The sequence below is a fragment of the Hevea brasiliensis genome, chromosome 9 (genome assembly GCF_030052815.1).
Source record: "Hevea brasiliensis isolate MT/VB/25A 57/8 chromosome 9, ASM3005281v1, whole genome shotgun sequence".
NCBI lineage: Eukaryota > Viridiplantae > Streptophyta > Magnoliopsida > Malpighiales > Euphorbiaceae > Hevea > Hevea brasiliensis.
This window is the reverse complement of record NC_079501.1, coordinates 91,859,913-91,999,481: the sequence shown is the minus strand read 5'-3', so window position 1 is coordinate 91,999,481 and position 139,569 is coordinate 91,859,913. Positions and strand designations below refer to the sequence as shown.

The following is a 139,569-nucleotide window of genomic DNA, read 5'->3' as shown; positions in this document are numbered from 1 at the left end:
TTCAATATTATTTCTCTTATTCTCCCTTATTCCTCTTTAAAGTCACATTCTTTTCTCCATCATTTTCTCTTTATTTTCATTTGTTAATAAAAATTATATAAGTTATTTACACAAAAAAGTTAATCAGTTTCCTTAAATTTATAAGTATTAAAGAAAAATTATTTCATAGTAGAGAAAAAAAAATTAATGTTAAAGGAATTGAAAATTTAAACAAATATACAAATTTAGATTAAATCTCTACATAGCAAAAGTTTTATTTATTCAATAATATATTTTTAAAAATATATAAACTAACTAATTAGATTCACTAAAATAAAGATACTAAATATTCAAAATACAGTATCAACTAATTAATTTCCTTAAAATAGAATGAATAAATAATAGTTTGAATAACATGAATGATGAAAAATTTGATATAGGGACTAAATAGTTTAAAGAAATTAAATTTCAGGGACTAAATATTATATTTTTTAAAATACAGGAATTAAGTATTTAATTTTATTAAAATATAGAGATTAAATAATAATTTTTCCATTGTAATATGATTGTTTTTTTTTTTTAGTTATTATAAAGCTATACTTGATGTTATTTTGTTATTTTGGTTTTCAAAGGGAATTGAAATTTGATGTTTTGTACTTCATCTAGGTTTCATTTTTCTTAATCTTGTATTTTATTTGTAATATTGGTTTGTCTCTTTTGAATTTAATTTGGGTATAGAAGAAAAAGAAAATCAATATATCAAATTGAACCAAATTAATTTATCTCATTTTAATTATTTTAATTTTTCTAGTTTGATTGAATTTTCAAAAATATTAAGTTTGATTCATTATTTTCAAACCAAAACCGAATGAGAAAAGTCAGAATGATTGACAAAGTATCTATTTGACATTGCGTTTGGAGGTCCAAAACTATTTTCCTGAATAAAAGTATTATTTTAAATACTATTAAAAAAATAATTTAGAAAAAAATATTTTATTATTTTAGTGTCTTTATAACTAAAATTTATTAAATTTAATTTTAATTTTTTTTTAATACTCTCTAACTAATATATCTAAAATAATAATTTTTTTAATAGCAATTTTAACAATAATACCAAACAGGTTAAAGCATCATGTGATGTGTATTTGTTGTAAGGCTATTAAACTCTAATGGTCAAACACAAGACTGGAGAAGGATGAGAAGCTAAGGGACCATCTACAAATAAAAAATAAAAATAAAAAATAAATAGTTAAGTTTACTTTCATTTGTTGTCAAGGTGAAAAAAAATAAAGAAAATAAAATATAAAAATAAAAAATAAAATTGTGAGATAATTTTTTTAATACATATTTTTATCCTTGAATTTTGTTAAAAAAATCTCATGACATTCTGAATTTTTAAAATAGTTTCTAATACATCTCAATTACTGTAAAAGTGAAATTAAAATATTATTCAAATCTTAATTAATAAATTACCATATTAGTAAACTAAATTTATTCAAAACCTAATTATTATTACTAAAAAAATATTGAAATTCGTTTAATTTTATATATTTTAATTAAAAATCAACATAAAACTTATTTTTATTAATAATTTTTATTTTAAAATTTTAATAATTTTATAAAATATTTTAATTTTATTTTATATGAAATAAAAAATATAAAAATTACAAATATTATTATGAAAAATATATATTTTATATTTATTTACATATTTATATAAATAGGTTTGGATAACAGATACCAAACATGTAAAACTCAAACCCGACTCGAACCTATCACTGGTATTAAATTTCAAATTCAAACTCATCATAAACCTGATTATATATTACTCAAACCCATCCTATTATGATTTAATCGGATTGATATCCGCAAAAATCCGATCTATTACCATCCCTATTTAAAAGGATTATATAAAAACATCCATAGTACATGATAAATTTTTTTATTTATGAATATAAAATTAATGTTGTTTAATTTATCATGTAAAGAATTATTTAGTGCAAAAATGTAAAGGTGCAAATATTTTGCACTTGATATAATGAAAAATTATAATAATTTTTATAGATGACATTTCATAAGGATAATTAAGTGAAACAACAAAAATTATATTTAAAAAGTTATGATATTAGCTATTTTAGTTGTGTAAATAAATCCATTCATAAAAAAAATAATGTTTATTTTAATAGTTTATTAAACATCTCAACATAATTAAAATAATATTTAAAATTTTTATTATTTAATCATTATTATCATTAACTTACTTATCACTAAATTAGTGAAATAAAATTTATTTAGTACAACTATTGTAATGATAAAATAAATAAATATTAAAATTAAAATTATCATTATATTATAATAATTTTTTTTCAACTAAATATAAAAATATAATAACAATTATATTATATTATAATTTTAATTAAATTATATAATTATTACATTATAATCTTAAATCCTAAACTAAAACACCCATGGCACCCCTACCTATAGTGGCCATCATTATAGCATTTTCAGGCTACACATACCATATCTTCCACTAACTTTTGTGGGCTGAAATTTACCTGTCACAAATTGTATGAATAGTAATTTTGTTCAATGAATTGTACCCATTATCAGTGCTTTTGATAAGAATCAAGAAATTGGAAACCATAGACTAATTATTTTCTGTAATCAAATCATTTGGCTTGCCTTTAGAATTGAGATTTATTAGTCCGAATGTGACCTGCTGAGGTGGCATCCACTCAATTTTATGAGTATTTTTATAAAAATCACTCAACTGTAATATTTTTTAATCATAAAATTTTAAAAATTAAATTATTCAAACTTTTATAGTGTTTATGAAAATAATTTTTTTTTTCAGTCATGATAGAGTCTAAATATGTTAAGAAATTTTTAAAAAAGAGAGATAGCACCATATAATTAAATGAAGGATAAGCAGAAATCAACTCAAATTGAACCAATTTAATTCATAAATTCATTTCAATTTTTTTAAAATTTAGCTCAATATTATTTCTCTTATTCTCCCTTATTCCTCTTTAAAGTCACATTCTTTTCTCCATCATTTTCTCTTTATTTTCATTTGTTAATAAAAATTATATAAGTTATTTACACAAAAAAGTTAATCAGTTTCCTTAAATTTATAAGTATTAAAGAAAAATTATTTGACAGTAGAGAACAAAAAAAATAATGTCAAAGGAATTGAAAATTTAAACAAATATATAAATTTAGATTAAGTCTCCACATAGCAAAAGTTTTATTTTTATTCAATAATATATTTTTAAAAATATAAAGACCAACTAATTAGATTCACCAAAATAAAGATACTAAATATTCAAAATACAGGTATCAACTAATTAGTTTCCTTAAAATAGAAGAAATAAATAATAGTTTGAATAGTATGAATGATGAAATTTGATATAAGGACTAAATAGTTTAAAGAAATTAAAATTCAGGGATTAAATATTATATTTTTTAAAATACAGGAATCAAGTAGTTAATTTCATTAAAATATAGAGACTAAATAATAATTTTTTCATTGTAATATGATTTTTTTTTTGTAGTTATTATTTAGATTTGTAATCTGTTGAAGTTGAAAACTATACTTGATGTTATCTTGTGATTTTGGTTTTCAAAGGGAATTGAAATTGATGTTTTGTACTTCATCTAGGTTTCATTTTTCTTAATCTTGTATTTTATTTGTAATATTGGTTTTTCTCTTTTGAATTTAATTTGGGTATAGAAGAAAAAGAAAATCAATAGATCAAATTGAACCAAATTAATTTATCTCATTTTAATTATTTTAATTTTTCTAGTTTGATTGAATTTTCAAAAATATTAAGTTTGATTCATTATTTTCAAACCAAAACCGAATGAGAAAAGTCAGAATGATTGACAAAGTATCTATTTGACATTGCGTTTGGAGGTCCAAAACTGTTTTCCTGAATAAAAGTATTATTTTAAATACTGTTAAAAAAATAATTTGAAAAAAAATATTTCATTATTTTAATGTCTTTTTATGACTAAAACTTGTTCAATTTAATTTTAAATTATTTTTTAATACTATCTAACTAATATATCTAAAATAATAATTTTTTTAATAGCAATTTCAACGATAATGCTAAACAGGCCAAAGTGTCATGTGACCTGTATTTGTTGTAAGGCTATTAAACTCTAATGGTCAAACACAAGACTGGAGAAGGATGAGAAGCTATGGTACCATCTACAAATAAAAAATAAAAATAAAAAATGAATAGTTAAGTTTACTTTCATTTGTTGTCAAGGTGAAAATAAATAAAGAAAATAAAATATAAAAAATAAAATTGTGAGATAATTTTTTTTAATACATATTTTTATCCTTGATTTTTGTTAAAAAAATCTCATGGCATTCTAAATTTTTAAAATAGTTTTTTATACCTCTCAATTTCTATAAAAGTGAAATTAAAATATTCTTCAAATCTTAATTAGTAAATTATCATGTCAGTAAACTAAATTTATTCAAAACCTAATTATTATTACTAAAAAAATATTCGAATTTGTTTAGTTTTATATATTTTAATTAAAAATCAACATAAAACTTATTTTTATTAATAATTTTTATTTTAAAATTTTAATAATTTTATAAAATATTTTAATTTTATTTTATATGAAATAAAAAATATAAAAATTACAAATATTATTATGAAAAATATATATTTTATATTTATTTAAATATTTATATAAATAGTGTAACAACCCATATAAAAAAAAAAAAAACTGCAGAAACTTAAAAACAAAAAAATGCAGCACTCCCCCACCCCATTTCTCTCTCCCCGACTCCACTCTCCCCCTCACTTTCTCCCTCCCTTTTTTTCGTCCGGCCGCCAAAGATCGCGTCTGCGAGGTACCGTCGGCCTCCCCCCGTGTCGAAGCAACCACCAGACGGCGGCAGCACCGAGCAGGAAGCAGCAGAAAGAGAGAGAAGGAGAGAGGAAAGAGAGGAGAGAGGGAGAGCGCGCAGCAGGGGCCCGACTTCGTGGCGTCGCCCCGGCCAACTCCGGCGGCTATTTCCGGTGATTTCAAGTGCCACGGACTCCCAAGATGATGAACTTTCAGATGAGACCAGTGGCACCCCGTTTGGTGGCCGGAGGAAAGAGAACCGGCGATGGAAAGTTGGAAGAAAATCATATGGGTTTCTCGGTTTCCGATCACTTTTCCGGCGATCCGACAGTCGGATAGGAAATCCGAGGCCACCGATGGACTCAGGAGGACGAGATCTTCGAGATAGGACTGGTCCCGCTCTGATCAGACACTGTTTGAAAAATGCGATAATCGGACGGTCCAGATCGCTTGGTGAGATTTTCGAACTTTTTCGGTTTCTAAAATTTAAAAATAATTTTATGATAATTATTAACAAAATTTGGACCTAAATTAGGTGCGATCGGATCGAGGATAGCTCACCGGCGTCGGGACTGCATTTTCAGCCAGATCCGGCTGCCCGACGGCCCGTCTCAGAATGTGGTCAATATTACAGTCAATCCTAGCATTTTCAGACGTTCTGGACGCGTTCCAGGTGTCAGAATTGGCATAGGTAAACCCGAACTCCAAGTTGCTCATTTTCGACGAATATCGATTTAGAATAAAATTCATAAAATATTCGTGGATGATCGAAAAATTATAATTCCTTTTACAATAGTCTTATAATATTATTAAGGGCCGCGGGGCAAAATTTTAGAATTTTTAGAGCTTGTTTGAGTGGATTTTTGAAAAATGTCAATTATAGGGACTAAAACGTAATTTTTAAGATTTTGAGTATTGTCTGATTTGGAGGGCCCAGGAGGGGCCATGTGATATTGATGAGATGTGATTGTGGGAATTGAGAATTTAGAAGTGTTGTTTGAGCCTTTTGCAGGTTGGGTAGGTCCCAGGTATAGGGGAAATTCTGCCGGATTTTCGGCATAAATTAAGCTGTCTGTTGCCTCTTTAGAGTTTTATTCTAACTTAGTACTAATAAATTTATAATTTAATTATTAGGTGATCGAGATCAGCTATTTTTCTGCGTCCAGCAGCCAAATTAGTCATCGGTGTACTGTGAGTAAAATATTAATTTTAATTGTAATTTCACTATTATTATATGTTCAAGCATGCCCATGCATTACTTATATGCATATATTTATGTAGTTAAACCTTAGGCATGATTTATGTTGCATTCATAACTGTGAAAGTGCCATGTATGTTGTTGTGGTAATTTGGAGCAATGTGCGTGCGTTGGCGTGCGTGTGATGTGGTGTAGACTATGGATAGGACGGGTAGACACGGCTTGAGTTCTTCGCTGGGACCCGGTCCTTCGAGGTAGACACGGCTTGAGTTCTTCGCTGGGACCCCGATTTGGTATTTAAGTGGAAGTCCGAGCTGAGTTCTTCACGCACTGAGTTGGATTTAAGAGAGTCAGATAGGGATCGGCTCCATATATTATGATTGATGTTACAGGGTGCGTGAGTGCTCCAAATTGCCTTTTTGATATTATGATGTGAAAATGTTGTTGATGTTGCATTTCACTCTACATGGTGCATTAGTTTTAGACTATAGAGATTATGGTTAAAATTGATATTTTACTCTCTGAGTCGAACGCTCACTCCTGTTCAATTTTTTTCCAGGCCACAGGAGGAGTTATTTTACAGAGCAACCCGTTTTCTTCCTCGCAGGTTTAACGTCGATTATTTAATTGTTTTACTATCTTTTCTAAATTTAAAATCTAGAACTCCGCATGTGTTAGAAATAGTGTGGACCTTGGTAGAGGTTGTGTTAATTTAAATTTTTGAGATTAATAAATGAAGATTTGTATGGTATTTAAATAGTTTGTAAATGAGGTAACAGGGTTGAGCTGGGCTCCCCTGATTTTAGTTTCTGAAAATTTCTGAGCTAAGTTGGCCTGAAATGAAATTATAACAGTTTGATTTAAATTATTTTATATGCATATTGGGCCTAAATTGTGGGCCTGGTTATGGATTTGAGGAATAGTTAGGCTTACTACAGGCCTCGGGGGCTTTAAGCTGGCCCAGGTCCTAGTGCCGGTCCGGCCCATAGGTTGGGTCGTGAGAAATAGGTTTGGGTAACGGATACTCAACATATAAAATTCAAACCCGACTCGAACCTATCACTGTATTAAATTTCAAATTCAAACTCGTCTCAAATCTGATTATATACTACTCAAATCCATCCTATTATGATTTAATCGGATTGATATCCGTAAAAATTCTATCTATTACCATCCCTATTTGAAAGGATTATATAAAAACATCCATAGTACATGATAAATTTTTTTATTTATGAAGATAAAATTAATGTTGTTTAATTTATCATGTAAAGAATTATTTAGTGCAAAAATGTAAAAGTGCAAATATTTTGCACTTGATATAATGAAAAATTATAATAATTTTTATAGATGGCATTTCATAAGGATAATTAAGTGAAATAACAAAAATTATATTTAAAAAGTTATGATATTAGCTATTTTAGTTGTGTAAATAAATCCATTCATAAAAAAAATATAGTGTTTATTTTAATAATTTATTAAACATCTCAACATAATTAAAATAATATTTAAAATTTTTATTATTTAATCATTATTATCATTAACTTACTTATCACTAAATTAGTGAAATAAAATTTATTTAGTACAACTATTGTAATGATAAAATAAATAAAATATTAAAATTAAAATTATCATTATATTATAATAATTATTTTACAACTAAATATAAAAATATAATAATAATTACATTATATTATAATTTTAATTAAATTATATAATTATTACATTATAGTGTTAAATCCTAAACTAAAACACCCATGGCACCCCTACCCATAGTGGCCATCATTATAGCATTCTCAGGCTACCCTTACCATATCTTCCACTAACTTTTGTGGGTTGAAATTTACCTGTCACAAATTGTATGAATAGTAATTTTGTTCAATGAATTGTACCCATTATCAGTGCTTTTGATAAGAATCAAGAAATTGGAAACCATAGACTAATTATTTTCTGTAATCAAATCATTTGGCTGCCTTTAGAATTGAGCTTTATTAGTCCGAATGTGACCTGCTGAGGTGGCATCCGCTCAAATGACAGGTAGGAGCCACGTGGCTGTACGCTGCATAACTTTGAATACCAACCAATAAAGATAGGGTTAGGTCAAAGGCATGGCAATTTCTCAACTTTCTTCCCTTTTTTTTTTGTAAATTTTTTTCTCTTTTAAAATAATGTTGGATTTGTATGCTTTTAAGCTTTCTCGATCTCTTTTGAGCAAAATATTTAAATCACTTTCAATTGGATTAGCTTTTTTTTTTTTCCTTTTATCAAATTTTGGACGAATTTTAATAGGCTGATATTCTAATAATTTTAATGGAAGAGAGAGCAGAATCTCCTCCCTAACTTTATCAGAAAAAATACCAACCAAAAGTAGGTCAAGTTTACCAATAACAAAATTTTCAAACATAAAAAGAGAAAAATTTTGGTGAGAAAAGGCAAGGATGACAATTCATCACCAAGAACAATACTACTAGTAGCTGTATATTTGATGAACTTATTAAGTTCATTGACGTACGTAACAGATCTATTAAATGATTAATAAACCTATAATGGTAAAATATAATTAGAATCCATTAAAAAGTATAAGATTTAATTAATATAAAATATAATCAAATAAAAAAATTAAAATTACATTTTTATTTTAATTTCTCATATTCTTTTTAAATAATAACTCCAGTGAAAAAAAAAAAAAAAAGTAAATGCTGTTGTCAAAGTTTGGTGGCTTCACGCCTTCACCCACCAATAAATTACGAAAAAAAAAAGATTCAATGACATCAGAAAATGGTCCTTTTCCAACTGGTTTCAACTTCCAATTCCCACTTGACCCTCTTCCATGGTAATATTCTATTCAAGTCCTTGTGTCTTAAGAGCTACTACTTCAAATTAGTGGAAAAAGATCCAAAATTAGAATCCAACCTAATGTAAAAGTCTTCCAAACAACAATAAACAATTCAAGGGTCAACAAAAAAACCATGTAAAAATAAAATTGAAAAAAGAAAAAAGATGGATGTTAAAGGGTTAGCTGGAAGCATAAGATTAGTTATGTACAAAGTTGAAACTGAAAAAGTTCAATACGTAACTTCTATTGCTTTCATGGCTCCAACATTAGATTGGATCCAATGGTAACAAATGAAACTTGCTGAATATACAGGCACTTCTTCTATGGCTTTCTCTACCGCATTTGACAAATGGCTCTGTTCCTGAACTCTTAAGTCACACATATGCTAAAAGGACTAAGATTTGTTTTTGTAGTAGAATTTGAGTGAGCTAAAATCTTTTCAAGAATCGGACCTAATCAATCCAAAGTTAACAAAAGATCTTGACTTGAAGAGACCACCAAAGAGAAACCTAGTGGGTGATTCCTGAGATACTGGTTTTAGCTCTTCAGGACTGCCCTTTACCTTAAGTATGGTCTGGCCAATTACCTGCCTGATGGAATCTATGGTTTTTGCATCAACTGGATACCCTGATGCATCACCAACATAAAATGTATTGATAGCTTTGCCATCTCTAGTTGTCACTTCTGCTCTGGCGACAGTAAGGCTGTTTTCTCGAAAGATGCGAGTAACATCAGATAGCAGCCCGATTCTGTCCGTAGTGCATAGTTCTAGCTTCAAACCCTGAATCAGAAAGTAGGGGGAAAAAAAATAATCATCTACATAAAGGACACACTTAAGGAACAGGTAAAGAACAAAAGACATCCCATAAACTTTTGTCTTGAGCATTTGTTTTCTGCTGCTGTTAGTGAGTGTATTATTGATTATGAAAATCTCATCTAATGGAACCCCATATGCACAAGTGAAAAATTCATTTTACCAAAAGAATCCAGGAATGTCATCTACCACACAGACAATCAGATCTAACTAAACACAATCTTATAAATAATTGGACCATAAGTTAGCCGTAGTTCTCAGCAGAAGAGTTTAAGCAAACCATTGTTTTAACATCACTACTTGGTAAAAGATAAAAATCACCTCTTTATTATAATTTCACATTCTAAACCACAAGATATTATCCAAATGACGCTCTAAGCACACAATCACTTGTTCAAAAAAAATATATGATAAGCACTCACTTCAGATACTCTTCTCTCAATAGCTGCTTCAAGACATTGTATCACTCTCTGTCTTTCAGCATCCGATTTCACAGGGGATCCATCTATATGTCTGATATAATATTCCTACAAAAGCATCCACACAATAATTAAGGCAATTAATTTGCACTCACAATCAACCCCTTAACACATTTAACTAAACAGAGGAGATAGATGGCATACCTGATAAGCCTCTGGTCCCTCAGCATCTATATTGGCATGAAAAACTACATACTCCATGTCTGTCAACGTGCAGACAGTATCAAAAAGAAGTTTTGGCCTATCTTTGCTTCTTATGGTTACCACTGAGTAGTCCTTGTCATACCAATTAACCACACTCACATTAGGCCTTTGCTTCTCATTCAAGACCTCATCGTCAGCACGTTCATAATCCCTATCAGCAAACATCATTTGGTGAAGCCTTCTCTCAGTGTGGGTGACCCCAAGAGACACCCCAGTCTTAGCTCTCTTGTATTTGTTACTACCCTTGAGTACATTACAGAGAAGTTCCTTAATCTTGGATACCCTCTTTGGGTCAGTAATTTCAAATCCGGTTTCCTCGTCAGTTACTTGCATCACAGCTGCAGCCCGAGTATTGTGTGTCCAGACCTCTGCATTGACCACATTGCATTTTAGGTGGGTGAGTACAGCACACACTTCAGATAGCAGGCCTGGTCTGTCACTTCCTGTTAGCTCAATTGCAGTGTGGTCCATAGATGGTTTAACCCCAACAGATCTCATAGAAGATACAAAGCATGATTCTGGCCCCAGAGACTGAAATACAAAACCAAGTAAGCAGATCTAGTTGTGTTCCAATGTGGTGAACTGGTGGGTGAAAAAATTAAAGGAAAAAGAAAGGTATAAAGACAGCGTCAATTACACTCACCTTCCGAATATAACCTAGAATTGCTTCATCAGTAATCTGGTTTCCATCTTGATCCTTAACATTAAAAACTGGCAAAGAAAGATAAAACAAAAATCAGTTTTGGACTAAAAAAAGAAAAGCTAAAAGAGAAAAAGGGAAAAGAAAAATCTTACCATCCATCAACCAACCACCATCAGAGGATATGTAAGCTTTAGTTATCATAAGGTTAAGATCAGTAAGGACTTGTACAACTTCAAGTAGTGTTCCATGTCTGTTTGCACTGTCCACCTGCATCACAAAATCAACAAGTACCAAAAAAAGAGGTCAATAAGCATAAAAGAACAAAGGGGAAATTGCCAAAAATTATTGTCAAGAGCACACCCACCAACCCCAGAGAGAGAGAGGGAGAGAGAGAGAGAGAGAGAGAGTACAAAGACATACTCTTACAACAGTTGCATTCTTGCAGGATTCATTATCAATTACAACCCTGAGTAGAGAAAAAACGAATAGAAGTAAATCACAAGAGTGATTTGTTTAAAACATGAGGGAACTTTCGATGGAATTGAAAAGAAAAAGAAATTGCAAACCTGGGAGGATTCAATCTTCTAAAGAGTTTCTCATATTCATCGTCCATATCTTGTGAAAAGCCCATGTTGAGCTCTGTAGAAATAAAAATAAATGAAAAGCTATGAGAATGAAAAGAACCAATCAAAACGTAAAGGAGCTCCCTAGGGAATAACGATGACCAATGAGAAAACAAGATACCCAAATCCAAAAAGAGTACGGAGAAAATTCCAGCAATTATAACTGCATCCTTAATGACTGTTATAAACCATCTCCAAACTACTAGGTGAAGAAATTTTATTGCAAAAAAAAAAAAAAAGGAACACCATACCCACCAAAGACATTGAAAACACAAGCAAAAGCAGGCAGAAAGAGAGGAAAATCAAGCACAGAAACCGGAGCACAGAAGGAAAAGTTTCAATTAAGATCACAAAGACCACATAAAAAAACAAAAAAAACCACATCAATATCCAAAACCCACAAACAAAAACATTCCATCACCAAATTAAAAACCTAAAGAAGCCCGAAAGAAAAGACTGACAAATAATATCTCTGGCACCCAACACCAAAACACAAATCCATAAAAGAAGACAGACCACGAGACTCGAAGAGAACAGAATTTAACACCTACCCATTGCAATTCTTGATGATTTGTTATCTCCTAAGCCCAAGTTTCTTGGTTAACTCAAAATACAGAGTATGCATATAATATATACGCATACAAGAACTGAACTACCAATACATATAACATACACAGAAGAAAAACGAGTATCTCCAGAAATTTCTTAGCACTATCTCTCACAGAAGGAAACAAAAATATTTTATGTAATTATATTCGATTATTTCCCAAAAAAATTTTGAAACAAACCCACCAAAACTAAAACTAAAGATTCACATTTCTATATAGAAACCGAACAACCCCGACACGAAACTCCAAAAACCTGCAACTTCAACGAGAAGGCAAATACCCATATAACCCTCTCTCTCTCTTTCTCTCCCACTTCAGTTTCTCTACAAAATCAGTAATGTAAAGTGGAATCTCTACAAAATCAGTAAATATAAAGAGAATGTTCCTAAAACGAGGAGAGAGAGGAAGAGAGCCAGGGGGCGTTAACTACTTTATGCGCATTTTAGTACGTATGAGGGTACTAGTACTAGAATACGCTGCCGTAGGGTTGTGCAGGAAAATAGCATATCACAATGAACACAATAGGAAATTAGTGTTTTACATCTAATTATTAATTATGATTTTAAAATAATTATAAATCAAATTTTTAATTTAAATTTTAGGTTAATATAGTAAAAATTTAATTTAAACCAAATTCAAATTAAATATATTTATATATACATCAAAGAAACACATGAATAATTTTTTTGTAATTTTAATTTATTTTTACTAAATATTAATTTTAAATTAATATTTATTTTCTAATTAGTTTATTATAATATTTATAAAAAAAATAATAAAAATTAAATTATAAAAATTTAAAAAACATTAAAATAAATATAAATATCCAAATAAAAATTAATCAAATCGAATATAAATAATTTTATAATTTAATTATTAATTTAAATTTAAATACTATCAAAATCAATTTTACTTATTTAATTTGACAAAATATAATGAATTCAACCGAACCAATCCATGACAGCTGTAATAGCCACTACTTAACCACGTGCCTGAAAATGGTAAAATGGTAATTAAACTCCCAACTTAGTAGAGATGGACCATTTACACTTTAATACTCAATTTCTCAATTTTTTTTTTATTTCTATTCAAATTAACTTATAAATTTTAATTTAAACTCAATTTAATTTCTTATTTTTTGTTAAATCAAGAATTTTTTTTAAAAATTAAGAAATTTAATTTTTTTTTATAAATCAAGAAATTAAGATATTTAATTTTAAAAATTTTAATGTTTGAACTAAATTGAATTTTATTAAAAATTCTTAACTAATTTAAATAAAAAATTAAAAATAACTAAATTAAACATCTTCAATATATATTAACATTTTCAATAAGAGTGAAAATAAACGTTTAGCGGTTTACACTTCACTATAGCAAGGTTTTCAAACTCAATTTTCTCATTCAATCCATAAAAGTATAAAATTAAATATTTAAAATTTAATTATAATTAAATTAAATTTTAATTATTATATTATTGAATATAAAATTAATAATATTTTAAAAATAATGATGTATTATTATAATTAATAGTTTATTATATTTATAAATAATTTAAAATAAATTTAATTAAATTTTAAATGAAATGTTAAATAGTAATATTTTATAAGAAATAAATATTTAGAATAGAATTTTCATAATGATAAATTTGTTTATAACAATAAAATATAAGTTTTAATATTAAAATTTTTCATCTATTAAATGATTATACAAAATATATCAAAATTATTTTTAATCATTTAAATTATGTTATACTAATATTAATATAATTAATCAATTAATGAGTTTTAATTCAATGATATTAGAGTCGTATTTAAAATTATAAATTATTGAATTCAAATTCCTATCAAAATTAATTATATTAAAAAATAATATAATTAAATAGTCAAAATTAACAATTTTAAATCCAAATTTTAGATTTCAACATCATATTTATCAAATAAATAAAATCAACTCTCAACCTCATGATTCATCTAAATAAGCACCAAGTAATTTCCTAATTAACAAACACTTTTGAACTAAAAAGGGCTTAATAATATTTTCACCTTAAGAAATTAATTAAATTTAATTTCCTATTTTTTTATTTTTTTTTATATCAACTTGTCTTTAATTAATTTTATTTATTAACATTGAAATTTCACCCAATTCTCATAAAAGTTGTGCTTTAATATCGCCTACCCTCTTAATTTATTCCTATATTAATTGTCTTTTTGTATAGTGACCTACTTGCTGATTTGGATTTTAGGGTGTGCTTAAGCTTATCCTCACTATAGGCTAATGGGGATATCATTAAGTAAGATTATGGTGAATTTTATATTAAGATATTAAATTAAAGGACTTATCAAAAATTAAAAATAAGTTTTTTTTTTAATCAAGATTTCTTTTGACCACTCTTTCCAAAAATTAATATAAAGATTTCTTTTAATTTAATATTTATTAAATTAAAAATATCATTAAGCCTCTCAATTTGCAAGTTTTCTTCAATTTTTTGATGAAATTAATTGAAAAATATATTTTTCAAAAATATAAATCAAATTTGGAAAATGCTATTTGTCCCAACTTTTTTTGACAACTAAATCCCTTACCTAATGTAGTATTATTTTATTTTTATTTTTTGTTAGCCTCATAGTTCAAAAGAGTGTGACTTTTGATGATAATAACACTTTAAATATTTTATCTATCCTCATTAAAAATAAGTCTTAGCTTATTAAATATCAAGGAATATTAGGTATCATGCCAAGAATTGAAGGAGCATTTAATGATAATGAATTGAAGGCATGAGAATTGCTTAAACTTATATAAAATCCCTTTAGTTTTTAGACTTGTATTGCTTGTAAAGTGAAAATAGAAAAAAAAAATTGTCAATTTTGATCAATTTTTCAAATGATCACATATTTTAAATGTTTGCATATATTTTTTGGTCATAAGATATGATATTCTAATGTGTCAAAAAAAAAAAATAGAACATTATTTTGAAAATCAAAACTTTTAGATCAATAGCGAATGTAATAAATTAAATTTGAAATTTAACATGTTGCTTTTAAAAGTAAGGAAAAAAGTATACTTAAATAACCTATGGTTTAGACCTTTTATTAAAAAGGAATTGAATCTTTTTTTTTTAATATTTATTTTATTTTGGTAACTAAGTGTAAAAATTTAAAAGCACAAGCCCTAAATTGTTAAAAAAGAAAATTAACAATAAGCCTTGAATGTTGAAAATGAGAAAATACAAAATACTTAAATGTAATTTCCTCTTTTATTTATAAATAAGTCCTAATACTATGATAAATAAATTCTTAAATATTATAATTATTTTTTAATTTAATTATAATATACAAAGAGAGAGATAATTAAATATAATTCATTTGTCATTGTCTCTCCCTTTCTTTCTCCTTCTCACTCTATCTTTTCACACTTTCTGCCTTTCACTCAATCTGTTTGTTTTTCACTCTCTATAATAATCTAAATTTTAAAAATATAAATTTTGTAAATATTAATATTTTTTTACTAGTTTACAATTTATAATATACTTGTATACACACACACATAAACACTATTTTTAAAAGGTTTACTTAAGTATAGTTTTTTTTCTTAATTTAAGGTAAAGTTATTATTATTATTATTATTATTATTATTATTATTATTATTATTATTATTATTTGAATTAATTAAAGCATTTTTGGACCTAATTGAAGAATGTTAGAACTAAATTGAAAAAAATAATAAAGTTGAGGGATTAAAACTGTAAATAAAAGAAAAATAAATTATCCCACCCCTCTTTCTCTATTTTTGACATTGGTTAAGGATGAGAATCGGCGAAGCTCCCTATTGCTCCGGACGATGACCAGTAATGCCAGGGAGGCAACATCAACGGCGATAAGTGACCTAAATGGCGAGGAAACAACCCTCCAAGCGAAACTAACACAACCATTTTGAATCATGATTTCGATCGCCTCCGTTGTCGGATTGTTGGATTGTAAATGGCGACAGGACCCCTAGACTTCCAGCTACCATTTTTGAGTAGTAGCAGTGGGTGCGGTGGCCAAAATAACAAGAATAAGGAGAGAGAAAAATGAGTTTTTTTTCTCTTTTCAGCCAACCACAATCAATTTGGACAATTAAACTCGGGGATCATGATCTATACTCTGCATTATTTAACACCAACCACACCTCGACCAGAGGTTGGATGGAGAAGATTAAACTAAATCAGCTAATATTTTGTGATTGCAGTGTAGTTTCGACGAACCATCTACAAATCATCACTAGAAACTTATGGGCATCCCAAATGTATACTAGGATCGGCGATAACTCACTAACGCCCAGGATCGAGTTTCCAGACCAATCTGGATGTCTGGCAACTCATCTTGGAACATAGTCAATATTACAATTGATTCCAATATTTTTATACATTTTGGACACATTGTAGGTAGTAACATTGGCAAAGTTAAACTTGAACTCAACTTGTGTAGCTTTTACCTAGTTTTAAGCTAGCTAATTAATTTATAAAATATTATTGACTTAGTGAAATTAAGTAAATGAATTTAATTAATACCATGATGATATAGATGACCTTCAGAAATATTTTTATAATTTTTGGATGATTGAAAATAATTATTTGGAATACAACGAAGTTGGGGATTGAATAATTGGACATAGCTTAGAGTTCTAGTAGGCCTCAGATGGCAGGTGCATATATGTTGTGAGCCTAAAGCCCTGTGTGTTACTATTGTTGTGATTTTGTTGATTTTCTCTTACAAGGGATTAGTCTAGTTACAGAGAAGACTTTGCTGAAATTTCGGCAACACCTAGATTAATTCTTATTTTTGTAGTTTCACTTAATTAGCTATTTTATCGGTTAATTGATAACGGTCAGTGTGTTATATAGATGATCGAGGTCGACCATTTTCTTTCTTTCGGCAGAACTAGCTATAGTCGGATTGTCAACTCTGCGAGTTAGATATTGATTATTAATTTTTGTAATTTCAATATTCTTTATATCTTTAGCATGCATATTTATTTTATAAATATATTTACATAATTAGTTAAATAAATGAAAACATTCCTTTTTGCTGTATAATTAATTCTTACTTTTTAGTTGTTTTTGCTGCTTAAGGATAATTTGGAGATATATATATATATATATATATATATATATATATATATATATATATATATATATATATATATATATGATGCATGTGGATTTGATGGGTAAATGTGGCTCGAGATAAATTGCTGGGACCTGATCTTGTGGATATAGAAAATCAAGGTAAGCACAGCTTAAGTTGACCTCACTAGCCCTCTACATGTGGATTTACGCAAAAGTCCAGCTTGAGTTGAGTTTGTCGGCAAGATTTAGATTAAGAGAGCTATATAAGGAATCAACTTTCATATTTATATATGGATGTGCTATGCTAAGTGCATGTATAGCTCTAAATTATTTTCTCATGTGAATATTGATTGAATTTTATGCTTGTTGAACATGCATTTAAGGTTTGGATTGCATTAATTTTAGGTAATTATAAAAATTGCTTTTATAATTAATATATAAACTCTTTGAGCCGAATACTTATACCTATATAATATATAGATTAACAATGACATTGACAATCTTAAGCATCTTCAGCTTAAGCATGTTTTCCATGAAAGTAATTTCATCGCCGATTTGGCTTGCCGCCCATGCTTCCTCCCATCAAGTTGGTGTGCATAACTTTGAAGTTCCTCCAGATGGTCTCATGGTCTTGGTTATTACATGAACCCTATGGGGTAACATACAGAGGCGGAACAAGAAAATTTTTATTAGAAAGACCATTCATAAGAAATCAACAAAAAAATAAAATTTTTTTGTACTCATTTAATGAGAATCAAGTAATTTTGACACTTTAATTTGAATCACAACAAATAAATTATAAATTATTAAAGCTCAATAGAAAATGCCAATTAATGAAAAAATTAAAAAAAAAATCAATTTTATAACTAATTTTTGTGATAGATTGAAATTGATAGCTATAAGCAATCGATTTTACAACCGATTTGTGATTTCGTTTTTTCTTAGTAAAATATTTAATTTTTAAAATTTAGTAACCAATTTAATAATTAATTGCAAAATCTGTAGCTATTAGTATCCGATTTATAATTGGTTGTTAAATTAGTTGCTAATCGATATTAGAAAAATTTTGAATATATGATTAGCATGTAACTGATTGAAATTGATTGTTATTAATAATTAATTTTGCAACTGATTGCGAATTGATTGTAAAATTTTGCCCTCGAAAATTTTCGCTCAATTTTTTAAAAAAATTAGCAATCGATATCGATCGTTAAAATTAATTGTTAATTTGCAAATATAAATCACCACTCATTTTCTTTTTCTACCACTCATTTTCTTTTTTTCTCTTTCTTCTCTTTTTCTTTCATTTTCTTCCTCTTTTTTTCTTTCTCATTTATTTTATTTATGATATTTTCATTTGTAATTTATTTTATTCATAATATTTTTTTTCTCATTTATTTTATTTTTTATTATCTTTTTTTTTCTCATTTTTCTTCTTCATCAACTTTTCTTTCTTATTTATTTTTTCTTCATCATCTTTTTCTTTCTTAATTTTCTTCTTCATTTTTTTTTCTTATCTAATCTCTTCTTCATCTTCTTTTTTTTCTTATATTTTTTATTTAATTTTTTATTCATATATTTTTACTAGTAAATTATTTATAGTACTAATTTTTAGTAATAATTAATTTTTTGTTATAATATATATATGTTAATTTTTTATTAATTTGTCTTATAAATATATTTTTATATGTAATTTTTTTTGTTATTATTTTGATTAATAATTTTTATTAGTAATTTGTTTTTTATAATATTTTTATATTAATTTTGTAGTACTAAATTTTCATTAATAAATTGTTATTTTAGCAATTTTTAGAATAATTTATTTATGAGAATTTTTATTTGTTATTTGAATTTTTTTTTTAAATTAACAACCGACAATTCGTTACTAAATCGATTGTAAATAGTAATCGACTTACAAAACAGTTATAAAATGGCCAAATTAAAGGCATCGATTTTTTTTATAACTGATTATATATCAATTATTAAATCGGTTACTAATAGCATTCAATAATTTTCAATCAAAATTTTATTTTTTAAATTAAATTATTTTAAAAACTAATTTAATTTTCTGTTACTATTTACAACCAATTTTCTATTTTATCAGTCAGTTAATCGATTAAGCAACCAGTCTCATTGTATCTAACTGAATCAATTGTTAAATCGATTAACAATTAATTTTAATAGATTAACAGCTAATTGCTATTTTTTTTAGTGAAATAAAATGTACTATATGTATATATTAAGATTTTTAAATAATGAGAGGGCCAATAAAAAATTTGTGGCATACTTTATATATTGATTGCCAATTGCTTTGCACACAAATCTCACAGGCTCTTATCGTGACGTGAAAAATTAATTAGATGAGTAATTTATTTTATTAGTATATTAATTAATTTAAATTATTAATTTTTTTATATTTTATAATTTTTAAATCATAAAATAATATAAAAGTTTTTCATTTATTGTGTTATAAAATTTTAATATATTAAACTTTATTTTATTTATTTATTTATTATAATAATTATTTATAAAATATATTAAATTAATGATTATAACTATATATTATTATTATTTTTTTTAAAGATTGTTAATGGTATAATATATATATATATATATATATATATATATATATGTCACGACCCAACCTATGGGCCGGACCGGCACTAAGACCTGGGCCAGCCTAAAGCCCCCGAGGCCCGTAGTAAGCCTAACTGTTCCTTTACCCAACTCTAAGGCCCATTTGGGCCCAATTTCAAGAAAACAAACGGACAGAGTCCGGCCATAAAATGGACTTACCAACGGGGAGTTTTCGACTCACCCGACCTGTAAACACAATATATAGTCAATTGGGGAGCTCAGCTCACCCTCCACGTACTCATCAACATAATAATAAATGGGAGCTCAGCTCCCTCATCCAATCCATCAAACATGCATAGCATATTAAGTTTACAGGTCCCAAAATAATAATTTAGTTTATAGACCCAAATCAAATAAACATTTCTAACACATGCGGAAATTCTAAGATTTAACAAGTTTATACAAACAGTAATAATTGACCTGCGAGGGAGAAAGCAGGTTAACCTCAAAAAATATCCTCCTGTGGCCTGTAAAAATTTTTGAACAGGAGTGAGCGTTCGACTCAGAGAGTAAAATATCAATTTTAACCATAATCTCTATAACTATCTAAAACTAATGCACCATGTAGAGTGAAATGCAACATCAACAATATTTTCACATCATAACATCAAAAAGGTAATTTGGAGCACTCACACACCCTGTAGTATCAATCATAACATATGGGAGCTGATCCCCTATACAGCTCTCTTAAATCCAACCTGGTGCCAGCGAATTACTCAGCTCGGACTTCCACTTAATAACCAAATCGAGGGTCCCAGCGAATTACTCAAGCCGTGACTACCCCTCGAAGGATCGGGTCCCAGCGAATTACTCAAGCCGTGACTACCCCGTCCTATCCATAGTCCACACCACATCACACGCACGCCAACGCACGCACACTGCTCCAAATTACCACAACAACATCCATGGCACATCAACAGTTATGAATGCAATATAAATCGTGCCTAGAGTTTAACTACATAAATATATGCATATAAGTGATGCATGGGCATGCTTGAACATATAATAATATCGAAATTACAATTAAAATTAATATTCTACTCATAGACTTGACGACAATCACTGTGGCGGCTGGGCGGAGGAAGAAGACTGTCCCGACTCACCTGACAAATATATTACGATTATTTAATACAATCTGACTCAATACAAACAAAGAAAAAGACCAATACATCCTAAGTCGTGCCGAAAATCCGGCAGAGTCTCCCCTATACCTAGGACCTACCCAACCTGCAAAATGGCTCAAAACACACTTCTATATTCACAATCCATATATCCACAGTTCAATCATATCACACAGCCCCTCCTGGGCCCATCAAATCAGTCATCAATCACAATATGTAAAATTTCAATTTAGTCCCTATAGTTGACCATTTTTGCAAAAACTACCCAAATAAGCTCTAAAAATTCTAAAACTTTGCCCCGCGGTCCTTAGCAATATTACTAGGCTATTGCAAAAAGAATCATAATTTTCTAAGCTACCACGAATATTTTATGGATTTTTAATCCTATTTAAGCACTAGAAAATTACGAAAAAGCAAGGTTCGGGTTTACCTTTGCCGATTCCGACTTCGTGGACGCACTCGGGACGCTTGACAATGGGGGGGTAGCCAAAACCTCGGTCCAATTCGGAGACTTTTTCGGTGTCTGTCTGGCCGGAAATTCACAGATCCAGTCAACTGTCGAATTTCCGCGAATTGAGGATACCTACACGAAGCCCATAACACGGGGGTTAGTACATAAATTTTTTCAGAATTTTCTAAGCTCATTTAATGCTCGGAAAAACACTGCAAAGTTCCGTGGGACCCACCGAAAAACGGTGTCGAAAAAATTCGAAATTTATGTCGTTGCGAAGCTCTCGACGAGTGGAGCGTGCTGGTAGCCTCGGTTTTCTCGTGGGATTCACGGTTTTCGAGAAATCTAGACCAAAAGTCGAAATGGGCTAAAAACTTTCCGAGCAAAAATTGGACAAACCGCTCGATGGATTTCGGCGTTCTTGGTGTCTATGGAAAGCTCTCGCCGAGTAGATGATTTTTGACACAAGACCCGGTCCAATTGGTGGCCGGATCGGCTGGATTTTGGCCGGAGAAGCCGAAACGCCGCGCGCGCAGGGGAGGGGCGTTCGCGCGCGTTTCCGGCCGTTTGGCGCGGCGGCCGGTCGGCTGGGACAGCTGGGAGGCGGCGCCGGCGAGGTGGGGACGCAAGGGAGGCGGCTGGCCGGCGGCAGGGGAGGGGAGGAGAGAGGAAAGAGAGAGAGAAAAGGGAGAGGAAACGTCGCGCGCGGGGAAGAAAAAGGGAAGAAGGAAAAGGCCGGTTCGATTCGATCGGTCCGATCCGGTCCGGTTCGATTCGGCCGGTTCGATTCAGAATACAAAATTTTGAATTTTTACTCTGCCTCGGAACCGAAAACGAGGTCCAAAAATTTCGAAAAAATTTCAGAAAACTCAGAAAAATACGTAGACTCCAAATATATTTTTAGTTTTGCCACGTGGTCTTTAAATTAATTTTTAAAAATCATCAAAGTTTATATTTTCGGAAAATCGAACCCGATTTTTAAAATCCGAAAAATCTCAAAAAAAAATTCCTAAAATTTAAATAAAATTAAAATACAAAAAATACTCATAAAATTTAAAATTTTGGGGTGTTACAATATATATATATATATATATATATAATTAACATTTATTTAATAACATATCAATTTATTTAATAATATATTGATTAAATTTCAGATCTAACTGAGCGTTAAACCTTTAACACTATTTATTTCATGTAATTTTTAAAATTTAACAGCTTTGATTGTGTCTAATAAATTGGCTTTTGATATATGAATTTTCAAAATTTTAGGTCCAAGTAATATGGAAAATGGATATATATATTTGCAACTATTGCTTAAAAGTAGGACATAAAGAGTTTAATTTATGGGTAATTTTTATAATTTATTTTTAAATTTTATTTTATTTTTTACTTTTATCCTTTAATTTTATTATAGTCGAACCTTGATTATTAGAAAAAGAAGCTTTCACCATTACTGGCTGATCTTTAATATATTTTTTTAATAATATTTAAAATACTAAACATGCATGGCATAAAATTTGAAGAGATGGTATGTGTTTATAGATTTTGAGAATTTTATTAAAATATAAAAATATTTATATATTCATAATATAAATATATATAATTAATTTAATATTATAATTTAATAATAAAAAATTATCCTTATAGAAAATAATTTTAAAAAATAATTTCTATAAAAAATATATTTTGTATTCAGTAAGCTAAAACTCATTATTAAACTTTCTGATAATTTTTGGTCTAACCTTATTGCCATTCTAATCCTAAGCAAAAAAAAAAAAAAAAAAAATCCAGCAAGCAAATATGGAGTTGTGTGGATACCTCAAATGGTAAGAATGACAACTCCATTGGTCATGACTCATGACTGACTAGTACCCACCTGAAATATCAAATCATTGTCATCATTGTGCTGGCACTTGGCAGATTAATTATTAAATATACCACCAAAAATAAATAAGAAAATTTAAAATTTATTATTAAACTAATAATTAATAATCACAAAAATATTTTAAAAAATAATTTTTTAAATTTTATAAATAATTTTTATAATTTATCTTTAAACTCAGTATATATTTTACTTTTATCTTTTAAATTTAATTTATTATTAAAAATTCTTAAATTTTAATTTTATTTCACAAAAAAATCTTTCTAACTTATAATAATAAATTTTGATATTAAAAATTTTTTCTAAATTATAGTGTGACATTTAACTCCCTAGACAAACCTCACATCGGTAAAATACAGGAGAGATGCTGGGTTTATAAGTTGATGGTTCGTAACCCCTAGTGACGCGTTTTAAAATCGTAAGGGCTTCGGCCTAAATAGGACAATATCACTAGTGAGCCGGACCATTACATAACATATATAGGATAAATTTTAATAACTGTCTCTGAACTTATATAGTTATAACACATAATCCTTTAACTTTAAGATGTAATATAAAACCTCCTAAACTTTTAAATTTTACACAGTAAAATCTCTCTGACTTTCAATTATTGATTTTTCAATTAGAAACTAATGTAAATAGCTCCCATATGGCACTTAGTCAATATTTCTCTCTTTTCTCTTATGCAAAGTGTAAAATTATTCTCTTTACGCATTAAAAATTATTCTGTCTACAGAGAGAAAAAGGACTTAATTTACACATAACTTGTGAGAGAAAAGAGAAATACTGACTAAGCTCCATGTTCGAACTGTACAGGTCAGCGTCTAACTGAAAAATTGATAATTGGAGATTTTAGGGATTTTATTGTGTAAAATTTGAAAGTTGATAGAATTTTATATTACATTTTTAAGTTGAGAAACTGTAATATTACAACTAGATAAGTTCAGGGACAATTGTCAAAATTTATCCAACATATATAAATATAGTTCTAACACTTTTCATAAAAGGATAAATCTTTTTTCTTTTCAAAAAGTAGATTATTATGATGATATTGAAATTTTTATGATAAATTCAGATGGTGATTAAAACATGTGGTATTTTTTAAGTGTGAGAAGAAAGGAAGTAAAAAATTAATTTTATTATTTTTTTAATCTAAAAACTTATTATAACAAATTAAAGAAATTTTTATAAAATAAAATTAAAATTTAAAAATTTTTTTACTAATAATTTAAAGTTAAAATTGAGAGTGAAATACGAAATAAAATTCAGGCATTAACCATAAAAATTACCCAAACTTTATATGTCTTTTCTAATTGTTCTGTGTGTCTTGTAAGCCCTATCTTTATTATTTAATAATAAAATTAAAATAATCTGTATTTACTATATGAAAAAAAAATGAAAAAGATTAATTTAAGGACGCCTCCATATCTCCACATGGATAGTATTTTTCTTTTGAATGAAATCCACATGGGTCCTGTTGATCAACGTTTTGGTGCATTTACACGCGCGTTTTCTTTATATTGAAAATATATATATATATATATATATATATATATATATATATATATATATATATATATATTTTATCTACGGTTATAATTTTGCCTCTATAATATTTGTTGGTGATAAATTAAAAATCATCTCAAGATTTCTTTTGAAATAAATTATTTATTTAAAAAAATTTAATAAAATTATCATAAATTTATTTTAAATTTTTATTTTTTTAAATAAAAACTTTTTAAATTAAACAATTAAATTTTTATATTTTAAATATGAGAATTAATAAAAAAATCAATTAAATTAAATTTTTATAAAATTTTACAGGGATAAAAATTTATTTTTAATTAATTATAATTAGCGAGAATTATAGTCATTACTAAAAGGCCTTAGCAATGAATCTGTGGCTAATATATATATATATATATTGCAATTGTGGAGATGCTTGTGGAATCAAACTTTAGCCCAAGCATATTTGTTTTCTTGCCTAGTTAAATATGTCTTCCCATTCTTTCAACACACAAATTATGACCTTGCCATTTGCTTCTTCTCCACTATATTTGTTCTAATATTATCATATTGCAAATTTACTTTTGGAATTGTCTATATACCTCATAATATAAAATATCTCACTCAAATTATAAAATCTTCAATTCAAATATCAATTAAAGTTTAATAATATAAAAAATACATAAGTCCAATCAATAACGGTTTATTGATGGTCGTATCAATTTGAAACATCAATTAAATATAAGGATTTAATTATAAAAATTGATAAATTTTATAGTTTTTCTTAGCTAATTAACTTTAATTCGAGATTTTTTATGTGATTTTTCAACGGATAATATGGTAATTGACGTGGAATTTCTATTGAATATATTAATAGTTAATTGACAATCTGGTCAATTTGAGACATCAATCAAACATAAGAATTTAATTGATAATTACGTAAATTTCAAGATTTAATTGTAAAATTGATAAATTTCAGATTTTTTTTTAGAAATTATTGACATATGTTGATTCAATTTTCTATATGATTGATTTAATTCACTTAATATTTCTATATGATTGACATATATAGAAGATATTGTCTATATATTTTTAAAAAAAAAAATTTATCTAGATCTGATCTATCATGAATGAATTTAAAATACAAATACGTGAATCTCATCTATTTTTACATATGGATCTCATCATATGTATTACATATTAAGTCCATGATAAACTGAATTTAGAAAAAAAATTTCTACTCGTAACATTTCAAAAATGGGTATCACTAATTAAACCAAAACCATAAGCCACGAGTTGCGTACCCCATTGCTTAGAAATGGCAGATGAATTATCGATCCACATATAGATGTTGTTAATGGATGTGAAAATGGTGTAGTCATTACACAGTGGCTTCCACCTGAATGTGCCATTGACATGGAGTGATTTAGGCGTAAGCAATTCGTAATACTAGCTAGCTTAGTGTGTTCCTCGTGGTGCTACATCTATGCGATTGCCACCCATTGTACCATAGTGGCTTTTCTTATTATTTTTATTTGATGGAGGCTATATAAATTATGTAATAATTGATGGGTAAATTTTAATAACCGTCCATGAATTTATATAATTGTAATACCATAATCTCCTCACTTAAAAGTGTAATATAAAACTCTATCAACTTTTAAATTTTACACAGTAAAATTTCTTTAATCTCCAACCACTAATTTTCCAGTTAGACATTAATCTAGACAGTTTTAGCGTGGTGCTTAGTCAGTATTTCTCTTTTCTCTCTCAAGCCATATGTAAATTGAATTATTCTCCTCTTTCTAGAGAAAATAATTTTTTATGTGTAGAAAAAATAATTTTATACTTTACATAAAAGATGAAAGAATTTGCATAAGAGAATAGAGAGAAATGCTGACCAAATGTCCCACTGAATCTGTTTATTTTAGCATTTAACTGGAAAATCAGTAATTAAAAGTTAGAGAGATTTTATTGTGCAAAATTTAAAAGTTTAAGAATTTTTATATTACATTTTAAAGTTGAAGGACTGTAATGTTATAATCATATAAGTTTAAGTACAATTATTAAAATTTATTTAATAATTGATAGACTAAACAATAAAATATAATTTTTTATTATTTAATTCTGATTGAGACTCGAGCTCGAGAGTTTATAATTCTGAAAATGATTTTAATACCGTTGAATTAAAATTTATAAATAATTTTTATCATATTTTTATTAAAAAATGTTAGAAAATTTATAAGAAATTAAATCTTTTGCTACGAATTCAAAGTGCCTAAACATGTATAAAAGTGAGCTCTATCATCCCATTTTCTTCTTAGCTTTGCTCCTTTGTAATGAGTCGAGCAAAATAAAAGATGACATTCTCATTTTCCATACAAACCATGAAAATCACCACAAACAAAATTTTAAAGCAAGATTTTTCAATAAAATTATCAAATTTTAATAATTGACGCATCAAAAATAAGATAATATGCTAATAAAAAATTTAATATTTACATTTAAAAAATCTTATGTGAAATTTCTTTTAGAATCTAATTAAGTGAAAAAAAATTATTTTAAAAAATTTTCAAGTACTTGGAGTTGTTTGGCATTCATTACATTTTTTAATTATTATTGTTAAATTAAAAAGAAAAAGTTAAACACACACATATATATATATATATATATACTAGTTAGAGAATATTAAAAAAAAATTAATTAAATTTGATAAGTTTTAGTCATAATAATACTAAATAATAAAATAGTTTTTTCCAATGACATCTAAGATTCCGTTTGTTTCATGGAAAATATTTTATTAGAAAACATTTTTCACATTTTTTAGCGTTTGGGGACTAAGAAAAATTAGTCAACGGAAAATATTTTCCTAATAAAAAAGAAAACTAAGTCATTTTTAAGAAAAAATGATTTTCTTTTTTCAAAAAATGAAGTTATTTTTCTTTTTTTAAATTTCAAAAATTTTATTAAAATATGAAAACACTTATACATACATGAAATAAATATATATTATTAATTTAACATTGCAATCAAATAATGAAAAATATTTTCATGGATAGAAAATATTTTATATGAAAAAAATATTTTTTATATATATGTATTTTCTATGAAACAAACAGAAATTAATTTTTTTTTTCTGAAAAGCAGTTTAGTCATTCAATTTCAATGCATAAATAAAGTTATTTGATGTGAAAAAGACTTGTAATATATTTAAAATGTGCAAAGTATCAAAAATGCATCAAATTTTTTTTTATAGGAAATTGATTTGTCAATATTATAAATGTTTTTCAATTCTAAGATTTTAAATAAGTTTTGTACTTCAGGTCTAATGATTTTTAAAGTCTCAAAATAAATTTTTAAAAGTCTTTATGAAACTCTAAAGATTGGCCTGCAGAAACAAAATTATACCTCTAATTTTGAAAATTAGATTGTTAATTTTGTCTCTACCAAAATGGGTTTTGCAAACAACCAAAATATTAATTACATATTATAAAATTAAAATATAATAAAATTAATAATGGTGAATTATTATAATTTTTAGTTTAATATTTTTTATAAATAATTAAATTTTAGTTTGTTATATTTTTTAAATTTTATTTTAAAATATTTAATTAGGATTTTAATAATAATATTTTACAATAGAAGAAATATTTAGTAATACAATAGCACCTCAGATTAAATATATAAAATCCAAATTCAATACAAATATTATTATTAGGTATTCTAAATTCCATTATAATTAGATTTTCTCCAAAATAACATTTCTACATGATCACAATCATTAAGAAGTGTAATCTAATTCTAAGCTTAGCTGATATTGTCTTCCCTTTATTTTTCTTAAAATATTATAATTAATTGATTTTGATATATTATATATTAAATCAATTATTTTATTCAATTTTCTTTTATTCTTTCTCTATTTACTTTTATATGTGATTTAATTAAATCACATAAATTATAATAAAATATTTTTTAATTTAATTAAATTATTCCTTATTTTACCTAATTAAGAGAGAAAGGCTATAAGATGATTTTAAGAAATTATATACATAATTATTATATTTGACAGACGCTAAAAAAAAAAAAAAAACTAATATTTCTTAATATTTTCAAAATAATGGTTCTATTTTCAAAAATTTTTTACAGAATTTGCAATTAATCATGATCGGTACCTTAAAATAATAAGTTAGCCATTCATTTAAAAAAAAATAATTTGTAAAATTATAATTTAAAATTTAAAAAAAATAAAATAAAAAAGAAATAAAATTTAAAAAATATATATTAAAATTTAATTAAAAATATATACTACGTATTTAAAATAATAAAAATTATAAAGATTTATTTTAATGGGAATAAAAAATAACTAATGAGTTTTTTTATATAATTATAGAGAAAGGAAGCATGGAATCTTGAAGTAACTGTATAGCCACGTGACAGAAATCATAAATTTGATGCAGCAGCCTTTAGATGTCAGACACTGCCAACTACTTAACTACCTTTCTAACTGTCATCCCAACTATAATATAAAGAATCATTAGCACAAGTTAACCATGGTTAGGTTAGCATTGCCTTTACTAATTAAGCTTTGTTTGTATTGTATGACTCAATCGGGGTTAGTCAATGGTCAAAGAACTTCACTCTACCGATTAAAAATACATCCGCCTATCTAAAATTTAATTATTATTATTTAAAAAATATTTAAAATTATTTAATTTAATATATTTTAATTAAAATTTTGTATAAAAAATTATTTTTATCAATAATTTATATTATTTAATAAAACTTATTTAATTAATTTCGAATTAGAGTTTAATTACTATTATTATAATATATATAATAATAATATTTTGAAGACACAAAAAGGGACATGCGATGTGCGACAGAGCGCCGTGACCAGATTTAGACGTGGAGGCAGCATGGCAGTCATGAACTTTACACGTGTGTATAATAATATTTTCTATCTTTACTTTTCATTGGCCTTTTTTTTCTTTTTTGCAATTTTTAAATAATTTAAATGGCTCTTCAAAGAAACGAAAGGTCATTCTGATTGGTTGTCAGCGTACTATCCACGTCAGAAAAAGATAAAGTCGATAACTGTGGGTGCACTCCGTCCGACCTTCGATTTATTATTATTATTATTATTTGTAAAAAATTTGATTGGAACACGTCACACTTTTGACACAATTATGTGGCTACGTTATGCCGGGTTGCTGGAGTTTTGAATCGAATTGAAAAACTATATTAAACTGATTAAAAGGTATCGGATTAAAATTTTTTAAATATTTTAATTTAATTTTAATTTTTATTAAAAATTAAATTAAAATTATATTATATATTTTTTTATAATTTTTTAAATATATTATATATTTTTAATATAATTATATATATATTTATATATAATTATAAATTAAAAACAACTTGATGTTATATTTTTTTATCTATGTTTTTGTAATAATTTCTGTTATAAAAATATTAAATTATTTTATAAAAATATTAAATTATTTTATAATTCTTAATTATAAATATACTATTATAATATATATATATATATATAAATTTATAATTATATTTATATATTATAATTAACTATTATATAATTAATAAAAAATTAAAATATATATTATATGATATATTTATACTATTATATTATATAATATATTTAATTTTAAATTATATATGTGCTTATAGTGAAAGATTATATAATTTAAAAATAACTAAATGATATATTATATAATACATTATTATTCAAATCTCTTAATTAGAGTATTAGCTATAAATTAGATTATAAATTATGGATATTTGTATTTATTAGCTTTTATTATTTTTCTATTTAAGTTCTGTCCTTTGTGTATAAATTAGAAGCATTGTTAATCAATTGATTAGTGTGAAATATACACAGAAATTTTCAATCCTCTGAATTCAATAATTATGTATTAATAATTCAATTCAAAATTTAAATATTAATTTAAATATGATTTTTTAAGAAAATAAGTACATAAAATTATTTCAAAAATTCAGAATCGAATTAAAACCATACTAAATTGAACTATAATCAAGAACCGTATCGAACTAGAATTGTAGAATCGATAATCATACTGAAATCAAAATAACAAAAAATCGAATCGGAATCATACTAAAATTTTGATTTTGTTTCAGTTCCTAGGCAAACCCTAAACTAAATCAGAACTACACTAAACCCTAAACTAAATTATAACATAAAACCTCTTTATCTTTAATTTAAGTAACATAAATTCTCCTATAACTTTCGGTAATTAATTTTTAATTATTTTTATTGACGCGATACTTATTAGATTAAAAAATTATATTTTCTCTCTATTAATTTTATAGTTACCAGAAAAATGAAATTTTAATTTTTTTCTTTCTATCCACAATTCTGGTAATTTAATTTACACAAATCGACCCTTAAACAACCTAAAACCTATTCAATTGAAGGTATTAGTCCATTAAAAAATATTATTATTTTCTTGAATTTTATAAATAATACCTAACATGAATAATTTAAAAATCAATTAACAAAAGTCATAAGAAATTTTATATTATTTGAATTAAATATAAAAAATTTTATGTTATAAATTAAAATTTTAAAAAAATCTTATTATTATATATCTTTAAATTGGGAGAGGATCAGGATGCGGGGTGTTCTGCCGCTAAAGTTGTGGACAGGGCTTCACTCCTGGTCTAAGGAGCTGGTTCCCTGTCTTGTTTTATTTATTTATTTTTTTAAGACAAAAATTCATTACTAGCTAAACTCAACCCATAAACGCACTCAAAGTTCAAGCTTAGCTAAGTCAAGGATCGCAGATAAAACACGTCCAAACAAGCTGCTACAAGTCGCAACCCATCCAAAGCCGAAGGCTCATAACCCTAACAAAGCATCTGGACTTGGCTCGATTAAATGAAGGACTGGGTCCTTGTTGTTGGCCTTATGTTTGAAGACTTTATTTTTTGCTTGGGTTTGAATATTTGTTTTCAAGTTAAGATTAGGGGTGAGTATTCGGTTCGAATCGAATCGAATTAAATCGAATTAAATTATGAAAATCGAATTATATATTTTAGAAATCGAACCAAATTGATATGGATAAAAAATCGAATCGAACTGAACCGTTCTATTTCTGTTCGGTTCAAATCTATCGGTTTTAATTTTTAATTGATTTTTAATTTAGACTTGATTTTGAAGTTATTTGATTTAATTTTGACTTTAATTTGAACCTAATAACCATTAATCAATAAAATTAAACAATTTATATATATATAATTAAATATAATTCATAATTTTTTCATAAAAATAAATCAATTCAAAAATCGATTCGGTTCGATTTGATTCGATTTGAATATATAAAATTATTATTCAGTTCGGTTCGTTTTAACCATTTTTTCTCTTTAAAATCAAACCGAACCGAAATAATCGAAATTTTTATAATATAAAACCTAACTGAACCGATTGAATTTTAAAAGAGAATTGATTAAACAGAATTGATTCGATTCAATTTGATTTATCAGTTTGAACCGAAATATGCTCAACCTAGTTAAGATTCCCCGTCCCAGAAAAATAGCCATAATTTGCGTTCATTGCAATGACTTCAAGAGCCTTTGAAAAATAAATTAAAATGGTGAAAATTCAAAAAAATTAAAATCAACAATGAAATGAAAACAAGAACATGTATTTCATACATATATTTTTGCAGAAAGATTAATTTTACTATCATCTCTATCTTTAAATATTATGTATTGTATATTTTCTATATTTGTTATATATAATTAGAATTTAATATTTTTATATATAATTTTTATATAATAGGTTGATTATTATTATGATAATATAATAAATTTTTTTATTTTATTAAATATTAAATATATATTATATGTGTACTTATCATTTTTAAATTAAGTTAATGAAAATGAAAATATTTCAATAGAAATAAGATATTATAGTGGTGAAATTTATTATGAAAATTTTATTATCATAATATAATTTTATAATTGTAAGTGTTTTATAAATATGTAAATTTTTGTATTAAATTCTTCAATAATAGAGCACTGAGTTTATCAAAACTTAATTAGTTTTTAGTATTTTATAATTTTTATAAAACATATATAATTAACGTAAAAAATTTAAACTTTTTTCAACATTATTTAAGATTATATATATAATAGTAAATTAAATTCAATTTAGTATAATTTTATATAATGTTGATTCTTTTTTATTTTTAGTTATCTTCAATTCATTATTTTAATTTTGTTTAATAAAATTAATTATATAACCCATATCAATAAATATCAATATTATTAATTTTTATTTGATATATAATATTTTACATAATTTTATATATTCTTATGACATGAAAAAAAAAACTTTAAAAATAAGATTAACAAATATATTAATACTAATAAATTATTTATAACTAATAAATTAATAACTAAAATTTTCTTTTTATATAAAAAATAAAAAATCAATGCTAATAGAATAAAAAACACTAACCTAAGCATATTTTTATTTTTAATAGGAATGATTATTGTAAAAAAACATATAAACAATTCTTCAATTTTCAAAAAATACTTTGTTAAACTATAGTTTCATAAAAATATTTTTAGTAATTTTATTATAATGGTATGATAAATTGTTATTTATAATTTCTATTAGAATATTATTATTAATAATATTTTTATAGTACTTTTTGTTGATAATTAATTTTTTATTATTAATTTATTATTTTATTTAAAATTTATTTTTTATATATTTTTAAATTAAAAGTAGATTAACAAAAATTTTAAAATTCGTTGGTAAATTATAAATGAATTGTAATCTTTAATGCTTTAGATTAAAATTTATTATTTTTTCCGATTTACAAATGGAAATTTCATTGGTAAATCCGTTAGAAAACACCAACACATTTAAAATCCATTGATAAATGAAAAAAAATTAAATATTATTATTAATAAAATTTATTATTATTTTGTGTAGGTCTATTGACTTGAGTTTAGCTGAAAGTGTTTATGCTAAGTTTTTTTAAATATTATTATTAATAAAATTCAATTTGCTTATAAAAATAAAAAAAAAATCAAAGGCCATAAGCATTAAAATACAAGCTAAAACACAAAATTGCTGTGATAATTGACAAAATTATTGGTGTTGGAAATTCATAGCAGATCCAAAATAGAGGTAGGAGGAAAGAGATGTAAATGAATTGAAACACAATGAATTTGCAAACCAAGTTCCACACTTGTAGCCTGTAAGACAATCAACAACGTTATATCATCTGGCAATGGCGACTGACTGTAAGTTCTGCAATTTCAGAAACTACACTAATGTATGTTACAATCAACAAGATGCTCTGAAGTGCAAGATTTGCACCTTCGTTGATAGAAATAAGGATGGGAAATCAAGTTTTGCCAAGTATGGCAGACTAATTTCATATTGGAATGGAATTGCTATTTCATCTGGTAGGCCTGGAATCAACTGCAACTCTTCTCTTTATATGATGGTAAACCGCTAAATGGTTTAAAACTCAATTACAACCATATACTTATCGGGAAAGTTTAATTTAACTCATTTTTAATTTTTTTTTATATAATTTATTCAAAAAATTTTAATTTAACATCAATTTAACCTACAAATTAAGAAAATCAAGAAATTGAGCTTCTTAATTTTTTAGTTTAAATCAAGAAATTATAAAATTTAGTCTCAAAATTAAGAAATTTAGTCTATTAATTTTAAATTTTTGACTAAATTGAACTTAAATTAAAAATTTTGATCTAAATTAAACAAAAAATTAAAAATGAATTAAATTGTAAAACTCATAAGACAGATCATGTTTAATCGGCTCATTATCCACTACCAAATTAATGACTATTCTGAACAGTTAATGATGATTCAATCATTGAGAGATTTTCTTTTGGCAAAGTTCATAGAATGAATATTATTACATTATAATATATGCCTTCACATAATAATAATAATAATAATAATAATAATAATAATAATAATAATAATATATGCCTTCTAATAGGACATTATTGTATAATATAAATTGTTGTATATTACTTCTACAAAATTTTGATTATTTTACAATTAAATTATAAATGCTATAAAAATAAAAATAAAAATTAATGGCAATAATTATTGTTTTGAAAATTTTTTAATGATAATAACAATTATTGCCATACTCTATATGTACTATTAGCAGTAATTGTTCATATTAATTCTATATATTAACTTTATAGATAGTAAAATTAATATTATAGTAAAATTTTTACTGTTAATTTTAATATTTATTATAATATATTTTTTTATGAGAAACATATGAAAAATTTTTACTAGATTTAATTATCAACTCAAGACAAAAAATATATAATCGGATTTACATGTTAAATAGATGGTACCTTTATGTTTGTTGACCAAGTTCTCATACCACGTGGTATTCTCTATTATATTGTCATATGGCTTTCTCCATTTTTAATTAATTATTTATTTAATTATTTTAAATTATAATTAAATTATTAATTTCCCAAATATATATTTAAGTTATAAGTTATTTAATAGTTACTCTCTTAATATTAAAATAAGTCGTTAATATGATAAGGTAAGTTATAATATATTAAAATATATTAATTACAAGTATTTATATATTTATACTTATTTTATATATATATAAGAAGAGAACATGTTATTTGGATATATTTTCTTTTATTTTGTTATGCGGCACTTATTATATAGAAATTATTATATTTTATAATTATAATAATTATTATCTTTTATACTAAGTATTTAGTTCTATTTTTTTTATTTAATTCTCTTTTTAATTTTCTTTTAAATATCTTTATTATTACTATTATTACCATAATTTTAATTATTAACTAATTAAAAATATTAGATATATTTTAATAATTTTATTAATTTCTTATTTAATAATTCTTAAAATTTTAATTATTTCATTTAATTATAAAAATTTAAGAATTATATATATTAAAATTAGTAAAATAATTTAAAATTAGACTATAAAAATAATCATATAGAGTCAAATACTATGCCATCTGTCTTCTTTTTATATATTTAATAAATTTTAATTTACTTTAATATTGTTTTATTTTCATTTATCTTATTTTAATATGCATTGAACAAAGATATATATTCAACTATATATGTTGAATTATATATATAATGAATTATGAAAAAATGAAATAAAATTTTATTTTCATAGTATGGTAAACAAGAAATTTATATTAATATTTGATTTTTATTATTTTTTATATTTTTATTGTATAATTAATAAATAATTAATATTATTACTTTGGTTAATATTTATTTAAAAAAAATTTAAAATTATATATATTAATTATACAATTTCTTTAAATTATAATTAAGTTATTAATTTCCTATCACATTTATACTAAGTAGTAATTTTTATTTAAATTTATTGATGATAATTTTTTTTATATTTCCTAAAAAATTGTAATCTAGAATTATTATATAATTTAATTTTTTAAATACAATTCTTAATTAATTTGTTCTTTAAAATTTAAATAATGAAAAATTATTAATTATTAAATATAATTATCATTCATTATGAGGTTAGGATGGTTTCCTAATTTTTGATATGAAAATATCAGTAGCAATTAAATTAAAATCCACATTTATTTTAAAGGAAAATTAAAATCATGTTTAGTGAAATATTTTTAAAAATATTTATTATAATTATATTTAGTATTTAATAGCTGATAATCTGCCGATTCAAGATGTTTACTTTTAAAATTCAATAAATATTATTATGACTCTCTAATTATTGTCACAACTAAAATTTTAATTTCTTTTAAAATATCTGTTCTAAATTAGAACAAAGTATCAGGGGATATTTGAATGTTTATAAGAAATTTGTGATTGAATTTTATTTTAAATATATCTAATTATTAAAGGTAATATTTATCCATTAATTTTATTTTTTTTAAATTAGTATTGATTTTTTTTTTGTATTTCCTAAATAACTGTAATATATAATTACTAAATATAATTATCACACATTATTATATTTCCTAATTTTTAATTTGAAAATGTCAATGACAATAAATTAATGCCCATATTTACTTTAAAGAAAAATCAATACTTAAAAATTTTATCTCTCCCTTTTATATATTTTATAAATTTTAATTTATTATTATTATTATTATTATTATTATTGCTACCTTAATTTTAATAAATATTTTAACGTTATATATATATATATAGCGAGTAGGATTTCTCAAGATATTGACAGATGGCATTATTTTTTATGGTATTATCACATTGCATTCTCTATAAAGAAATAGGTAAATATTTGTACTTTGTACGTGATTAATAGTAATTTTATTATATAAAATATATTTAAAATTAAATTAAATAACAATTATATATTATAACTATTTAGAGAATAAAAAAAATTAAAGTTGACATTTCTCTTTTTTTTTTTTTTAATTTAAAAATTAATAGATAATTAACTATCCAAATTAAAGAAAATTAACTCTTTTAAATTGTGAAGGTTTTGATTTTCAAGATTTTGAGTTGGTGAATAATTAATTTCAATTTGAAGAAATAAAAAGGAAGCAGTTACAATTTTCAATTAGCAACCGTTACTATTGCCTTATGGTTCAAGAAAGACATTATATATTTATAATTTTAATTAGCTAGTTATAATTGTTATCAATTTTTTAAATTAGTATAAAATTAATAAAATTGAAAGATCAATTAATTAAAATTAAAAATAAATGCAAACATTTAAATTTTTTGTCGTTATAATCATAACATCAAAATTTTCACAACATAATTCTTTAAGAGATTGGCCAAATTTTGATGAAAGTTTGTAATTTTTAATAATTAACCTAAAATTAATAAAATTATTTTTATTTTAAAGAAAATTTATATAAAAAATTATGCATTTTGAAATTTTAATAATTATTTTAGTAAGGAAACATTATATTTGGAAAGTAATTTTTAATTTACTTACAATATTACGTTTATTTAGTAAAATACTCAAAATCACTTTGATGCTGGACTATCAGAATTTGAGAGGTTAAATTAATTGCAAGTAAATTTTGAATTTTATTTAGAAAATTAAATTAAATAATAATTATATATTATGACTATTTATAAAATACTAAAATAATTCTCATCCATAAAATTAAATAATAATTATATATTATAATTATTTAGAAAATACTGAAATAATTATCATCAATAAATTCAATTAAAATTTGCCATTTGGTATAATTGTAATTCAATTAAAATTTACCACTTCACAGTATAAAAAAAAGTCTACCTGCTTTATATATATAAATATATTTTTAAATATTATATTTAATCACAATGACCTTAATTTTTAAAAATCAAATTTTAAAGTAAATAATAATTTAAATCATAAAATTAAGATAGTAGTGTTAATAATAATAATAATTAAAAGATAAATAATAAAAAATTAAATAATATTAACATAAAATTGAGTTATTTATAGAGAGTGATATGTGTCAAACTCTTTAAAAAAAGCGTCACGTGTCAGCATCATTATTTTTGCATAAATGAATTTATAAAAAAAAGCAATATAAATAATTTTTAAAGATTATATTTAATTACAAAGACCTTAATTTTTTAAAATCAAAATTTAAAGAAAATAATAATTTAAATATATCATAAATATTAAGATAGCAATGTAAATAATAATAAGAGAAATAAAAATAATAATAATTAGTATAATTTGCCACATAGAATAATTGTGATTCAATTAAAATTTGCCACTAATCAGTATCAAAAGAAAATCTATTTGCTTTATATATATATTTTTTCAACAACAATAGCTTTAATTTTTCAAAATTAAAATTTAAAGTAAATAATAATTTAAATCATAAAAATTAAGATAGTAGTATAAATAATAATAATAATTAAAAGAGAAATAAAAAAATAATTAACATAAAAAAGAATTATTTTTAGATGGTGACATGTGCCAAACTCTTAAAAAAAAGTGTTATATGGCAGTATTATTGTTTTTAAATAAATTTATAAAAGAAAACAATATAAATAATTTTTAAATATTATATTTAATCACAAAGCCTTAATTTTTAAAAATCAAAATTTGAAGAAAATAATAATTAGAATTTTGTTGAAATTCAATTATTATTTTTAAAATGTAAAATCTTTTAAATGTCTTTTTTTTTTTTTTCAACTCATTCATGATTTATTTTGTATTATATTTTTTTTTTGTACAATTGAATCTAATTGGGATTTGAACTCGAAGCTTAACGGCCCTAGAGACCACTCCAGTACCACTAAAATAAAGGCATTAGTTATATTGTAATTTTTTTTATCTTATATAATCATATTATATAATATTAATAATATAGTTATTTTTGTTTAGATAAATTTATATTTAAATAAAGAGATGTAATTTCATAGGTCTAATTTTTAAATATAAAGTGAAAATATCTAAAATTGACGATTGAGAGTTTAAATCAATAAAATAGAAATATTTAATACAATGATTACAACATAAATTGATGAAATATGTTTCTAACTTTAAAATATATTAACTTAAATATGAATTAATCAGCAGAGCATGTAACATCAATTTTTCTTTGAAAGCATGTAAACATGGCAAAGGTATAAAGTATCATATTAGCTAATGAATCAATATTTTAAGACGTAATGGTTATGCTAATATTTTTTTTACTTTTAAATTACGAAATAAGTATCGGATGTGTTCCGCTAAATTATATGTCATATAAAAACATTAATATTTATTAACAATTCAACATTTTTCATATATAGTTTTCACACCAAATATTCTATAATTTTATTATTATTTTATAATATAGAGTTTTAATTTTCCCTTATGATTTATTTATTTATTTAATTAAAATAAAATTAATAATATAATATTATTTTTATATTTTAAAATAAAATTTTCAGATTAAAATATAAGATCAAGACCCTGTCCACTCACCCTTGATATTCTTTGCCCTTAGATTTGCCCACGTGTGTGTGTCTATATATAGAGAGAGAGAAACTCACCAGCAACTGTAGCCATGCTGGATAATGGAGAAGGATAAAATTGTAATTTTACTGTTCCTAAAGGACAGTAAAAATATTGTATGTTTTGATAATATATAATAATTAATCATATTATATTGCTCACACACATAAATAGATGGAGTCATGCAAATTAGCAATTTATTTGTAAAATATAATTTATTTAGTTTCTTATTTTTATTAGTTAGTTATTCAAATTTTTTAAGTTATGATTAAGTTATAAATTCTATAGTTATATAATTATATATATATGTAAGCTATAAATTATTTAATAATTATTCTTTTAATTGTATAATAATTAATTATTATTATTAGAGAAGCTATAATATATTAACATATATTTGTTCTATATACTTATAATTTTACATAGTACATTTTTTTAGAATATTATTAATGCAACCAAATAAAAAATATTTGAATATATTATATTTATTTAATATATTATGAGAATATAAAAAATTTATAATTTTAAAGTGATGAAAATGATCGTATGATTTAACTAATATTAAATTATTAAATATTTTTAATTAATTTTCTGTTACGTTGATATTTTATTATTTTTAATATGAAATTTTCAATAAAAAATTAGAGAGATAAAAAGTAATAAATTTAAAACATTTACTTTCATATATATATATATATATATATATATAATTATTTACACATTAATTGGGCAAAAGGCTCATTTTGGCACTTGAATTATTATCTAAAAGTCAAATAAATCTCAAAACTTTTTTTTTTTTTAATTTTTTATCTAAAGAAGCCCTTTAACTATTTAAAATGACACATTTAACTCCAAAGTTAACAGAGTTAAACAGAGTCTAATGGAATTAGGGATTGCACCAACAATGCACGGTCAAATACTAGAACTTAATGGTTATTTGCATACTAAGATAGAATAAAATCTTCTCTGAACCATCCAAGCACCCAACTAGTTAATATCTGACTCCATGCCGAGTCGGCTAAGTGGGAAATTGAAAGTTCAAATATATCTCTTCACTATTTTCAAGGTACTGGATCATCATCCTTAGGGAAGGAAGTGAAGTGTTGTGGTAGAAAGTTGGAATGTACAATTAGTAGTCAACTTATCTTTTCACTAATCTGAGATCGATATGCTCATTTATATGTATGGCTAAACTTTACAAGTTTATCTACGTTGCCAAGCTCTTTGAGCAGGTGGAGCGCTACGATGAGATGGTGGATGCCATGAAAAATTTGGCTAAACTTAATGTCGAATTGACAGTTGAAGAGTGCAATTTGCTATCAGTTGGGTACAACAAAAACTTTCAAAGGTTTGTCCTCTTAACTCTAAGACATGTTGAGAGATTACAATTACCTGCTTTAATAGAGAGGATAGCATCATGCTTTAATTCATTAATTGTCTATCAATTGTCGTTGTTATTGAGAGACAAGCAGAAGGTGGAGTCTGCCTTCATGTAAGGATTTTAATAATGGATATATTGACCCCGTGTAGCTAAAAATGAGCATTAATTTTGATAATAACAAAACTCAAATAGAATTTATATAATCCAACTTTAAAGTGATGTGTAGATTCTTTCTCTTATTTATAAAAAACCTTTGAAGTTGCATCTAAGGAGGAAGAATACTCAAAGGCATCTCAAGACAAATCCAAGATGAGAAATAATAAGATTATGTAAGCCAAGACTCAAAGTAAAGATATGAAAGTCATAGAGTTAGAAATTAAGTCTTAAGACTTGTGTAAAAAGAATAGATGAAAGTTTAGTCAAATGGAGCTCAAAATTAAATTTTTTCTTTTAATTATTTTATAAAATATTCTCTCATCATGACCTTGGATATTACTATTGAAGTATATATTTTTCTTAAGGTCTAAATCATTTTGTAAAAGATTACAATTTGAAACAGGCATCTGGTAAATTAGTTTGCTAACCTGTTTGCTAAAATATTAGTTTGCTAATGTGTTTGCTAAAACATTAGTTTACTAACTAGTTTACTACCGTTGCCAAAATTTCATTAGTTTGCTAAATGATCAAAGTTGCTTAACTTTGCACAAAATGATAAAATAACGGCTATTTTGCCTAGAACAGAGTGTATAACATTCAAAAAAGGTTTTAAACAGTTTAAAATGATTTGGGACTATAAATACACATTCTTTACTTTATTTTACACTTGATGAAAGCTTACATTTGAACTCCAAACTTGATTTTTCATTTATTGCTTTCATTCAAGAGCTTTAAAGTCTTTGAGCTACCATTGGCAAATCAACTCATCTCTTCTTTATAGTTTGATTTGTATTGAGTAAGAGTGGGTGCTAAAACATTAAGTTGCATTTAAGAGAGGTTGTACAAGCACCTATTGAAGCTTGAGAGTGTAAGTGCTTGATATAGCACTTGTCAAGGGTTCAAGCTACCTTGGTAAAAGCTTGGTGTTGAAAAGTTGTAAAGGGCTTTTAAAAGAGCAAATAGTGTAGAGAAGACTCAAATAGGGTTCTTTGAGAGAGTGGATATAGGCTAGTTAAGCCTAACCACTATAAAAATTATTGTGTTTGATCTCTCTAACCTTGACCTCCTTACTTTTGTGCAATTTAATTTTTATACATGATATTGAATGTTGATTGAATAGATTGAGTTAACATACTTGAGGATATATTGAGTAAGTTGAGAAATTAGTTGAATATTTCGTGATGCATGTTATGTTAAAAATTACTATAAATATTGATTAAAGCTTGAATTGTAATTTAGGGACACATTATTGAAACATATATTACTTTCATTATATATAAAGGAGCACCCAGTTGAACATAGCCACAATTTTTTATTAGGCTACAAGCAAGGGCCGAAAAATTGTTAAAGTTCAATTCACCCCCCTCTTGGACTATTTTGGGACAACAAATTGCTTAGGGTGTTACAACCTTCGAGTGATCCATAATGGCTGGTTCATCTAGCAATACTGTTGGTATACCCGCACCACTAGCTGAAGGCTACTCAATTACTAGACTACCACTATTCAATGGCACTAATTATTCTTTTTGGAAAGTAAGAATGTGAAATTTCATACAATCTGTAGATATTGATGCATGGAGAATTATTAAAAATGGTCCACATGTTCCTCAAAAGAATGGTCAAGGAACTACAAAGTACCAAAACATAAAGATGAATATGATGACAATGATTGGAAGAAAATTTCTATAAATGCTAAAGCTATTAATATTTTGCATTGCTCACTTGACCTTAATGAATACAATCATGTTTCAGGATGTCAATCTGGTAAGGAAATTTGGGATAAGCTTGAGGTCACTTATGAAGGAACTGATGTCGTCAAAGAGTCCAAAGCAAACCTCCTTATCCGAGATTATGAGCTATTCGAAATGAAACCAGGAGAATCAATTGCGGATATGAGTACAAGGTTTACTGATCTTGTAAATCTTCTCAAAGCACTTGGTAAAAGATTTGAGGAAGCTGAACTTGTGAAGAAAATTCTTAGATCACTTCCAAAATCTTGGAAAGCGAAAACAACAGTTATCCAAGATACCAAGGATTTTAAAACATTCACTTATGATGAACTCATTGGATCTCTCATTGCACATGAGATGGTATATAAGAAAAATGAAGTTGAAAATGAGCAAAAGAAGAAGAAAAACATTGCTCTCAAGTCAAACAGGGATGAAGATAAGAAAAAAGGAGTTGCATTCAAAGTTGACTCAAGTGACAGCTCAAGTGCTTCAAGTGATGATGATGATGAAATGGCTATGCTTGCAAGAAAATTCAAAAGAGCTTTCAAGAAGGGAGGAAGCAAATACAAGAAATTCTTGAAAAAGTATACTCCCAAGGATAAACATTTCAGGGATTCAAGAGAAGAAATTGTATGTTATGAGTGTCACAAACCTGGACATATCAAGCCCAAATGTCCATTACTCAAAAAGAAGAAAGGAAAAGAAGACAGGAGCAAGAAAGCTATGAATGTAGTATGGAGCAATAGTGAAGAATCTTCAAATGATGAATCAAGTGACAAAGAGACTGCTCTTCTTTGTATGATGGCACTTGAAGAGAAAGTTGAGAGTTCACAAAAGGAAGAAGCAAGTGACAATGAGGTAAACTCTTATGAACCTCCTAATGTAGAAGAACTTGAACTTGCATTTGCTAGAGTATATGATGAGTATAGAAATTACAAGAGAAAATGCACTAAAATGAATTTAGAAATTGAATCATTGAGATCACAAAATATTGCCATGTCCAATGTGTATAAAGAAAATGAATTTTACAAAGGACAAATTGCCTTGTTTAAAGAACTAGATTTAGAGTTGAAAATCTCAAAAGAAACTTGTGAAATGCTCATTGAGAAAAATAAAGTTCTTGAAGCTAAAATAGAATCTTTGACAAGTGATTTGGCAAAATTTACAAAAGGAAAAGAAACTCTAGATGTACTTCTTGAAAACCAAAGAATTTCAAATGAAAAATATGGAATTGGTTTTGATGGTTTCATGAACTATGGCAAATACAAGAATTATTTCATTAAAGCATCTACATCCTCTTTGCCCAATATCACATGTTATTATTGCAATAAAAGAGTACATATGATTAGTTCTTGTGCACTTAGGAAGGATCTTTTTAAGGTAAAGAAGGTATGGGTGCCAAAGGGAACCTTACCTAAGGTCACTAACCCCCAAGGACCCAAAGTTGCTTGGGTACCTAAAGCTCAATGATTAAATTTCAGGTTTGTTTCAAAGGGATGAAGGAAAGTGAAAAATGGTATATAGATAGTGGTTGTTCAAAGCACATGACCGGTGAAAAGGACAAGTTATCAAAAATCACAATGGAAGATGGAGGACATGTGAAATTTGGAGATAAAGAGAAAGGAAAAATAATTGAAAATGGCACAATTGGAACTAAACCTTGTATTGAAGATGTGTCGCTTGTTGAATGATTGAAATACAACTTGCTAAGTGTAAGCCAACTTTGTGATAAAGGTTTTGAGGTAAAGTTCACTTCTTCTCTATGTACAATCAATAACTTAGATAATGACACATTGTTCATTGCCAATAGATCTAATAATGTTTAGTTGCTTGACATGAATAATTTTGAATCTAATTATGGTACATGTCTAGTATCTTTTGATAACTCTAGTTATTTGTGGCATAGAAGACTGGGTCATGCAAGCATGCATACACTCTCAAAACTGTCTAAGAAAGAACTTGTTAATGGTCTTCTTAAGATTAATTATGAAAATGAATTTCAATGTAGAGCATGTGCACTAGGAAAGCATACTAGAGCATCTTTTAAATCTAAAAATATTGTGTCTATCACTAGGCCATTAGAATTGCTTCATCTTGATTTATTTGGACCCGTATCTCTTACTAGTCTTGGTGGGAAGGCATATGCGTTAGTTATTGTTGATGACTATTCAAGATATACATGGACATTCTTCCTTGCTCACAAAGATGAAACTTTTGAGAAATTCACCTCTTTTAGTAAAATGGTTCAAAATGAAAAAGGTTTTTGCATCTCATCTATAAGAAATGATCATGGAACTGAATTTGAAAATCATTTATTTGAGAGATATTGTGATAAACATGGAATCAACCATAATTTTTCAGCTCCTAGAACACCACAACAAAATGGGGTTGTAGAAAGGAAAAATAGGACTTTGCAAGAAATGACTAGAACTATGTTGAATGAAAATAATTTGCCAAAGTACTTTTGGGCTGAAGCTATTAATACATCTTGCTATGTGTTGAATAGAATTTGATTAGACCAATTTTGAAAAAGACACCCTATGAGCTGTGGAAAGGAAGAAAACCAAATATCTCATATTTCAAAGCATTTAATTGTAAGTGCTATATTTTAAATAATAAGAAGGATAACTTAAAGAAATTTGATGCTAAATCCGATGAAGGAATCTTTCTTGGGTATTCAACAAAGAGTAAAGCCTATAGAGTGTTCAATAGAAGAACTTTAGTTATTGAGGAAACTATTCATGTTTTGTTTGATGAGACTAACCCTTCTATTAGAAGGAAAAAATGTTTGTGATGATAATAATGAGCAGGTGTTTGGAAAAGAAAATATAATATCAAGTCAAGAAATGGAACAAATTAATGACAAAGATGAAGAAACTCAAGGAGATACCACAATAGATGTCCATAATGTCAATAATGATCAAATCAATGAAGAAATGCCAAATTTGGAAGAATTACAAGTGAATGAGCCCCAACATGAAGATTTATCTAAAGAATGGAGATTCCATAGAAATCATCCCCAAGAAGACATTATTGATGATCCATCTCAGAGTATGATGACTAGAGCACAATTGAGAATATATTTTAGTAATGTTGCTTTTGTTTCACAAATTGAACCTAAATATTTTGAAGAAGCTCAAAATGATGAAAGTTGGATTCTTGCCATGAAAGAAGAACTAAATCAATTTGAGAGAAATAAAGTTTGGAATTTGGTACCTAAACCAAAAGATCATTCAATTATTGGTACTAAATGGGTTTTTAGAAACAAAATGGATGAAAAAAGCAATGTTGTTAGAAACAAAGCTAGACTAGTAGCTCAAGGCTACAACTAAGAGGAAGGGATTGATTTTCATGAAACCTTTGCTCTAGTTGCTAGAATTGAAGCTATTAGAATGTTAAGTGCCTTTGCATGTTACAAGGATTTTATACTTTATCAAATGGATGTCAAGAGTGCATTTCTAAATGGTTATATTGATGAGGAGGTGTATGTTGCACAACCTCCAGGCTTTGAAAATCATGAGCATCCAAATCATGTTTATAAACTTACTAAAGCTTTATATGGTTTAAAACAAGCTCCTAGAGCATGGTATGAAAGACTTAGTAAATTCTTTTTACAAAATGATTTCCAAAGAGGCAAAGTGGACACAACACTTTTTGTTAAGAAGCATCATAATGATTGTGCAAATTTATGTTGATGATATAATTTTTGGTGCTACTAAAGAATCTCTTTGCAAGAAATTTTCTAAGATTATGCAGAATGAATTTGAGATGAGCATGATGGGTGAGCTCACATTCTTTCTTGGACTTCAAATTAAGCAAATGAAAGATGGCATCTTCATAAATCAATCAAAGTACATCAAGGATATGTTAAAGAAATTTAAAATGGAAGATTTGAAGAGCATGGGCACTCTTATGAGTTCAACAATTAAAATGGACAATGATGAAAAAGGTAAAGAAGTATATACAAAGCTTTATAGAGATATGATTGGCTCTCTTTTGTACCTTACTGCATCTAGACTAGACATACACTTTAGTGTTTGCTTGTGTGCAAGATTTCAATCATGTCCAAAAGAATCCCATCTAAGTGCAGTTAAAAGAATCTTCAGATACCTCATTGGCACATACTCAATTGGTTTATGCTATCCAAAATGTGAATCATTTAATCTTGTTGGTTATAGTGATTCCGATTTTGCTGGAAGTAGATTGGATAGAAAAAGTACTTCAGGTACTTGTCAATTTCTTGGTCTTGCACTAGTTTCTTAGCACAGTAAGAAACAAACTTCAGTGGCTTTATCTACAGCTGAGGCAGAATATATAGCTGCTGGTAGTTGTGTTGCTCAAATTTTATGGATGAAACAACAATTGGAAGATTTTAGTTTAAAATATAATATTGTTCCAATTAGGTGTGACAACACAAGTGCCATAAACTTGATCAAAAATCCAGTCCAACATTCAAGAACAAAACATATTGAGATCAGACATCATTTTATTAGAGATCATGTTCAAAATAGGAATATCAAAATAGAATTTGTTGCCTATGAAAATCAACTTGCTTATATTTTTACAAAACCACTTAATGAGGAAACCTTTTGTAAAATTAGAAGGGATATTAGTATGAGTGAACCACTTGCTTGAAATTTAATTCATAGTAATTTAATATATCTACAAATTATCCAATGTGTGAGTAATTTGTTGTGATATAAGTTTGCTGAGAAAACTCTAAAGAACATTAGCTAACTTATTTATGTACTCGAGAAATTAGTTTACTAAGTTGTATGCTAATGTTGCATGACTAAAATTAGTTTGTTGTATCGTGTACTGTTCAAATTTCAAACAAAAAAGTAATTGTGCTTGAAACTCTTTGCGCGTCAAATAATGCACTTACCTATTCACATTTGGTATCACATTCTCAGTACTGTGTCAGACATATAGAAATATATATCTATGCATATAGAGATAGATAGACATATTTGAAATTAAAAAAAAAAAAAAGAAGTTCAGATAAGGTACACTAGAATAGAAAAGCGTGAGACTCAAGAAACTTAAACCTCTACTACACGAAACCATCACCCATTTTTTTTCCTCTCTCCTCTGCATTGGCTTACGGCATTACTCTTCCAAAATTTTTTTAGCAAACCTAAACCATTTTCATCAGAACGCTTATCTCTCTCATTTCTCCTTCATTCATCACTGTACCGAAAGCCATTTTAGATTTCACCATTCTTCATAGTCTCCATTTCCCATCTATGGCTCGCACTAAACGAAAAATCCCTGCTGCTATTGCTGATTCTTAGTCCTTGTCACCATCTGAAGATCTCCCTGTCACTGCATTACGGAAGAAATTGAAGGAAAAGAAGAAAACACTAGAACCTGAATCGACCAGTGCATCCTTCGACCCATCTAAGGTAGCCGAACCTACTGTATCGGCACCAGAAAAGAAAAAGGGGAGAAAAATGAGTGGGATTGATACCCAACGCAAAAAGGGTGCTGCCCAATCTTCGGGTTCTGTTGATAAAGCGCTGCTTGATTGTAAATTCATCAAATGGGATCATTTTGGTCAGGTAAATTTTCAATTCAAAGAACTTTTTGAATTTCAAGAATGGATGACTGTTTGTGAGTGCACAAATGCTTATTACCCTAGAATGGTTCAAGAATTTTATAGAACTTTAAGAATAGTTGATGAAGAAGACAAATTTGAAGTTGCCTTGAATGATAGTGCATATGTTATTTCTGTTGAGTTGATTTCCAAGGCTTTAAAATTGCCTAATGATGGAAATAAAATCTCTACTCATAGAGACGTTGCTAGAGTTTCAGGCTTTAACTTGGCTGAATTTGAAAATGAAGTCTTTCCTGCCAACACTGCCACCAGTGAAAAGTCCACTAGCACAAAAGCTTTTCAACATATTAAAATCATTCACAGTATGGTGAACTACATTTTTTGTCCTAAGTCTGGCAGCTATGGCTACTTAAGTTACTTGGATATGTGCATCATGTGGCATATTGTTAATAGAGTAAAGATGAATTTAGCTTATCTGATTTTCAAGAATATGTGTAAAGCTTATGGGATTGGAAAATTGCCTTATGCACATCTCTTGACTGCTTTGTTTAAAGAATTGAATATAAATGTCTCTAAGGAAAGTTCTAGGACAGATTTGATTGTGCTTAGAGAAATTCACTCTGATGCTGATGGAAGAAAGAAACAGTTTGAAAAAGGTGGTTCTTCCTCAGCTAAAGTTGGTTCAGATTCTCCAAGTGAGTTAATGAGTGAGCTTCAAGGGCTAAAAACTTCTATTAATGAGCAATTTAGTACATCACATCAGTCTATTGAACTTCTGAGAAAATTTGTGGATGTGGTTGATTACAAAGTGAGTCATTTGCTTACTCAAAATGAGGAATTAAAGAAACTGATTGTCGGTCTTCAGCAGGCAAGGGAAACTGGTTTCCCAACTAAAGTTGAGTCTGATATACCTGCAATGTCACACCTTACCCCTCTGTAAGGCATAACATGATCCCGTAGAATACCTAATGAACTACCGAACTTCACCTACCGATAACTCATTAAGTACCATACAAGGGATTTTAAAACAATTTTCTTATTTTTGATAAGTGGTGAGCATTTCTAATAAGTATTTTAAACATGTAATTAAGTTGAAAGCTAGTTGGAAATTTTAGCCCATTTTATTTTTCCGTAAATTTTATAAAAATTTTGACAGAGTTCCCTCTGAATTTTGAGAAAACAGTTCTTCAAATACCTGTAAAAAGCACTTCTAAAAGTTTTTCTCAACCACTACTTCGGTTTCACAATCAAACTCAATTAATTTGATCAATTTCACAATCGTTTCAATCAATTTCTCAAGTTCAAAATTCAATAATCCTCAAGGTACAGTCAATCAATTTCATACATTGATATTTCTTTAAGGATAAACAATTTATATATACATCATACAAAAATTTACATTAAGAAAATCCAAAGTAAAATTTATTACGAATTTTATACAGATTTTGTACAAGCTGCTCAAGACCCATTTTAACATGTCCATATATTTCTGTGCATTACGTATATCAAAATAAATATTTACAATCAGGGTATAAATTATACCCGGTGACTTCAAGCTGATAGCTCTTCACACCTTAGCAGCTCAGTCTGCTGCTCCTCTAGTCTCTGTATCTGCGACAGCAATAGAAGCTATCGCTGAGTACTAGGACTCAGTGGTGCACAACATACTAAAATAATCTTTATGCAAAACTTAAATCACATTTATTCAAAAATTTGGCTGAACATAAGAATTAAGTACAAATTATGCATTATGAGATTTTAAATGCAAACCAAGTTCATTTCAAAGTATCAAAACACATTTCATAAAACCCACAGTTAGATCATGCCATTCGAAACAAATAGAATCTCAATAGCCAGAGGCTAAAGAGAAATCACATCACAAGGCTAGCTAGCTCAAATATATGGATATCCATTCACATCCTCTTCTACTGGCACACCTCAACACTTCTCCAGAGAAGGAATCAAAATTCGAAACTAATTACCTCCACTAGTCGTGCTAGTGAGGTGTTCAAATATATGGTCATGACACTGTGGTTTCAAAACTTATCTTAACAATTTGTTAAACATTGTCATTTCAAATATACACAATAACTTCCAACAATTTAAGTCAAAACATCATAACTAATGTCACAAATAAATTCTCAATAATTCAAAGCAAATGTAAAACACATATTTCATTCACTTTATCAACACATTTTAAAGCATAGTGATGTTGTGCACAAACCTCAAACGAGTCGTCCCTTAGCCTCGACTCGGTTCCTCGGGTTCCTTCCCGATATTCTTTTCAACTGAAATACGCAATTTTACAATGTTTCAGTACTAGAACTTAACATAAATCCAAAATAAATTTAGCTTCACAATTACCTAGCTCTAACGTGCTAAATTCGACGTTATTTAAATTTTGTGTTTTGGATTACTATTCACTGCACTATTCAAGTCAAATAGTTGACTTTCTAAGGCTTAATAGGTATGGGAACTCCAACTTCACCTACATACCACATTTTGGTCATTAAACTTGTTGGTTTTGGTCATTTTCTCAAAGCTTAGGTCTTTTAGGCAAAATTTCCAATTTTTAGTTTTGGGGTCCTAAGTTGTACTGTTTCATTGGTCCTTTTACTGTTGGAATTTGGCAAACCTTCCTTCATAGAAAATGTTCCTTATTGTCTTAAGTATATTCTCATTTTTGAATCACCCCAATTGGAGTTTTGTAGCTCAAGTTATAGCCAAAATACAATTACTGTTCACGTGTACTATTCATGCTGCAATTTAGGTTCTGGCAGATTATTGATCCAACTTCATTCAATAATTTGATCAAGTTAAGTCCATAATTTGGTCTAATTTCCTTCATACGAAATGTTCTACTATGTCTTAGGTTTCCATCGGTTCAAGAATCGTCTAAATCGGAGTTTTCTAGAGAGAGTTATAGCCATTGGAACTTTGCTGTTCAAATGGAAGTCTGCAGTTTTGCAGGTTCAGTAACTCAACTTTGCTCAATAATTTGATTAGGTTAATGGCATAATTTGGGTTGGTGTTCTTCATGAAAGTTTTAGATCTATATCTTATCTAATTACTGGTAAAATTTCAGGTCATTTTGACCTTCCTAGCTCGAGTTATGACCAAATGAACAAATACTGTTCATTTGGTCAGTTTGTGCAGTGGCAGACTGCTCTTAACCAACTTTAGTCACTTGGTTCACTAGGTTTTGGTCAGTTTTTGGGCATGGTTCCTTAATGAAAATTGTGTCATTTTATGTCTATTTTCATCCCCAATTGGTGGCATATCAATTGGACTTGTAAAATTTCTGTTTTGGTCCTTCAAAGTTGGCTTGGTCATGCTGCCAGCAGCATGACCATTTGACCTACGAATTTGACTTTCCTTCTCACAATTTCCACACATCTCTTTTGGTCATTATTGACCATTTTTCATCTCACCATAGACCAAAGTCATCATTTACCAATTTCTGAAATTTTCTCCCAAAACCCTAAGGGTCAAGGACCCTAATTCCTCAATTTCCTCAATTCATGAATTCTAAGTGTGTAAGTCTCACTTACTTACTCAATCAAGCATGAGTACCTCTTTAATTCTAACAATTTCTATCAAACCCTAATTAATTTCATGCTGACAAACTTTCGTAAAGCTTCATACATGAGTGATTTCTTGAGTTTCTATGTAATTTGCTACTTATTCAAGCTCACTTCTATGCATTTTACTCAAATTAAGTTAGAAAGAGGGACTTACTTGTTGAGAAGAATTTGTAATTCCAAATCTTCACTTCTTTTTGATCCTTCTTATTTCAAATCTCTCTATCAAAGCCAAAGAGCAAGACCTTACTTTGGTGAGTATGAAATTTGTGAAGAAATAATAGGGTTTAAGAAGCTTAAATGACCATTAATGGAGGAAATTGAAAAGAAAAAAGAAAGAAAAAGGAATGGGAGTCGGCTGAATTTTTTTAGGGAAGAAGAAATGACTTTTTCTTCTAATTTTTTAAGTATTTTAAGTGAAATTTTATGTATTTGACTTGGTCAAAAAAGTTGGGAAATTAAAATTGATTTTTGACATCACAATGATGTCATCCACATGATGCAATAAACCTTTTTCTTTTCTTTTTCAATTTTCTTAAATTTTTCATTGGTTCTTTAATCTAATCCTTGATTCAAAAATTTTTATTTCTCCGATTTTATTGGACAGTTAGGTCAGGAGTCAGCTCTCGGGGTCAATTGACAAAATTGCCCTCGCCGTTCATCCCGTTTGCAAATAATTTCATATTTCTTTCTGCCTCGACCTAATTATTTGACCGACTTAACAGTTCTTTTTCGTGATTTTCTTTTCCATCGTGTCCATAAGGGTCCTAAGGACCGCAGTCACTTTTTACGGTTCAAATTTGAGTTTAAAATGACTTCAATGCGTTCTAGAAGGTCACTTATCGCTGTGACTCTCGACTCGTTTAACCTCTTATGTTCTGTTTTTCTTATTTATAGTTAACTAATTAAACATTACTAATTATTTGTGTTTATGGCTTCTCAAGTTGTCTTAAGTGTGGCTCTAATCTCCTTAATTGTCCGGACCGACACCGGTCACCGGGACAGTGAAATCTACCAGGCTATGCAAACGGGGGTGTTACAATTCTCCCCCCCTTAAATAAATTTCGTCTCGAAATTTTACCTGGTATCAATCTTTGAACAGCTGTGGGTGCTATCTCCTCATGTCCTCCTCTCGTTCCCAAGTAGCTTCTTGGCCTGAATGATGGTTCCACAGCACTTTTACCAACGGTATCTGCTTGTTCTGTAGCTGCTTCACCTCATAAGCCAGAATCTTTATGGGTTCTTCTTCATATGTGAGGTCTGGATTCACTTCAATTTCCTCTACTGCTAGTACATGAGATGGGTCTGATCGATACCTCCTCAACATAGACACATGGAAGACATTATGTATCTTCTCTAACTCTGGAGGTAGTGCCAAACGATATGCCAAAGGACCTACTCTTTCCAATACCTCATATGGCCCGATAAAACGAGGACTTAGTTTCCCCTTTCTGCCGAATCTCATAATTCTCTTCCAAGGAGAAACCTTGAGGAAAACTTTCTCACCTACTGCGTACTCAATATCTCTTCTCTTCAAATCAATGTAGGACTTCTGACGGTCTGATGCAGCCTTAAGTCGGTCTCTGATCACCCTGATCTTCTCCTCAGTCTGTTAAACAATTTTGGGTCCAATCATCTTTCTTTCACCCACGTCATCCCAACATAACGGGTTCTATATTTTCTGCCATACAAAGCTTCATATGGAGGCATCCCAATGCTTGATTGGTAGCTGTTGTTATAAGCAAACTCAATCAAAGGCAAGTGTATATCCCAACTACCCTCAAACTCAATCACACAAGCCCGTAGCATGTCCTCTAAGATCTGAATTACCCTCTCAGATTGGCCATCTGTCTGTGGGTGGAATGCAGTACTGAAATTCAATCTAGTTCCTAGGGCTCTCTGAAGACTACCCCAGAATCTAGAAGTGAACCTAGGATCTCTGTCTGACACAATAGATACTGGCACTCCATGCAGTCTCACAATCTCATCGATGTACAATCTGGCCAATCTGTCCAAACTGTAGTCCATTCGGACTGGCAGAAAATGAGCAGACTTAGTCAATCTGTCAACAATGACCCATACTGCATCATGACTCTTCTGTGTCCTCGGAAGTCCCATCACAAAATCCATCGTTATTCTCTCCCATTTCCACTCTGGTACTGATAGTGGATGTAATAACCCAGCGGGTACTTGATGCTCTGCCTTTACTTGCTGACAAGTTAGGCATTTAGATACAAACTCTGCCACATCCCTTTTCATACCCATCCACCAGTAATGCTCCTTTAGCCCTCTATACATTTTTGTGCCACCAGGGTGCATGGCAAAAGGAGATTCATGTGCTTCCTTCAAAATAATCTGCCTCAAATCAATATTATTAGGAACACACATTCTGCCCTGGTGTAGCAGTAGACCATCATTTCTTATTGAGAATTCTAGTTTCTTGCCCTGTCGGACTTCTTCCATCAGCTTCTGATATTTCTGATCATTCTGAGCAGCCATTCTAATATGATCAATCAACACTGGCTGTACATGCCATGCAACTGCTGTCTGCCCATCATCATTAATCTCTAAACTGGCATGTAATGATCTCAACTCATGTACCAAGGACAAAGGAGTAACTCGTAGACTTGCCATAGTCTTGCGACTTAAAGCGTCAGCCACAACATTAGCTTTCCCTGGCTGATAGTCTATCAGACAATCATAGTCTTTTATCAACTCTAACCATCTCCTCTGTCTCAAATTCAGCTCTTTCTGAGTACCCAAATACTTCAAACTCTTATGATCTGTATAGATGTAGCACTTCTCCCCATACAAATAATGTCTCCAGATCTTAAGAGCAAACACTATAGCTGCAAGCTCCAAGTCATATGTCGGATAATTCCTCTCATGTGGTTTTAGCTGGCGTGATGCATAGGCAATGACATTTCGATCTTACATCAATACACAGCCTAACCCATTGTGAGAAGCATCACTATATACTGTATATTCTTTACCCAGAGTAGGTAAAGTCAGGACTGGAGCTTCAGTCAAACATCTCTTTAATTCATCAAAACTCTGCTGGCATTTGTCCGTCCACTGAAATTTTACATCTTTTCTAAGCAGCTTGGTCAATGGAGATGCCAACATGGAGAATCCCTTCACAAATCTACGGAAGTATCCAGCTAAACCCAGAAAACTACGAATTTCTGTGACATTTCTGGGTGGCCTCCAATTAAGGACAGCTTCAATCTTACTTGGATCTACCTTAATGCCCTCTTCTGATACTACATGCCCCAAAAAGGATATCTCCTTCAGCCAAAATTCACACTCGATAATTTGGCATATAGCTGTTTCTCTCTCAAAGTCTGCAGTATAATCCGCAGATGTCTATCATGCTCTTCTGCATTCCTCGAATAGACCAATATATCATCTATGAATACCATAACAAACTGGTCGAGGTATGGTCTGAAGATAGTGTTCATCAGATCCATAAAAGCAGCCGGAGCATTAGTTAACCCGAATGGCATAACTAGGAACTCATAATGGCCATAACGGGTTCTGAAGGCAGTTTTAGCAATACTCTGGTCTTGTACTTTCAACTGATAATAACCTGATCTCAAGTCAATTTTGGAGAACACAGCTGCACCCCTCAACTGATCAAACAAGTCATCAATAAGGGGCAATGGATATCTATTCTTTATTGTCTCCTTATTCAACTGCCGATAATCAATACACAAACGGAGAGTGCCATCTTTCTTCTTTACAAACAATACTGGCGCTCCCCAAGGTGACACACTAGGGCAGATAAAGCCCTTGTCAAGCAACTCTTGCAATCAGATTTTCAACTCTTTAATTCTCGCAGTGCCATTCTATATGTCGTTATGGAGATTGGGTCCACATCGTGCATAACATCAATCTCAAATCGCACCTCTCTTTTCTCGAGGTAATCCCGCAATTCATCAGAAATACATCCGAAAATCACATACATAGGGATGTCCCTTAGTGCCGACTCCCACTTGGGTGTCTATCACATGTGCCAAGTATGCTTCACACCCTTTCTCGATCATTCTTCCGCTAGTGCATTAAATGATGTTTGATGGCGTAAATGCCTCTCCCGTATTACCACATCACCGCACAAAGGAGACCAAAAGTGACCGCCTTCGCCTACAATAATCATAGCGTGATGCCCGCTAACCAATCCATGCCTAAGATAATATCATACTCTCTGAAGGGCATTTCAATCAAGTCTGACAGGAAAACATGTCCTTGGATCACCAAAGGACAGTCTCTATAAATTCTATTGACCCGGACCTCTTGTCCTAATGGACTAGTTACTAGCATTTCAAAATCCATTTGCACACATGGAACAGCAAGTGAACTGACTATGCTAGCACTAACATATGAATGGGTTGAACCCGGATCAAACAATACAAATACTTCTTGATCAGAGATAGAGAATGTACCAGCTACCATATCGGAAGTCTCAACCTCTTCTCGCTGTCTCATTGTGTAGACTCGGGTCAAGCACTTCCTCAGCCTTGATTGACCAATCGTGCCTCGATCGTCAAGCAAAGGCTCTCTACCGCCTCTTCCTCTGCCAAATGACTGTGAACCTCTGGGAGTGGGACTCTGAATAGATACCTCGGCAGTAGTAGGAGTTGGACCATATCTCGAAGATGGAGCACTAATGCAGTCTCTTGCTAAATGACCCTTGCCTTCGCAGTTAAAGTAGGCTCCAGTGGCCCAATAACACTCCCCCCCATGAATCTTGCCACAAGTCTCACAGGGGCGGGCAGAATATGAACCCCTGCTCGACTGCTGACCAGACCTAGGGGGTCTCTGTCCAAAAAATCTGCCTCTACCAAATCTTCCACCTCGACCCCTGTTGAGTCCACTAAACTTCTTCTTTTTCCCAGAAGTCCCACCAGAACTAGGCTCTACAGACTTTTCCCCCTTGTCTTTCTCTGATTTCTCAGCTTTTTCTGATTTTTCTTTCAATGGGGTTGCTTCTGATTCTATTCTTTCCAACTTAAGTGCTTGAGACATGAGCTCTGAGAAGTTGCTGTGTCGGAATCCCACAATTTGCATCCTTATGCTGGGCTTCAAACCAGTCTCAAATCTCTTGCATCTTGGCTTGCTGGTAGAGAGGAGACTCCCTGCATAGTGACTTAAGCGGGAGAACTCCCTCTCATACTCTGCCACTATTTTGTTGCCTTGTTTTAAACTCAAAAATTCTTGCAATTTCTGATCAACATATGCGTCTGGGATGTATTTCTGTCTGAACTCTCTGATGAAGTCATCCTGTGTTAGCACCGTGGTTCACTAAGCCGTGGGGATGGTCTTCCACCAATCATATGCATCCCCTTGCAGAGAGACACGTAATACTCAAACTTTAGCTCATCCGGCGGCAGTTTCTTAAACACTGGCCCATTCTTTCAAGCCATTGCTCGCCTCTAAAGGGTCCATCAGACTTTAAATTCTGACCCCATACTTCAGTAATTTGTCATATTGTCTGGCTAGAGGAAGTGGTTGTGCCACAGGTGTTTGGGGTGGAGCTTGAGCAGGCATACCCCCAGCCATTTGTTAAAATATGGCAGCCATCCGCTGCGAATCGTGTGGAATCGCGCATTTGTGGGGTCTGGTGTCACGACCCATTAACATTCGGTAAAGCTGGGGCTTCCTCTTGTGCCTCAGCTTCAACAGACTGCTCAACTGAGCGATCCCCTTCTTCCATTTCAGTCTGAAGTTAGGGTATCTCCTGAACAAATAACAGATGGAGATTTCCCTCCATTAGTTCATATTTATGATGTAATGCACTGTATGTAACAAATATGGACATTAAGCAGTTGTACTTAACAAAGAAAAGATACAAATTCACAATTTAAAACATACTTCAAAAATTTGCTCTGATACCACTAAAACATGTCATGCCTTACCCCTCTGTAAGGCATAACATGATCCCGTAGAATACCTAATGAACTACCGAACTTCACCTACCGATAACTCATTAAGTACCCTACAAGGGATTTTAAAACAATTTTCTTATTTTTGATAAGTGGTGAGCATTTCTAATAAGTATTTTAAACATGTAATTAAGTTGAAAGCTAGTTGGAAATTTTAGCCCATTTTATTTTTTCGCAAATTTTATAAAAATTTTGACAAAGTTCCCTCTGAATTTTGAAAAAACAGTTCTTTAAATACCTGTAAAAAGCACTTCTAAAAGTTTTTCTCAACCACTACTTCGGTTTCACTATCAAACTCAATTAATTTGATCAATTCCACAATCGTTTCAATCAATTTCTCAAGTTCAAAATTCAATAATCCTCAAGGTACAGTCAATCAATTTCATACATTGATATTTCTTTAAGGATAAACAATTTATATATACATCATACAAAAATTTACATTAAGAAAATCCAAAGTAAAATTTATTACGAATTTTATATAGATTTTGTACAAGCTGCTCAAGACCCATTTTAACATGTCCATACATTTCTGTGCATTACATATATCAAAATAAATATTTACAATCGGGGTATAAATTATACCCGGTGACTTCAAGCTGATAGCTCTTCACACCTCAAGAAATTTCATCACGCTTCCTCTAGTCTCTCAGATTTATGATAAAGAATAGAAGCTATCGCTGAGAACTAGGACTCAGTGGTGCACAACATACTAAAATAATCTTTATGCAAAACTTAAATCACATTTATTCAAAAATTTGGCTGAACATAAGAATTAAGTACAAATTATGCATTATGAGATTTTAAATGTAAACCAAGTTCATTTCAAAGTATCAAAACACATTTCATAAAACCCACAGTTAGATCATGCCATTCGAAACAAATAGAATCTCAATAGCCAGAGGCTAAAGAGAAATCACATCACAAGGCTAGCTAGCTCAAATATATGGATATCCATTCACATCCTCTTCTACTGGCACACCTCAACACTTCTCCAGAGAAGGAATCAAAATTCGAAACTAATTACCTCCACTAGTCGTGCTAGTGAGGTGTTCAAATATATGGTCATGACACTGTGGTTTCAAAACTTATCTTAACAATTTGTTAAACATTGTCATTTCAAATATACACAATAACTTCCAATAATTTAAGTCAAAACATCATAACTAATGTCACAAATAAATTCTCAATAATTCAAAGCAAATGTAAAACACATATTTCATTCACTTTATCAACACATTTTAAAGCATAGTGATGTTGTGCACAAACCTCAAACGAGTCGTCCCTTAGCCTCGACTCGGTTCCTCGGGTTCCTTCCCGATATTCTTTTCAACTGAAACACGCAATTTTACAATGTTTCAGTACTAGAACTTAACATAAATCCAAAATAAATTTAGCTTCACAATTACCTAGCTCTAACGTGCTAAATTCGACGTTCTTTAAATTTTGTGTTTTGGGTTACTATTCACTGCACTATTCAAGTCAAATAGTTGACTTTCTAAGGCTTAATAGGTATGGGAACTACAACTTCACCCACACACCACATTTTGGTCATTAAACTTGTTGGTTTTGGTCATTTTCTCAAAGCTTAGGTCTTTTAGGCAAAATTGCCAATTTTCAGTTTTAGGGTCCTAAGTTGCACTGTTTCATTGGTCCTTTTACTGTTGGAATTTGGCAAACCTTCCTTTATAGAAAATGTTCCTTATTGTCTTAAGTATATTCTTATTTTTGAATCACCCCAATTGGAGTTTTGAAGCTCAAGTTATAGCCAAAATACAATTACCATCGCTCACGCAATCGCTCATGCTGCAATTTAGGTTCTGGCAGATTTTTGATCCAACTTCATTCAATAATTTGATCAAGTTAAGTCCATAATTTGGTCTAATTTCCTTCATACAAAATGTTCTACTATGTCTTAGGTTTCCATCGGTTCAAGAATCGCCTAAATAAGAGTTTTCTAGAGAGAGTTATAGCCATTGGAACTTTGCTGTTCAAATAGAAATCTGCAGGTTCAGTAACTCAATTTTGCTCAATAATTTGATTAGGTTAATGGCATAATTTGGGTTGGTGTTCTTCATGAAAGTTTTAGATCTATATCTTATCTAATTACTAGTAAAATTTCAGGTCATTTTGACCTTCCTAGCTCGAGTTATGACCAAATGAACAAATACTGTTCATTTGGTCAGTTTGTGCAGTGGCAGACTGCTCTTAACCAACTTTGGTCACTTGGTTCACTAGGTTTTGGTCAGTTTTTGGGCATGGTTCCTCAATGAAAATTGTGTCATTTTATGTCTATTTTCATCCTCAATTGGTGGCATATCAATTGGACTTGTAAAATTTCCGTTTTGGTCCTTCAAAGTTGGCTTGGTCATGCTGCCAACAGCATGACCATTTGACCTACGAATTTGACTTTCCTTCTCACAATTTCCACACATCTCTTTTGGTCATTATTGACCATTTTTCATCTCACCATAGACCAAAGTCATCATTTACCAATTTCTTAAATTTTCTCCCAAAACCCTAAGGGTCAAGAACCCTAATTCCTCAATTTCCTCAATTCATGAATTCTAAGTGTGTAAGTCTCACTTACTTACTCAATCAAGCATGAGTACCTCTTTAATTCTAACAATTTCTATCAAACCCTAATTAATTTCATGCTGACAAACTTTCATAAAGCTTCATACATGAGTGATTTCTTGAGTTTCTATGTAATTTGCTACTTATTCAAGCTCACTTCTATGCATTTTACTCAAATTAAGTTAGAAAGAGGGACTTACTTGTTGAGAAGAATTTGTAATTCCAAATCTTCACTTCTTTTTGATCCTTCTTATTTCAAATCTCTCTATTAAAGCCAAAGAGCAAGACCTTACTTTGGTGAGTATGAAATTTGTGAAGAAATAATAGGGTTTAAGAAGCTTAAATGACCATTAATGGAGGAAATTGAAAAGAAAAAAGAAAGAGAAAGGAATGGGAGTCGGCTGAATTTTTTTTTGGAAGAAGAAATGACTTTTTCTTCTAATTTTTTAAGTATTTTAAGTGAAATTTTATGTATTTGACTTGGTCAAAAAAGTTGAGAAATTAAAATTGATTTTTGACATCACAATGATGTCATCCACATGATGCAATAAACCTTTTTCTTTTCTTTTTCAATTTTCTTAAATTTTTCATTAGTTCTTTAATCTAATCCTTGATTCAAAAATTTTTATTTCTCCGATTTTATTGGACAGTTAGGTCAGGAGTCAGCTCTCGGGGTCAATTGACCAAATTGCCCCTCGCCGGTTCATCCCGGTTTGCAAATAATTCCATATTTCTTTTGGTTCCCTGACCTAATTATTTGACTGACTTAACAGTTCTTTTTTCGTGATTTTCTCTTTTCCACTGTGTCCATAAGGGTCCTAAGGACCGCAGTGTCACTTTTTACGGTTCGAAATTTGAGTTTAAAATGACTTCGCAGTCGTTCCAGAGGAGGTCACTCATCGCTGTGACTCTCGACTCGTTTAACCTCTTATGTTCTGTTTTTCTTATTTATAGTTAACTAATTAAACATTACTAATTATTTGTATTTATGGCTTCTCAAGTTGTCTTAAGTGTGGCTCTAATCTCCTTAATTGTCCGGACCGATACCGGTCATCGGGACAGCGAAATCTACCAGGCTATGCAAACGGGGGTGTTACATGCAAATGATGCCTCTTCTCCTGCTACTTATGTCTCGGCTCATGGTAATGTTGAATGTGAAGGTACTAGGCTTGGTGAGTCTACAGCTGCTGTGGAACATGGAAGCGAACAAGTTGTTGAACCTGAAATTGAACCTGCAGCTGAAGCCCCTGTTGAGCATGTTAGTGAACAGGTTGTTGAACCTGAAGTTGAACCTGCAGCTGATGTCCTTGTTGAGCATGGTAGTGAACAGGTTGTAGAACCTGAAAGTGAGCCAGCTGTTGAGCCTGAGAGTGAACAGCTTCTGAAACCTGCAGCTGCCTCTACACAGCAAAAAGAAGCCTCTCTAAAGGATCAACAAGAGAGTGCTCCATCTCAACTCTCTGCAGCTGCTGCACCTCCAGCCAAGAAAGGTAAAAAAAGATCTAAGTCTACAGTATCTAATCAATACCAGTCTCTGGCTGCTGCCCTTCAAACCCCATATGATGAGGATGAGCCGCAGAAGCATGAGCATTTGGCTAACCAAGGTTCTCAGCCACCTGCTGCTAAACCTTCCAAGAAGAAGATGGTGCCTTCCAAAGCTACTCAAAGGAGCAAAAGACTAAATGATTAGAACATAATCTGGATTTTTTAGTTTCCTATCTGCATCTTTAGTTTACTAGTATGTTTGCTACTATTATTGACTAATTTTTCAGTTTGCTATTGTTTACCTTACTGCGTTTAAGTTTGGGCTAACTTGATTCTTTTTGGGTTAATATCTCCTGTTTCCTTTTTGGATGATGATAAAAAGGGGGAGAATAGGATGGATATGTGTTTATACTTTCACAAATGGAAGTATGTTTATGTGCATAGGTGGATTCCATATGTTTATGTGTATAGGATGGATATGTGTTTATACTTTGACAAATGGAAGTACTTTGAAAATGGAAGTATGTTTATGTGCATATCAATTTTTTTTGCTTTGTAGAGAATATTGTGAATATCTTATGAACATGCTTTGTAGCATAAATTAAGGGGGAACTGTTATATAGCTGTTGAAAATTATGTGCATATATTTAGGGGGAGTATTTTTCTGCATACTAACTTGCTTGGATATACATAAACTTATGCTCCTTTTTATTGATTCTTGATTGATAATTCAATTGAGTTTTGTCATCATAAAAAAGGGAGAGATTGTTGACCCCGTGTAGCTCAAAATGAGCATTGATTTTGATGATAACAAAACTCAAATAGAATCTATCTAACCCAATTTTAAAGTGATATGTAGATTCTTTCTCTTATTTATAAAGAACCTTTGAAGTTATATCTAAGGAGGAAGAATACTCAAAGGCATCTCAAGATAAATCCAAGATAAGAAAGAACAAGATTATGTAAGCCAAGACTCAAAATAAAGGTATGAAAGTCATAGAGTTAGAAATTGAGTTTTAAGACTTGTGTAAAAAGAATAGATGAAAGTTTAGTCAAATGGAGCTCAAAATTAAATTTTTTCTTTTAATTATTTTATAAAATATTCTCTCATCATGACCTTGGATATTACTATTGGAGTATATATTTTTCTTAAGGTCTAAATCATTTTGTAAAAGATTACAATTTGAAACAGGCATCTGGTAAATTAGTTTGCTAACCTGTTTGCTAAAATATTAGTTTGCTAATGTGTTTGCTAAAACATTAGTTTACTAACTAGTTTACTATTGTTACCAAAATTTCATTAGTTTGCTAAATGATCAGAGTTGCTTAACTTCGCACAAAAAGACAAAATAATGGCTATTTTGCCTAGAACAGAGTGTATAACGTTCCAAAAAAGTTTCAAACAGTTTAAAATGATTTGAGACTATAAATACACATTCTTTACTTCATTTTACACTTGATGAAAGCTTACATTTAAACTCCAACCTTGATTTTTCATTTATTGCTTTCATTTAAGAGCTTTAAAGTCTTTGAGCTACAATTGGCAAATCAACTCATCTCTTCTTTATAGTTTGATTTGTATTGAGTAAGAGTGGGTGCTAAAACATTAAGTTGCATTTAAGAGAGGTTGTACAAGCACCTATTGAAGCTTGAGAGTGTAAGTGCTTGAGATAGCACTTGTCAAGGGTTCAAGCTACCTTGGTAAAAGCTTGGTGTTGAAAAGTTGTAAAGGACTTTTGGTCACTTGCCTTTAAAAGAGCAAATAGTGGAGAGAAGATTCAAAGAGGGTTCTTTGAGAGAGTGGATGTAGGCTAGTTAAGCCGAACCACTATAAAAATTATTGTGTTTGATCTCTTTAATCTTGACCTCCTTACTTTTATGCAATTTAATTTTTATACATGATATTGAATATTGATTGAATAGATTGAGTTGACATACTTGAGGATATGTTGAGTAAGTTGAGAAATTAGTTAAATATTTCGTGATGCATGTTATGTTAAAAATTGCTATAAATATTGATTAAAGCTTGAATTGCAATTTAGGGACACATTATTGAAACACATATTACTTTCATTATATATAAAGGAGCACCTAGTTGAACATAGCCACAATCATTAGGCTACAAGCAAATGTCGAAAAATTATTAAAGTCTAATTCACCCCCCTCTTAGACTATTTTGGGACAACAAGATGCCATGGTGCATACTGCAAAAACAAATACTTAAATCTAAATTTATGGAACTGGAGGAATATCCGTTTTTTGTCAAGTTTCACAAGGGATGTGCAAAGGTATGTGAAAGTATAACAAAGCAAGACAAACATCAAAGTGCGCGAGTATACCTTGGAAGAAATATTGGAGCTAGGTCGAGCTAGTAGGACCCATGAGCGATCCAGATATTGAGCAGCAGCATTTGTTGAAGCAAAATGTGTGGGAATGGGTCTGATCAAGTGATACAGGGAGAATTGAAGGAGAATGATATATTTGAGAGAAGAATAAAACACAACTGTGTGATTGAGTGATCAAGGGAGGATTGAAGGAGCAAAGATAAATTTGAGAAAAGAATATAATACAACTGTTGCCGAATGACATGAGGTAAGAACATTATGTCTACGTGAAAGATTGCAAGTACTGTGTTTATCTTTCTTCATGATGTTTAAAGGTCGAATGAAGTCTTTACCATTAAAATAAAAGAAAAAAAAAAAAAAAAAAAAAGAAGGATGCTGCTAATCATTCAATGAAAGCATATGAGACTACCCCCACTATTGCAGAGGTTGAGTTGCCTCCTACACATTCTACCCGATTGGGTTTGGCATTGAATTTCCCGGTATTCTCTTATGAGATCTTGAATTCAACTGAAAGGGCCTACCACCTTGCAAAGCAAGCGTTCGATGAAGCAATATCAGAGCTTGACAATTCACCTAACCTCAAAAATGTTACCAGCAAGCATTCTGAGTCATCACCTTTAACCCCACTCTCTTGCAAAGCAGCCCCGGAAGCAAGAGTATCCTCTCCAGTGGCATCTCCTCTACCCTCTCCTAGATTCCGATCACATCACATTCATCACCATCATCGCAGTCATCCTCATCCTCTTCAACGAGAGTATCTCTCCATAATTTGCATGACCATACTAACCAGGAGATTCAATGTCAGAGTTCTTATCTTCATATGAAATTTGAACTTTGAAGGTGCCCCTTTTGATTCCATGCAATTCATCATTGTCATTGTCGATGTCCAGCAAGTTGGTATCTATTTGAGCAGAAGACGTTATCAATTAAAGAGATAACAGTGGTCATTGGCGGAAAACGGTCCTCGCGGTCACATGACCATGTGACTAAGGTTTGGTTGAACTGGTATAAGTGTATCCTTTTAAGCAGTTGAATGGTTTCTTTAGACCCAAAAAAAAAATTTAAGGGCTTATTTAATTTTTAGACAATAATTGAAGGGCCAAATGAACCTTTTGCCCATCAATTATTGTAATTTATTTTATATTGACTAAATTATAAGTATAAATTTTATATTATCGCTACCAATTTATAAATGTGATTTCACTTTTAGAGAGAATTTTACCTTATTATTATTATTATTATTATTATTATTATTATTATTATTATTATTATTATTATTATTATCTCCTTAAATATCTCTTATATTAAATCTATTTTCATATATTAATATATAATTTTCATAATATTATTTAAATAATTTCAAATTATTACACACAAATATTATTTGATTGATTTTAATTTTTTAAATACAAGTATATTTTCTTGTTTTATTTTACTTTTTAGTTATATCATTTTTTTAAATTATTTAAGATATTATTTTGATATTTTATATATTCTTAATTCATTTTATATATACTTTTATTAATTTGTCTAATATTGAATTTATTTTTTTTATTATAATTGGTTAATACTAATTATAAATATAAAATATTAATAATTTGAATATTAAAATTAAAAATTAATAAAATCACTTGCTTTTGCACGGGAATTAAGCTAGTACGTGAATAATATTGATGAAAAAGCTGCAGAAACGCCAACCAGGAATTTGTACTGCCACCTGGAAATCGAAAAATTCATGCTTACAATAAATCAAGAAAAAGACATAAAGCTTGAAGACTAAAGAGACCTACAAATTTTACCCACAACTATTCAACTTCTGTTCAGTGATGGGGTCCATTTTTTCTAACATCTCAGCCGTCAGATGATTCATGGAATCTCCTGTTTCACCTCGCCGGAAGAAGGTGCAATTCTCCTCCCCGGAGGGTAGTTTTCTGGTTTTATTCAACTCCAAATTGCTCAAGTTGTCAAAACTACACAAGTTCAAGATTTCATCCACCACACCACATGTTTCTTCTTTCTGAGAAAATGGACATCCCAAGAACTCAGAGAGTTTCCTCAACTGCACTTTGGGCTCTTTCTTGAAGTCTTCGTACTTCAAGAACAATACCCTTTCAGGTTTTTCCAAGCTCAGCTTCCAATAGCCCAAAACATGATCCCAAAATGGCCCGTACAATCTCACACCTCTACAGAACTTATCAAAGGCCTCTTCGAGTGAATTTTCACCCATTTCTTTAGGTTTCCTTAGCTTGTTAGTGAAATGCCAAAGTGACACGAAAGTGTCCTTAGGGTTCCTACACAAGTAAACAAACTTGCAACCAGAGTCCTCCACAGATTTTGAAAGTCACACAAATGGAAAATGGGTTGAAAAAAGCCTTGGAAAGGTGAAGTTGTCGAAGTCGGGGAACTGTGAATCAATGTATTCCATCTCCAGGAAAGGCACCAGCACATGGGGAATGTTGGTGAGCAAGGGGTGTAGTTTAGGTACAGGAAACAGAGCCCGATTCACCAAGGAAAACATTATTGCCTTCAACCAAGTGGTGCCTGATTTAGGAGTGGTGACAAGGAGGATGTCGGTATCATGAGCCTGGAAATATTTTTGGCAAGCTACTACTCCTTGGAGTTGCCTAGTTGTGTGCCAGAAACCTTGATATTGAGTGGAGGTAATATGCAGCCCAGCCTTTTTCAGTGGGTAGTGACATTACCAAGTCCCTTATCTCTTGGGAAAGCTCCTTTTCCTGCAAGTAAGCAGGGAGATCAGGAGAGGATTGAATTGATATGTCAGGCAGAGGTGCAAGAGGTTGAAGTGCTGGCAATTGCTTATGCATGGTAGTGAATAGTGACAAAGTGTACACGGTCTATATTTTTTTTTTCTTTTGGGTTCTATTTTAATACTTGACCTTAAATTCTTTCAATATATAAATTATTGGCTACATCTCTTGCAGTGCGGTGTTTTACGTGTATATTTATGTATTGAATTTACAATGAAATTAGGTAAATTGTTACCTTTACGGGTTATATATTGTCTGGTCCTATAATAACATTTGTAACATTTGTAATCAAATCTTAAATGTTACCTTTACGGGTTATATATTGTCTGGTCAATATGTGAACGATGCAGAAGGTAAAATAACTAAAATATGTGATGATTAATTATTGATTAAATATAAAAAGTTTAAAATATGTGGCAAATAATTATTTATTTATTGTGTTTAATACAATTAATTGCAAATTTAATCATTTTAATACATGTAGGCAAATCTTATCCTATTTATGATTAAAATATTAATTTATTTATGAACAAAATCTTAGCATACAAATGAGAAGATCACACAAGCTTGTCATGTGGGGAAAAAACTCTCTAAATCAATTCATATATTATGTGTGAAAAGTGAGCCAACAACAATTAAGTTTTCCAAATTTAAATTTCTTTATCCTAAAGATCCTCTAATAAGGAGAGGAAAGAATAAATATAATTAATATTCTGTTTAAATTATTAATTTCTAATTATTTAATTAGATTAAGTTCTTCACTTTAATTAGATTTAACTTGGCCTAACTTCATTCAGGGGTTAAAAACATATCATTCACCAAACATGTATCAAATTTGAGTCTCTAATTTTGCTATAAAATTTTTTTTCTTCAATTTAATTATCAAATAATAAATTATAAAATCCATATACGACTTTGAAAGTTTTGATATTCTTTCCCAAATATTTATAAAATTTATCTCATATATATCATTAAATTATAATAGAATATGTTTAAAATTTTTATAGAATTTAAAGTTTTATAATTATATCTAATTATCTTAAATAATTTTCGCTTAAAAATATCTTTATATTATGTGATTTCCAATTACAATTAATTTAACTTAATTAAATCTAATGAAATCACATATATATTTGATTTCAATATAGTTTTGATGCTTGTTAAAGTTAAAATTCTATTTTGTTAGGTTGGACATGGCAATCCAAATAATTTTTATAGTCTGTCCTTAAATTTTATTCTGTGTTTCACTTCAGTCATTTTTAACTTCAATTCGCCGTTAAAAAATCATTGAACTTTAATTTTATTTCACAAAAATCCCTCTAAAATTGTTAGAAGAAAGAATACAAGTAATGAAGGAAAGGATTGTGTATTTGTTTGTATATTTGTCTGTGTTTGATTTACACAGATATTACATCTATTTATACATGAGAATATAAGCTAATTTAGACAAGAATAATAATTGCTATAATTATGCTACACAAATCTCCTATAATCATGCTAATTGCTATAATTATGCTACATAAATCTCCTATAATTATGCTAATTACTGTAATTATGCTAACACCCCCCCCTTCAAACTCAAGGTGGTAGCACAAGTGCCAACTTGAGTTTGCCTAAGAGATCCTGAAAGCGAGCGGGAGGATGCGTCTTGGTGAATATATCAGCTGTTTGGCTGACAGAGGAGACAGGAATCAAACATATGGTGCCATGAGCAACATGATGACGTACAAAATAACAATCAATTTCGATGTGTTTGGTACGCTCATGAAATACATCATTATGAGAAATCTGTATAGCACTTCTTTATCGCAATGAAGCATTGTGGCAGAAGAATGAGTGACACCCAAGTCAGTTCATAACCAAAGTAATTCAGATGTAGCATCAGCAAGAGCACGATATTCAGATTCTGTGCTAGAACGTGCAGCAACAGTTTGCTTTTTGCTACACCAAGAGATCAGAGAATTACTCAAGAAGAAACAATAACCAGTTGTAGAGCGACAATCTGTCAGATCACCAGCCCAATCAGCATCAGAGTAGCCAGATAATACTAGGGAGGAGGTAGCGGAAAAGTGCAAACCATGAAAAAGAGTGCCTTTGATATAACGAAGGATTCGAAGTATTGCAGAGAAATGAGTTGAGCGAGAAGCAGACATAAACTGGGTGACCAGATGAACAACATATGAAATATCAGGTCGAGTAACTGTGAGATAAACAAGACTCCCGACAAGTCAGACAAACAAAGTGGCAAATAATCAAGCGTAAATTAAACAAAGAAAGAAATTGAGACCTTTGAAGATCAAACCAACACCGAAAATGCTTGAGCGAAGTTGGAGGAAGCACCGGTCAGCAAACAGACAAGCCACGCGCTGCCACTTGTCAACGCATGAGAGATCTCCAGAAACCAAAAAGTGGTGCGTGAAGGCCACTAGCACAAAACCCAGCCACCGGATTTTGAGGATCGGCTGAAAACACTACTGTGATCCTTCCTAAGGCAGCAGTGAGACTCAAAGGTCACCGGAACTAGTAACTTTAAACAGAGGCAGAACAGGTTGTAGAGATAGAAGAGAGACCACAGAAACTATAAATAAAAGCTTTACGGCTCTGATACCATGTTAGAAGAAAGAATACAAGTAATGAAGGAAAGCATTGTGTATTTGTCTGTGTCTGATTTACAGAGATATTACATCTATTTATACATGAGAATATGAGCTAATTTAGACAAGAATAATAATTGCTATAATTATGCTACACAAATCTCCTATAATCATGCTAATTGCTATAATTATGCTACATAAATCTCCTATAATCATGCTAATTACTGTAATTATGCTAACAAACATGTTATAGTAGGTTTACAGGTTAGAAAAAACAATGAAATTACATTTTTACTTCATTTTCTCTCACATTAACAGTATGTTTGATACAAAATGGAGGAGAAAAGAAAATAAAGAAACGAAAACATTTTTATTTTTTATTCTTTATTTTCTCTCCTCTGGGAATGGAAGAAAAATAACGAGGAAGGAAATAAAGTTTGTTTTCCCTTGTTTGGAAAGAGATAAGAGGAGAAAGAAAATAATACTATTTCTTTAGATTTACCATTTTGCTTTCAATTTCATAAATTATTTAAAAGTTGAAATGAGCAAACAAGGGTATATAGGTAATTTTCTTTAACCAAGTACACTTTTTCCTTTTAATTAATTTATTTTCTCTCCAAATTAAAGAGAAAAAAAAAATAAAAAATAAACATTATTTTCCTTCCATTTTCAAATAAGAAAAAATGATAATCTTACTTTATTTTTCATAATTTATTTTCCATCCTTTCCCCTCTCCACATATCCAAAAATAAAGCTAAAACAATACTCTCCATTTCAATCACCGTTTAACCTATCATAAAAATATTAATACTATAGTAATTATCTACTTTATAAGAAGAAAGAAAAAAAATTTATTCTTCACCGAAAAGTATTAAAATTATATTTATAAATGTTACATTATAATTTAAAAAAAATTTATTTAAAAATTTACTATTGCATGTTAAAGAAATGTTTTTAAAATTTGATTAAAATCTAAAATTTTTTAATAATAAATTAAAATTAAAAACTAAAAGTGAAAAATAAATTTCATAGGCAAATTATAAACTTTGCCCTTTTCAATCCACCAGTAGCTCTAGCTGATCGGCAAAGTACTAGTTGTGGCATGTTTTTTGAGTGGCAGTATCTTTTCTGGACCAAAAAAAAAAAACAAAAGCAAGTACAATAATTGAGATTATTATTGCAACAGGCAACTGGCCGTGATCTCTTGTATAATCACCAGATTTGACGTCCACATCTCGCTTTGCCACTCCAGCCCCATGTACGTAGATATTACAATTCTTTGGCAGGTGGCATTCAATGGGCAATAACCACTAATTTATATGAATGAAGGAAAATTTTATGTGTTTTTAATAAAATTATTTTTATTTTTATTTTTATAAATATATTATTTATTCAATTTATCTTTTTACTATTTGAACTATTTTAATCTTGTAATTATTATAAAGGAAATTTTCTAGTATTTAAGTTAGTAAAGAAAGATAAAATGAACTATAGAGATTGAATAATTTATAAATTTAAAATTATAGGACTAAGAGCTTATTTGATATTATGATTGAAGGTAAAGATTATTTTTTTTATAAAAAATATTATTTTAAATGTTATTAAAAAAGTAATTTAAAAAATAATATTTATTATTTTAATATTATTATAATTAAATCTTATTAAATTTAATTTTAAATTATTTTTTAATACTTTCTTATATATATTTAAAAAAATATTTTTCTCAAACAAGTTTTAAAAACAATACAAAGCAAGAATTAATTATTAAAATAATATATTTTTAAAAACTATTTACAACCATAATGTAAATATAAAATTATTTATTAAAATAATATTTGCTTAAAAAACGCTTGTTAAAAAAATAGTTTTAAAGGAATGCATTTAACAAAGAAATGGCTAATTAAAAAAACAATTTCATATGTGTCAGTCTAAATGTTTAAAAACTGCCGGTCAAAATAAATTTTTTTAATATATGTTAGATTACTTATAAAAATACCATTTAAAATGATATTTTCTTAAATATATATCAAATTATATCATAACGTATCAAAACAATAGAGCACATGAATTACAAAGAATATATTATTTTTTAACCTCTAAAATTATACATTATTGTTTTATGTTTTAATCTTTAATTTCTTAGCTGCAAAACAAACAAAGGTTTACTATAAAATTATATATTTTTTCATTATGTTTTAATCTTTAACTTTTTTGTCATGACCCGATTCCACGGGTCTGTCCGACACTAGAATTTAGGCCGGTATAAAGCTCTCAAGGCCCATAGTAAGTTTTATTGTTTTCAAATCCATAATCAGTGTTAAAAATTGAGGCCTAAAATGTAAAAAAGATAAAATAAAATAAAATAAAATAAAATATTATATTTTTATTCGAGCCAACCTAACCTGATAACCATCAGAAACTAAAGTTATGAGAGCCTAGCTCAACCCTGATACCATTATTTATAGACTATTTAAATATTATAAAAAATTTTTATTTATTAGTACCAAAAACTAAAATTAACTAAGTCCTAATAAGATCAACGGTACTGCTGGCACATGCGGAGTTCTAAATTACAAATTAAGGAAAAAATAATACAAATGAGTAATTACTGATGAATCTGCGAGAAAAAAAGCAAGTTATTCTAAAAAAAATCCTCTTACAGCCTGAAAAAATAGGGTGAATAGGAGTGAGCGTTCGACTCATAGAGTAAGATATTGATTTTAAATACAATTTCCATAATTATCTAGAGCTAATGCATTCCTAAGTATGAAATACAGCATATACCAAAACATTCAATCAAGTTCAAATAATATTCGCACAAAAAATAATTTGGAGCACTGACACACCTTTGTGTCACATCAATCAAATATATATATATGGGAGCTGATCCCCTACACAGCTCTCTTAATACCAACCTCTGTTAGCGAGATCAACTCAAGTCGAAATTTCTCTTAATAATCCAAATGCGGAGGTCAACGAGATCAACTCAAAGCCATACTCATCCCGACTTATCACAAAAAAGACTGGGCCCCAAGCGAGACTAGCTCAAGTCGATCTGCCCGTCCTATCCATATCCAATACCACACCTTAAGCATGCTGACACACGCACACAGCTCCACATTACCCTAAGGCGATACCCACATCAATTTCATCAAATAATAATATAATACAAAGTGTGCCTAAAAATAGCTATATACATATAATTACAAGTGAATGCATGAGCATGCTTTGTATGTATAATAATATTCAAATTATAAATAAAATCAATATCTACTCATAATACACCGGAGACTACTGTGGCAGCTGAGTGGAGAAAGATGGCTAACCCTAATCACCTAAACAGTTATATTATAAATTTATCAGTACTAACTTTAAAACAAGACTTTAAAGAGATAAAAGACGTTATAATTTATACCGAAAATCCAATACAATTTTTCCTGTACCTAAGACCTACTGAACCTGCAAGGCAACCCAAACAGCACTTCTAAAACCAAAGGCCTCAGGCCCACATCACAACAACATCATACGGCCCCTCTTGAGCCCTTTAAACCAGATAATTCTCAAGTAACTACACAATTCAGCTATAAGGTTTAAAACTAATATTTTTAAAAAATCATCCAAACCAACTTCAAAAATTCTATAAATATGCTCTGCAGTTCTTAACGATGTTATTAAACTATTGTAAAAGGAATTATAATTTTTTGACTTCTCACAAATATTTTCTGAATTTTTATTCTGAACCCAACCTTAGGTAAAATAGGGCATTTGGAGTTCGAATTTATCTATGCCAATTCTAACACTTGGAACGCATCCGGAGCATCTGAAAATGGTGAGAAGCACTGTAGTGTTGACTCACTTTCAAAGTGGATGTGGCAACCCATGTGTCTGTCCTAAAAATTTAATTCCGATCATCAGTGAAATTTTCTCAAAATGAAAATACCTACGTAAAACTCACAATACCAAAAGTTAAAATATAATTTTTATTTAAAAATTCAGAATGTTAAATTTTTAAATTAAATTATAGTTTGGCATCTAAAATTTAAAATTGTTTGAATTATTATTTTATGAAACAATAATTAGAGCCTATTGCTATCAAGAATTAGAGCCCTAAATATTCTTAAACTTATTTATTGATTTTTTTTATTAGAATTCAAATTTTTATTTCATAAATTTATAAACTATTTTGATACAATTAAATTAAAATTTATTAAATTATTATTTTTGGGTGTGTTAAAAGCCATAAACTTTAATAATTTAATGACAATAAAAATTATTTGACAAAAAAAATACACTTACTTTTATCATCTCTCTTTTTCAATTAAAAAAATGCTTAGTGCCGGTTTATTAATGATTTTTAAGTAGATTTAGTCGATTACATTATTTATATATTAAATTATTTTTATTATTCTATAATATTTATATTTATTTATAATTATATTATTATAAATAATTTTATTGACTTAATATAAATATTTTTCTTGTTTAATAAAAAGATGAAATCATTTTCAAATTTTTAATTCCAAAAATCCTTTTTCTTTTTCCAGCCCCTTTATCTTCCTTGTACTAATCAACTGGCGTTCTATATGTAATTTTTCTTGTCGAGTGATGTGACAATACATCGGATCTTGAAATAGCCTGTTTTTTTTTCTCAATGGAAAAGATAAACAATGACTTATTAGCACTAACAAATCATTGTTAAAATTATCATAATTTTAATAAAAATTATTATTAAAATTATAAAGTCTTTATTTTTATATAAGTCACACATACCCAATCCATAACCGATATAGAATCCTGAAGAATCAGTTCATAAGACATGCTTACTAACTCGCGAACCTCAACTCACATCTACACCGAAAATAAGACTTCTCACTTATTTTCATTCACAAGATTTCATTCTTTTTTTTACGTAAAAAAGACAAATGATGACTCATTGACAGAAATGAACCGCTGTTAAAATAATAATAAATTTAATAAAATCATTGTTCTCATATAAGCCGCGAACACACTTAATTCACAATTAATATGAGATCCCGAAGGATCTTAAACCACCAGCTGAATTAGTTTTTTTGTGTAAAATTGCTGTCAATGCTCTTGAAAACGCTAATTAATGTTTTCTATGTAAAACTATTGCTCGTATCAAATGATGTGATAACACACTAAAACGCCATTTTAACTAGCAATTTGTAAGCAACACATTATTTTAGTAAATTGTTTGAATTTAATATTATTATGATAAATAATTTTTAAAACCATATTATTTTTAATAATTAATCTGTCAAACAAAGCTTAAATAGTTTTATTATTCAAATTATAACAGACTAAATAATTAAATAGAAAAAAATTTACTTTCAAGTAATAGTAAAAATTAAATAGTTTTATGAACTAAAAATAAGAGAATTAAATATTTTTTTAAATAGAGAATTAAATAGTTAATTTTATTAAAATATAAAAATTAAATAATAATTTTTACAATTATAAATTAGTATTTGAGAAATACTTTGATACCAAGATAAGCCGGGAGCCCTTACCACACATATAATGAACTCATGCTATGCCTCTTCCCTCTCCATAGATACTCTCTGGCTGTGCCCTTTTGTTCATTATATATGTGATAACGGGACCGTCGCACCTTAATGTCAAAACAAAGATATTTCTGATACACAGGTTCCTCTTAAAGAGGCAAATGTAGAGCATACGTATCTCTGATTATAAGAGTATGATACACGTTCAAAGGTTTTCGGAGAGAAGGAGAAGAGTTTAGAAAGCCATAGAAGAGAACTTTAGAGAATATTATTGAAAGGGAACTAAGTCTGATTACAACTGAAGAGAGCAACTCTTTATATAGGCGAGGAGGCTCTTTAACATTACAGACAACCGGTTAGAAACTGGCTACCGACACTCTTAAAGCAACATAAAGGAAAGCAAAATAAAGACAGACACATTATTACATTATTGACTGACAAACTTTAACTTTTATCATGGAGTGGTGGACAGATTGAGGTTGTCAAAGTCGAAGTTATCAGAGTCGATTTTAAAAAAGTCCTTTGGCCACTGTCTGTGTATAGGAGATAGTGGGTTAGCACTTTGAATGGCATCTTGTGACTCTGTGTCCATTGGATCCTGGGAATCCTGCCACATGGGATGGGTCCAGTCAATAGGCTCATCAGTGAGAGATTGGATGGGACCAAGTGATGTACAATTCACATGGGGAGGTACCAGACAATAATAGCTGTTGATTTCACAAAGATATTCAGCTAGTTGTTTTCTCAAGGGTCCCATGGCCTCTTTGTCAATAATTGATCCCACGTAAGTGCTCCACTCGTATTCAGTATTCTGGGTCCAGAGGAGTCCATCGGACCTTCTAGAGAAAGGCCTGTGAAAAATGAACATGGTTCTGATGTTGGGCTGAGTAGCGATGGGCCTGTCTTCTATTCCATGGATGTCTAAGATGCACTTCAGACTATAGCGCCATGCTGAAATGGGCTTGAACCATTCCAGAAATCTGGACAGGAGAGTTCTGTTGGTGTTGTTCACAACATATTGATACAGGGCCATGAGTGAGAATTATATCCCTGTAGAATAGAGAGTAACCATGCACCAGAGGAGCCATAGTTCTTCCAGGATGAGTTCTCTGCCAGGGTGGATACTGAAACAGGTGAGAAAAGGGTTGTTAGGGATAAAGACAGTCGAGAAGGGGAGTAATCCCCTTAGGGTGTTTCTTGCACTCAGGTAGTGCAAGTAGTGAAACAGATGATCCCTTGCGAACTTAGCCATTTTTGTGATAGGCTGATTTGGTGAGCATCTGGGAGGAAAACTGTCTGGAGTAGGAACTAGGAAATTGTGCATTGGAGAAGGAGTATGTGGAGAGGATGAAGATGATGCCATGAGGATCAAGGGGAGTGTAGAGGAAGATTGGATTAGGTGGAGGGTTTTTGGCCTGAATAGGAGGTCAGGAACCAAGTTGTGCTTCCTTTTGATATGCTGGACTGTGAATTTATACTTGGCGAACCAGTCTTTAAGCCTCAGTAATTGTGGTTCAGGAAGAGACTTGTTTTTGAAGTCTAGAACCTTTGGGAAGGATGAGCTGTCCATGACTACAGTGAAATTGTGGCTAATCAAATGAAATTCGAATTTCTTTATTCCATTTTTGACAGCTAATATCTCTTTGTAGACTGAATGATAATGTTTCTGAGGCTGTGGGAACTCTCCACTAGCATGTCCGCAGATATGCTTTTCTTCTTGAATTTCTTCGATGAGGACTGCACTCCAGTGGGTGTCACTAGCATCAGTCTGAAGGATGCGGTGTCCAATGTTGAGAATCTTTAGTGGTGGCGGGTTTAAAGCCACTTCTTTTAATTTTTTGACTACACATGTCTGTTCTTCCCTCCATGGTGGGGCATCCTTTTTAAGCATTTTTGACAGCTGACAGGTGTGGGCGGCCACATGCGGGATAAACTTCCTGATGTAATTGATAATACCAAGGAACTGTTGTATTTGTTTTATTGTCAAGTCCTTATCAGGAAACTTCAGTAATTCTTCTGCAATGTGAGATCCCGGTTGGTATTTTCCATCCTTGAATTTCATTCCAAGGAAGTCGATGTCAATTTGGGCCAGTGAGCTCTTCTTTTCTGATAGCATAATTCCATAGGAATCCACCAATTGTTGAAATGTGGAGAGGAGTGTCCTATGGGCCGTAACATCTTTGGAGAAGAGAAGGATATCGTCTATATAAATAAGAGCACTATGTAGTATGGGCTCGAATATCCTTGTCATGGCTTTTTGGAAAACTGATGGGGCCGTCTTAAGACCGAATGGAAGGACTGTCCATTGGTATTGGGCCGTAGGAATGCAGAAAGCAATTTTGGGCCTATCAGAGGGGTTAATACCCAATTGCCAAAAACCAGCTTTAAGATCAAACTTGGAGAAGATATGGGCTTCGTGTAGTTGAGTGAACAAGGCTTCAGGCTTTGATAATGGGAACTTGTCATCTTGGAGGAAATGATTCAGAAGCTTGTAATCTATGACAAGTCTTTTTTTCCCTCTTAGTCGTTCCGATCTTTTTTCAACATAAAAGGCCTGGCAGGCCCATTGGAAGGAAGTGGGTTCTATGAGGCCTTGTTGGAGAAGCTGTTTGCACTCTTCTTGGGCTAGAGCCAAGTCTGTAAGATTCATTCCCGGGTGTGATGCCTTTGTCAGATTGATATCTTCATTGAGTTTGAATGGAAAACTGACAAAGAATTCCGGGTTTTTCCATAGGGGGTGGTGATGGTGAAAATGTGCATGGAAATCAGCACAGGACCTTAAGAGGAGCTCCTTGTGCTCTTGGAATTCAGCTGAGGCATCAGCCAGAGAATATAACCTTGGGATGTATAAATGGTGAAAATTCCTCTTATATTTCAATCTGTGGGAGGATCTTCAAATGCTTCGTCTGTTGATACAAGTCAAAGCCTATCGCCAGATCCTTGTCGTGAAGATCCGGCAGATGACCCTAGTCCAGAGGATACAAGTGGGGAAGAACTGGATTCCAATTGGATGCTTAGTGATGAGGCTAGTTTTGAAAACATTTTCATCTGCAGCCTTAAAGTATTCTTCGTGAGCGACCCAGTATTCTGAGGGTAAGATGACTGGGTTCATCATGCTTTTGTGAGCCCTAGTATCCAGGAAGCCAATGGCACTAATGGGCCGTTCATACTTGCTGGGAAGAATACGAATCGGGACTAAAGGAATTGGAATAGTGTCTGGGCCATAAGTGGATTTGGAGGATTGGATATGTTGGGCCAAGTAAGACGGGTAATGGGCTTCAGTATCTGAACTGAATTCTTCTGAAGTGAATGAGTAATCTTCTTCTGATCCAGTATCTACTCCAAGGGCAAAGACTGTATCTTCATCGGGCTCATCCTGTTCAGAGAACAGGGATTCAACATCATCATGCTCCAGGGAGATGTGAGAAGCCTGCTGTATGTGTTGTAATAGCTTAACTACCTTATTGGGGTTTTTTAGGCAGTTCTTGACATAATGACCTCGATTGCCACAGACATAATACCTGTCATACTTCTTTGTACGCGTTCTTTTCTTTCGAAAGTATCTGACCGACTTTCTTCCTTTCTTTTGCTTGAAAGGGGGTTTGAACCCAGAGAGATGCTTCTTGTAATGTGCTTTCTTCTTTGGCTTGCATTCACAGTTCTTTTCCTTGCATTTAATGGCAAGGTGAGACTTCTGGCATACATTCTTCAAAGCTTTGCTGTTGTCAATGATATCTTTGAACAATTTCTGTTGTTCGCACATTTTGTCCAGACAGGCCAGAGTCATTTGATGAATTTTCCCCATAATGATAGCATTCATTGCTCTTCTGGTAGCAGCAATACTTTTGTGGAGTTCTGGTTGTAATGCTTCTGGTAAGGAGGCAATATAGGTATGCCTAAGGTTGATATCATTGTAACCATTAAGCAGATAATAACGTTGAGTCATGCGCTGGTAGTGTTTTTCAATGTCTGATCTTTTTAAAGAACAGCAGCGCATATCAAAGAACTCTTGTCTTAACTGCTTGCTGTATAAGGATGCATCTCTGAGAAACTCAGCAAAGAGAGCGTTGACTGCTTGTAAGGGAGTCAGGTGGCAAAATTGAGCTTTCTAATATTCTCCAATGGAGGAAAACCAATCTTGCAATGTGCCAATGGTTCGAGAGATGAATTCTCTGAGTATAGTGTGGGAGTCAGCACCTTTCCTGAGCATTTGGATATCAAGCCAAGCTTTAAATTCTGCAAGGCGATCTCTCCACTTTGATGGGGGAATATCATCTAAGGTGAACCATGGGCCTGAACTAGGCTTGGTCTGTTGTGGAGCCCCTGGTAGTCCAAAATCTAGAATTGGTTCATCATCAGGGATCTCAACATGAGGGTCTTGAGGAGGCCCTATAGGGCCTGTAGTGCCACTGGTAGAATCTGTGGTTGGTGAAGGACCTGTTTGGGAGGCTGTTGGCTGAGGATCAGCCATGAGCAGTGTCGTGATATCCATTCGTCCATCTTCACTGTCATCAGACGAGTCATCAGAAAAATCTTCTTCTGGTTCTGGCTCAGAGGGTATGGACACCATATGCTGAGGAGGATGATCAGAATACATTTTGTCATTCCTTTTATCAATTTTCCTTTTTGAAGGATGAGATTCTTCCGAGGAAGATGGACTCTTTGGCTCATATTCGGCAGGTGTTGGAGTAGTTTTGAACAAATGAGACGGGTGGTATGTTGGAGGTGGTTCATATGAATAGTTAAAAGGTTCAAAAGGGGAGTAAGCAGGTTCAGGAGTAGGAAGAAAATGATTAGGAGTTGTTTGAGCAGAGAAAGGGCTGAATGGGCTGTAAGAGACCGGAGCTTCTGTGGGCTTATGCAAGTCTGCCTCAACTTGGGCCAACTGTTTTTTCAGCCTTCTTATCTCCTGTTCCTTTTTGTTGAATTCTACACCAAATCTCCGTTGTTAGATCAAAGCCTTCAGATCTCTATCAAGCTGGGTAATTCTGCTTTGTAAGTCCTTGTACATGTTTTGGGCAAAAGCAGTGAAGGAGTCAATCTTTTGATCAACATGCTGAGTTCTGATGAGGACCTGGTCAATCTTGGAATCAATATGCTGTAGTGCCTTATTCTGGACAGCAGCATTCTTGGTTTGCCAGTTCAAAACTTCTTCAGCTTGAGTGATCGGGGTTGTCTGACCTTCACTCTTAATCTTAGTTGAGTGAATGAAAGGTCTGGTGGAGATTTTGGTCTGCTGGTCGGTCTGTTGTGCTAATGGAGGAAAATCTGCTTCATAAGAGGTAGGTGAGAACATCATGCAGGGTTGCACCAAAGGCAGTGAAGTCGGAGGGAAAGAAACTGGTTTGAGAGGAGGTAGTTTCTTTTCTTCCTTTCTGGTGATCTCAAGGGCAAGCTCATAGATGGGAAGAGGCTTCTTCTGCTTGGTTTCCTCATGGATACCAATCCATGGGCTACTATCTGGATAGTCTCTTCTGAGAACTTGTTGTGACTTGCAAGAGGCTTTTCTTGTTTGTTTGGTGAGCTTCCTCCAATTTTTGTCAGACAGAGGATGGTCATATTCATTTTCCCAATAATTGTCACGACAATCACAATCTTCGTCGCATGCTCCAGAACCTGGGAGATCCCAGGGGCAGTGACCATCTATTTTCTGAGGATAGATGTAATGATTATCTGGTGTTACTACTCCAATGGGATAGTCGTCTTGCTCCTTTTCTAATGGCTGGACCATCATGGTCTGGAATACAAGCAAGGATCCTGTAAAATGCCGTGGTGGCTGGAAGGAAGTCTGTACTGTTCCATCAGGATTCTTTCTGAAAAAAGATTCTGTGATCTGGATTGGTTGAGATTTTGAATGGAGCCTTTCGTAGTTGGTTAACCAATCCTTTGGGATGAGCTGTTCAAGCTCATTTCTAGGCAGTTGCCTAGGTATCTGAACAATTGTTGAAGTTGTTTCAGTGTCTGCTAGTACAAGCAGAGCATCATTTGATACAGATGGCTGAGATAAATCTACTGCATGATCTTGCAGCCGGTAGATAATCGGGTGGTGTAACGTAGCCATCATGGAAGATGTGACTTGGGCTGCACCCGTGAGTTGGATTTGGACTTTTAAAGCAGTGCTGAGATGTGAATCTCTAAGGGAAAAATTGTAGTTAGGGAAAAACGTCAATACCACACTTTCTGCATGCAAAGTGGTAAGACATGTCCCTATCACTGCATGTTCATACTGTAAAAACCTCGTATCGAGGAGTGATACTCTTGCTGTTACTGAAAGTCCTCGTCGTCCATGTAGACTGAGGATAAGTCGAACGGTTCCAAAGTGAAGATGAGAAAACCCTTCTTGTCTCTATCTGGGGATGAGCTGAGGAGGGATTTCTAAGGTTACGTACTGTTCAACAGATGAACTCTGGAGAGAGCATTGATCCATTCTGGAGGCCTGAACATATTCTTTTGACAAAGATATTCTGGAAGAAATGAGAGATCTGATAGATCTGGCAAAAAATCCAGATCATTTGTAGATGTTGTATGGACTGAGAAGAGGAAGAAGATATTCTCCAACCTGAGCATCTTCAGGTAAGGTGGATATTTCCACGAGATTATCAATTCTGAAGGATAGTGTTCTTCGAAGTGGTGAAAAAAAAGAAATAGAAGAAGTGAGGTTAACAATCTCAGAGGGAGAAGGGGTTTGAAGATGAGTTTCAGAAACAGGGTTAGGTGTTTGACAAGCCATGTTTGGTACGTGGCGCTGTGACTAGAGATCACTATCCCTTCTAGGAAGGAATCAAGCAGTTACTAGTTTCCAGCCGATATACCAAGATAAGAGAAGATGGCAGAAAACAGTGATACAGAAATTAAGAGAAATACCGGAGTTTGAAAATTTCTCTCCTACTCACCAGTGAAGTATGTATAATACAAACATAATCAGGCTCTGATACCACAGTACTGGGGGACTGACCTTATGAGGAATTTGGTGCGCTTATCGAGCAGGATATCCTTTTCGAGCCGAGTGGTATCAGAGCCTCGTAACGGCCTGGATTTGCCCTTGAGGTCCCGGGTTCGAATGCCTGCCCTGTAAATGTTAAGCACTGCGCGCAAGCATAGCATGGTGGGTTAGTACTGGGGGACCGACCTTATGAGGAATTTGGTGCGCTTACCGAGCACGCTTGCGCGTAGTGCTTAACATTTACAGGGCAGACATTCGAACCCGGGACCTCAAGGGCAAACCCAAGCCGTTACGAAGCTCTGATACCAAGATAAGCCGGGAGCCCTTACCACACATATAATGAACTCATGCTATGCCTCTTGCAAGTCACAACAAGTTCTCAGAAGAGACTATCCAGATAGTAGCCCATGGATTGGTATCCATGAAGAAACCAAGCAGAAGAAGCCTCTTCCCATCTATGAGCTTGCCCTTGAGATCATCAGAAAGGAAGGAAAGAAACTACTTCCTCTCAAACCAGTTTCTTCCCCTCTGACTTCACTTCCTTTGGTGCAACCCTGCATGATGTTCTCACCTACCTCTTATGAAGCAGATTTTCCTCCATTAGCACAACAGACCAAAATTTCCACCAGACCTTTCATTCACTCAACTAAGGTTGATAGTGAAGGTCAGACAACTCCGATCACTCAAGCTGAAGAAGTTTTGAACTGGCAAACCAAGAATGCTGCTGTCCAGAATAAGACACTATAGCGTATTGATTCCAAGATTGACCAGGTCCTCACCAGGACTCAGCATGTTGATCAAAAGATTGACTCATTCACTGCTTTTGCCCAAAACATGTACAAGGACTTACAAAGCAGAATTACCCAGCTTGATAGAGATCTGAAGGCTTTGATCCAACAACGGAGATTTGGTGTAGAATTCAACCAAAAGGAATAGGAGATAAGAAGGCTGAAAAAACAGTTGGCCCACGTTGAGGCAGACTTGCATAAGCCCACAGAAGCTCCGATCTCTTACAGCCCATTCAGCCCTTTCTCTGCTCAAACAACTCCTAATCCTTTTCTTCCTACTCCTAAACCTGCTTACTCCCCTTTTGGACCTTTTAACTATTCATATGAACCACCTCCAACATATCACCCGTCTCCTTTGTTCAAACCTACTCCAACACCTGCCAGATATGAGCCAAAGAATCCATCTTCCTCGGAAGAATCTCATCCTCCAAAAAGGAAAATTGATAAAGGGAATGACAAAATGTATCCTGATCCTCCTCCTTAGCATATGGTGTCCATACCCTCTGAGCCAGAACCAGAAGAAGATTCTTCTGATGACTCGTCTGATGACAGTGAAGATGGACGAATGGATATCATGACACTGCTCATGGCTGATCCTCAGCCAACAGCCTCCCAAACAGGTCATTCACCAACCACAGATTCTTCCAGTGGCACTACAGGCCCTACAGGGCCTCCTCAAGACCCTTATGTTGAGATCCTTGATGATGAACTAATTCTAGATTTTGGACTACCAGGCGCTCCACAACAGACCAGGCCCAGTTCAGGCCCATGGTTCACCATAGATGATGTTCCCCCATCAAAGTAGAGAGATTGCCTTGCAAAATTTAAAGCTTGGCTTGATGTCCAAATGCTCCGGGAAGGTGCCGACTCCCACACTATACTCAGAGAATTCATCTCTTGAACTGTTGGCACATTGCAAAATTGATTTTCCTCCATTGGAGAATATCAGAAAGCTCAATTTTGCCACCCGACTCCCTTACAAGCAGTCAATGCTCTCTTTGCTGAGTTTCTCGGAGATGCATCCTTATACATTAAGCAGTTAAGACAAGAGTTCTTTGATATGCGCTGCTGTTCTTTAAAAAGATCAGACATTGAAAAACACTACCAGCGCATGACTCAACGTTATTATCTGCTTAATGGTTACAATGATGTCAATCTTAGGCATACCTATATTGCCTCCTTACCAGAAGCATTACAACCAGAACTCCACAGAAGTATTGCTGCTACCAGAAGAGCAATGAATGCTATCACTATAGGGGAAATCCATCAAATGACTTTGGTCTGTCTGGACAAAATGTGCGAACAACAGAAATTGTTCAAAGATATCATTGACAACAGCAAAGCTTTGAAGAATGTATGCTAGAAGTCTCACCTTGCCATTAAATGCAAGGAAAAGAACAGTGAATGCAAGCCAAAGAAGAAAGCACATTACAAGAAGCATTTCTTTGGGTTCAAACCCCCTTTCAAGCAAAAGAAAGGAAGAAAGTCAGTCAGATACTTTCGAAAGAAAAGAACGGGTACAAAGAAGTCTGATAGGTGCTATGTCTGTGGCAATCGAGGTCATTATGCCAAGAACTGCCCAAAAAACCCCAATAAGGCAGTTAAGCTATTACAACACATATAGCAGGCTTCTCACATCTCCCTGGAGCATGAAGGTGTTGAATCCCTGTTCTCTGAACAGGATGAGCCCGATGAAGATACAGTCTTTGCCCTTGGAGTAGACACTGGATCAAAAGAAAATTACTCATTCACTTCAGAAGAATCCAGTTCAGATACTGAAGCCCATTACCCGTCATACCTGGCCCAACATATCCAATCCTCCCAATCCACTTATGGCCCAGACACTATTCCAATTCCTTTAGTCTCGATTCATATTCTTCCCAGCAAGTATGAACGGCCCATTAGTGTCATTGGCTTCCTGGACACCGGGGCTCACAAAAGCGTGATGAACCCAGCCATCTTACCCTCAGAATACTGGGTCGCTCATGAAGAATACTTTAATGCTGCAGATGAAAATGTTTTCAAAACTAGCCTCATCACTAAGCATCCAATTGGAATCCAATTCTTCCCCACTTGTATCCTCTGGACTAGGGTCATCGGGTTGGAACTTCCTGACAAGGATCTGCTGATAGGCTTTGACTTGTATCAACAGGCTAAGTATTTGAAGATCCTCCCCACAGGATTGAAATATAAGAGGAATTTTCAGCCATTTACTTCTGTCCCAAGGTTATATTCTCTGGCTGATGCCTCAGCTAAATTCCAAGAGCACAAGGAGCTCCTCTTAAGGTCCTGTGCTGATTCCCATGCACATTTTCACCATCACCACCCCCTATGGAAAAACCCGGAATTCTTTGTCAGTCTTCCATTCAAACTCAATGAAGATATCAATCCGATAAAGGCATCACACCCAGGAATGAATCATACAGACTTGGCTCTAGCCCAAGAAGAGTGCAGACAGCTTCTCCAACAAGGCCTCATAGAATCCACTTCCTCCCAATGGGCCTACCAGGCCTTTTATGTTGAAAAAAGATCGAAACGACTAAGAGGGAAGAAAATACTTGTCATAGATTACAAGCCTCTGAATCATTTCCTCCAATATGACAAGTTCCCATTACCAAAGCCTGAAGCCTTGTTCACTCAACTACACGAAGCACATATCTTCTCCAAGTTTGATCTTAAAGCTAGTTTTTGGCAATTGGGTATTAACCCCTCTAATAGGCCCAAGATCGCTCGCATTCCTACTACCCAATACCAATGGATGATCCTTCCATTCTACTTAAAACTACCCCATCAGTTTTCCAAAAGGCCACGACAAGGATATTTAAGCCCATACTACATAGTGCTCTTATTTATATAGACGATATCCTTCTCTTCTCCAAAGATGTTACGGCCCATAAGACACTCCTCTCCACATTTCAACAATTGGTGGATTCCTATGGAATTATGCTATCAGAAAAGAAGAGCTCACTAGCCCAAACTGACATCGACTTCCTTGGAATAAAATTCTAAGGATGGAAAATACCAACCGGGACCTCACATTGCAGAAGAATTACTGAAGTTTCCTGATAAGGACTTGACAGTAAAACAAATACAACAGTTCCTTGGTATTATCAATTACATCAGGAAGTTTATCCCGCATGTGGCCGCCCACACCTGCAAGCTGTCAAAAATGCTTAAAAAGGATGCCCCACCATTGAGGGAAGAACAAACATGTGCAGTCAAAAAATTAAAAAAAGTGGCTTTAAACCCGTCACTACTAAAGATTCCCAGCATTGGACACTGCATCCTTCAGACTGATGCTAGTGACACCCACTGGGGTGCAGTCCTTATCGAAGAAATTCAAGGAGAAAAGCATATATGCGGACATGCTAGTGGAGAGTTCCCAGAGCCTCAGAAACATTATCATTCAGTCTACAAAGAGATATTAGCTGTCAAAAATGGAATAAAGAAATTCGAATTTCATTTAATTGGCCACCATTTCACTGTGGTCATGGACAACTCATCCTTCCCAAAGGTTCTAGACTTCAAAAACAAGTCTCTTCATGAACCACAATTACTGAGGCTTAAGGACTGGTTCGCCAAGTATAAATTCACAGTCCAGCATATCAAAGGGAAGCACAACTTGGTTCCTGACCTCCTATCCAGGCCAAAAACCCTCTACCTGATCCAATCTTCCTCTACACTCCCCTTGATCCTCATGGCATCATCTTCATCCTCTTCACATACTCCTTCTCCAATGCACAATTTCCTGGTTCCTACCTGCATAGCTTTCTCCCGATGCTCACCAAACCAAACCTATCACAAAATGGCTAAGTTCGCAAGGGATCATCTGTTTCACTACCGAGTGCAAGAAACACCCTAAGGGGATTACTCCTCCTCGACGCCTTTATCCCCTCGACAACCCTTTCTCACCTGCTTTGTGATCCATCCCGGCAGAACTCATCCTGGAAGAACTATGGCTCTTCCGTGCATGGTTACTCTCATTCTACAGAATAGAATTCCCACTCATGGCCTCAGTATCAATATGTTATGAACAACACCAATGTAACTCTCTGTCTGCATTTCCGGAATGGTTCAAGCCCATTTCAAAGATAGCGCTACTGATCAAGCGCATCATAGACACCTATGGAATAGAAGATGTGCCCATCGCTACTCAAATTTCAACATCGTAACCATGTTCATTTTTCACAGACCTTTCTCTAGAAGGCCCGATGGACTCCTCTAGACCCAGAATACTGAATACAAGTGGAGGACTTACGTGGGATCAATTATTGACAAGGAGGCCATGGGACCCTTGAGAAAACAACTAGCTGAATATCTTTGTGAAATCAACAGCTATTATTGTCTGATACCTCCCCATGTGAATTGTACATCACTTGGTCCCATCCAGTCTCTCACTGATGAGCCTATTGACTGAACCCATCCCATGTGGCAAGATTTCCAAGATTCAATGGACACAGAGTCACGAGATGCCATTCAAAGCGCTAACCCACCATCTCCTGTACACAGACAGTGGCTAAAGGACTTTTTTGGAATAGACTCTGATGACTCCGACTTTGACACCCTCAATCTGTCCACCACTCCATGATAAAAGTTAAAGTTTGTCAGTCAATAATATAATAATGTGTCTGTCTTTATTTTGCTTTCCTTTATGTTGCTTTAAGAATGTCAGTAGCCAGTTTCTAACCGGTTGCCTGTAATATTAAGAGCCTCCTTGCCTATATAAGGAGTTGCTCTCTTCAGTTGTAATGAAACTTAGTTCACTTTCAATAATATTCTCTAAAGTTCTCTTCTATGGCTTTCTAAACTCTTCTCCTTCTCTCCGAAAACCTTTGAACGTGTATCATACTCTTATAATCAGAGATACGTATGCTCTACACTTGCCTCTTTAAGAGGATCCTGTGTATCAAAAATATCTTTGTTTTGACATTAAGGTGCGACGGTCCCGTTATCACATGTATAATGAACAAAAGGGCACAGCCAGAGAGAACCTATGGAAAGGGAAGAGGCATAGCATGAGTTCATTATATGTGTGGTAAGGGCTCCCGGCTTATCTTGGTATCAGAGCCTCGTAACGGCCTGAGTTTGCCCTTGAGGTCCCGGGTTCGAATGCCTGCCTTGTAAATGTTAAGCACTGCGCGCAAGCGTAAAGTCCTCATAAGGTCGGTCCCCCAGTACTGACCCACCACGCTACGCTTGCGCGCAGTGCTTAACATTTACAGGGCAGGCATTCGAACTCGGGACCTCAAGGGCAAGCCTGTGCCGCATGCAGGCTCGATACCACTCTACTAAAAGGATATGCTGCTCGGTAAGCACCAAATTCCTCATAAGGTCGGTCCCCCAATACTGACCAAAACGATCAATAAAATATTTTATTTATAAAACAAAATCTAAGACATAATTAATAAAGATATTTTTATTATTTTTATTATAATTAACAATAAATTAAATAAGTAGACTAATATTTATATACAATAAAAAATGAGAAATTAAATTATTTAATTTTAAAAATATAAAAATTAAGTTATTAATTTGGCCAAACCTTAAAAGACGAGGAAGCTGCTTTGCTGTTGTCACTGCTGCCTCAATAAAGCAGAAACCGACGATGATCCAAGAAAATTGCTTGACAAAGAAAATCAACCAAAGGTTGGTTTCAAGTAGGGCTGTGCATGGTTTTTGAATCGAGCTGAATAACCATATTGTAACAAAACAGAAAAAGAATCATCAATGTAAGAATTAAACGGTATTGAGCCCAATGATGTAGAATTACTAGTACCATTGGAAATACAGAAGAAATTTTGGAATGAAGAAGAGGCAGCATCATTAACATTCCACTTGAGGCTCAAGTTGACAACTCTATGGAAGGCTTTCATTCCTTGAAACTGAAAGGATAGTAGCACAAATGCACAATTTCTACAGCTTATGAAAGACTGGAGAAAAGCTTTTAAGGAGCAAATTCTATTTTCTGAAGGTAAGCATCAACAGATTTTACAAAATATTTCCAAAAATGAACAAAGCAAGTGACTTTTCTAAAGAGGAGTTTGCATTGGCAAAGGGCTCACTTCTAAGTTTTCCAAAACTATTTCTGTTTATCACCAAGAAAATCTGTCTCTTCTAAATGCCTCCAGACAAGGACAACTCCCTGTGCAGTGAAAGTATAAAAAAAATGAAAGATTAACAAAAAAAAATAAAGAAAAAACCACAAGAACATGAGGGGGGAAAAGAAAACAAAATAAATATAAAATTACCTGACAATTAGAGATGAAATCACTTCATAATTCAATGTCAGACACCCCCAACAAAAAGGAACTCGGCTCGCTAGATCCAAGCAGTGGCATGTATTCTGATCCTCTCACATGGACACTAAAGCAAGCTGCAACAATAACTCAATTAAAAAAATCCAGCAAAACTAAACATAGGCAAAATCTCCTCAAAACTTGAAGTGACAAAGCAGATGAATTACAATTTAATATCATCTTCTTAATAACAAGAGTGCACAGGAAAACACACATTATTGCTTAATTTTCAAAACATGGCAACATGGAATAAAGAAGATATAGTTCTTCAATATATTGGAAAAACAATCATATCCCCCTCAAATTTGTAGTTGGATGATGAAACATTATGAAAATATTATCAGCAGTTGAAAAATCCCTGCAGAACTTAAGATGAATTTAAGATATTAATAGGCATGAAAGAATGTCACGCCAAACAGTAAAAGCCACTCGTGGAAAAGAGTACCATCTAGCTTCAAGTCATTAGCATGATTGAGTGTGCACCAGTAGGCAGCCAACATCAGTCTTAAAGCACTCAAGTTTGCAAATTAAATTTCACACAACTTATTTTTCAGAGAAGAATTTATAGATTTAAAGGAATTATTGTCAAATCCATACTTGACAAGCTTGGAAACTTGAAAATGTCCACTTGGAAGTTAAAATTTTATTTGAAACTCTGTAATAATTTCATAAAAATACTTATATTTAAGCCAAATTCTCTCTAGAATTTGCAAATGAATTCTAAAAAAAAGTAGTGGAAAATTTTCACATTTTTTTCACTTCATGTCAGATGAACAGTACACATTAATATATAAGGCAACAATAATGAGATTTCATTACAAATGAATTTCAAATTAATACAAGTCCTCATTGGAAATTTAAACAGTATAATTTCACCCTTTCTCTGTGTCCAAAGTTGTTTTATATATCCTTTTGATAATATTATCAATGTGAGAAATCTGTAAGTAATACCAATTTCATCAGTTAATATCATCACTCTATTATGTGATATAACCAATCACATTCACAACTTGGGACAGTAAAAGTTTGGCAAATACCATTCTCTATTTTCAGCATGCTTTGAAGCATTGTATCCATCTTTGTTTTCATGTCAGAACTATCATCCATATGTGGGACAATGAGACTCAACTCCCTGTAGATTTCACGTACAAACTTACATATCCTCTCAGCAAATTCAGGCTCACCATCTGAAATTCGACCAATTGCTAGCCGCATCAGCTCTCCTGTTAAATCTGCAAGCTGTACAAACACATTTGAGTATCTCCTTGCATGCATATGGACATATGCATACACACTCACAAACATATCCATAAAACAAAAAGGAGAAAGAACTTTAGCCAATTACTCATATTATTGAAAGGGTGTAAATTGGGACTATGTTGATGAATGATGAGAACACACTTATGAATGTGGACTTCATTTTGGCTATTTGTAGCATACACCTGTTATTTATATGAAAGTAACCAATAAAAAGAGATGAATTAGATGATTATGACAAAAGAGCAACTGCATCTACATGGAAATCCATTAGATTGGTTCATTACCCTCTGATGTATATAAGACATGAATTGTTGTTCCATATATATTCTAAGCTAAATAAAACAGAGAAAATCCTGGCTCACAATTTCATTTTACAAAAGAAAGTGTCATAAATCAGTATAAAACTCAGGCAATTACCCCCAAAAGATAGTCAAGGATTTTTAACTGCAAAGGCTCAAGAGATGGATCACTAAGTGGCAATAGACTAGCATTGATCTCATCCAGGTTCAAAAGAGTCCCTGTTTGGCAGAATTTACAGAATGTTGCAGCTTCAACGTATTCTTGCACCTGCAAAGAACCCAAGGAAAAATGAATCAGTTAGTAGCACACATCTGATTCTGGCCCTGACAGGGAAGGATATAAAAATATTACCCCAGGAGAGTAAGCTCGTCTTAGCTTCCAAAAATCAGTGCCTTGCAGTTCTTTGACTAATCGGGACATATACTGATCTGTCACAGCTGCTAAATCCTTTTCTGCCTTCTCAAGAACTTCTTCTTTGTTATATTTACTGATTCTATCATTACACAAGATTATAACACCAATATATCAGGATTCAGAAAGGTTTAAGTCCTGAAGTCAAACCAGGTAATGTATCACGCAAACCAAATAAATGTCCAACTCTTTGCTTGTGAGAAATAAAAGTCATTATGATCAGAAAAATTAACTTAAAAAAGTTCACTTGAAATGTGTTCTTGCAATAAAAGCCAACAAAAGGTTTACAAATGAAAAAAATCTCAAGGAAGATCTCACACAACATTTCAAAAATCACATAATTAAAGAAATGGCATGCACTGAATATATATATGAAGATTAAAAAAAAGATATAAAAATTAAGGTAAACTGATCACCTGTGAACTTGAAATATGACCTTTTTGCTGTTCATGGTGACATCACGACTAGCTTTAACTACTCTTTCCCGTTTGTCATTCTACAAGAATACATAAATTGAGTTGGGAGCATGACATAGTTTCAATGATTATTAATTTATGATAAGAGAGGAATCAAACCACCAATATAAGTAGTTTCATGCAGGCTCAAAATAATATAAATATTTCAGAAAGCATTTCCATATAGTAAAATCTTTTACACTTCCCACTACCCACTTCCCATTCATTGTATCAGGCATCTTTGGCCAAGTATTACACCTAGTCTCTGCGATTATATTTCTTTCTAGTATAGTCCCCACTGTTTTATTTCATGCAACTGGATCATTGAATTTAAAATTTACTTCCAATTTTGTCTCAAACTTCAAAACTGATTCCTTGACAAAAGCAAAACTTTGATTTCTTTTTGATGGCATGTGATGTACCATGACTTAGGCATTATAACAAGATAATTTCATTAGAAGTTTTCTTTTATTAATTAGGTTTGGTTTTCAATGTAGGTCCATAGGAGGCTTCAACTTGAGATCAAAATAAATGAACTTTGAGGTTCCATTGGGAAGATTCAGTTACTGGGCTTGCCAACCCACAATGACAGGATTGAAGTAATCATATAGAAAAAGGATTACAGTTGAAAATGGAGACAAATGTTCAAGTTCAACAAAGGCAAATACAGCATTAGTCACAGCTGACTAACCCAAAAAGCAAATTCAACTCGCCAAAATCATTAATCAGCATATATCTTCGAGAACCTCTACACAGACTACACTAACATCCACTCCCATTGTTGTTGCTCTTCAAGATTGAATTGGCCAAACAAGAAAGATTAGCGGTTAAAATTCAGACCCTTAGTCCATGGCACACATTTTCACTTCCACCATCATGGTCAAAATTATTCTTATAAGTTTCAAATTCTAACAATAACAACGGTAATAAAGAAGAATAAAGAAAGAAATTTACAAGGTCATTGAGATATTCTGCGTATTTTCCAAAGGCATCCTTGAAGGAAGACTCTGTGCTCATTGTTCTTACTCTCTTCGCCGAGCTCTGTAATGCAGTCCCTGCTACTGATTTTCTTTACCTCAATAAAAATTTTACAGAAAAAAAAAAAAATAGAACCCCACGAAACCAACGTATACACAGAAGAAAGAGATAAGATTACCTGGATGGAGACGGTGGGGTTTGGGCTTGGGAGCCATGAGAAAGATCCTGTGGAGTGAGCGAGCGCAGTACAACATCTACCTGTCTCGCCCACAAATTGACACCTTGTAAACCCTCCCTTCTATTCATAGCATCGGATACAGGATCAAAGATCTGCTCCTCATGACTAACTTATTTGAACAAGAGCATTAAGCAATCCGATGCTGTGGTGTAGTGGTTATCACGTTAGTCTTACACACTAAAGGTCCCCAGTTCGATCCTGGGCAGCATCAGATCGTTATTGTTTTTGGTTTTCTGACCGGTAGCGTTTTACCTTTACGGAAATTGGAACGACATCGTTTTAAGGCAGAGGGACTCGCCATCTTACTAGCCATGTGGCATTAAAGTTGGGGAATGGAAATTGTAACCTTAAGCCTTACCGGGGTAAATACATAGGTGGATAAATCTTTTAATTTTCAATTTAAGTAATATAAAATATTTTATAATATTTATTAGTTAATTTTTAATTATTTATTAATTAATTTTTAAATTATTTTTATTAATACGATACTTATTAAATTAAAAAATATATTTTTTAGTGATAATTTAACACTTATCAAGTAAAATTTAATTTCGTTCTCAATTTATCTACAGTCTTAATAATTTAAATTACGAATATTGCTACTTCAGCAACTTGTGCATCGACGCAACTTTGAGGGTGACTCATCTATTTTATTTTTAAATTTTGTTTCTAGTGTGATTTATATTTATAATTAAAAATTATTTTATATTAAATATTTAATATTTAATAGTGTTAATGGAAGAGGCTCGCTTTACTAACGAAAAAAATACAATATTTTTTATCACAAAGTTAATATTTACGAAATCATATGATATTTTTTTTTTGTAATTTTTTAATATTAAAAAAAATATTTAATGCCACTCATAAAAATTTAAGAAAAAATTTCTATTCAGTCTTTATATTTTAATGAAATTAATTTTTAATTTTTATATTTTAAAAAATATACTATTTAATTCATGTATCTTAAATTATTTAGTCATTTTATTAATTTTTTATTAGTAATGCTAGTCAAATTATAATTTAATCTTTTTATTTTAGTGATACTAATTAGTTAGTTCATATATTTTAAAAAATATATTAATTAGTTCTTATAATTTGATTCTATTAAATATATAGCTTATAATTATTTTTCATACCTTAATTATTATAATTCTCTTTCTTTTATTTCTGTATTATCTTTTTTTATATTTTATTAAAATATAAAAATTAAATAATAATTTTTCAAAATTTAAGATAATTACTAATGGTAATTATCACAAAGTTGACATAAAAAAAGGTGCAAAATCACGAGCCACTTTTTCTTTTTTATAATTTCTCCTATATATTTTTATCCACTTCTATCGGTTGAGTTAACCATTGATTTTTTGAAATAAAATTCGCATGCTAAATCGTTTGAAATTATTTTGTTTAATTAATTCCTTTTTTAATTCAATTTTTTATTTTGAATCAACAATCCAATTTTTTTTTTATTGTCTTTATAACTTTTATTTGGAGAATTTAAGCCCTGTTTAGAATTGAGATTTAGAAGTTAAAAAAAGTAACTTTTGAAAAATAACATATTAGATGCTATTAAAAATAATTTAAAATAGTATTTAATTATTTTAGAATTTTTATAATTGAAGTATATCAAATTTAATTTCAAATTAATTTTAAATATTTTCTAACTTATATATTTAAAAAATAATTTTTTTTAACAATAATGTTAAACTTATCCTTATTAAGAGAGTTTAGATATGTGCTCGGAAAATTTTTGTCAAGATCAGATTCATTATGAACTTAAGACATATTACGATGATGAGACTAAGACCTGTAATCTCATTTATCAACATTCATTAAGGATTTCAATAATCAAAAGCAAGTATTGGAAAACTTGCCTACCTTACTTCACCAATAATCCCCACAAGAACAGAATCCATCTCTAAAATGGTGAAAGCGCTTGTTGTCTCTGATAATTATCTCTCTTTCAACTACCTTTGATATTAACTTGGCTGCATTATGGCAATCTACACAAATCCGAAGATTCTTGAAAATTCTGAGAGTTGTACTTTTAGTTGTCTTCAACAAACCAAAACAAACTGCTAGCTTCTCACTGTGCCCCCGCAATATCTCGATCTTCTCATCTTCCTCCACCTCATGAAGCACAGAGCCTGTGTTAGGTTTATATCCAATTTTACTTATCTGTTTCTCTAATCTTCTCCATTTCAACCGGATTTCCTCTGACTCTGGCAGCAAATTGTCACCTACAAGGAAACTATATACTTTACCCCCAAGCTCAATCCAACTGCAGCCAGCATCTTTTTGAATACCAATATCCTTAATAATTTGTCTCACCCTTCGCACGTCCTCCCACCGACCTGATCCAGCATACAAGTTTGAAAGTAATACATAGTTCTCTACTTTATTTGGTTCTAATTCTAACAACTTCTCTGCAACTTTCTCCCCCATTTCTAGAGCACCAAACCTTCTGCAGGAACTGAGCAATGAGCTCCAGATTCCACTATCTGGTTGTTCAGGCATCTCATTGACAAGCCTTAGAGCATCATCCAATCTTCTGGCACGACCCAGCATATCTATAACACACGCGTAATGCTTCAATTTTGGTTCTAGTCCATGGGAATTCTGCATCTCACTGAAATATTTCAACCCTTCTTCAACCAGCCCAGCATGACAACATGCAGTCAAAATTCCGATAAATGTGAAACAATCAGGCATTTGGCCAATGTTCTCCATTCTCTCAAACAGTTTTATTGCCTCTTTCCCATGTCCATGAAACCCATATGCAGCAATTATAGCATTCCACGATGCAACATCTTTATCTCTTAGCCCATCAAAAACACTTCGCGATTCTTCTATACAACCACTTTTTGCATACATGTCAATAATTGAACAACTGACAAAAACATCCTCTGTGAGTGAGGATTTCAATGCATAACAATGAGTTTCTTTTCCCAGCCGCAAAGCTGATAGTTGTGAACAAGCCCCAAGCACACTCATTATAGCAATGTCAGATGGCTGAATTCCATTAGAAAGCAATTTACGAAACAAAGTCAGGGCTTCAGCTGGAAGCCCATTTTGTGAGTAACCAGAAATCATTGCATTCCACGACACTAAACTTTTATCTTCCATCCCATCAAATAATAAACGTGCAGAAGATGATTTTTTACAATGGATGTAAAGGGATAATAGAGACACACCAATAAATGAATCAGTTTCCAATCCATTTCTTAGTGCAAATCCATGAACCTCTTGGCCACAGCGCAGCGAGTTTAGGTGGGCACAAGCTAAGAGAAGGCTACCTATGCTAAACCAATCAGGTTCGAAGCCTAAATATGTCATTTGAATGTAAAAATTTAAAGCCTGTTTAGGATCACCATTTTGTGCATAACCGCCAATAAGTGCATTCCAAGAACTCACCGTCTTCATCTCCATTCTGTTAAAGACACGCTCAGCAGAACTCAGCATTCCACACTTAGCATAGGCTGTAACAAGAGCATTGGCCACTAATTCATCATATTGAAACTCATGTCTAATTGAATAGCCATGAATTTCCTTTAAACTCGGCAACTGTGAATTCTCCAAACAAGAAGGCAAAATATTCAATACAGTGACCTCATTAGGCTCTATCTCCTGTTGCATCTGCATTTTCCTCAAAAGATTAAATGACTCGAATATATATCCTTCCGTGGAAAAACCTCCAATCATTGTATTCCAAGAAACAACATTTTTGTTATTGTTCTTATCAAATAACATTAGCGCTTCAGGCAAGTATCCACATTTTGAATACATGTCTACCAAAGCATTATTCACCTTCACCTCTTCGCTCAGTCCCAGTTTTATAGCCAAACCATGGATTTCCATTCCCAGATCAAGTTCTACTTCTCTTGCACAAACTGGTAATATTGTCACCATTGTGGCAACATCAGGTGCCAACCCTTGCTCACCCACTAACATCTCCACTAACAAATTAAGACTGTCTACAGAAAATCCATTCTCAGAGAACCCACAAATCATTGAATTCCACGAAATCAAGTTCCTAACAGGCATATAATCAAACACTTTCACCGCTCCATCAACCAACCCACATTTCCCATACATTGCAATCAATGCATTGCCCACAAAAACATCCAAAACCAAAGCCATCTTTATCACCATCCCATGAATCACCTCCCCTAACCCAGCACCTAAAAGCCCAGCACAAGCCTTGATCACACAAGGGAAAGTAAAATTATCAGGTTCAAACTCTGTATCCGACATCAATTCTACAAAGACATTAATTGCCTCACAATAAAGTTCATTTCTAGTATACCCACTAACAAGTGCATTCCATTGAAACAAATTCTTCCTCTGTAAATTATCAAACACGAGACGAGAATCCAAAACAGAACCACACGCGGCATACATGGTAATGAGACGGGTATTAAGAACATAATCATTACTATATTGGGTCGATTTAGAAACAATCTCATGAATTTTTCGACCAGTCTCAATGTCTTTTTGGTGGCCGCAGGCTTGAAGCAGAATGCCCATTGCTTCTTTCGTTTCTGAAGAATTGGAGCTATCATTTTGCAAGTTTTTCTGAAAAAGGTTCAAGGCTTCAGTTAGGCTACCAGTTTCGGAGAGTTTAGCAATCTCTGGTAGAAAAGAGAGCTGATGGGTATGGTCTGATAGAGATACAGAGTGGCTTTGGTGAGTATGGGTAGAGAAATGAAGAGATGATCTTGGTTGAAGTGTTTGTTTGAGGTAAAGTCTTCTACGTGCTGGTGGACTAATGGTTCTATAGAAGTGAAGGTGGTGATAAGGCAGTGAAGGTGACACTAAAGCAGTGTTATTGAGTTGTTGCAGAGAAACCATGGTAACTTACTGCATAATTTTCAAGCGCGGTTCTATTCTGTCCAAGTATTGACCCAGGAGACAAAGAAGGATATGCATGGGAAAGGAACGACGTCGTTTAGTGTAAGAAAAAAAAATAGTAATGTCTGAAATATGAAGAAACAAATTTGGGATTTTCATCATTTCATGTTGGAATGAAGTTAAAATTTTCCTCTTAATTTTTCACCATTTTCTAATAAGCTAATCCGATTATTATTTTTAAATTTAGGAAAATTTTGAAATTGAGCCTATGATCAATTTAATTAATGGTTTGGCTTATAAGTACATTAAATATATTTATAAATAAAAAATTATAAATCAAATTAATATTTAATTTAATTTATAATTTAAAAATTTATTTAAAATAAATTAAAAATTATAAATAAAATTACTTATAATTTTTTTATTTAATTTAAAATTATATTTTAATCAAGAAAAATATTATATTATCTTAATAATTTTTTCTAAAACATAAATATTATTCTCTTTTAATAATTAAAACATTCAATGATATATTTTTTGATAATATTGATAAATTAAATTATTTTTAAATTTTTTTAATTAAATACTTAAATTATTTAAAAATTAATCTTAAATAATTTTATTAAAAAATTAATTATTTATTTTTAAATTAATTTATTTTAAATATATTTTAAATTAAAAAATTAAAAATAAATAAGCAAGCCAAATACCTTCTAAAACACAATTGTGAGAATCTACTCGAGCGCCAAATGATGCCACTGCATCTCCTGCAACATCTTTGTGCTACCACAAGTCTCGCGCTGAGACACTGGTGCCAACTTCAAGCCCAAGCACATTCCATCTAACTGCAATTGTTGCAGCTTTGGATCAATGATTCCAAGAGCAACCACCAAGCGATTTCCAGGCAAAGCACCTGCAGGCAACTATCAGTTCCGGCAGTGTAAACTTTCCTTTCTTACCCCAAGTGGGTCTTGATTTACGGCAATGACCTCCTTATTTGTTAGAATCTGTAAGTCATGCCTCCATTGCCAATTTCCAACATATCCAGATCATTCCATCTGCCAGGTCTTGCATAGGCTGCCCATTTATCATTCAAATCAGCTAAAATGTTCAAGTTGGCCTATGAATCATTGATGTCATAAAAAGAGAGAGGATTGTATATTCTACTTCCAGTCCCAAATAACATAAAAGAGAGAAGATTGTATTTAAAAGACTGTATTTTGGTGTTTTCTTTACTCATGAGACACAGGAATTTCAGGGAGAGAGAAGAAGAAAAGAAGAGAGAGAAAAAGGAAGAGAAGGTTCTAAGAGGACAGAAAAAGAGAGATGAGTCAATTTTATTCTTTTATTCATAATCTATAAATTTTTTAAACCTAAGTCAGTTTGGTCAAACGGTGTTGGGCCAAATTGGCTAACAAAAAACATTCTCGAGAAGCCACTTTGAACCCATGATTAACATAAGTAAAATTACATGGTAATTTCTCATAAGAAAAAAAATTACTCGTTTAAAGAAATTAATTACTTAATTTTAATGTTCTACAAAATATATTATTTAATTTATATATTTAATTTTCATTAAATTATTTAATCCCTTCATTAATTTTTCTATTAATCAATGTCATCAAATTACTATTTAATATTCTTATTTTAATAAAACTCAATAATTAATTCTATATTTTAAAAAATACATTAGTTACTCTCAAAATATAATTTTATTAATAATTTAATCTCTTAATCATTTTTAACAAATATAATTATTTGACTCATTACTAAATATTTATTTTAATATCCGCATTTCTGTCACTAATTTTGGAGTATGTTAACAGTAAATACCAAACTAACATTCACTATCATACATCACATCTGGTCTAATCAGAGTCCTATAGGGAAACGCATCTATAAATAATAAGAATTAATTTTCTATATTACACTTTCACATTATTAATAAAAAAAAATTGTAATCTTTCTTTCTTTCTTTCTTTCTTTTTTTTCCCTATAACGTGGATGAACTCGTTCCAAAGTTTAACAGGAACAAAATTCAGACTAGACCACCCCTATCCATCTTTTCTGGAATGAGGTAAGTTCCATCCCCTATAAAGAGATCTATTGGTCCCCCTATCACCATTACATTACCATTATTAAAAAAATCAAACCCAATATACATTCAGCCAAAGGGGGAAAATGGTTAAGACAAATTGGTCAGAGGGAATTGAGGTAATCTCTTATCAAACCTAAAATGGGATTGGCATATGAAGTTCCCTCCAATCTCTGGAACAAGATTCCATCCATCCGGGCTTGAACTCCATCTGAAAATGATAGGTCTTGTAGCAGTTCTTTCAATGTTCTGTCTACTCCTGCTATTGAGCTCCCTATGCCACTTAAGATCTCTGGCAGTGTAGGCGAGGGTCTTGACAGTTCAACCAGGGTTACCTGGGCCGTTAAGCATAGTTGTCAAGATAGCTCATACAGAAGATAGGAAAATGGCATTGCACTTCTTCCAGAATAACAGATGTGCAGATCATTGATTTTAAATGGAAAATAATGAACAAATAAATGAGGCCAGTTTCATAGATAACCAAATTCTAGCCATAATATTAAAAATTTTAATGGTTACCTCAGGAGAAAGATCACTAATGCCAAGCACTTGCAGTTAAGAGAAGATTTGAGTGAAAAGCAAATGAGAAGATCTATACAGAAGGGCAAAAACAGGGAGTTTCTCTACTTGTTAAGGTGCACAATAATGCATGATTACATTACAGGAGGGCTGGGAAGGGAGGCTTTGTCGGCAACTCAGCTGGTGTGGTCAGGGACTAAAATTCAACACAGAGAGACAAGACAACAAACATCTTGATCCCTCTTGGAAACCAAAGAGGGAGTAGTGATTTGAGAAATAAAAAGCCTCCTTTTTCATAAACCATTATCACCATATCAAAAGTACTACTAGAGTCTCAACAATTATAAAAATTTCAGTAGGGATAAAGCATCAATAGTCTGGACAAAATAAGCATGACTACGGGATGTGCTAGACTTCTGAACTAATCAATTTGAAGTAAGCTTGGGTAATTAACAAATATAGTAATCAGCATTCTTTTCTTAAACAGAAACCAATCTTGTAATCAACATGAAAAAGAAGATCAAATTATGAAGTCAAAACAAACCTGTTTGTCTTGGGGAATGTTGGCTTTCTGTTTTGCGATGGCAATAGCTCGAGATAGCCCACCAGTAGCATCAACTAGACCTCGTGAAGCTGCATCTTTACCAGTCCAGACTCTGCCTTGTGCAACCTCTTCCATCTTATCCACCTGGCAGTGTAACGATGAGGAATTTTGAATTTATTTTTCCTTTTTCTAATTTCTCCTTGAATGTTTGCCCCAAAATAAATAAACTTAATTTTGAAATGAATGCTAAAAAAATTACAGCCATTGATCTTGAAAATGCTGCCTTGTCTCGAAATTGCTTATATGCATTTTGAGCTGACCTAGCAAAAAGTTCTGCTTCATCTGGTCTGGAAAATTAAGTCTGGTTAGTTTCCTTCAGGTAGTATGGCAAATGGAAACATAATTCAAAGAAGAAATGCAAGATTTGGGAACCATCCAATCAAATAAGGAAGCCTTCAATAGTCAAGACAACAAAGTCAGGCATGGGATCCACAGGCATACATCTCATCCAACTTGAGTTTTAACCTCTTGTAAATTATAGATCCACAATTCTGTTTTAAAAGAACTTGTATTAAGAAATACAACAAGGTCTCTCACCTCATAGGTCGTTGTTCAGCTGCAAGGAGCTCAGCATATTTACCTCTTGATATAATTTCCTTGTTGAAGCCAATCCTTTCATATAGTTTCCCAAGGTTAAACTTCCCTATAAATTAACCACCATTTCAAGGAATTAAATACTAACAAAATAATGCAGAAAACTTTATTTAGCAACTTAAAATAGGTTAATTTCTTATCTTTTATTTTTTATTCCTTTTTCCTTCTCTTTTTCTAATTTGTTCTACAAATAAAGTAATTTCTTCATTGTTGGCTACCCTGAACACAAGTTCAAAATCAAGGTTTTGCAGAAGCATTTTAATTAATAACCCAGCCTGGCTCAATAAACAACTTAAGAATCCACACACCTAACCTGCAATTTTTCCTCTTTCTTGCATGCCTAAACTGTTCCATGTCATAGTATGTCATTGTCTTCTTTTTTTAGGAAATAAAAGAAAAGATTTTCTTCAAGAGAAGGCAGCATCTTCATACTTACAAAGATGTTTTCATTTTCATACTTGCACAGATTTTTCAACATTTACTTTTACCTGTAACAACTCCAATAGAGCCAGTTAAGGTTAAATTTTCCGCAACAATAGCCCCTGCTGCCATTGCCATATAGTATCCTCCACTCGCAGCCACATCAGACATAGACGCAATCACAGGTTTTTTTTCAGCCAAAAGCCGGATTTCCCTCCACATTCTACATATATTAACACAAGTGACAATTAAACAGGGAATTGATTTTTATTTTATTTCATATTTTCCGAAAACAACAAAAGAACTGATTATCACATTCATGAATATAAGATTTAAAAAAAATAAATAATAATGATGTCAAAATTTGAGGCATGATTCAAGGAATTTCACCTTTTCCTTATCCTTAAACCATAGACATTTAATAGAAAATGTTTCAGTTTTCAAATATAAATTTTTGAATTTTTTTTATGCTAAATTTTTGAATAGTTAATAGGAAGATTATATGGACTTGCAATTTCAGTTGTAGCGATCACCTTTTGTATGGAGTGGAGACAAAGAATAAACAGAATAGACATGAATAAAAAAAAAAAAGAAAAAAAAAAGAAAGGAGAGTCAGACAATAGGCAGGAAGAGAGGAAAAAAGAAGAAGAAATATGTAGAGACCAAGACAGGAGATGGAGATAGAGATACAGGTAGGGAGGTAGAGGTAGAGATAGAGACAGAGACAGAGACAGTGATTAAAGAAGTGGAATTGATAAGATGAAACCAACTATCTAGTATACTTTTTCAATCATGAGAATTTAAAATTGGATTGAATGGGAAGATCAATATGATGAATTGTGGATTTATCTATCATTTTGTTCAATTTCAATTTTCATGCCCATTTTGAATTATTTAACGGATGATATGATTCTGATAACTATGACCATATCCAATACATCTACTGTATTCAAGATAATTCCCTATCACAAATTTTTCTTGGCAAAAGTACAGGTATTTTATGCAATATGAGGTGCTAAATCCAACTCAATATGCGTGGGATTTGTCTACATCTATTTTGTGTCAATGATAGCAATCCAAGTTCCTTCTCAGTCAATGCTCGACAAAAAAGGTGACCGGGTAAGGGGGAGGGGGTGTGGCGCAGGGGTGCAGGGTGCAAGAGAGGGGCAGTTGATCCATTACTTCACTTGAATTGATCACACAAAAATGTCAAAGATCACTTCCCACTGAAAACTTGTTTGTAACTTGATAACAATAATATTAGCATTATTTATTGTGAAATTATTCACAGAAGCAGCTTGGAACATTAAGGAACAACAAAAAATCACTTACAAATCAGAAGCAAGGGCATCACCTCCAGGGCTGTCAATCCGAATAATAACAGCTTTATATCTTTTCGACTCTAGGGAAAAAAAAAAGGATTGAGAGAGAGAGAGAGAGAGAGAGAGATGAGAAAACAACAGTGGTCCTTGGACAGAGATATAAATAACAAAAAATGCAGAGAGCGCAACTAATTAGGAAAACTAACAGTACAGTTAAATGGCTTTCAACTTCCTTTCCTTGTCATTTATTTCTTTTTACATATTTATAAATTATAGGTAAACTGCAAGCTAGTCCCTGAGATTTGGTTGAACCTATAACTTAATCTTTGTAGTTTTAAAATCAAGCAATTTAATCCTCAACACTTTAATAAACCTACAAGTTAATCCCTACCGTTAGAATTTCAGTTAAATTATTGTTAATTCTAGCAAAAATTATCAAAATGCTCTTAAATTTATTTTTAATTTCAAAATAATTTAGTCTCTAAGGTTTTGTTCTATTAACAATTTAGTCCCTGCATTTTTAAAATTTGGGTCTCATTAAATTAAAATTTTAAATTTAAATTATAATTACTAAAAATCTGGATTAATTAATTTAAGATCGTTAAAAATTTTGGTTAATTACAAAACCATCCACATATTTTACAAATTGATTATTAAACATTATAACTATTTACAAATAAGCCCTTATAATTTTGCAAAATTATGTCATTTTATTTTAATATATATATATATATATATATATATATTATATTACATTGCTATATATAAAAAGGAAAAAAATAAAAATAAACTGTGAATCTAGACGCAGATTGTTAATATAATAAAACTTCAAGGACTAAATTATTTTTAGATTGAAAAAAGAATTAAAAGCATTTTGATTATTTTTTTCTAAATTTAACGGGAAATTGATAGTGATTCTAACAACAGGCACTAACTAGTAGGTTTATTAAAATGTCAAAAACTAAATTGCTTGATTTTAAAATTACAGGATTAAGTTATAGGTTTAACTAAATCTCAAAGCTAAATTGTCTATAAAATAAAGCCCTAAGGACCAAATTGTTTTCAGATCGAAAATAGAGTTACACGCATTTTGGTTATTTTTGCTAAAATTAACGATAACTGGACTAAAATTATAATGGTAGGCACTAACTTGTAAGTTTATTAAAATGTCCGGGATTAAACTGATTGGTTTTGAAACTATAAGGACGAAGTTGTAGGTTTAACCTACCTCAAGGATTAAATTGTAGTTTACCCTAAATTATGTTATGAAAAGAAATGGTTTTGAGCCGGGCGAGCCTTAGGTAACAAGTGGCCTTGCACGATACATGTTTTTTGCTTTCATTCTATTAACCTTTATGTGCAAATTGCTAAACGATTATATTTTCGTAAATAGTATAAACAGAACGCGCTCTCTGCTGTAGCATTTGTCTTCCTTGAACTAAGATCCCAATGAAGAAAATCTCTCTTGTTTAAAATCTTACATAAAGCCTTTATGAGAAATAATCAAGCTCCTCTGGAAATACGGACAACATGCCAACAATTGCCTATATTACTAAAAAGCGAGAATGCCTCATCTAAAAGCATATGATCTGGTTACAATGCATATCTGGACAAAATATCTGTGACCGTTACAGTTAATATTGTCTACACCTCAAAAAATTATTAAGAAAAAGAAAGAAAGCTGCATGTTGAATTAATGAAAGAGACTCCTAGGGTCAAGTTTACCTCTTACTTGTTGAATCTTCTCAATGAATTGCTCCCCAATGATACCAGAGCTTGGTAAACTTAATGGACTCCGTACACGACTAATGCTCCCAGAGGCCCTGATCACAGCAATTTGGTCCTTACCACCAGTTAAACCAAGTGTCCAATTCCTCACTCGCGAGTACTTCCTGGACATAGAATGGATGGATATGTGAGAAAGAGACATTCATATATAAAGTAGACAAGCACATCTTTAAAGTGGCAACAGATGTAATTAACAAGATAATGAATTAATATATCATACAAAGAAACATCACTGCTATAATAAATGCACTATTAAATAGGCGAAGAGACCAAATAAGCCTCCAAATTTTTGTCAGTTATTTTGATCCCTTGTAGTTTTACAGCATCCAAATTATCAGAAAAAAAATGATAACCTTTACACCAATTATCAATTTCAACCAATCCTTTTAGTTTTATTAATTCTACCCTCAAACTTGTCCTACCTTTTTGTGTATTAAGTAAAACATCACAAACTACAAAGTGAGCATGTTCTAAGAAACTTCTGAAATTGCCAGAGTATGTGTCAAATTAGAGGATGTAATATCATGCTAATATTGGAGTAAGTTTTTTGCATTGGAAAATAGGGATAAGTTTTTTGCATTGGAAAATAGGGTGAAAAGTGAGTAAAGGAAGCTGGGATAATGCCAGGAACACAGTCAAGAACAACCCATCCATGCACAGCCGATCCGAAAGACTCATATTTTACATGTCTAATTTGGAATAAGAAACCTAAATTTGCAATTCTGATTAAACATTATCTAATTTAGTATCACAAAATGAAAGCCCCTATAAAAAATTCAGAAAGGTAATTTAATGCTATTCATGAGATATTGCCTACCCGTAGTCAACCATAGGAAGAATTTTATCCTTTTCAACTCCGAGTTTCTCTTTCAACATTGAGATAACCTGCAGATTCACATATCACTAAGACAATATCCTAACATTATCAAAACAAACACACGCACACACACACACACACACACATGCATGCACGCCCATATACACATTAAATAATACCATTTGAGAATGCCACTTTAAGGGAGACCAACCCAGTCCAATTGGTTGAAACAATAATTCGAAAGCCTTTTTTTTCCATATTATTGAAATGTCTACAATGAACATATTTGAAGGAGCAACCAACAATTGATATCATCAGAAATTTAAATTACCATGACACGAGTTTTGGTCTCAGTTTACTAGGAATGTGAAGTTGTGAACCTTGCCCTTAGCATTCTAACAAAATTTATTACCATAAGCATTAAAAATTTGTAATGAGGGTCTGCTTAGCAGATATTAATTGTCCACATACAGTTGGACAGCTTTGGAGCAAACTGAGAAGACATTTCTCTACCTCATCATCATAGCATATATTTGTTATCAAGCCTTCTTCTTTCAGCCTTTCTACTTTGTAGACTCCTTCACTGATGAAGTTCTCAAGTTGTTCTATTTTTTTTCCTACATAAAATTTTCAGACCCATGAATTATATTTGACACATTAAGGTTCCACAAAACTCTATGATAAAAAGAACCTTTTGCAGAAGAAATGTTATCCAGCCAATTCCCATAGATGTTATCAAGCAATGTTGTCAGCATCTCACAATTTTCTTCAGACATAGATTTCCGTGTAAGCTGATCCCCAGCACTTTTGTATTTACCAATCCTTTGCACTTCTGGTTGAATTCCTACATTCTCAAGAACTCCTGAAGAAATAAATTAAACGAGGCCTAATTATAATTGGCAAATCAGATCCATTGCTTGTACCAACAATTTCAAACAGGGGGAATACTTGGAAGGAATGTCTCTACATATGATTGTTGCAACAGATGTAAACAAATGACCTCAAAGCCTAGGCAACAACAATTTTCTCACAACAATATATGTGATGCCAAAGCACCGACATGTTATGCTAGACAAGTTGAACAAAGCCAATGCAATGAACTCATAGTCCAATGATTAATATCAATAAGCAACTAAATATTATACACTCAATGCTCCAAGAAGAGCTTCTCCATCCCTCCCTCTCCCACCTGCCTTCTCTCTCTCTCTCTCTCTCTCTCTCTCTCTCTCTCTCTCTAACTGGTCTGAAAAAAATCTAATATATAATGAAATATTTATTGAAATTCCTTTTGAATTACTCTCAAAACATTCTGAAGGTACCTAAGAGTCCTCACCTTACCTAGCTGGTTACAGCATTTAATAATCAGATAGCAATATACATACACACGATTCCCAAAAGATTTTATCTTGGCATATCTAGAACTACAAAATAGCTTTATTTCCAATTTGAAAGTGAGGATGTTTTAGTTTAGTAGGTTCTGGTTAAGGTTATTTCAGCCAATGAAAATTATCCAACTATTCTGGCTAAGGCACCTTAACTTATAGTTCCCCCAGACCTGAATTGCCTATATTAAATATTTACCAGAATTTGGTGAGAGGTCAGGCATGGGAAAGAAAGTAGAGAAGGCAAAAGAGCACACTACTACAGGAACAATGAGGAAATACCCATCAAAGAGTGTTTTGCTGCTAAAATCTGCAACAGCACTATTTAAATTGAAACAAAGCATTCAATACATGTTTCCATATGTAAACAAGTAATTTTCAGCATTCAGAGAGCTCAATAGACAATCAAAAAAATAAATTTGACAGAAATTTATCAACTCAGATCAACCAGGAGCACCTTCTTTTTTCAATGCTCAATTCTGGTAGTGCTACTAGTCTATTAAGTATCAGTTGGTGAGACGATGTAATAGCAGCAGGCACAGACATACAAATCCAAGACAAACAATTTTCACATTACAGCCTACTAAATTACTGTTACCAGTACAATCTCAAAAGGAAATCATCTAATAGCTTTTGAAATTACTAGGCTAACCTCCAAGAAATGATGCTTGAACTGTCAATCCATATAAAGAAAAATAAGCACTTGGAGGGACATATATCTCATCGCAGGCACAAGCAAGATAATACTCTTTCTCTCTACAAACAGGGATATAGCAAACAACGAATTTACCTGCAGATATCATAAAACATTAAAAGCTAATCGCCATCACCCATCCTTGCAAGAAAATGTCTACGAGAATTTGGCAGTTCATAATGAAATACTTAAACTAAAACAACAAAGTAGCTATTTGTATAAAATGGCATCAAGTACAATTAAAATATAAAAAAAATGATAACATGAAGGATACAAAATGTCTTAGATGTCCTAAGAAGCCTTTCATATTAGCATCCCACACCAGTGGGCTCTGGAGCCTTACCCTGCCTTGCAGAGAAAGAGAGGCGGTTTCTGTGGCTCGAACCCCCAATTGTGGAATGCTTTGTGCACTAGGTCACCTTTTATAACAAATGGGTAAAAGTCCAAGCCTACCTGATTGCTTGAAATTCAATATGTGTCTCTGAATCTCTTCAACTTTACCCCACCCACAATTCAAGGGCTCTATGTGGAGATAAATGCCAGAAATACGAGGATCATATGCAGCTTTTATGAAATTTTCACAAATCTGAGGTAAGGATAGCCCTGAAGAGAAACGGCTCTTTAGCTGATCAGATATCTGAAGATTAAAAACAAGGGCAGATACTTTCAACTTCACAATTCATCATACACGTAAACCAATGCAATTGAAATCGCTTACGAAATGCCATAAGAATTCAGAAACAATAGAAAATTAAGAGAAAGAAAAACCTGGCCGCGCAATTTCATAGTCAAGACACTGCCTTTGCGAACGCGTTCCCAAGGGAAAGCGATTAGCATCCGAAGCTTGACAAGAAAACGATTCCAAGATCCAAATTCCTTAAACTGAAACTCTCCAGTCGGATAATCCTCTTTAAAATTCTTAAGGGTTCCATCTTCAGAGTCGGAATCGTTCTTCTCTAATGTTTTATCTTCCTGCTGAGTTTTAGACTCTGAGGAGGAATCGAAGGCCCGAGCAGACAAATTTCTGGAGAGAAAGGAAGAAGGAAAGGAAGGGAGGAGAGAGTGATGGGTTAGGAGATGGAGATGACGAGTGTTGGAATGGAGAAGAAGGGGAGAGGGAGAGAGGCAGAGATAAGGTTTTGAGAGGACGGAAGTGATGGTTCGGCGATAGACTGGAGTGAAGTGAGGAGAGTGGATGAGCAGTAGCTTCGACATTGTTCAGACTAGAGAGAGAGAGAGAGAGAGAGAGAGAGAGAGGAGCAGAATTTAATGGTAAGAGTGTGAAGCTGCAGTGCAGTAAGCAAGAAGAGGATGACAAGGTGAAGTTGAGTCCACGTCAACACACTTTCCGTTTGACACCGTTGATATGATCATGTAAGCGGAGGCGGTCCAATTAGCGACAATTTTTAGAATAAATGTCAATTTAATTATAAATCAACAAATAAATATTGGCAAAATATCAATTTAGACAAAAAAAAAAAAAACAATATTTAATTTAGCTCTTTAGAAGTTTAATTTAATTTATTTTTAATTTTTTATTTAAATTAATTTAAAATTTTAAATTTAAATTCAATAAATTAAAATTTAAGAATTAAATTTCATAAATTTTTATTTAAATAAAAAATTAAGAAGTTTAATTTTTTAATTTTAAAATTAAATTTTTTAATTTTTTATTTAAATTTAAAAATTAAGATGTTCAATATTTTTTTTTAATTTTTTAATTAAATTAAACTTAAATTAAAATTTTTGAGTTAAATTAGATAAAAAAATTAAAAATAGCTAAATTAAAATTTTCTAATAAGTAAAAGATGTAACCAAGTTTTAAGCCGATAAATATTAATGAACCTTATAAAATTTAATTTTATTCATATTTTTAAATTAATTTTTTTAAAAAATAATTTTTACATCTATATTTTTATATTTTTTTATAATTTTTTAATTAAATATTACCAAATCAATTAATAACGATTTTAATAAATTAGCAACATACTCAATTAATTGCTAATATAATTTTTTTTAGTGTACAAAATAAATTAAATCCGTAAATAACTCATATTAATTATCCAATAATCCAGCTCTGATTTAATTCTTAATTGATATTCTTGGTACATATTTTTGGCTAACTTACAGGATGTTCTATGGTTTGGCAAAAATTATTTTGATCAATGCTATTTGAAAATGAAAAAAGGTATTCCAAATTTAAATTTAATTTGCAAGGTTGACATCTTAATTATTTTTTTTCATTTAATTAAACACAAATTATCGTTCATAACAAATAAATATTGATTAAAAAAATAAAATATCTAAAATAATATTATTTTTTTTAATTTTTTTAATATTTTTTTCTTTATCATTGTTTTTGTTCTTTCTTTTTTCTCTCTTAATTATAACTTACATTTAAGAACACCATATTTAATGCTAGGATACCAATGATAAATATAATATTTAAATTTAATTTTTTATATACTTCATAAATAATTTGAGTCTTTTTAAAATTTATTTTTATTATTTAAAATAAAAATTTTAAAAATATAAATCATTCTTTTAAAAAAAAAGTTTAGGTCAAAAGAAATTCTCTAATACAGGGTTAGCATACCACTAATCTTTTTGAGAAATTATAATAAAATTTATAAATCACCCACTAATAAGGGCGGTTTGGAAAAATTAAATAAAACTTATCGATTGAATAATTTTTTAAATTTATTTAAATTAACATAAAAATAATTTTTAAAATTTTTAAATATTAAATTATTAAATTTGATTAAAAAAAAATCAATCTTCCAAATCTTTATTAAATTCCTTTTTAAGTCAAATATGAGCATGTCTAAAATGTGAATGTGATCATGTGGTCTGTTAGAGGCGGTCCAATTAGCATATCTTAATTAATATTTTTGGTATTTAAATTTTAATCCTTAAATTCTTTTTTTTAGTGTAATAAATTTTAAAATATGAGAGATTCTCCGAGCATATCATTAATCTTACTAAGCGATTAAGTAAACTTTATAGATCGTTCACCGAGAGAGATAATTATTAATAAGAGTGTTGATTGAGTCTTATTAATTAAATCAATCAGCCCCGGTTAATCATTCAAGGTTTTAATAATTATTTAAATGATTTTTCAAGTTATTAACTTAATAAATTAAAAATTAAAGATATTTAACCAAAAAATAAAATAAAAATTTAAGTAATAAAATATTATACCATTAAAATGAAAGTATTTATTATTTCCAATTAATTATTTTTTTGGGGTTTTTTTAATAGTTGTCCTAAGCACTCTAATTAAAAGAACATCCAGGTTGCTATTGATGTGTAACACCCCAAAATTTTAGATTTTATTATTTTATGAGTATTTTTGGTATTTTAATTTTATTTAAATTTTAAGAAATTATTTGAGATTTTTCGGATTTTAAAAATCGAGTTCGATTTTCCGAAAATATAAACTTTGATGATTTTTAAAAATTTATTTAAAGACCACGTGGTAAAACTAAAAATATATTTGGAGTCTACGAATTTTTCTGAGTTTTTTAGAATTTTTTCGAAATTTTTGGACCTCATTTTCGGTCCCGAGGCAGAGTAAAAATTTAAAATTTTGTATCCTGAATCGGACCGGCCGAATCGAACCGGACCGGATCGGACCGGTCGAATCGGACCGGCTTTTTCTTTTTCTTCCTTCTTCCTCCCGCGCGCGTCGACCTCTCTCCCTTCTCTCTCTCTTTTCTCTCTCCTCCCTCCTCCCCTTGCCGTGCCGCCGCCTCCCCTGCCTTCCCACCTTGCCGGCGCCTCACCTCGGTCCTCCCCCACGGCCGGCCGCTGCCTGGAACGCCGGAAAACGGCCTCTGAAGGGACGCGCAGTGCGCGCGCGACGTTTCAACTTCCCGGCCCAAATCCTGCCGATCCGGCCACCAATTGGATAGGGTCTTGTGTCTAAAATCATCTACTCGACGAGAGCTTTCCATAGACACCAAGAACACCAAAATCCATCGAGCGGTTTGTCTAATTTTTGCCCGGGAAGTTTTAGCCAATTTTGACTTTCGGGCTAGATTTCTCACAAACCGTGAATCCTACGAGAAAACCGAGAGTACCAGAGCGCTCCACTCGTCGAGAGTTTCGCGGCGATATAAATTTCAAAATTTTCCGATACCGTTTTTCGGTGGGTCCCACGGAACTTCGCAGTGTCTTTTCGAGCATTAAATGAGCTTAGAAAATTCTGAAAAATTTACGTACTAACCCCCGTGTTGTGGGCTTCGTGTAGGTAGGGGTGGCCACGGTCCGGTTTCGAACCGGAACCGAACCGAAACCGGTTCGGTCAAAACCGGACCTAAACCGGTCAAAACCGGAACCGGCTTCAAACCGGACCGAAACCGTCATTCTATGGTTTGGTTCAGGTTCATAATTTTTTGAAACTGTGAACCGGCGGTTCCGAACCGGATTGAACAAGCGATTAGAACTGCACTAAACCGGCTATTTAAATACAAAAAAAATTCAATAAATACTTCACTCTACTCCTAATTCATTTATATATATATATCATTAATTCTCAACACTCTCTTTAATTCTTAATACTCTTTCAATTTCTCTCAAATTTTTTAAATAATTATTTTCTACACTCCTTTTAATTCTCAGTACTTTCACAATTTCCCTACTTTATTATTTTTATGCTCACTGAAATTTTTAATACTATCTCAATTATTCTGTTATTATTTTATATCTTCAATAAAATTTTCAATACTCTCTATTTTGATTTTTTTTTCTTTTATGTTTTTTTAATTATCAATTATCATATAATTTTTTAAAAAATGGCAAGTAATACTCAATTCAACTAAGTTTTTATTTCAAAAATTTATTGGAGTCGGCTATATGGATTCTCTTTCTCCACTCTAAACGATTTTGAGTTAAATCCTCGGAAATGTGTAATACTTCTAGGTCATGTTGTACTATTCTCCTCCAAGTCAGTTTAGGTCTACCTATTATTTTCTTTCTATCCTCAACCCAATATGCTCTACTCGTCTAATTGGAGCTTTCCTATGTCTATACTTCACATGACCAAACCACCTCAATCTCCCTTCTCTCAACTTATAACTGAAAATTTTGATTCCTCTAAATCCTAAATGGATACATAGGCAAAATTAAGTTCATGCACATTTTTATAATTTTTTTAAAAAAATTAATTTTATCTCTAGTTTTTTAATAAGTTCAAGTTTTTGCTTATTAAATTTTTCTTAAAAATAAGTTATTTTTATTCTTATTTTTCTTATTTTATTTCGATTGAAAGATTTTTAAGAAAAATTAAAATATTTTTACAAATATAACTTAAATTCTAAATCAACAAAATTTTCCTATAATTTTTTCCTTTAAGTTGCTTTTAAACTGCCCTTAAACCGCTTTCAAACCGTCTTGAACTGTCATTTTTCAAACCGTCCTTTAAACCGTTTTAAACCGGGGCTCGAGCAAGGCAAGCGGTTCAAGAACAGTCTTCCAAACCGTCCTATGACGGTTTGGTTCAGGTTCATGATTTCATTGAACCTGAACCGTGATTCAGAACTGTAACGGCGGTTCTGACGTAGCCACCCCTACGTGTAGGTATCCTCATTCGCGGAAATTCGGCGATTGGCCAAGATGCGCAAATTTGGGCGCATGCACCGTTCTGGAAAAGTCTCCGAATTAGACCAAAGTTTTGGCTACCCCCCCATTGTCAGACGTCCCGAGCGCATTCCCGAAGTCGGAATCGGCAAAGGTAAACCCGAACCTTGTTTTTTCGTAATTTTCTATTGCTTAACTATGATTAAAAATCCATAAAATATTCGTGGTAGCTCAGAAAATTATGATTCTTTTTGCAATAGCCTAGTAATATTGCTAAGGACCGCGGGGCAAAGTTTTAGAATTTTTAGAGCTTGTTTGGGCAATTTTTGCAAAAATGATTAATTATAAGGACTAAATTGAAATTTTACATATTGTGATGGATGACTGATTTGATGGGCCCAGGAGGGGCTGTGTGATGTGATTGAGTTGTGGATATATGGATTGTGAATATAGAAGTGTGTTTTGAGCCCTTTTGCAGGTTGGGTAGGTCCTAGGTATAAGGGAGACTCTGCCGGATTTTCGGCACGACTTAGGACGTATTTGGTCTTTTCTTGATTGTGTCGAGTCATTTATATTAAAAATTGTAATGTAATTATCAGGTGAGCCGGGACAGCCTTCTTCCTCCGCCTAGCCGCCTCAGTGACCATCGTCAAGTTTGTGAGTAAAATGTTAATTTTAATTGTAATTTCACTATTATTATATGTTCAAGCATGCCCATGCATCACTTATATGCATATATCTATGTAGATAAACTTTAGGCACGATTTATGTTGCATTCATAACTGTGAAAGTGCCATGTATGTTGCTGTGGTAATTTGGAGCAGTGTGTGTGTGTTGGCGTGCGTGTGATGTGGTGTGGACTATGGATAGGACGGGTAGACACGGCTTGAGATCTTCGCTGGGACCCGGTCCTTCGGGGTAGACACGGCTTGAGTTCTTCGCTGGGACCCCGATTTGGTTATTAAGTGGAAGTCCGAGCTGAGTTCTTCGCTGGCACAGTTGGAATTAAGAGAGCTGTATAGGGGATCAGCTCCCATATATATTATGATTGATGTTACTGGGTGTGTGAGTGCTCCAAATTACCTTTTTGATGTTATGATGTGAATTTATTGCTAATGCTGCATTTCACTCTACAGGGTGCACTAGTTCTAGATAGTTATAGAGATTATGGTTAAAATTGATATTTTACTCTCTGAGTCGAACGCTCACTCCTGTTCAATATTTTTTCAGGCTACAGGAGGATTTTATTGTGGTTAACCTGCTTTTCTTCTTCGCAGGTTGTTATTCAATATTTGTGTAATTTTATTTACTCCTAGATTTTTCGCATGTGTTAGAAATATTTAAATGATTCGGGTCTGTAATATAATTGTTATGTGGACCTGTAAAAATATTCTATGCATGATTGATGGATTGGATGAGGGAGCTGAGCTCCCATTTATTTTTATGATGATGAGTATGTGGAGGGTGAGCTGAGCTCCCCAATTGATGTTATATTTTGTTTACAGGTCGGGTGAGTCAAAAACTCCCTGTTGAAAGGTCCACTTTATGGCCGGACTCCGTCCGGTTGATTTCTTGAAATTGGGCCCAAATGGGCCTTAGAGTTGGGTTAAGTGAATAGTTAGGCTTACTGTGGGTCTCGGGGGCTTTAGGCTGGCCCAGGTCCTAGTGCCGGTCCGGCCCATAGGTTGGGCCGTGACAAATGTGGTATCAGAGCTTAGGCTCCAGATTCTTAGGGAAAAATTGTCTAAGTGTTGGGAAGAGTCTACTAGGAGTCACATGCGGAAAAATAGGGTCCATATTCGTCTTGCATTGTCATCTTTGCTTCTAGTTTCTGCTTTATATATTGTGCGTAAACATGAGTCTATAGAGCTATGTAATGTGTAGTTTTGAATTTTGTGGGCTAATGCTGCTGAATTTCAAGAAAATGCGTAGAAGCAGGAGAGCTGCCACTGCACCAGAACGGATGTGCACTGCGAGGTGTCGGACAGATGAGGCGCCGCCTCGAGGAGGCGGGTAGGAGGCCTAGAGCTGCTCAAGTAGAAGCAGTGCCACGATCTGAGATCGATCTTTTATGGCACAGGGTTCCATGGACCCAATGGCAGCTACTCTAGCTGGGTTGCAGAGAACCATCGATATGATGGCACAATATATGGTCCACCCACCACAGCAGCAGCAGTCCACTGTACCAAGAGGGGAACCTTACAAACAGATCATCAATTTTAAGAAGTTAGTGCCTGGTACTTATGATGTGTCAGACGATGCATATCGGTTTTGGATTCTGCATGACAGCGAGAGCAGTGCGATTGGTGATAGAAGACTAATAGAGTGTATGCAGCATGTCATGGGGCCTATGACTAGACAATAGATGAATGACTACATCTTACAACGGATTGAGCGTTTGACGTGGACTCGGTTGTGGCTGTTCATCAACCGTTTGTACCGTAAAGCTTCAGGATCAAAAGCGGTGGGCCTTTGAGGCCTTAAGACGAGAATGGCAGTGCAGTAGATGAGTATGCTCTGAAATTTCTAGAATCGGCGGTATGCCCCTACAGCAGAGCTACAGAAACTATGAAGGTGAAGAGATTCCTAAAGGGGCTGGACAGGAGGTATGCAAACCTGGCCATGATGTTTGATCAGTCTTTTGATGTGGTAGTTGATCGAGCCAGACAGATAGAGATTAGCTATGCTGTGGATGACAACGGAAGGGCAAAGAAAAACAGAGCAGAGGGTTCTTCAGGTGTCCCACATATGGGTACTACGGATAGTGGTGGTCAAACTAATTACAGAGGAAGAAGCAGAAATAAGAGGAGTGGATTTAGACACAAATCCCGAGGGTTCAGACCAGGGTATGGATCCAGCAGTGGTCACAGTTCAGGGTACAGCAGTTCTGGGTCTAGTTCAGGATCCTCCTTGGCACCTTGTGCACAGTATGGAAGAGGATATTCAGGACCTTGTATGATGGGTTCAGGAGTATGCTTCAGGTGTGGCCTGTAACACCCTCCCTGTAGCAACTCCGTACATTCTACTGTTCCGGTGACCGGTGTCGGTCCGGACCGCTACAACATCTGGAAAAATATAATTAAACTAAAGTCAGGAACCATAATTAACTCAAATATTAATAAGAAAAATTTAGTAAAAATTTTAGAAATAAAATACAACCAAGTTAAATGAGCCGGTGCCCTAGCGATGGGTAACACAGAGGGAAGTTGCGGTTCTCGCAACTAGGAGCCCTAGACCCGGGGGAAAAATTATAAAATAATTTTTGGGACTCCAGAGAAGGGTTATTGAGGTTCCTATGTCATTAGAATGCCAAGAAAATACCTAGAAAAATTTTTCAATCGGTACAGACAATTTTGACCCGTTAAGCCAAACAGAGGGCATTTTGATCATTTCGCCTTCAGAGGTGATTTTTGGCCGACTTGTCCAGTTAAGTAAATAATTAATATGACATAAAATATGAATAAACATTACTAGAAATTAAATTGAAAATGAGTAGTGGAGGAAAGAAAAGAAAGTGAGGAAAAAGCTCATTTATGACATCATGGTGATGTCATTAAGAAAACTATGACCAATCACAATTAAGCCATCATTTGACTAATTAATAAAGAGACTAAATGAAGACCAAATAACCAAAAAATTGCAGCAGCCATCTCCCTCCCCAAAAGCCAGCCGAAACATGCCCTAGACCCCTCCATTGATTTTTTTTCAATCAAGCTTAATTTCTCCCTTTGTTACACCACTAAACCCTAACCCCTTTCATTAAACCTTGACCATATCACTTGGGGAAGCTTTTGGCAGCCAAGAAGAAGAAGGAAAGTGAAGTTTTGAGCTTGGGAAAAATCTCCCTACAAGAGGTTAGTGCATATATGTAGTTAAAACTCATTAATTCCATGATTGAGGCTTGTAATGGATGAGAAATTGTGAAATAAATGAAACAAATTCATGTGTATGTCCACCATAGAATTCGGCAGCCCTAATAGAGGAATGGTTTTGATTGTTTTAATGGACTTAAAGTGAGCTAGAAATGGTGTTTAAGGTATGAATATGCATGGATGTTGAACTAGTGTGCTAATTGAGGTTTATGGGTAAATTGAGTTGGACATTAGGGTTTTGAGAAGTGAAACTTTGACTTGGCTTATGAAATTGTTAAAGAACACTCTAATGGTCAATTAGTGACCATTTGAGGTATGTTGACCATAAATTGGACTGAAAAATGGCTTGGCAAAGAGAATGACTATCTTTGCCTAAAGGCAGAGAATGGGGGCGAGAATCGGTCCAATTACACAGCCATAACTTTGGCTGTGTTGGTCCAATTGGTGTTTGGCCAATTGGACATGAAACTAGGCTTATAATGGCACATTTTTGCTGAAGAAACCATGCCCAAAGACCAAAGCAAGAGGACCAAAAGTTGGCCCCAATCCGGATACCCTGCAACAGCACCTGCAGAAATGACCAAATGAACAGTAACCATAACTCACTGTAGAAATGGTCAATTGACCTGAAATTTTTACAGAAACAAGTTAAGACATAGACAAACAACTTTCATGAAGAAACCTACCCCAAATTATGGCCAGAACCAATTCAAAAATGCAATCACAGTCACTGTTCATGCTACTGTAGATATGGTAATTTCTGCAGAATGGAAATCCGGCCAGCTGTGGTTTTTGGACTATATCTAGAGCTACAAAACTCCAAATGGAGTGATTCAAAAAAGGAAATTCAACTAGACAAAATAAGGAACAACTTTCATGTTTTTCATTTCCTCAAATTCCCTCTGCAACAGGGCCCAATGGAACAGTAAAGTTGGGTCTCAAAAACTGAAATTTCTGCCCTCTTAGAATTAAGTTGAGAAATGGAAATGGCAATCAATTCCAACAAGTTTTAAATACAAAATGTGGTATGTTTGGGGTGTTAAAACCAATACACCTATTTTCTATCCAAAAGTCAACATTTTTTTTGACTAATGAGGTGAATAGTGACATCAAAACTTGAAATGCACAAATTGAAGAATTTAAAAGTTTCAAATGCCCTAGTATACCTAACATGATTGGTTTGGATAGTTTGGCATGCCAATAGGGTTCGATTAGCAAGATCGCACATGGCAATATGTCATTCGTGATTTTATGGCTTTTAGCCATTCGACCTTGTATTGAGATTTGGCCTTGTGCTCGATGTATTCTGACTTGTTAGTCGCTTACATTGCCTGCCGGAGATGCATATGTGACCGATGGTGTGACGGCCCGAGGTACTAGGTACCCAACGCCAGTTTACCCGTTATCCAGTCCAGTCGTCTAGTGTAGGTTACTTGGGGCAACCAAATGAATGAAAGTGAACAAAGTTAATGAATTAATGTATATACCCATACTAAAAAAATGAATCATACACATTCACTACATATTTGTTTTCTTGCTATTTTCTTTTATTATATTATTGCACCACTAAGCATTATTGCTTAGCGCGTTGCTTTTGCCACGCGTAGGTACTGGAGATACAGATCGTGAGCCCAGTAGACCGCAGACTGCGTGAATCCATCCTACAGTTCTGCACAGTGTCCTTGTCACCTCAATTTCTGCAGTGCATTGGTAGGACACTAGGTGTCATTTTGATATTTTGTAGCAAATTTTTACTTTCTCATATGTATTTGAACTTATGTAATATATTTTGATGTTCATGTAAATAATGAAAGTTATGACTATGAATGCAAAATTTGAGCATTTATTTATTGCTTGTATATAAGTATTATGAGAAATGGATGTTTGAGAAATGAAAAGGTTATTGAGAACTGAAATTGAGAAATATTGTTGAGATTTTGGATATTGGAGTTTGAGATGATTGAATACAAATTTTGGAAGTGTTTTTAACAGGTTCAAGAACTGCTTTCTCCATTTTTAGCCAGAGTACTGCATCGGATTTTCTATAAAATTTTGGAACCTCAAATAAATTATAATTTCAATAAATGAACTATATTTCACAAACTATATTCAAAACCTTGACAAAAATTAATTAAGGTAAAATAGAGTGTGCTTGACACCGTGTGGCAGAGCTTGCTCGGCTACACTGTAGACGGGTAAGGGGTGTCACATTTAGTGGTATCAGAGCACGGTTTAGGCGTTTCTGGGCCTAGATTGAGTCCATACCATGCATTGCATTTGTAAGAGTCGAGGTGACACTAATGCAGATCTGTTTGTCTTTCTTATTTTGAATAGGATATGGATCCTTCATCTCAAAGAGCGATCGAGGAGGAAGTGGAGAGTCATGCTCCACTGCGGCAGGTGAGGCGGGGGCATGGGAGAACTTGCTCGCTAGCTCAAGCGAGCTGCTCGGCCTCCACAGCCATGTTCCAAAGAAATGGCCGATTTCTTTAGACCAATGGCGAGTAATGCCGGCACCACCACCACCACCACTCCACACAGTAAATCACACTGGAAAGACTAAGAAAGTTTGGAGTGTGGACTTCTATGGCAAGAGAGAAGATGACTCATTGCGGTAGAATTGGTTGAATGCAGAGCAGTGAGTCCTAAAACAACTCCACCGCACTCCGAGCAAAACCCGAAGTCGCCATATCTTTCTTTGCAAGACGATGCATATGAGTGGTGGGACACTGTGTCAGTGAAGTGCACGAGAAGTCAGAACTTGGGACTTCTTTCTCTCAATTCAAGAAGAAATATGTGGGTATCTTGTATACCGGAAGAGAGAAGAAGAGAGTTTATTAACTCGAGGCGAGACAGTATCGGTGGTAGAGTATGAGAAGGAATTCGTCGATTAAGCCGCTATGGAAGGGAGATAGTCCCTAATGAAGTGAAAGATGTAAGAGATTTGAAGAGGGACTAAATGACAACATAAAGATTCAGCTCAACCGCCTTGGGAATCACTGAATTTAGCAAGTTAGTGGAAGCTGCAATAAGGGTTGAAAAAGTGAGAATCGGTGAGCGGACTGTAAGGGATAGACAGAAGAGGGGCCCGAGTCGGTCTAGCTCATCTCCCCTGCACACAGGAAGAAGTTCAGAGGTCCACCCGCACGCAGTTCAGTCGGCCACATGGTCGTGGTCGGTCTCGGGGCCGTGCCACGATTCACCCCTAGGAGAGGTCAGTCCACACCATCAGTGGGCAGCTCTCCAGGGATGGGGTTCAGGGGACCAGCCCCAACATCTTCTGCATGTCCACACTGTCTGAAATGGCACAAGGGGGAGTGTTGGAGAGTAACTGGTGCCTGCTTGAGATGTGGGTCGACAGAACATCAGCTGAGGAACTGCCCACGCAGAACTACTACAGCTGCTCCAACACAAGCAGACAGACCTGCTCCTGCACCACAGAGGGGTAGAAAATCTGGCAAGTCTGAGGCTGTAGGACCATCGCAGGCACGCATCGAGCCATGAGAGGCGGATAACGGACCACTGCGAGAAATTATGCCCTAAGAGCTCGGGAGGAGCAAGATGCCCGGGCGTCATCGAGTACGTTCTCCCTCTACAATACTCCTGTGCATGCATTGGTGGATCCAGGATCCACTCACTCATACATCTGCATCAACCTACCCGTAGAAAGGGGGATACTGGTAGGGGAGAGTGACCAAGACATTCTGGTCACTAATCCATTGGGCCACAGTGTAGTGGTGAACAAAGTATACAAGGGTTGCCCGTTAAGGATTCAGGGGTATGAATTCTTGGCCGACCTGATTGAGTTACCCTTCCACGAGTTTGACGTGATTTTGGGAATGGACTGGTTGTCACGTCATCAGGCAATAGTTGATTGCAAATTGAAGAGAATTTCTCTAAAAACTTCAGAGGGTAATGAGATCACAGTTGTGGGGGAAAGGACAGATTTCTTGTCCAATGTCATCTCAGCCACCGTTGCAAGAAGAATGATGAGAAAAGGCTGTGAAGCCTACCTAGCACATGTGGTGGATACTAGGCAGGCTAAGCCAAACACAGGTGACATACCCACGAAGAGATTTCCCAGGTATTTCGAAGAGTTGCCCAGTTTGCCACCGTAAAGGGAAGTTGAATTTGCTATTGAGACAACTGCCGGCACAAAGACCCATTTCCATTGCTCCTTATAGGATGGCACCCACGGAAGTGAGGGAGTTGAAAACTCAGTTGCAAGAGTATATTTATAAGGGCTTCATACGCCCCATTGTGTCACCATGGGGAGCTCCAGTGCTGTTTGTAAAGAAGAAGGATGGGACTTTGAGGCTTTGCATTGATTACCGGCAGTTGAATAAAGTGACTGTGAAGAACAAATATCCGTTGCCTAGAATTGATGATCTGTTTGATCAGTTGAAGGGGGCAGGAGTATTTTCTAAGATTGATCTCGCATCGTGGTATCATCGATTGAGGGTGAAGGATGTAGATGTGCCCAAGATCGCATTCAGACCCAGATGGGCATTATGAGTTTCTGGTGATGCCCTTTGGCTTAACAAATGCACCAGCGGCATTTATGGACCTTATGAACCGTATCTTCCATCCATACCTAGATCGGTTCGTAGTGGTCTTTATTGATGATATTATGGTGTATTCCAAGACCAGTGAAGAACATGATGAACATTTGAGGATTGTTCTGCAAACCCTGAAAGAAAAGGAGTTGTATGCTAAGTTGTCCAAGTGTGACTTCTGGTTAAATGAGATTGCATTCCTTGGACACATAGTGTCAGCTGATGGGATTAGGGTGGATCCCAAGAAAATAGAAGCAGTGATGGAATGGAAGCCTCCCAGAAATACAACTGAGGTCAGAAGCTTCTTGGGGTTAGCTGGGTATTACAGGAGATTTGTGAAGGGATTTTCTTTAATAGCTGCTCCAATGACCAAGTTGTTACACAAGAATGTCAGATTTGACTGGAATAACAAGTGTCAGACCAGTTTTGAGAAGTTGAAGGCTATGTTGACAGAGGCACCAGTGTTAACACAGCTAGTGTCAGGAAAGGACTTTGTGGTCTACAGTGATGCCTCTCATAATGGGCTAGGGTGTGTATTGATGCAAGAGGGAAAGGTGGTCGCTTATGCTTCCAGGCAGCTAAGGCCACATGAACAGAATTACCCTACCCATGATCTAGAGCTTGCAGCAATTATCTTCGCACTGAAGATATGGAGGCACTACTTATATGGTGAAAAGTGCTACATTTATACAGACCACAAAAGTCTAAAATACTTACCAACCCAAAAGGAGCTCAACCTTAGACAGAGGCAATGGATTGAGTTCCTGAAGGATTATGATTGTGTGATTGACTACCATCCTGGGAAGGCAAATGTAGTTGCTGATGCTTTGAGCAGAAAATCCATGACAGCTTTGAGATCATTGAAAGCCCGTCTATCTTTAATTCGAGATGGAGCTATTTTGGCTGAGTTGCAATTGAGGCCAAACCTGTTACAGCAGATTTTAAATGGGCAGAAGGTAGATGAGAAGCTAATGGCTATTATGAGTAAAATCCCAGAAGGAAAAGCAACTGACTATGAGGCGAAGGCAGATGGGTGCTCAGATACAAAGGAAGACTGTGTACGGATGATGGGGAATTGAAGGCCGATTCTAAAAGAGGCACACACCAGGCATATGCTATGCACCCGTGAAGTACAAAGATGTATCATGATCTCAAGCTCCAGATTGGTGGCACAGTATGAAGAAGGACATAGCCGACTATGTGACTAAATGCTTGACATGTCAACAAGTCAAGGCGAACATCAAGTTCCATCGGGTTTGCTACACTATACGCATACCTGAATGGCAATGGGATCGAGTCACCAAGGATTTGGTAAGCGGTCTACCTCTCACCCAGAAGAACCATGATGCAGCATGGGTGATAGTTGATAGATTGACAAAGTCAGCACACTTTCTCGCCGATTAGGACCGACTACTCACCGGAGAAGTTAGCGATTGTATATCGCTGAGATAGTTAGATCGCATGGAATTCCACTTTCCATAATATCCGATCGAGACCCAAGGTTTACATCGAGATTTTGGAAGAAGTTGCATGAGTCCTTGGGTACACAACTCCACTTCAAAGATGACTTTCCATCCTCGCACGGATGGGCAATCGTAAAGAGTAATCTGTAAACAATTGAAACCAATGGAATTGATACAAATATTGAATTGAAATGATAACAATAACATGAAATATATGTCAGGTTCTTGAGGATATGCTGAGGAGTTGTGTCATTGAATTTGATGGAAGTTGGGATAGATACCTCCCATCGCGTAATTTGCATACAACAATAGCTACCAAGCTAGTATTCAAATGGCCCCATACGAAGCAATCGTATGGGAGGAAATGTAGAACTCAGCAGGCCGGACTGAATTGGGCGAAGACAAATCGGTAGGGCTGCACTGGTGAAACAGATCGAGGAGAAAGTGAAACTAATCAAAGCCAATCTGAAGGTTGCCTCGCATGCATGTAAATCTTATGCCGACCTGAAGAGAAAAGAAATAGAATATGCGGTTGGCGACAAAGTGTTCCTCAATGTGTCACCATGGAAGAAAGTGTTGAGGTTTGGAAGAAAAGGTAAGTTGAGCCCTAGGTTCATTGGCCCATATGAAGTCATTGAACGTGTGGGTCCAGTGGCCTATAGGCTAGCTTTACCACCAGAGCTGGACAAGATCCACAATGTGTTTCACGTGTCTATGCTAAGAAGATACCGCTCAGATCCTTCGCATGTCATCTCCAGGGAAGAAATTGAAATACAACCGGATTTGACATATGAAGAAGAACCTCTTCGAATCCTGGCTCGGGAAGTGAAAGAGTTGAGAAATAAGCAGATTCCACTGGTGAAAGTGCTTTGGAGGCACCATAACATCGAGGAGGCAACTTGGGAAAGTGAAGAGACGATGAGGCAACAGTTCCCTCAACTGTTTGCATCAGGTAAATTTCGAGGACAAAATTTAAATTAGAGGAGAAGAGTTGTAACACCCTCCCTGTAGCAACTCCGTACATTCTACTGTTCCGGTGACCGGTGTCTGTCCGGATAGCTAGAACGTCCGGAAAAATATAATTAAACTAAAGTCAGGAACCATAATTAACTCAAATATTAATAAGAAAAATTTAGTAAAAATTTTAGAAATAAAATACAACCAAGTTAAACGAGCCGGTGCCCTAGCGATGGGTAACCCAGAGGGAAGTTGCGGTTCTCGCAACTAGGAGCCCTAGACCCGGGGGAAAAATTATAAAATAATTTTTGAGACTCCAGAGAAGGGTTATTGAGGTTCCTATGGCATTAGAATGCCAAGAAAATACCTAAAAAAATTTTTCAATCGGTACAGACAATTTTGACCCGTTAAGCCAAACGGAGGGCATTTTGATCATTTCGCCTTCAGAGGTGATTTTTGGCCGACTTGTCCAGTTAAGTAAATAATTAATATGACATAAAATATGAATAAACATTACTAGAAATTAAATTGAAAATGAGTAGTGGAGGAAAGAAAAGAAAGTGAGGAAAAACCTCATTTATGACATCATGGTGATGTCATTAAGAAAACTATGACCAATCACAATTAAGCCATCATTTGACTAACTAATAAAGAGACTAAATGAAGAGCAAATAACCAAAAAATTGCAGCAGCCATCTCCCTCCCCAAAAGCCAGCCGAAACATGCCCTAGACCCCTCTATTGATTTTTTTTCAATCAAGCTTAATTTCTCCCTTTGTTACACCACTAAACCCTAACTCCTTTCATTAAACCTTGACTACATCACTTGGGGAAGCTTTTGGCAGCCAAGAAGAAGAAGGAAAGTGAAGTTTTGAGCTTGGGAAAAATCTCCCTACAAGAGGTTAGTGCATATATGTAGTTAAAACTCATTAATTCCATGATTGAGGCTTGTAATGGATGAGAAATTGTGAAATAAATGAAACAAATTCATGTGTATATCCACCATAGAATTCGGCAGCCCTAATAGAGGAATGGTTTTGATTGTTTTAATGGACTTAAAGTGAGCTAGAAATGGTGTTTAAGGTATGAATATGCATGGATGTTGAACTAGTGTGCTAATTGAGGTTTATGGGTAAATTGAGTTGGACATTAGGGTTTTGAGAAGTGAAACTTTGACTTGGCTTATGAAACTGTTAAAGAACAATTATGCTGCCTAAAGACAGCAGAATGGGGACTGAGAATCCAGTCCAATTACACAGCCATAACTTTGGTTGTGTTGGTCCAATTGGTGTTTGGCCAATTGGAAATGAAACTAGGCTTATAATGGCACATTTTTGCTGAAGAAACTATGCCCAAAAGACCAAAGCAAGAGGACCAAAAGTTGGCCCCAATCCGGATACCCTGCAACAGCACCTGCAGAAATGACCAAATGAACAGTTAACTCACTGTAGAAATGGTCAATTGACCTAAAATTTTTACAGCAACAAGTTAAGACATAGACAAACAACTTTCATGAAGAAACCTACCCCAAATTATGGCCAGAACCAATTCAAAAATGCAATCACAGTCACTATTCATGCTACTGTAGATATGGTAATTTTTGCAGAATGGAAATCCGGCCATCTGTGGTTTTTAGACCATATCTAAAGCTACAAAACTCCAAATGGAGTGATTCAAAAAAGGAAATTCAACTAGACAAAATAAGGAACAACTTTCATGTTTGTCATTTCCTCAAATTCCCACTGCAACAGGGCCCAATGGAACAGTAAAATTGGGTCTCAAAAACTGAAATTTCTGCCCTCTTAGAATTAAGTTGAGAAATGGAAATGGCAATCAATTCCAACAAGTTTTAAATACAAAATGTGGTATGTTTGGGGTGTTAAAACCAATACACCTATTTTCTATCCAAAAGTCAACATTTTTGTTGACCAATGAGGTGAATAGTGACATCAAAACTTGAAATGCACAAATTGAAGAATTTAAAAGTTTCAAATGCCCTAGTATACCTAACATGATTGGTTTGGATAGTTTGGCATGCTAATAGGGTTCGATTAGCGATCGCACATGGCAATATGCCATTCTGTGATTTTATGGCTTTTAGCCATTCTGACCTTGTATTGAGATTTGGCCTTGTGCCTGATGTATTTACAGCTAGTTAGCTGTTCTGTTGCACACCGGGAGATGCATATGTGACCGATGGTGTGACGGTCCGAGGTACTAGGTACCCAGCGCCAGTTTATCCGTTATCTAGTCTAGTCGTCTAGTGTAGGTTACTTGGGGCAACCAAATGAATGAAAGTGAACAAAGTTAATGAATTAATGTATATACCCATACTAAACAAATGAATCATACACATTCACTACATATTTGTTTTCTTGCTATTTTCTTTTATTATATTATTGCACTACTAAGCATTATTGCTTAGCGCGTTGCTTTTGCTACGCGTAGGTACTGGAGATACAGATCGTGAGCCCAGTAGACCGCAGACTGTGTAAATCCATCCTGCAGTTCTGCACAGTGTCCTTGTCACCTCAACTTCTGCAGTGCATTGGTAGGACACTAGGTGTCATTTTGATATTTTGTAGCAAATTTTTACTTTCTCATATGTATTTGAACTTATGTAATATATTTTGATGTTCATGTAAATAATGAAAGTTATGACTATGAATGCAAAATTTGAGCATTTATTTATTGCTTGTATATAAGTATTATGAGAAATGGATGTTTGAGAAATGAAAAGGTTATTGAGAACTGAAATTGAGAAATATTGTTGAGATTTTGGATATTGGAGTTTGAGATGATTGAATACAAATTTTGGAAGTGTTTTTAACAGGTTCCGAAGAACTGTTTTCTCCATTTTTAGCCGGTACTCTGCCGGATTTTCTATAAAATTTTCAGAACCTCAAATAAATTATAATTTCAATAAATGAACTATAATTCACAAACTATATTCAAAACCTTGACAAAAATTAATTAAGGTAAAATAGAGTGTGCCGGTACACCGTGTGGCATAGCTTGCTCGGCTACACTGTAGACGGGTAAGGGGTGTCACATGGCCAACCAGGTCACTTTGCTAGGGAATGCCCCGTGTTCAGCGAGCCACAGATGGGGTCATAGGGTTCTATTGTGAATGTTCCTCGTCAGTTGTATCCGGGTGCTTCCAGCATGGCAGGCAGTCAATTTAGTGGCCAACAGGGCCAAGGACAAGGGGGACGTGGATTTGGAGGCGGTCGAGGTAGAAGTCGATCGTGGTTACGCCACTCAGGGTAGGGGTCAAGCTTGGGTTTTCATCCTGACCCACCAGGATGCTCAAGCTTCAAATGCAGTTGTGGCAGGTATTCTTCTGGTCTGTTCCTATAAGGCTCGTGTTTTGATAGATCCGGGTGCTATGCACTCATTTGTCTCCCCTGTGTTTGCCATGAGATTGGGTAGAAACCCTACAACTTTAGAATGTCCTTTGTCGGTAGCTACCCCACTTAGTGACAACATAGATGTAGATATGGTTTTTCCAGGTAGCCCAGTAGTGGTGGATGGAAATATCCTCCCAGCAGACTTGGTTCCTCTACCAGTGATTGATTTTGATGTAATTTTGGGAATGGACTGGTTGGCAACTCATTATGCCACCTTAGACTGCAGGAACAAAAAGGTGTATTTCCACATACCTGGTGTGGAAGAGTTTAGCTTTGATGGTGACAGGAGCGTGGCTCCATATAACTTGGTGTCAGCAATTAGTGCTAGAAAAATGTTGAGGTATGGATGCCAAGGGTATTTGGCATTGGTGAGAGATACATCTGTAGAAGGTGTCAGCACGGAAAATGTTCCTGTTGTCAGAGAATTTATGGATGTCTTCCCTGAAGAGCTTCCAGGGTTGCCACCAGAAAGAGGAATAGAGTTCTGCATTGATGTTGTTCCGGGTGCAAACCCCATATCAATGCCACCTTACAGGATGGCACCAGCAGAATTGAAAGAGCTGAAGGAGCAACTACAGGAGCTTTTGGACAAGGGTTTCATACGCCCGAGCACTTCACCCTGGGGCGCTCCTATGCTATTTGTAAGAAAGAAAGATGGGTCATTGAGGTTGTGTATTGACTACAGACAGCTGAACAAGGTGACTGTGAAGAACAAGTGTCCACTTCCTCGGATCGATGATCTGTTTGATCAGCTCCAAGCGGCTAGATTCTTTTCCAAGATAGACCTGTGATCAGGCTACCATCGATTGAGAATCAGGGATGAGGACGTGTCCAAAACGGCATTCAGGACAAGATATGGTCATTATGAGTTCTTGGTGATGTCTTTTGGACTCACTAATGCACCAGCAGCCTTCATGGACTTGATGAATAGGGTGTTCAAGCCGTTTTTGGACCGTTTTGTCATCGTATTCATAGATGACATTTTGGTATACTCTCAGACCAAGGAAGAACACGTGTGGCACTTGAGGATGGTGTTGCAGACGTTGAGGGAGCACCAGCTATATGCCAAATTTTCAAAATGTGAATTTTGGCTAGAAAGCATCTCATTCTTGGGACACGTGGTTTCTAGTGACGGCATTCAAGTGGATCTCAAGAAAATTGAAGTCAGAATCGATTGGCTTAGGCCTACAACAGTCACTGAGGTGCGAAGTTTTCTGGGTTTAGCTGGCTACTATAGGCGTTTTGTGCAAGATTTTTCCAGGATAGCGGCTCCCCTAACTAAGTTAACTCGGAAGAATGTTCCATTCATTTGGACAGATGACTGTGAGAAGAGCTTCCAAAAGCTTAAGGAGTGTCTAACCACCGCCCCTGTGTTGACACTACCTATGAGTGGTGAAGGATACACTGTGTACTGTGACGCCTCCAGAGTTGGCTTAGGGTGTGTTTTGATGCAGAGTGGAAAAATAGTGGCTTATGCTTCAAGACAGCTAAAGAGGCATGAGCAGAACTACCCCACCCATGATTTGGAAATGGCGGCTGTAATCTTTGCACTAAAAATCTGGAGACAATACCTGTATGGTGAAGTGTGCGAGATATACACCGACCACAAGAGTTTGAAGTACATCTTCCAATAGAGGGATTTAAACTTGAGACAGAGGAGATGGATGGAGCTTCTGAAAGACTACGATTGCACCATCCAGTACCACCCTGGGAAAGCCAATGTAGTAGCAGATGCTTTAAGCAGAAAATCTTCTGGCAGTTTGGCGCACATTTCAGCAGAGAAGAGACCGTTGATTCAGGAAATACATGAGTTGATGGATCAAGGTTTAATCCTAGATCTTTCAGATGAGGGGGTATTGCTGGCTCATTTTTCAGTGAGGCCAGACTTGAGAGACAGAGTTAGAGTTTCCCAGCACAGAGACCAACAATTGATGAAGATCATAGAAAGAGTACAGCAAGGTGAAGGTGGTGAGTTTGGATTTGCCAATGATGGCGCCTTAGTGCAAGGTTCTAGGATATGTGTGCCCGATGTGGACAATCTCAAAGACGAAATCATGCGAGAGGCACACTATACCCTGTACAGTGTCCACCCAGGTTCCACCAAGATGTACCATGATGTGAAGAATAGCTATTGGTGGAATGGCATGAAGAGAGACATAGCAGACTTTGTGTCCAAGTGCTTGACTTGTCAAAAGGTGAAGTTTGAACACCAGAGACCGTCTGGTAAGCTGCAGGAGCTCCCTATCCCAGAATGGAAGTGGGAAATGATCACCATGGATTTTGTGACTGGGTTGCCTCGTACCACGCGAGGATATGATTCCATATGGGTAATTGTAGACCGCTTAACCAAATCAGCTCACTTCTTGCCTGTGAAGACTACATATTCTGTGGCACAGTATGCCCGGCTCTACATTCGAGAAATAGTCAGATTGCATGGAGTTCCGGCTTCCATAATATCTGACAGAGGGCCCCGGTTCACTTCTCAGTTTTGGAGAAAGTTACAGGAGGCACTTGGCACACAGTTGAACTTCAGTACGGCCTTCCACCTCGCATGCATCGGACAGTCCGAAAGGACAATCCAAACACTGGAAGACATGCTTCGCATGAGTGTTTTGGATTTTGGAGGTCAATGGGATGATCAGCTAGCTTTAGTGGAGTTTGCCTACAACAACAGTTACCATTCCAGCATAGGGATGGCACCCTATGAGGCACTATATGGAAGAAAGTGTAGGTCTCCTCTGTGTTGGACGGAAATGGGAGAAGCGAAGGTGCATGATGTAGACCTAGTGCAGTACACTTCAGAGGTAGTTCCTTTAATTAGGAAACGATTGAAAACAGCTTTCAGTAGGCAGAAGAGTTATGCAGACCCCAGACGGAGGGATGTGGAGTTTGCAGTAGGCGACTATGTATTCCTGAAGGTTTCTCCGATGAAGGGAGTCATGAGATTTGGAAAGAAGGGCAAGTTGGCACCTCGGTATATCGGACCTTTTGAGGTTACGGATAGAGTTGGAGCAGTTGCCTACCGGTTGGAGCTACCACCCAACCTTTCTCACGTTCATCCCGTGTTTCACATCTCCATGCTCAGGAAATACATTCCCGATCCTTCTCATGTACTACAGCCGGATGTAATAGAACTAAAGGAGAATTTGACATTTGAGGAGCAACCTGTAGCCATAGTGGACTATCAAGTGAGACAGCTAAGATCAAAACAGATCCCTATGGTTAAGGTTTTGTGGAGGAGCCAGTCAGTGAAAGATTGCACTTGGGAGTCAGAACGGGACATGCGTAGCAAATACCCTTATCTGTTCAATGTATAATCATGTGCTTTATTCTGCCTTGTGTAAAATTCGAGGACGAATTTTCTGTAAGGGGGGAAGAATGTAACACCCCAAAATTTTAGATTTTATTATTTTATGAGTATTTTTGGTATTTTAATTTTATTTAAATTTTAAGAAATTATTTGAGATTTTTCGGATTTTAAAAATCGGGTTCGATTTTCCGAAAATATAAACTTTGATGATTTTTAAAAATTTATTTAAAGACCACGTGGCAAAACTAAAAATATATTTGGAGTCTACGAATTTTTCTGAGTTTTCTAGAATTTTTTCGAAATTTTTGGACCTCATTTTCGGTCCCGAGTCAGAGTAAAAATTCAAAATTTTGTATCCTGAATCAGACCGGCCGAATCGAACCGGACCGGATTGGACCGGTCGAATCGGACCGGCCTTTTCTTTTTCTTCCTTCTTCCTCCCGCGCGCGTCGACCTCTCTCCCTTCTCTCTCTCTTTTCTCTCTCCTCCCTCCTCCCCTTGCCGCGCCGCCTCCCCGCCTTCCCACTCGCCGGCCTCACCTCGGTCCTCCCCACGCCGGCCGCCACTGAACGACGGAAAACTCAAGGGACGCGCAGCCAAGACGACGTTTCAACTTCCCGGCCCAAATCCGGTCGATCCGGCCACCAATTGGACCGAGTCTTGTGTCTAAAATCATCTACTCGACGAGAGCTTTCCATAGACACCAAGAACACCGAAATCCATCAAGCAGTTTGTCCAATTTTTGCCCGAAAAGTTTTAGCCCATTTTGACTTTCGGGCTAGATTTCTCACAAACCGTGAATCCCACGAGAAAACCGAGAGTACCAGAGCGCTCCACTCGTCGAGAGCTTCGCGGCGACATAAATTTCAAAATTTTCCGACACCGTTTTTCGGTGGGTCCCATGAAACTTCGCAGTGTCTTTTCGAGCATTAAATGAGCTTAGAAAATTCTGAAAAATTTATGTACTAACCCCCGTGTTGTGGGCTTCGTGTCGGTATCCTCAATTCGCAGAAATTCGGACGATTGACCAGTGTCCGCAAATTTCGAGCAGAATGCATTCTGGAAAAGTCTCCGAATTGGACCAAGGTTTTGGCTACCCCCCCATTGTCAGACGTCCTGAGCGCGTTCTCGAAGTCAGAATTGGCAAAGGTAAACCCGAACCTTGTTTTTTTCGTAATTTTCTATTGCTTAACTAGGATTAAAAATCCATAAAATATTCGTGGTAGCTCAGAAAATTATGATTCTTTTTGCAATAGCCTAGTAATATTGCTAAGGACCGCGGGGCAAAGTTTTAGAATTTTTAGAGCTTGTTTGGGCAGTTTTTGCAAAAATGATTAATTATAAGGACTAAATTGAAATTTTATATATTGTGATGGATGACTGATTTGATGGGCCCAGGAGGGGCTGTGTGATGTGATTGAGTTGTGGATATATGGATTGTGAATATAGAAGTGTGTTTTGAGCCCTTTTGCAGGTTGGGTAGGTCCTAGGTATAGGGGAGACTCTGCCGGATTTTCGACACGACTTAGGACGTATTTGGTCTTTTCTTGATTGTATCGAGTCATTTATATTAAAAATTGTAATGTAATTGTCAGGTGAGCCGGGACAACCTTCTTCCTCCGCCCAGCCGCCTCAGTGACCATCGTCAAGTTTGTGAGTAAAATGTTAATTTTAATTGTAATTTCACTATTATTATATGTTCAAGCATGCCCATGCATCACTTATATGCATATATCTATGTAGATAAACGTTAGGCACGATTTATGTTGCATTCATAACTGTGAAAGTGCCATGTATGTTGCTGTGGTAATTTGGAGCAGTGTGTGTGTGTTGGCGTGCGTGTGATGTGGTGTGGACTATGGATAGGACGGGTAGACACGGCTTGAGATCTTCAGGGACCGGTCCTTGGGGTAGACACGGCTTGAGTTCTTCAGGGACCCGATTTGGTTATTAAGTGAAAGTCCGAAAGTGAGTTCTTCACGCACAATTGGAATTAAGAGAGTCAGATAGGGATTAGCTCCCATATATATTATGATTGATGTTACTGGGTGTGTGAGTGCTCCAAATTACCTTTTTGATGTTATGATGTGAATTTATTGCTAATGCTGCATTTCACTCTACAGGTTGCACTAGTTCTAGATAGTTATAGAGATTATGGTTAAAATTGATATTTTACTCTCTGAGTCGAACGCTCACTCCTGTTCAATATTTTTTTCAGGCTACAGGAGGATTTTATTGTGGTTAACCTGCTTTTCTTCTTCGCAGGTTGTTATTCAATATTTGTGTAAGTTTATTTACTCCTAGATTTTCCGCATGTGTTAGAAATATTTAAATGATTCGGGTCTGTAATATAATTGTTATGTGGACCTATAAAAATATTCTATGCATGATTGATGGATTGGATGAGGGAGCTGAGCTCCCCAATTGATGTTATATTTTGTTTACAGGTCGGGTGAGTCAAAAACTCCCCGTTGAAAGGTCCACTTTATGGCCGGACTCCGTCCGGTTGATTTCTTGAAATTGGGCCCAAATGGGCCTTAGAGTTGGGTTAAGTGAATAGTTAGGCTTACTACGGGCCTCGGGGGCTTTAGGCTGGCTCAGGTCCTAGTGCCGGTCCGGCCCATAGGTTGGGCCGTGACATGATGGTTCCATCTTTGCTAGCCGGTTGAAGTATTTTATCAAAGAGGCCATCAAAGATGGAGTCGATGTATACGTACATCAAGCTGCACCCCTAAAGGATTTGACCTCATAAAGTTGTCTGTAAACATCAACTAAATGATTTTTCTTGTCTAAATATGATTTACGATAAGCTCAACACACAAAATGTATCATGAGAATTATCTATTAAATAAATGGATTCCATATGTTCACGTCTTCGATCTATGAGGTAAGAATTTCCCATTAACCAATATTAAAGTTTAAATAATTTGATAGTAAAGGCAACCTTAGAGAGCATGTAGCTCACTTTGTGGAGACTCGTAACAATGCTGACATTGAAGGTATTCTCATGGTCAAGCGGTTTGTTTGATAATTAAAAGAAATGCCTTTCATTGGTACACAAACTTAGAGCTAGGCACCATTGATAGTTGATATCAATTGAAGCATAAGTTCCTCAATCACTTATTTGACACCTGCCAGGTTGTCAACATGATTGAATTCACAATCAAGTTTATGGTCGAGTACTAAAACAATCAAGTTCTCTAAAATGTTTGAGAAGAAACAAGAAGCAAATCAACTTCTGCTTGAAGACAAGACAAAAAGAAAAGCACTTTAATAGAAAGGAAAGAGAGCGAGTATCCATTCCATGATTCCGATGCACTAAAAATGTTAAAAGACTTGTTTAAAGCAAACCTCATTGAGTTTCTTAACACTATGTTTGGGAACTTTATTAGAGAGGAAGGAAAATAAAAGAGGGAAAATAAGGAAACAAAATAAAAATAACGTAAAAGTTATTTTCCTTTCCTTGTTTGGATATTAGGGAGGAAAATAAGGAGAAAAAATAACTTTTTAAGTAATAAAATATTCATTTTATCCTTTTTATTCGAAATTAAAATAAATAATTATAGGGATAAAAAAATAATTTTATAATTTTTCCACCTACTTTCTCTCCAAAATGGAGTGAAAGTGAATAGTAAATGCATTTGTTATTTTCCACCTTTATTTTCCACTCTTTTCAATTTTTCCTCCTTCCCAAACAAGAGAAGAGAGAATATGTTTATTTTTCTTCATAATTTTCCTTCCTCCCTTATTTTTCTCCAATCCAAACATAGCCTAAGATGAAATGCCTTGAGGAAGCTAATTGAGTGAATGAACCAAAGAATTGCAAGTACATTGTTTGATGAAGCATCTTGTTCACAAGTGTTTTGTCCCAAAGGATAAGATTATGGAATTGCATGAGAAAAAGGAGAGATTGTCTTTGATGAAGAAAGTGCAACCTCTAGTGTAGCTACTATCATGGGTGCAAGTCCTTGTGCTTATTTTTTTCATACAACTCTGAAGTTTGGAGCCTTTGATCTTTATAACAGTAATGATAAATGGCACTCCAAATTAAACTTTACTTAGGCCAACAATCATAAACTTCATGAGGAATTATTGGGTGCTCCTTCACATAAAAGCATGGATTCAATTTTTTATAAACATGGAAAAGTTGAATATTTGTGTCCAATTTCCTATATTCTTAATGCTCTTGGTGTGTACAATAATATTCCAAACTTCACAAGTTGATGGTAATACCTTATTGGGGGCATCAAGCCTAAGGATTTGGAAAGTGAATATTAATGTGGTGAAGGATGAACTTGACCCTCACTAGGCCAAGGAGAAGGAAGAAGAAGACACTATAGCAAAAACCTGCACTAATCACTTGTTAAAAACTATAATTTTTCAATAATTCAATTCAATTAATTTTTTATTTAATTCTTATATTTGGAATGAATGAATTCAAATTTTTTAACTTTAAAAAAAAATTCATTTTAAAAGAAATAAAAATCAAATATGATTATAGGAGAATTTAATTGAATTTTTTTTCTTATAAATGATTTATTCTAAAGAAGTTTAAGTCAATTCTTAATTGTGAGAAGGCTAGTTAATTCTCTGCGAGCTATGACTCTATGGGCCATCATTCTGAGCGTCGAATCTCTTTGACTTGTTGAGCATCACGAATCGCTAAGGTTGCACCACATGAGGATAGGCCATCAAGGTAGAACTCACTCTTGAAAATCGACTTGCAAAGAAAGAGTACCTAAGGACTTGTTAACCTCTCACCAATATTGTTTCTTGGCCATGTGGGATCATAAAAAAAATTCCGATCAACTGTAATATTGCTTGGGATGGCGAAAATGCAACATATAAATCCAGTGATGAATAACCTAAATACTATATGCAATGAATAACAAAGCTAGGCACCCACCAATGTTATTATTACAGATAATATGTATTTTTCAATGATGCTACGTATGCGGTATCTCTTCCTCTGCAGACAAGTTCAGTTAGATATGGGACCCCAACATTCTCCCACTACCAATAAGAGACATGTCTTTATGTGCATCCATTTTGGTTATCAGATTGGCCTAGTAATTCCTCAATACATATGCATGAAATCCATCTCACTCTGGTCTCTGTGGAGCTGTAGTCGCAGCCCTACACGCATACACTTGCTTGTGCCTAAACTTTGAGTTTCTATTTGTGATTAATTTATAATTACTTGTTCATGTCTTCTGTTGTATCCTACAAATTTGTGAAGAGAGACTACTAAGTACATTTAATGATGGACATAAGATTAACCGGTGTCAGTGACGGAGCTATAATTTTGATTAGAAGGACCCAATTAAAATATATAATTTGTTAATAAATTACTTATTTACGTGTTGATTGAAGGGATTGAATAACTAATAATGATAACTATTTCATAACTATAAAACAAAATTTATATAAAATTACTATTATATTCAGTTAAAGTTTTTAAAACCCTTAAGGTCCAATACTCATCAAAATTTAATATAAAAATGAAAAAAAAAATTTTGAAAAATTACCATTAAATCCTTAAAAATTTTTAAAATTTCAGGATAGCCCAATGTCCCCCTTACTCCCCGATTGGTACATATATGGTTTTACAAATTTATATACAAAGTCAGTTAATATATATATATATATATATATATATATATATATATATATATATATATATGAAAGGGTAAATTACTTTTTTCATTCTTGTATTTTGCGGTAATTAATGAAGAGTGAAAATATGTTAATATTTCTCATGATCATAAATTATTATTTTGTTCTTAAATTTTATCATTATAAAAATTTTTATCTTTAAATTTTTGCCATTATTAACACTTTAGTCTCTCGGTGACCTTTTTTCGACTCTTATTAACTGCTAAATTAATAAAAATAACAAATAAAAGTGTATTACAAAACTAAAATTTGATAATGCTTTCTGACTACTTAAGTGATAATTATGACATAATATTGAAATAAAGAATAATTTACCCTATATTAAATTCATCATATCCCTTTAATTTAATTAAAGTTAAATTATTTACATCAAGACTAAAAACATTCTCTTTTAATATTATTTTAAAAAATTAAATTTATCACTGTAATGGTCTAATTAAAATGTAAACTGCTATTTATATTCTTACAAGTTGGTGTATTTATGCTTTTGCAAGTTTATATACGAAGTCAGTGTGTGTGTGTATATATATATATATATGAAAGGGTAAGTTACTTTTTTATTCTTGTGTTATGCGATAATTAATATTTAAGTCTCTTAATTTTAATTTTAGAAAATAAATAAAATATTTTGAAGTTTTGGTTTTATTTTTGTTTCTCTATTTATTTTTTTAATTTTTATTTTTTATGAAGAGTGAAAATATTTTAATATTTGTTATGATCATGAATTTTGTTCTCGAATTTTATCATTATAAAAATTTTTGTTCTTAAATTTTTCATTATTAATACTTTAGTCCCTCATTGATTTCACTACAAGAAATTGAAAAAATAGTTACGAAAATTTCTGATCAAATATATCTATATTTTATTAGTAAGCAGGATTATCGACTGATTACTAATGAAAATTTTTCATTCATAAATTCTAGCGTAGGTAATTTTTATCAACGAAAAAATATTGTTGCTAAATTGACCGATGAATTATTTAGTAGGTAAATTAAGATTTTTTTTGTAAATAATTTCATGGGAGATTGTGCGCTTATAAATTATCGACTATTTACCGATAATATTTTTCATTGGTAATTATCGATGACAATAAATTATCGTAGATAATTACCAATAACAACTTTTCATTGCTAATTTTTTATTTCATATTTTTTAATTTAATTTTTTACTTTTTAACTTAATTTAATTTTTTAATTTAATTTTTAATTTAAATTAACTTTTAAATTTAATTTAATTTAAAATTTTCAATTTAATTTAATTTAAAACTTTAATTTAGTTTAATTTTTAATTCACTTTTAATTTTTAAAATTTGTTATTATTTTTAAATTAAATATTAAATATTAATCATTTTAATTTAAATGTAAAATTATTTTTAAATTTTTTAAGATTTAAATGATTTAAAAAAATTACTAGTAGGGCTCAAAGTAGGCTCCTCATAGTGGCTATGCCACAATTGCCCTATATTGGGGAGTGATTTTCCTTTTACAGATAAATTTACTCATCTCCTATATATTCACAAAAGATATGATAATTTCATATTTTTTGTTATTTATCGACGAATTACCGACAAAATCGAGTTCGTTGGTAATTACCGATGAAAAATTTTTTGTAGGTATTTATTTTAAAATTTTATTTTTTATTTTCTTTTTAATATTACTTAGAAAAAATAAGTTTGTTGGTAATTACTGATAAAAATTTTTCGTAGGTAAATTTTTTTAATCTTTTTAAAATTTTTCTTTTCTATTTTTTCTTAGTATTATATACTAAATATGGTTCATTGGTAATTACCAACGAAAAATTTTTGTAAGTATTTATTTGAAAATTTTATTTTTTATTTTCTTTTTAATATTACCTACAAAAAATGTGTTCGTTGGTAATTACCGATGAAAAATTTTCATAGGTAAAATTTTTTAAGTTTTTTAAAATTTTTCCTTTACCGACTAAATATTTTTCGTTAGTAATTACCAACAAAAAATTTTTGTAGGTAAAATTTTTTAAACTTTTAAAAATTTTTCTTTTCTATTTTTTTTCTTAGTATTACCAACTAAATATAGTTCGTTTGTAATTACCGATGAAAAAATTTTATAGGTATTTAATTTAAAATTTTATTTTTTATTTTCTTTTTAATATTCCCTGCAATAAAATGAGTTCGTTGGTAATTACCGACGAAAAATTTTTGTACGTAAAATTTTTTAAGTTTTTTTTTATTTTCTTTTTAATATTATCGATTAAATATCAATTAGTCGGTAATTACTAATGAATCTTTTCATTGGTATTTTTTTATTTAGTCGCTAATTTTGCTGACAATATTAAGTGGCACTTTTACCTACGAAATTGTATCGTCGGTAAAAGGCTTGTCGATAATCGGTCAATAAATTC

General features: G+C 32.7%; 6 protein-coding genes, 1 non-coding gene and 1 pseudogene across 11 annotated transcripts; 3 read left to right on the top strand and 5 right to left on the bottom strand.

Moving 5' to 3' along the window:
* Positions 1–9,047: 9,047 nt before the first annotated feature.
* On the bottom strand, positions 9,048–12,581 carry LOC131168765 (ACT domain-containing protein ACR4-like). 2 transcript variants are annotated; one of them, XM_058153952.1, is made up of 8 exons: positions 12,197–12,581; positions 11,589–11,661; positions 11,443–11,488; positions 11,175–11,289; positions 11,023–11,090; positions 10,320–10,910; positions 10,119–10,223; positions 9,048–9,663 (listed from the first exon to the last, which is right to left on the bottom strand). In XM_058153952.1, the coding sequence occupies exons 1-8, from the start codon at positions 12,198–12,200 to the stop codon at positions 9,322–9,324; spliced, it is 1,344 nt and encodes a 447-aa protein (XP_058009935.1). In that variant the 5' UTR covers positions 12,201–12,581; the 3' UTR covers positions 9,048–9,321. The 2 variants fall into 2 exon arrangements, with proteins under 2 accessions (XP_058009935.1, XP_058009936.1); XM_058153953.1 differs by having other exon boundaries at positions 12,438–12,579.
* Positions 12,582–61,973: 49,392 nt separating this feature from the next.
* On the top strand, positions 61,974–62,585 carry LOC131182966 (uncharacterized). The gene has a single exon (XM_058152516.1). It carries the CDS (start codon positions 61,974–61,976, stop codon positions 62,583–62,585), a length of 612 nt encoding a protein of 203 aa, XP_058008499.1.
* Positions 62,586–65,242: 2,657 nt separating this feature from the next.
* Positions 65,243–67,550, bottom strand: LOC110670834 (cytosolic sulfotransferase 12-like; annotated as a pseudogene).
* Positions 67,551–82,894: 15,344 nt separating this feature from the next.
* On the top strand, positions 82,895–83,827 carry LOC131182965 (extensin-2-like). Its single transcript, XM_058152512.1, has 2 exons — positions 82,895–83,219; positions 83,535–83,827. The coding sequence occupies exons 1-2, from the start codon at positions 82,895–82,897 to the stop codon at positions 83,825–83,827; spliced, it is 618 nt and encodes a 205-aa protein (XP_058008495.1).
* Positions 83,828–89,190: 5,363 nt separating this feature from the next.
* LOC110670844 (uncharacterized) lies at positions 89,191–93,362 on the bottom strand. Of its 3 annotated transcripts, none has more exons than XM_021833122.2 (8): positions 93,222–93,362; positions 93,020–93,120; positions 92,027–92,106; positions 91,551–91,692; positions 91,317–91,466; positions 90,677–90,878; positions 89,592–89,716; positions 89,191–89,485 (listed from the first exon to the last, which is right to left on the bottom strand). In XM_021833122.2, exons 1-7 carry the CDS (start codon positions 93,295–93,297, stop codon positions 89,616–89,618), a joined length of 852 nt encoding a protein of 283 aa, XP_021688814.2. In that variant the 5' UTR covers positions 93,298–93,362; the 3' UTR covers positions 89,191–89,485; positions 89,592–89,615. The 3 variants fall into 3 exon arrangements, with proteins under 3 accessions (XP_021688814.2, XP_021688812.2, XP_021688813.2); XM_021833120.2 differs by having other exon boundaries at positions 93,020–93,126; positions 93,222–93,351; XM_021833121.2 differs by having other exon boundaries at positions 93,020–93,123; positions 93,222–93,332.
* Positions 93,363–93,419: 57 nt separating this feature from the next.
* On the top strand, positions 93,420–93,492 carry TRNAV-UAC (transfer RNA valine (anticodon UAC)). Its single transcript has one exon. It is a non-coding gene; the product is annotated as a tRNA-Val (tRNA).
* A 1,530-nt stretch (positions 93,493–95,022) lies between these two features.
* LOC110670842 (pentatricopeptide repeat-containing protein At1g18485) lies at positions 95,023–98,169 on the bottom strand. Its single transcript, XM_021833117.2, has one exon. The coding sequence runs from the start codon at positions 98,130–98,132 to the stop codon at positions 95,166–95,168; it is 2,967 nt and encodes a 988-aa protein (XP_021688809.2). The 5' UTR covers positions 98,133–98,169; the 3' UTR covers positions 95,023–95,165.
* A 1,827-nt stretch (positions 98,170–99,996) lies between these two features.
* On the bottom strand, positions 99,997–109,656 carry LOC110670843 (serine protease SPPA, chloroplastic). Of its 2 annotated transcripts, none has more exons than XM_021833118.2 (13): positions 109,136–109,656; positions 108,821–109,004; positions 108,326–108,463; positions 106,983–107,153; positions 106,763–106,908; positions 106,292–106,359; positions 105,412–105,578; positions 103,697–103,766; positions 102,433–102,587; positions 101,888–101,993; positions 101,550–101,637; positions 101,291–101,434; positions 99,997–100,562 (listed from the first exon to the last, which is right to left on the bottom strand). In XM_021833118.2, the coding sequence occupies exons 1-13, from the start codon at positions 109,580–109,582 to the stop codon at positions 100,332–100,334; spliced, it is 2,115 nt and encodes a 704-aa protein (XP_021688810.1). In that variant the 5' UTR covers positions 109,583–109,656; the 3' UTR covers positions 99,997–100,331. The 2 variants fall into 2 exon arrangements, with proteins under 2 accessions (XP_021688810.1, XP_021688811.1); XM_021833119.2 differs by having other exon boundaries at positions 106,805–106,908; positions 109,136–109,655.
* Positions 109,657–139,569: the final 29,913 nt, after the last annotated feature.

What these genes read in the sequence shown, in the direction of transcription:
- LOC131168765 (XM_058153952.1), bottom strand. An exon ending in TGGTGGTTGGTTGATGGATG is followed by an intron (nt 11,091 to 11,174) that starts GTAAGATTTTTC and finishes TTTCTTTGCCAG; the next exon opens with TTTTTAATGTTAAGGATCAA. An exon ending in TTCTAGGTTATATTCGGAAG is followed by an intron (nt 10,911 to 11,022) that starts GTGAGTGTAATT and finishes TTTGTATTTCAG; the next exon opens with TCTCTGGGGCCAGAATCATG.
- LOC131182966 (XM_058152516.1), top strand. Translation starts at nt 61,974, where the DNA reads ATGCAAACGGGGGTGTTACATGCAAATGATGCCTCTTCTCCTGCTACT.
- LOC131182965 (XM_058152512.1), top strand. Translation starts at nt 82,895, where the DNA reads ATGAACTCATGCTATGCCTCTTGCAAGTCACAACAAGTTCTCAGAAGA. An exon ending in AACTAAGGTTGATAGTGAAG is followed by an intron (nt 83,220 to 83,534) that starts GTCAGACAACTC and finishes ACGTTGAGGCAG; the next exon opens with ACTTGCATAAGCCCACAGAA.
- LOC110670844 (XM_021833120.2), bottom strand. Translation starts at nt 93,297, where the DNA reads ATGTTGTACTGCGCTCGCTCACTCCACAGGATCTTTCTCATGGCTCCC. An exon ending in CAGAATATCTCAATGACCTT is followed by an intron (nt 92,107 to 93,019) that starts GTAAATTTCTTT and finishes GTATTCTTGTAG; the next exon opens with AATGACAAACGGGAAAGAGT. An exon ending in GACGAGCTTACTCTCCTGGG is followed by an intron (nt 91,467 to 91,550) that starts GTAATATTTTTA and finishes GGTTCTTTGCAG; the next exon opens with GTGCAAGAATACGTTGAAGC.
- LOC110670842 (XM_021833117.2), bottom strand. Translation starts at nt 98,132, where the DNA reads ATGGTTTCTCTGCAACAACTCAATAACACTGCTTTAGTGTCACCTTCA.
- LOC110670843 (XM_021833118.2), bottom strand. Translation starts at nt 109,582, where the DNA reads ATGTCGAAGCTACTGCTCATCCACTCTCCTCACTTCACTCCAGTCTAT. An exon ending in ATTGAATTTCAAGCAATCAG is followed by an intron (nt 108,464 to 108,820) that starts GTAGGCTTGGAC and finishes TGATATCTGCAG; the next exon opens with GTAAATTCGTTGTTTGCTAT. An exon ending in TAACATTTCTTCTGCAAAAG is followed by an intron (nt 106,909 to 106,982) that starts GTTCTTTTTATC and finishes AATTTTATGTAG; the next exon opens with GAAAAAAAATAGAACAACTT.